This window comes from Haliotis rufescens, unplaced genomic scaffold, assembly GCF_023055435.1.
Source record: "Haliotis rufescens isolate VD_foot unplaced genomic scaffold, xgHalRufe1.0.p SCAF_83, whole genome shotgun sequence".
NCBI classification, from domain to species: domain Eukaryota; kingdom Metazoa; phylum Mollusca; class Gastropoda; order Lepetellida; family Haliotidae; genus Haliotis; species Haliotis rufescens.
In genome coordinates, this window is record NW_025964376.1 from 18,401 (window position 1) to 162,579 (window position 144,179).

The 144,179-nt window shown below is 40.1% G+C and overlaps 5 protein-coding genes and 1 long non-coding RNA gene across 6 annotated transcripts; 1 reads left to right on the top strand and 5 right to left on the bottom strand.

Moving 5' to 3' along the window:
* Positions 1 to 16,666: 16,666 nt before the first annotated feature.
* Positions 16,667 to 21,296, bottom strand: LOC124126539. The gene is made up of 2 exons (XR_006859792.2): positions 21,149 to 21,296; positions 16,667 to 20,956 (listed from the first exon to the last, which is right to left on the bottom strand). It is a non-coding gene; the product is annotated as an uncharacterized LOC124126539 (long non-coding RNA).
* Positions 21,297 to 22,944: 1,648 nt separating this feature from the next.
* LOC124126542 lies at positions 22,945 to 42,150 on the bottom strand. Its single transcript, XM_046490005.2, has 6 exons — positions 42,090 to 42,150; positions 28,650 to 28,840; positions 25,947 to 26,091; positions 24,756 to 24,875; positions 23,849 to 24,015; positions 22,945 to 23,232 (listed from the first exon to the last, which is right to left on the bottom strand). The coding sequence occupies exons 1-6, from the start codon at positions 42,133 to 42,135 to the stop codon at positions 22,945 to 22,947; spliced, it is 957 nt and encodes a 318-aa protein (XP_046345961.2). The 5' UTR covers positions 42,136 to 42,150.
* Positions 42,151 to 44,984: 2,834 nt separating this feature from the next.
* On the top strand, positions 44,985 to 59,444 carry LOC124126543. The gene is made up of 5 exons (XM_046490006.2): positions 44,985 to 45,111; positions 49,297 to 49,479; positions 50,987 to 51,193; positions 58,478 to 58,633; positions 59,189 to 59,444. The coding sequence occupies exons 1-5, from the start codon at positions 45,048 to 45,050 to the stop codon at positions 59,287 to 59,289; spliced, it is 711 nt and encodes a 236-aa protein (XP_046345962.2). The 5' UTR covers positions 44,985 to 45,047; the 3' UTR covers positions 59,290 to 59,444.
* A 2,411-nt stretch (positions 59,445 to 61,855) lies between these two features.
* LOC124126544 lies at positions 61,856 to 71,324 on the bottom strand. The gene is made up of 8 exons (XM_046490007.2): positions 71,213 to 71,324; positions 70,545 to 70,735; positions 69,714 to 69,822; positions 67,557 to 67,676; positions 66,135 to 66,310; positions 64,910 to 65,189; positions 63,545 to 63,685; positions 61,856 to 62,107 (listed from the first exon to the last, which is right to left on the bottom strand). Exons 1-8 carry the CDS (start codon positions 71,250 to 71,252, stop codon positions 62,079 to 62,081), a joined length of 1,086 nt encoding a protein of 361 aa, XP_046345963.2. The 5' UTR covers positions 71,253 to 71,324; the 3' UTR covers positions 61,856 to 62,078.
* A 4,636-nt stretch (positions 71,325 to 75,960) lies between these two features.
* Positions 75,961 to 83,900, bottom strand: LOC124129053. The gene is made up of 6 exons (XM_046492526.2): positions 83,831 to 83,900; positions 78,923 to 79,111; positions 77,898 to 78,137; positions 77,079 to 77,108; positions 76,593 to 76,739; positions 75,961 to 76,145 (listed from the first exon to the last, which is right to left on the bottom strand). The coding sequence occupies exons 1-6, from the start codon at positions 83,892 to 83,894 to the stop codon at positions 76,063 to 76,065; spliced, it is 753 nt and encodes a 250-aa protein (XP_046348482.2). The 5' UTR covers positions 83,895 to 83,900; the 3' UTR covers positions 75,961 to 76,062.
* A 4,296-nt stretch (positions 83,901 to 88,196) lies between these two features.
* LOC124129052 (sodium- and chloride-dependent glycine transporter 1-like) lies at positions 88,197 to 142,434 on the bottom strand. Its single transcript, XM_048390121.1, has 14 exons — positions 142,223 to 142,434; positions 119,520 to 119,740; positions 119,110 to 119,241; positions 116,943 to 117,213; positions 112,783 to 112,915; positions 112,178 to 112,312; positions 110,907 to 111,010; positions 107,982 to 108,106; positions 106,413 to 106,525; positions 105,553 to 105,684; positions 91,715 to 91,814; positions 90,869 to 90,969; positions 90,231 to 90,404; positions 88,197 to 88,811 (listed from the first exon to the last, which is right to left on the bottom strand). The coding sequence occupies exons 2-14, from the start codon at positions 119,728 to 119,730 to the stop codon at positions 88,677 to 88,679; spliced, it is 1,866 nt and encodes a 621-aa protein (XP_048246078.1). The 5' UTR covers positions 119,731 to 119,740; positions 142,223 to 142,434; the 3' UTR covers positions 88,197 to 88,676.
* Positions 142,435 to 144,179: the final 1,745 nt, after the last annotated feature.

Below are 144,179 nucleotides of genomic sequence, written 5' to 3' on the forward strand. Positions count from 1 at the left end.
ATTTGAAATATTAAAAGTACGTTATGATATACAGGGTACAATATTAGATTATAATAAGGTTAAACTTAGTATACCTAAAGAATGGAGAGACACTGTCAATCATTATATCAAAATACCAATATATGACTTAAATCTTAGTCCACAATTGAAGGATATATTTATACCCGTTCAAGGATCTAGGTACTTTTATGATAGACTAATTACAATAACAAAACCACCCTTAGTAAATGGAAAATGGCAATCTCTTTTTGATAATGATATTCAATGGAAAGAAGTTTATTCAAATTTCAGAAAATGTACTAAAGATACTAAATTGATTGACTTTCAGTTTAAGTTTATCCACAGAATAATTTACACCAAAAAGGAATTATTAAGAATGAAACTAGTTAATAATGATATTTGCTCCTTTTGTGACTTAAATGGCGAAAACCTTATACATGTATATTGGGAATGTGAATATGTTAAACACTTTTGGAGCAAACTGGAAACCTTTTTAAACCTTGACACAAATACTAGGATCTCACTTACCAAATACTCAGTTATTTTTGGATTCGACAAAAATAAACTTTTACTTAATCATATTATAATATCCAGTAAAAGATATATATATATATCAAGTATTAAGGGTGAGAAACCAATTTTTGATAATTTTAGGAAAATACTAAAAGAGACAGCGATGATTGAAAAATTCATTGCCACCAAAAACAATGGTCTATTACAATTTGAACGAAAATGGGGAAAAATCCTACACAAATTAATATAATAATCATGCCCTGTACAATAAGGCTATAGATCAGCTATGCCTCAAATAGCAATACTACCATAATTGTTTTAGTTCTATCTGACTATCGATACAACTTTTCATGCTCTTCTTGAGGCATATCGTGTGTGTGTGTGTGTGTGTGTGTGTGCGTGTGCGTGTGCGTGTGCGTGTGCGTGGGTGTGTTTCAATTATGCACGCCATATTTATATCACAAGAAATGTACATCTATGTAACGTATTTTCACTACAATTGACTAAACCTACTGTGTAACCTCTGAACCTGATGTACAACTCTTAGAAAGGAATAAAAAATGTCAACAAAAAAACAAACAAAAAACTGTACAATTGAATTCCCTCTCTCGCACTAATAATACAACTAAATTCACTCTCTCGCACTAACTGTACAATTAAACTCCGTCTCTCGCACTAACTGTACAACTAAAACCCCTCATTAGCACAAACTGCACAACTGAATTCCCTCTCTCACAGAAACTTAACAACATAATTCCCTCTCTCTCACCAACTGTACAACTTAATTCCCTCTCTCGCACTAACTGTGAACTAAATTCACTCTCTCGCACTAACTGTACAACTAAAACCCCTCATTAGCACAAACTGCACAACTGAATTCCCGCTCTCACAGAAACTTAACAACATAATTCCCTCTCTCTCACCAACTGTACAACTTAATTCCCTCTCTCGCACTAACTGTGAACTAAATTCACTCTCTCGCACTAACTGTACAACTAAAATTCCTCATTCGCACAAACTGTACAACTGAATTCCCTTTCTTGCACTAACTGTGCAACTAAATTCCTCTCTCGCACTAACTGTAAAACTAAACGCCCTCTTTCGCACAAACTGTACAACCACATTCCATCTCTCGCCCTATAGATTCCCTCTTTTCCAGTAACTGTAACTGTACAACTGAATTCCCTCTCTTGCACTAACTGTACAATAAAATTCCCTCTCTCACAATTACTGTCAAACTAAATTACCTCTTTTGCACAAACTGTACAACCACATTCCCTCTCTCGCCCTATAGATTCTCTTCCTTGCACTAAATGTACAACTAAATTCCCTCTCTCGCACTATCCATACAACTAAATTCACTCTCTCGCACTAACTGTACAACTAAACTTCCTCTCTCGCACAAACTGCAAACTTAATTCCCTCTCTCGCACTAACTGTACAACCTAATTCCTTCTCTCTCACTAACTGTACAACTTTATTCCCTCTCTCGCACTAACTGTAAACTAAATTCCCTCTCTCGCACTAACTGTACAACTAAAATTCCTCATTAGCACAAACTGTACAAATGAATTCCCTTTCTCGCACTAACTGTGCAACTAAATTCCTCTCTCGCACTAACTGTAAAACTAAACGCCCTCTTTCGCACAAACTGTACAACCACATTCCATCCCTCGCCCTATAGATGCCCTCTTTTCCAGTAACTGTACAACTAAATTCCCTCTCTCGCACTAACTGTACAACTAAAATTCCTCATTAGCACAAACTGTACATTTGAATTCCCTCTCTCGCACTAACTGTAAAACTAAATTCCCTCTTTCGCTCTTAGTGTAAAACTAAATTCCCTCATTCGAACAAACTGTACAACCACATTCCCTCTCTCGCCCTAAAGATTCCCTCTTTTCCAGTAACTGTACAACTGAATTCCCTTTCTCGCACTAACTGTGCAAATAAATTCCCTTATTCGCACTAACTGTAAAACTAAATTCCCTATTTCGCACAAACTGTACAACCACATTCCCTCTCTCGCCCTATACATTCCCTCTTTTCCAGTAACTGTACAACTAAATTCTCTTTCTTGCACTCAATGTACAGCTTAATTACCTCTTTCGCACAAACTGTACAACCACATTCCCTCTCTCGCCCTATAGATTCCCTCTTTTCCAGTAACTGTACAACTAAATTCCCTCTCTCGCACTAACTGTACAACTAAAATTCCTCACTAGCACAAACTGTACAACTGAATTCCCTCTCTCGCACTAACTGTAAAACAAAATTCCCTCTTTCGCACTAACTGTAAAACTAAACGGTTTGCCTGCGGTTTGCCTGCGGCTTGTATGTGCAAGCATTCTGTCTAACATATTGCATGGCAACAATATACACAAATGTTCCAAAGGATTTGATGGCAGAAGACTTTAGCAAGCTAAGCACTTATCGTATCTCAAAGTAGCAGATCAATGAGGCGACTTCCAGGAAGAGGACAGTTAACTGGAAAAATGGTTGTAATGCTGTAATCAATGTCGGTGTCTGTTGACCGTGACCGTGATGTGTGTGTGTTTGTTTGTAGCCTTGTGTAACAAATCCAGGAAACATGCACCGGTCGGATTGATTACAGTTCTATTCAACGATACATTGGTGTGTGTGTGTGTGTGTGTGTGTGTGTGTGTGTGTGTGTGTGTGTGTGTGTGTGTGTGTGTGTGTGTGTGTGTGTGTGTGTGTGTGTGTGTGTGTGTGTGTGTGTGTGTGTGTGTGTGTTTGTGTGTATGTGTGTATGTGCGTGTGTGTGTGTGTGGGGGGGGGGGGGGGGGGAGGGGAGGGGGGGCGGGAGACACCAGACATTGTACCCATTTTGGGACTCGAACCTAGGGCTTCAGGGTGTGACGAGCGATCGCTTTAACCACTAGGCTACCCGATCGCCCCTATAAAACTGGAAACAATTAAGAAAACGCAAAAATGAAGTAGCGTGACGAAAATAATTAACTTGTGTGTGTCTGCCTGGTTGTGTGAGTGTGTGTGTGAGCGAATGTGTGTGCGTGTGTATCTGTCTGTGTGTGTCTGAGTGTCTTTGTGTGAGAGTGTCGTGTGTGTGAGTATGTAATAATTGTGTTGCGCCATCAGGAAAGACGGTTGGGTGGATAAAGGATCTGCCCTGAGAGCGGGAGGTCGAGGGTCTGATCCCCTGGCCACCACCTTAAAGTGGAATCAGGTGGTCCATATAGCTGCTTGAAGGTTCTTGGCAAACCATCAGCTGTCACGTAGGTGGTCTTCGAACCGCTATGGTTTGGTGCATCTCTAACGCTACTGGTTCCGCTGCTCCAGAACCACCCATACCGTAATCATCTTACAACAACAACAACAAAAATTTCCATGACACTGATCTTACAAGCACGGATATGGTGCTAACAAACATAGGATCATAATATAAAGCCACTCTGAATACCAGAGAGTATGCCCACGATATTGAATTATTTCTAGGCGGCGCTGATGCCTTCCTGAACGGAGCCATAAACACGTTATACAAGTTTTAGAAAATGCCTGGACTAAACATAAATATCGATGAAATTAAGGCAATATGGATAGGATCAATTATGGCAACGAAATCCCAATCAAGATTTAAATTTAGCCTGACATAATGGTGATGTTGAAGTATGACACTACTTCATTATGAAATAATCACAAGAATTCTTTCAATTGAAGAAAACGAAACCTCACTTTAGTTGGCAAAATTACTGTAATTAAAACATGGGCTTTATCAACACTAGTTCATTACCAATACCTCTCCCAAACCCTCCTGAAGATACTTTTACCAAACTTAAAACAATGCATGATATAAGGGGACTATACCATATTACAATCGTTTGAACCTAAATTTACCTAAATCATGGAGAACTATTTTTATCAACACTTTATCACTTAACATAAGCAACCCATCTGTGACTTACTTAAATCAGGTAAAGGTTCTAGATCATCGTATTACTTCAGTAAATCCATCAGCAGTGTGCGAGTGAGTGAGTGAGTATGGTTTTACGCCGCCTTTAGCAATAATCCAGCAATATCACGTCGGGGGACACCAGAAATGGGCTTCACACATTGTATCCATGTCGGGAATCGAACCCGGGTCTTTGGCGTGACGAGCGAACGCTTTAACCACTAGGCTACCCGACCGCCCCCAGCAGCTTTCAACAAATGGGAAACGTATAAATGCCCTCTCTCGCACACACTGTACAACTAAATTCCCTCTCTCCCACAAACTGTAAAACTAAACGGTTTGGCTGCGGTTTGCCTGCGGCTTGTATGTGCAAGCATTCTGTCTAACATATTGCATGGCAACAATATACACAAATGTTCCAAAGGATTTGATGGCAGAAGACTTTAGCAAGCTAAGCACTTATCGTATCTCAAAGTAGCAGATCACTGAGGCGACTTCCAGGAAGAGGACAGTTAACTGGAAAAATGGTTGTAATGCTGTAATCAATGTCGGTGTCTGTTGACCGTGACCGTGATGTGTGTGTGTTTGTTTGTAGCCTTGTGTAACAAATCCAGGAAACATGCACCGGTCGGATTGATTACAGTTCTATTCAACGATACATTGGTGTGTGTGTGTGTGTGTGTGTGTGTGTGTGTGTGTGTGTGTGTGTGTGTGTGTGTGTGTGTGTGTGTGTGTGTGTGTGTGTGTGTGTGTGTGTGTGTGTGTGTGTGTGTGTGTTTGTTTGTGTGTTTGTGTGTATGTGTGTATGTGCGTGTGTGTGTGTGTGGGGGGGGGGACATATTTGATATTTGATAGCCAATACATTACCACTTCATTACCAGTTACATATTAACTTATAAAACTAGAGTGTGTGAGTATGGGTTAACGACGCTTTTAGTAATATTCCAACAATATCACGGCGGGAGACACCAGACATTGTACCCATGTTGGGACTCGAACCTAGGGCTTCAGGGTGTGACGAGCGATCGCTTTAACCACTAGGCTACCCGATCGCCCCTATAAAACTGGAAACAATTAAGAAAACGCAAAAATGAAGTAGCGTGACGAAAATAATTAACTTGTGTGTGTCTGCCTGGTTGTGTGAGTGTGTGTGTGAGCGAATGTGTGTGCGTGTGTATCTGTCTGTGTGTGTCTGAGTGTCTTTGTGTGAGAGTGTCGTGTGTGTGAGTATGTAATAATTGTGTTGCGCCATCAGGAAAGACGGTTGGGTGGATAAAGGATCTGCCCTGAGAGCGGGAGGTCGAGGGTCTGATCCCCTGGCCACCACCTTAAAGTGGAATCAGGTGGTCCATATAGCTGCTTGAAGGTTCTTGGCAAACCATCAGCTGTCACGTAGGTGGTCTTCGAACCGCTATGGTTTGGTTCATCTCTAACGCTACTGGTTCCGCTGCTCCAGAACCACCCATACCGTAATCATCTTACAACAACAACAACAAAAATTTCCATGACACTGATCTTACAAGCACGGATATGGTGCTAACAAACATAGGATCATAATATAAAGCCACTCTGAATACCAGAGAGTATGCCCACGATATTGAATTATTTCTAGGCGGCGCTGATGCCTTCCTGAACGAAGCCATAAACACGTTATACAAGTTTTAGAAAATGCCTGGACTAAACATAAATATCGATGAAATTAAGGCAATATGGATAGGATCAATTATGGCAACGAAATCCCAATCAAGATTTAAATTTAGCCTGACATAATGGTGATGTTGAAGTATGACACTACTTCATTATGAAATAATCACAAGAATTCTTTCAATTGAAGAAAACGAAACCTCACTTTAGTTGGCAAAATTACTGTAATTAAAACATGGGCTTTATCAACACTAGTTCATTACCAATACCTCTCCCAAACCCTCCTGAAGATACTTTTACCAAACTTAAAACAATGCATGATATAAGGGGACTATACCATATTACAATCGTTTGAACCTAAATTTACCTAAATCATGGAGAACTATTTTTATCAACACTTTATCACTTAACATAAGCAACCCATCTGTGACTTACTTAAATCAGGTAAAGGTTCTAGATCATCGTATTACTTCAGTAAATCCATCAGCAGTGTGCGAGTGAGTGAGTGAGTATGGTTTTACGCCGCCTTTAGCAATAATCCAGCAATATCACGTCGGGGGACACCAGAAATGGGCTTCACACATTGTATCCATGTCGGGAATCGAACCCGGGTCTTTGGCGTGACGAGCGAACGCTTTAACCACTAGGCTACCCGACCGCCCCCAGCAGCTTTCAACAAATGGGAAACGTATAAATGCCCTCTCTCGCACACACTGTACAACTACATTCCCTCTCTCCCACAAACTGTTAAACTAAATTCCTTCTCTCGCACTAACTGTACAACTAAAAACCCTCTCTCACCCTAGTTTTACAACTAAATTCCCTTTCTGGCACTAACTGTACAACTGAATTTCCTCTCTCACACAAACTGTAAACTAAATTCCCTCTCTCGCACTCACTGTACAACCAAATTCCTTCTCTCGCACTAACTGTACAACTAAATTCCCTCTCTCGCACTAACTGTACAACTAAAAACCCTCTCTCACCCTAGTTTTAGAACTAAATTCCCTTTCTGGCACTAACTGTACAACTGAATTCCCTCTCTCGCACAAACTGTACAACCAAATTCCCTTTCTCGCACTAACTGTAGAACTAAAGTTCCTCATTAGCACAAACTGTACAAATGAATTCCCTTTCTCACACTAACTGTACAATTAAAATTCCTCATTTGCACAAACTGTACACCTGAATTCCCTTTCTGTCATTAAGTGTACAACTCAATTCCCTCTCTCGCACTAACTCTACAAAAAAAATTCTTCATTAGCACAAACTGTACAACTAAATTCACTCCCTCGCACAAACTGAACAACCGCATTCCCTCTCTCGCACAAACTGTACAACTAAATTCCCCTCCCGCACAAACTGTACAACTAAATTTCCTCTCTCACACTAACTGTACAACTAAATTCCCTTTCTCGCACTAACTGTACAACTAAAGTTCCTCATTAGCACACACAGTACAACTGAATTCCCTTTCTTGCACTAAGTGTACAACTAAATTACCTGTCTTGAACTAATTGTACAAATAAATTCCCTCTTTTCAAGTAACTGTACAACTAAATTCCCTTTCTTGCACAAACTGTACAACTGAGTTCCCTCGTTCGCACAAACTGTACAACGTCATTCCCACTCTTGCCCTTTTCATTCCCTCTTTTCCAGTAACTATACAACTAAATTCCCTTTCTTGCACTAACTATACAACTAAATTTCGTCTCTCGCACTAACTGTACAACTAAATTCCTCTCTCGCACTAACTGTACAACTAAAGTTCCTCATTAGCACAAACTGTACAACTTAATTCCTACTCTCACACAAACTGTTAACTAAATTCCCCCTATCGCACAAGCTGTAAACTTAATTCCCTCTCTCGCACTGACTGTACAACTAACTTCCCTTTCTCCCACGAACTGTACAAATAAATTCCTTCTCTCGCACTAACTGTACAACTAAATTCCTTCTCTCGCACTAACTGTACAACTAAATTCCCTCTCACGGACTAACTGTACAACTAAATTCCTTCTCTCGCACTGACTGTACAACTAAATTCCCTCTCTCGCACTGACTGTACAACTGAATTCCCTTTCTCGCACTAAGTGTAAAACTAAATTACCTCTCTTGAAATAACTGTACAAATAAATTGCCTCTTTTCCAGTAACTGTACAACTAAATTCCCTCTCTCGCACTAACTGTACAACTGAATTCCCTCTCTCGCACAAACTGTACAACCAAATTTCCTTTCTCGCACTATCTGTACAACTAAAGTTCCTCATTAGCACAAACTGTACAACTAAATTACCTCTCTTCAACTAACTGTACAAATAAATTCCCTCTTTTCCTATAACAGTACAACTAAATTCCCTTTCTTGCACAAACTGTACAACTGAATTCCCTCATTCGCACAAACTGTACAACTACATTCCCACTCTTGCCCTATAGATTACCTCTTTTCCAGTAACTGTACAACTAAATTCCCTTTCTTGCACTAACTATACAACTAAATTTCGTCTCTCTCACACTAACTGTACAACTAAAGTTCCTCATTAGCACAAGCTGTAAACTAAATTCCCTCTCTCGCACAAACTGTACAACTGAATTCCCTTTCTTGCACTAAGTGTACAACTAAATTACCTCTCTTGAACTATCTGTACAAATAAGTTCCCTCTTTTCCAGTAACTGTAAACTAAATTCCCTCTCTCGCACTGACTGTGCAACTAAATTCCCTCTCTCCCACAAACTGTACAACTAAATTCCTCTCTCGCACTAACTGTACAACTAAATTCCTCTCTCGCACTAACGATACAACTAAATTCCCTCTTTCGCACCAACTGTACAACTAAATTCCGTCTCTCTCACTAACTGTACAACTAAATTACTCATGATCACTCGCACTAACTGTTCAACTTAATTCACTCTCTCGCACATACTGTACAACCAAATTCCCTCTTTCGCACTAACTGTACAACTGAAGTCTTCCTGGAACATTGGATTGCCATTCCCTTTGGGAGCTAAGACAAAGTCCCAAAGTGATGCAACTTTGATGAAACCCACGAGCACGGGTAAGGTCATTCGAAGATTGTCTGAGAAAATGACTACAGGATATGAATTGTTTGAATACACCAGTTGCTTCAACATCATCACAAAGTCTCATAAACACGGCCCTCTAATACAGACTGCGATTCACTGTACTCATTACCAAGAGACCAGTGAAGATCCGTATAGAATAGATCTTAAGCAACCCATGCTTGCCGTAAAAGGCGACTATGCTTGTCGCAAGAGGCGACCAACGGGATCGGGTGGTCAGGCTCGCTGATTTGCTTGATGCATGTCATCGTATCTCAAGTGCGTGGATCGATGCTCATGATATAAATCACTGGATTGTCTGGTCCAGACTCGATTATTTACAGGCCCTCGTCAAATAGCTGGGATATTGCTGAAAGTGGCGTTGAACGACAAACAACATTACCAAGAAATCAGTTTTCCTTTATTAATCAAGGGGAGAACGGTATATATATATTTATATATTTGCTCTTGTGAGGAATATAGTTTTCCCAAAAACATCAAGTTGAGATGTGTTTTTCCTTGACGAGTTCACATGTGAGGAGGATTTGTTTAACTATCCATTGAAGTCTTCCAGTCTATCTAGTTTAAGGGCGATTTATCTGATCATGTAGAAGCTGTCACATCTTTATTATGTGAATGTGTCCTTATGCCATCCAGGGAAACACAAATTTCATTTCAATCCTACACTAACATCATTTTGACCGCCTCCGTGGTCTTGTGGTAGAGCGTCCGCCCGGAGAGCGGAAGGTCCGGGGTTCGATCCCCGGCCGCGACATACAAAAAGACGTTAAAAGATTGTACTTGTCTGGCGCTCGACATTAAGGGGCTAAAACAAGGACTGGTCGGCTCGGAGTCAGTATACTGTGTCTGAGTGGGGTATTCATGTTAAACTGCGGCATGGTATCTCAGTGAGCTAGCACTATAAATCGGCATCAGTCCGAACTAGTACAAGCAGCTACACACACACATACACGTGCATGCACGTCGCTATATAAGTGCAATAATCTTGGACGCGACGTTAAACCCAATTTCACCTCACCTCACCTTACATCATTTTAAAAAAAACATGTGCTTATGTATATGGTGTCTGCATGTGTTGGACTGTGTCTGGTCAATTTTCTCTTTGGTCAGTTACCAGATGGTCAGTTGGTCAGATTTGTTCACGGATGGCAATGACGTAAAACTGGTACCATCGAACTGGATGGATGGCACAAGCTGTTGTCTTTGGCCGCCATATACATAAAGTGAAACACTAAGAAGAACTGTCCAGAATGAAGAACCCCAGGAAATATCGGAGAAATCTTGCATGCATATAATGTAAATTTGGATATTAATATTTTGATTAGTTTATTAAGAACTCAAATAAAACTTAGCAATATAGCAGCTGATAGGTATAATATCAATTATTATATTTGTCACGTTAGAGCTTAAAATAACGTTTACCAACGTAGCACAACAACATCGGTGCTTGTGTCACTGGCACTACGTAGGCAAACTTCGTCGGTCCAATTGAGTTTAAAGTGACAACTGGTAAGTATGGCCTATGACAGTAATGCTTATGTGCTTGAACAAACAAGATTACCTGCAATGCATTTTCTCTTTCAATTGCGTTATTATTTGCGTGCACAGGTAACCTATAACGAGGAGACATTTCCAGCATATTGTCCAAATTCTTTGTACACCTATAGTCTACCTGCTTATATTTATATTTCGCAATTGAAAGTTTCTTTTTATATTCAATTATTTACATTAAATGTATTACATTTAAAATGCATGACAATGGATTGCCGCTTGCGCATGCGTAATCAATGAGAACAGCCACAGCGGTGAGAGGTGTACTCATGTAGCAATTTGAATCATGAATGACACAGTATTCATTTGTAACAAATTAAAGATGTACGTGTGCAATACCTACCTGTTTTGACAAAAGTCTTCACGAGCCCGCAGATTTACGTAGCAGAAAGCATAAAGGGGTATACAATTTAGGGAGGAATTTGAATTTAATCATTATCAATGTGAACACTTTGGAAAAAGTTCTTAATATACCTATACTCTGTTTATAGTGAATAGGTAAACATAGGCATGCTTAGGTTTTGTAATAGTAAGAAATCTGCACATTTCTGTTTCAAATACTCGACACGTAAAACGATAACGGAATTCATATCTAATGTCTATTTTTCACAAACATAACTGAATAAATATAAAAGTTTCGACAGGAAGGTAAAAACATCTCGCAAACTTACATTGTCTCCAGACAGAAGCAAATGTCTTACGAGATGGGACAGATACATACTTAATACGATATAAGCGTCTGCCTTTTTCAGCGTGCATGTCGACAACAAATAAAAAACTACGTACAATTTTTCAAAAATCTAAAAATATTCGTTACAAATATATATATATATATATATATATATATATATATATATATATATATATATATATATATATATATATATATATTGATTTCTTACCAATGATGAACATCACACTGTAAACTGAGAGAGCGTTCATTTTGTAGTTCGCCACCAACGGTTTGCCTGCGGTTTTGACACGTCACCAACAATCCTAAGCGGTTTTATATATGCCGTGACGTCATTCCATCCATACAGTAAATTCTGAGAAGAACCTGTTTCGAGAGAAAATGATCACGGAAACATCATCAGCAACATGTGCTGAACGCGTCCCCTCCACCCGCCACCCCCACCCCCATCCCAACCCATTCCTCACCTCAGTAATAACTGAGATTGATTTAAGATTGATTTTCTGGTCCATCAACTGATTCCTGCTTGACGGGTAACATTCATCCAATGGCTTACAAAGTGTGTGTTTGTGTGTGTTTGGGGTGGGGAGTATGTGTGTGTGTGTGGGGGGGGGGGGGGGAGGGTGTAGGTGTGAATGTGGGTTTAAGGTGTGTGAGGTGGTTTCGTTGTGTTTGGGTTTGTTTTTTTTGTTGGTTTTTTTTACGCCGCACTCAGCAATATTCCAGCTATATGACGGTGGTGGGTGTTGTTGTGGGAGGAAGGCATACTTAGATTTTGTAATTATGGAAGAAATCTGCATATTTCTGTTTCAAATACTGGACACGTAAAACGATAACGGAATTCATATCTTATGTCTTACTTTCACAAACATAACTGACTAAATATAAGTTTCCATAGGAGGATGAAAACATCTCGCAAACTGACATTGTCTCCAGGCAGAAGTAAATGTCTTACGAGATGGGACAGATACATACTTAATACGATAAAAACGTCTGCCTTTTTCAGTGTGCATGTCGACAACAAATAACACACAACGTATAACAATGCGGTTTTGACACGATACCAACAATCCTAAGCGGTTTTATATATGCCGTGACGTCATTCCACCCATACAGTAGATTCTAAGAAGAACCTGTTTCGAGAGAAAATTCTCACGGTAATCATCAGCTTGAATAGTTTAATCCTATCCAAACAGTAAATTCCTGAGAAAAACCTGTTTGGAGAGAAAATGATCACGGAAATATGATCAGCTTGACTAGTTTTATCCTATCCAAACAGTAAATTTCTGAGAAAAACCTGTTTCGAGAGAAAATGATCACGGAAACATGATTAGCAACAGGAATCGATCTGCTGAACGCCTGCCCCCACCCCTACCCCCATCCCAACCCATTACCCACCCCCAGTAATAACTGTCAATAAAAGATTGATTGTCTGGTCCATCACATGATTCCTGTTTTGTTTTGTTTTTGACGCCGCACTCAGCAATATTCCAGCTATATGACGGTGGTGGGTGTCGTTGTGGGAGGAAGGCTTCTATATTTTCAAACATCGGAAGATAAGGTGAGGTGAAGTGGGGTGTAAACCCTTTAGAACAAGTACCACCTTTAAACCTATTTTGCATGATGGCAGGGGATCAAAACCCCGATCATCCTTTTTTCAGGAAGACGCATGACCACGTAGGTGGTCTCATACATACGAACAAATATGTTTCAACAACATTACACGATAGCTGATATAAATAAAATATCGAAATCACAAACAAGCTGTGAAGGCACTTGACACTTGATGTACCTGGCAACAGGGACTACTTCGCCATTGCTTCAGCCACATAATGACAAGAATAAATTATGGAATTATACACATGGTGTCCATACATCGACATATATGGATGTATTGTATGTGCAAGCATTCTGTCTAAGGGGCCTGAAGTTAGCAGCGGGTTCGTTATTCGTTCTTCGTTATTTAAAGGCTGTATATTAAGCAACTACAGTAATGTGGTCAAATACACTGAAACTCATTTAATATATGACAGCAAATTCGTCTTACATCGTCCAAAAGCTGTTACGTTTTTCAGTACTTTTGAATAACGAAAAATTAAACGGCAGCATTTTAGTTTTCAGTTCATGTCCAACAATTTGACAAATGTAAGGTAGTCTTTTTTATGTTCAAGCAGTTTTTAGTTACTAAGTGCTGTCCAGCAACTAGAATCTAAACAGCACCACTCATCATTTATCAAAACACAATACCACTTACACTCTTGTATAATAATTTTCATTACAGTTAAATGTAGTGTAGTTACCCAGGCAGTATTTTCTATAAAAAAGTCGTTCTTCAGATAGCAGTTATGTTCATTCTATAGGTAAATATGCTGTGGACAGGAAGTTATATACGTCACAATGCAAAACTGATCCATCTGACTGCTATAAGACGAAATGGCATGGTATCTATACAGACAATATACACTTATGTTTACTGAGGTCTTGAACGCTATACTGAACTATAATCTAAGTTTACTGCGCTATGCAAGATGTTGTCTAGAACTGTGCAAACAAACGTGAGGTTAACGTGTCACCTATCTGATGAATACAATCATTGGATCCATTACAGGTCGTAGTCAACGATAAAGTTACAAACCCAAACAAATCTAATGTCATAGTATCAGACATTCGGAGAGTAGTAAGACATCATACTGCAGTTGTGTGATATGTCATCACTATTCACTAACCAGTCATGTAATTCATGAAAACATAGATACATGTACATTGTAAGACTCTGTTCTTTAGTGGGTGATGATGGACACTGACCAGAAACGGTTTTTTTCTGTGGGAACGGATATAGATGGTGTGGTTGAAGATACAGTGGCAGGGTCTACGATCAGAGGCCACACTCATTATACAATTAAATTTTCCTATATTTGTTAATTTGTCCTAAAATACAGTCAGTATTTAATGAGGGCTACGTCTGCAAAGGTTTTCCCACAATTTAAGTCTTTATTGTAAAAAAGTACATAAATAAACAGTAGCAGATTCTTTTTTACATTTATTTATATATTTTCCTGAACATGAACTGAATAGCGAACCCGGTGCTGGTTAGTTTTCTCTTTTTCAAAAGTACTGATAACTTAACAGTTGTTAAGAAAGTAGCAGCTCAATAATGCGACTTCCTAGAAGAGGACAGTTCACTGGGAAAGATCCCTTTCGTTGAAATGATTGTAACGCTGTTATCAATGCGGGCGACTGTTGGCCGCGTGACTCACCTTCACTGAGGCATATCACAGGTGAAGCGTGTGTGTTTGTTTGTAGCCTTGTGTAACAAATACAGTAAAATATGCACAGATTTGAGCGAGTACGATACTATTCAGCGATACACACACACACACATCCATCCATCTATGCACGTCGCCAAGTACAATAATCTTGAACGCGACGTTAAACCCCATCTCACCTCACTTCACCTCAACACCCCTCACGTTAAACCACATTTCACCTCACCACTACCTTAAACTGGAATCAGGTGGTCCATATGGCTGCTTGAAGGTTTTGGAAGACCATATTCTTGGCAAACCATCAGCTGTCACGTAGGTGGTCTTCGAACTGCTATGGTTTGGTGCATCTGTAACGCTACTGGTTCCGCTGCTCCAGAACCACCCATACCGTAATCATCTCACAACAACAAAAACAAATTTTCCATGACAGTGAACTTACAAGCACGGATAGTTATCACATTCGACTGATGATGGGAGGGTGAAATGGGGTTTAACGTCGCGTCCAAGATTATTGCACTTATATAGCGACGGGCATGCACGTGTGTGTGTTTATGTGGCTGCTTGTACTAGTCCGGACTGATGCCGATTATAGTGCTAGCTCGCTGAGATACCATGCCGCAGTTAAACATGAATACCCCACTCAGACAGAGTATACTTGCTCCGAGCCAACAGTCCTTGTTTTAGCCCCTTAATGCCGAGCGCCAGACAGGGAAACAACAGGTATCATCTTTTAACTTCTTTTGGTATGACGCGGCCGGGGATCGAACCCCGGACCTTCCGCTCTCCGGGCGGAAGCTAAACCACTAGACCACGGAGGCGGTCAGTTTGATGCTGTACATATATGATGTGAACATACCACCTGCATGATCACAATTGTACCGGCTCTACTGAATAAAAAAACAAAACTCTGACTAAGAAACTGCTGCGCCACCCGTGTTGCTTCTATTGCTACAATATTTATTTTACAACATTTAAACAGAAATTCGTGCAGTATTGTGACACAATGAACGTGACGTCGAAATATATATTACCTAGCCACTTCACAAACTACCTTACCTCCACAGAATTTAAGTGAGTGAGTGACTGGGTTAATTGGGTTTAACGCCGCATGAACACCATTATACCCCCGACCTACATGTGAAGGGACGGGGGTATATAATTATACCTAGGAATTCCGTCCGTTCCTCCTTCCGAGGACATATTTTATGTGCGACCAATAACTTAAAAACTACTAAATAGAATCTTTTCAAATTTTGGTGAATACTTTTTATACTAAGGGGAGAGGTGCAGTGCGAAGTTTTATTTCATGATCAATATTTGAATTCTCTTTAAAAAGTACAGCTTTTTTCATTTTTTAACTTAGAATTTATTTGCCAAATCATATGTGCGACCTATAACTAGAAAACTACTTCATGGATTCTTTTCCAATTTAGGGAACAGTTTTCATACTCACAGACGAGGTGCAGGGAGAGCAAAGTGTGATTGTGAATTGTGTATTTTCTGAAATAAATATAATGTATTTCATGTTTGTGCAACCTACAACTTGGAAACTGCTTCATGGATTATTTTCCAATTGGGGATACAGTTTCTACACCAATAGGACAGTTGCAGTGCAAATTTGGATTTCGATAAGAGGATGTCCTGAGAAAATATTGCTTTTTCATGTTTTGATATTAGGTCAAAGTCGAGGTATTAGTAAGCCCTGCTCACTTTTTGGATTGTTTCGGTTATGTCACTTCCAGTCGACTTTATGTGTGAAAGAAGCACAAAACAAAGCTTATCGCTTTGATGAAACCCACTTGCACGGATATTGTTCAGACACACCGAGGTCCGTGTCACATTGGGATTTGAACCCGTAACAACCGTTTATGGCTAAGGAAAGTTACTGAATATCTTTGTTGCTCCTTAGCTACTGGTCCACCCGCTTCGCTTACAACAAATGAACGCGACGTTGCAATAGAGGAATTCATTCTAAACAGAAAAAAAAATTACTTAGACAGACATATTTATTTCGTAAATGTGGCCATGAGACCAATAAAACAATGCCATTTTGTTGCAGGACAATTTGTGGAACACCATTTGTATATTAGATATACACATATGAAAAGATAAAAATATTATAATTGTTATCAACGGGTGTATTTCTGAATTTACTAAGAAACTGCTTAGATAAATGCATTGAATTATCTGCTTGCACTTAAAGTACTTTACATGCACATGTAATTAGGTTTCGACATGAATTGTTAAATAAAGATATTTTATTTGTTATATATTACTTCAAGTCTTTCTGAACCGAGAAACCATTCCCATGTTTATATATCTTTCAACCTCTCTTGAAAACAACAACTTTTGTCGTAACAGTATTTACCGATACCCTCCCCATTCAGCACAGTATTGAAATGAAACATCCCTCGTTGTCTGCAAATTAAAAACGCGATCTGCAGTTATTGCAACATCATCAGCAAAAAGTCTAAACGATTATGCCTGTACATCTTCATCTACGATAACGCAACTGTAATCAGTGTTCACGATATCATCCCCAAATTCATCAATGTAAAAGATAAAAAGAAGTGGTGATAGCTGTATAGTGAACATCCCTGTCTTACACCTGAAAGTGTATTGCATCTGAAGGCTACTACTGATTTTACGTTTCCATATATACTTCTTAGTGGTGTACCTATCTCACCATACATACCTTTTCCGAGTAACTTATGATTAAGAGCGACAAAACCCTGTCATATTTTCCTTTTAGCCGGATGGTGCCATGTGTTTGCTAAAAGGTGAGCGTAACCTGCCCCACCGTTGACACCCGTCACAAATATGTGCACAGGCAAGTCAATTGTTCATCTGAAATAACACGGAACATATGGTACAAGTCAAAATAGGGAATTGCACCAGACATCATTATTGTCACTGAACTCCATATATAAACTTTTATCTTCTGTGATTGCAGATAGATTTTTAAAAGTATTGCCTCAGATAATCAGTGAAGACCAAACTGGTTTCATGTCTGGAAGATATATCGGAGACAACATCCGCCTGATATATGATCTACTCTTATACACAGAATCTAAACAAATGCCTGGTATGCTACTTCTAGTTGATTTTGAGAAAGCATTTGACTCTGTCTCCTGGTCTTTTATCTTTAAAACCCTGATTTTTTTTGGATTTGGCGAAAGTATTTCTAAATGAATATCTATACTCTATAAAGATATCAGGTCTAGCCTAATTATAAATGGAAATATGTCACCTTGGATACCAGTCGGCCGTGGCTGTAGGCAGGGGGGTCCATTATCTCCTTATATTTTTCTGCTTTGTGCAGAAATTCTCGCAATTCTTGTGAAAAAAATAAAGACATTCAGGGCCTAACTATAAACGGTAAAGATTATTTAATTGCGCAATATGCAGATGATATAGAATTTCTTTTGGACGGTTCTAAGAGATCCTTCGAGGCTACCATAGACACTCTTGATATCTTTGCAAATATCTCTGGATTAAGAATAAATTTTGTTTAAACTCAAATAATCTGGATAGGCTCCAAGAAAAATAGTAATATCAAATTTCGACAAGACTTAAACCTTGAATGGAACCCTGAAACCTTTAGAATTCTAGGCATAATTTTTTCTACTAATCGAGATAAAATGATTAAACTAAACTATGAAAGCAAAATCTTTGAAATTGAACAAACCATCAAGAGATGGATGAAAAGAATTATAACCCCATTAGGCAAAATTGCAATTATCAAATCAATGCTCATTTCAAAACTTAATTTCCTTTTCCTTACCCTCCCTAGTCCCCCAGATGAATTCCTTAGAAAGATAATTATAAATACTATTCTTTTCAAGTTTTTATGGGATAATAAACCAGACAAAATAAAGAGAACAGTTGCTTGTAAACCTATTTCCCTTGGAGGACTTGGTATGATAGATATTTTTGCATATGTTGACGCTTTGAAAATAATCTGGATAAAAAAGCTACTAAATGTTGATTTGGAAAAGAAATGGAAAAGTTTAATGACTAATACTACTCCTGAATTTCCTGATTTACTATTTATGGGAAGCGATTTTCCACTTAAACTTGCTATAAAAAAATTAAAAAAATTTCGAAAGATTGTTTTACTGCCTTTTCTAAATATAGCAATAAAATAAAACCCAATAATTATGAAGAGTTCCTAAGGGAACCTCTGCTATACAATAAAAATATTATTATAAATGGCAAATCATTAGATAACAAAACCTTTAATCTCAATAACATACACAGCATACATTGCTTGCTAAACAATGATGGAAATGTTATGACATTGCAACAATTCTGTAATAAATACTTCAATATAAATTTTCTTGAATTTTATGGTCAGTAAATACATACATGATACAATTAGGCATTAATAAAGACCTGCATCTGGAAACAACAAACAATACAAATATATCTATTGCCAATCTCTTTTCATGTAAAAAAGGCTCAAAGAAATATAACTAAACCGATGAAAGCTTAAAAGTTATTGACAAATGGGAAGAGGAACTTTTAATGGATATGAACTGGCCTAGCTTATTTATCAGAGCACACAAAACTACTCCAGACCCTAAACTTAGATGCTTTCAGCTTAGATTGCTCCACGGAATTCTACTTGTTAATACTTATTTACTCAAGATGCATATTGTTGACAACTGTCTATGTACTTTCTGTAATGCTGAGCCAGAATCTATCCAACATCTGTTTTGGGACTGTAGGGTAAGCAAAAACTTCTGGAAAAGATTTTCACAATGGATTGAATCCAAGTGTCCACATGCTGGTAAGATAAATCTTACTTCAGACTTAATTCTTTTTGGCTTTTCAAAACATTTCCATACCGATGATATTTTTTATCTGATACTCTTATTGGCCAAATTTCACATTTATAGATGCAAAATGAAAAATAACCAACCAACCATTACACATTTCCAAAATGAGGTGAAATATTATTACCAAATAGAAAAATATAGACACCTTAATACAGCCAAACAGACTGAATTATATATGAAATGGGCTCCTTATGAAAACCTTTTGAAAATATAAACATTTGCTATTCCAAAACTTTACTAAATATATATCCTGCATTCTGTCTTCATAAATACTAAAGCTTCTAGTGAGTGTGAATGTGTGTATGGATGTGTGTGAATGATATGTACTTTCTTAAAAAATCCTGGTCATGTATTTTGACTCTTACCAAAACATGATGTACTTTTACCAGGAACAATTAAAAAAATAAATAAAAAAATTAGTGTCACTGATGCGACATAAAGCCCTCCACATCACTAGTGTGTGAGTAATGTTTTACGCTGCTTTTAGCGATATTCTAGCAAGCAATATCACGGCAGGGGTGTAACATACTGTGCCCATGAGGGGAATCAAACCCGGAACTTCAGCGTGACGAGCGAACACTTAAACCACCAGGCTACCCCACCTCCCTCCACATTACTAAGATAAATCCTTTTTGAAAGTTTTACTGTGGCCTTGAATGTTGTTACCTTGATCTGACAGCTTTCGAGTCTAATGACGCTTTTACAAATCTTGGCAGAAAGAGTAAGTACGATTGTACCTAAAAAATTGTGAAATGTAGACAACAAGGGCGGGAGCTGCAACAATATTGTTCGACATATTGACTGTTGGAAAGTTGAAATCTTTTTGAGAGTGTTTTGTCACTCAGAATCTTTATGCATAGATCTAAATATGAAACAGAGGTTGTTGTTAATTTCAGCAGTTATTAACTTTTCTTTAAATACTTTGTCAGTCGATCTCAAAAATGTCATTTGTATTGTTTTGTTTTTGTTTCGTTTTGTTTTTTTGTGGCAAATATAGCCTTTGTCATTCTGAATATTGATCTTGTCCATTATATTCTTCATCGCACAACGATTTCATTTAATTCACTTAAAACAAACAATAAAGTGGTACGGAGTGTGTTCATTACTATATAATAGTATTCCCTTTTAGGCAAAATTCACGAACGTCATTTTTGATCGCCATGAAGGGATACTAACAATGTACACATTAAAGAAGACAACGAACTCCGAAAATAGGAAAAGTGGAACAGAAATAAGCAGGCAAATTGAACAAAATAAGGGTAGGGTCTCTTTTAATGATCGGTCGGTAACATTTTAATGTTGGCGAATGTAACCTTCAGCCTGTCCCGTCAGCAATGCGCGGGCAACTGGTTACATAGGGACTATACAGTAAAGGCAGTGTTGATCCACAGGATTATCCCCACGAGAACTCCAAGCATAGACACATCCAGACGGTGTACTCCTGGAAACAATAACAGACCGACGATGACAAGAACTGACTACACTAATATCAATGTTCTGACTTGACTGTCAGTGTTTCTATTTATTCTGATAAAGGATTTACAAATATAAAATAAAGGGTCCCTATTCTTGCACCAATCAATTAAGACACATAGTGAGAACAACATTCGGAATGTACGTCATGCAGAGTTACCTGCACTTGATGCTGGCGCCAGTTTGCCCACAGTGTCAATGACAGCCTGGGTCGTCTTCCAGACGAACTGGATCCTCTTGTCCGTGACCTGACTCATGTCATCACATGATTGATGGTAGCAGGTTTTCATGTAACCCCGAAAGTCGGCTGCAAGAATTCGTTTAATTGTATGAGTCCATATTGCACGGATAATAGAATGGTTGATTTGTTTGTTTGTTTCTTTGTTGCTTTACGCCGCACTCAACTATTGTCCAGCTATATGACGGCGGTCTCTAAATAATCAAGTTTGAACCAGACAACCAGATCCCCTTGATGAATAAATGAAAACTGATTTCTTGGTAATGTTGTTTGTTTTTTGACACCGCTTTCAGCAATATTCCAGCTATATGAGTCTGGACCAGACAATACAGTGATGGACATCATGAGCATCCCATGATTTATGGTAGCAGCTTCTCATGTAACCCCGAAAGTCGGCTATTATGTATTTAATTGTATGAGTATAAATTTCGATGAGGATGGGATAAAGAGGATATTTAATGTGTCGAGTGAAAAATGATGTATCTCTCACCCAGAGACGTGGAAAGGAGATTTTCTTTCCAAACGTGTCCCTTTTCCACGTCACGAGATGAGAGATTCGTGGATCGATGCTCATGATATTAATCACTGGATTGTCTGGTCCAGACTCTATTGTGTACAGAGCGCCGTCATATAGCTGGAATATTGCTGATGCGGCGTTAAACAACAAACAATCAAACAAACAAACATCATATTTTACTAGACACATTAAATATCCTATACTTCAATGGCCAAAAGAACAAACGTCAATGCAGAGGAAGCCATCGCGTTATACTCAGAGGCTGGAGAACCTATAGTTACATGTGACCTTTATGCGTCACAATCGAATTCACTTTTTGACACACCAGTGGTATAGGTACCTGCTATGTGTAGAAACCTCCACAGACGCTTCAAAAAGAACAATTATGGCTTACTTTTTTAGGAATAAACTTTATGAGCGCTCGACGATTAAATAAATTGAGTAAACAATTGAGTCTACTGGACAAGACAAACTAGTGATTGAAATCTCAAGTTGACATGCAATCAACCAAGTCACTGAGACCATCCGGCCTATTTATTCGCCTCAAGGATATGTTGCTGGGGACCTATATTCTTACCCGGGATCCCCACGGGTTCGCAATATTTCAGAAATGGTTCCTACTATGAGAGTGTTAACTTGGGTTTTCAGTGTGACGAGCGACTATGGATCGCAAGGCCACGACAAGCTGCACTACAATAATGGATATCTCTGGATCCCCAATGATCGACTGATCTTCATCGGATGGCTATTTTAAGTGAGTGAGTGAGTTGGGTTTAACGCCGCTTTAAACAGTATTCCAGTTATATTGCGACGTGTCAGTTAATGTGGGAGGAAAGCCAGAAGCGATGCAGGTCTCAGACGTTTACCACTTCGGTGAAACCCACGAGCACGGGTATGGTGCTGACAATCGTAGAAACATAACTGGGGCGAATCGGGATTCGAACCCACAATCATGGGTTTCTGGCGTGCCCAAGGGACGCAACTCTGCCTAGCGAATCGCGGCGCCTCAGACGACTGGGCCCCCCGTGCCCCCCGGTGATCAGTACCATGATCCAGGTCGTCGACGTACGACGCCACGCGGTCAACCAAGCCACGATGCATGACCACCCGATTGAGTACCAGGGATCCAGTAATGAAGGTGTGACAACTCTCTGTAAAGGATATAGCAGGGTATAGACATACTACGCTGGATATGGTGGCATTACTTACCAGTGTCTGTGATGAAGATGGCCGGGACGCTATGGTTCCAGAAGGAAAGGTGGTCACTTCTCATAAGGTCCCAATAGGTGGTGATGTCGTCGGGAGTAACAGAGGATCCAGTTATATTGGAGATGTACACGTTCTCCATGCCAAACTCCGGCTGACCCAGAGCTGTGTAGGACTGAATGAAAGAGTTGAGAACACCCGAGTCAAAAGGACGTCCGATGACTGTCAGGAAGTCTCCTTTGTTGTTGTTTGAGGTGAGACTACTCGCAAGGGTGGGAAACAGCTGCAACAAATTCATGAGTGAATAAACTTATTATTTTCACAGCAGTCAGCAAAACTTATATCACGATGGCCTTTCAATAATTGTAGAGTGGACAAGGCAAACCCATAAAAAATACATGCGCAACCATCCAGGTGCCAATGTGACAACATGGAATCAACCAAGTTATCGAGCAGTCCACTCCTTCCAATTAATTGTCTTTTAAGGTAAGCATCAGATAAAGAGTGGGAAAGGATGCAGCTCAATAAATCGCCTACCACAAGCCATAGATTGGTTACATATAATGTGATGGGTCCCCAAGTTGGTTTGGAACCAACCATGTTTTATTGGTTTTTGTTTGAGGCATAATATTTATTTATTCAGCGCCTCAAGACATATTTATTTTTCTGTGAAAGGAGATTGCAACATTTTTATCTCCCTTATCCAGCCAGTGTAAGTAAGGAATATTTCTTCGTAAAAACCTGATGTTATTTCAAGCCTTTTCAGGAACAGATTCTTTTTTTAAAAGTCCCTCTTAGTCTGATTGTACAAACTTTGTATTGATTTTACAAACTTGTCCTATAAAGAAGATTAAATATCAGTTTCTGAAGTTTTAACGTTTGTTGAACTAAAATGGTACCACATCATATCCAGCAGGTAGACTCTGTGATTCCTGGATGTCGTTGAAGTTTAATATGTTGTCCATGACAATGACACCGGTGGTCGTTGGTGGTGTTGACCAGAATGAATACACCCATTCATTCATAAAACTCCTACTTCCACAGCCAAGACTCGTACAGGCGTTATCTGGGGATGGAAACATGCACACTGAAATTGTCTCGCGCTTGACACAACAGGTTGCCTTACCTCAGAACAAATATGTTTAAATATGAGTTAGTGTGTGAATTGTGTTTAACGCCACTTTCAACAGTATTTCAGTTATATCATCAGCGGCATGATAGGGGAAGGCCTGAGGTGATATAGGTTCGTGTCCCAATTTGATGAAGCTAACGAACCTTTGTAGAATCAGTTGTGAAGAATCATAATCAGAGCGAATCTGGCATTCGAACACACGATCATATGACGCAGTCACGACTCAGGGGGCACAACTCTGCACAACGAATTTCTGCGTCTTTAAGGGCAGACTTACCCGTGTTTGTGTGGCGCCCAAACAAGACCATCCAGAAATGTAATAGGCGAGTAATTATAATAATATTCCGATCAAGTGATAAAGTGGCTACTGGCATAACGACGTAGGGAACTTGGTCATTATTACCAATGGTGAGGTGGGGTGAAAGGAGGTTTAACGTAACACCGCGTACGAGATTATTGCACGTACACAGCGACGTCCGTATGCGTGGACACCCCGTTCAGACACAACAACCTTTAACGTCTTTAGAAATGACGCGATCATGGGAAAGACCGACCAATACCCTCCGGCAGAGGTATTAATGGCTAGATGTACCATTGTTGTTCTTATTCTGGTTGAATTCATGTCAGGTCCTAGTTTGTTGGGGAGAAACATTGCTTTACAAATATATTCAAACCTTCCCCAGGCTCCAAGAAGTCGAATGCAACAAACACCACGGTGTAGTCTCGAGTAAACTTGGCGAGATGTTTGGCCGCCTGCAACATGGCCACGACCCCGGCTCCGTTTGCATTGACGCCTGAAGGAAAGATTAATATAGAAGGATACTGTCTGACAAATCACAGCGTTAGTATCGGATACTGACAGCGACAAAAATACTCTACCATTTGTTAAGAGGCGAAACCAAAATAAAGTATAATGTAACATTAGGTATATATATAGTGTCAGTTAAGTATAATATCACTGTTTAATATACACACCAGGGTGATATCCCGTTGTAACCGTCCAGCGCCTCATAAGCAGCTGGGCGGTCGGGTAGCCTAGTGGTTAGAGCGTTCGCTCGTAACGCCAAAGACCCGGGTTCGATTTCCAAAATGGGTACAATGTGTGAAGCCCATTTCTGGTGTCCCCCGCCGTGATATTGCTGGAATATTGCTAAAAGCGGCGTAAAACAATACTCACTCACTCACCTACTTACTCACTCATAAGCAGCGTGGATTGTCCCCCGCCGTGATATTGCTGGAATATTGCTAAAAGCGGCGTAAAACCATACTCACTCACTCATAAGCAGCTTGGATTGTATACTCCGCAGGGAGCTGATAATGAAGTTCGAGTGGTCCCTTGCTTGTCGGAGGATCAGACTGTGGGTCAGTCAAAGGATCAGACTGGGGGTCAGTCAATGGATCAGACTGGGGGTCAGTCAATGGATCAGACTGGGGGTCAGTCAATGGATCAGACTGTCAGTCAGTCAATGGATCAGACTGTCAATCAGTCAATGGATCAGGCTGTCAATCAGTCAATGGATCAGATTGTCAGTCAGTCAATGGATCAGGCTGTCAATCAGTCAATGGATCATACTGTCAATCAGTCAATGGATCAGACTGTCAGTCAGTCAATGGATCAGATTGTCAGTCAGTCAGTGGATCAAACTGTCAATCAGTCAATGGATCATACTGTCAATCAGTCAATGGATCATACTGTCAGTCAGTCAATGGATCAGATTGTCAGTCAGTCAATGGATCAGATTGTCAGTCAGTCAATGGATCAGATTGTCAGTCTCGGTGACTTGGTTTGTCTGGTCCAGACTAGATAGCCTTCACGAAGCTGGGATATTTCTAAATGCGGCGTTAAACAACACATGAACACATACTTGCTGACATATCCCAGTTCGGCAACACAAACACACCTGGAGTTCCTGCTGCAGTGTCGTAATGTGCGGTTACTCCAACTACTCGGTCACTGGCTGTTTTGAAATACTTTCCTTTTGAAACGCCTATTACGTTGTTGCCTGTCACCTGAAATAGAGAAACTAGATTATCAGTTAAAGAAATAAAATAGGAACAAATGCAACAACAGAAATAACTGTAAACGTCCCTGCTGTAAGCTGCTGGATATGAAGAACTTGATGCTCTGTAGTACTGAAGTAAGAGTGGGATACTGGAGGCAGAGTGGAATACTGGAGGGAGAGTGGAATACTGGAGGCAGAGTGGATTACTGAAGGCAAAGTGGAATACTAGAAGCAGAGTGGTATGCGGAAATCAGAGTGGAATACTTGAGGCAGAGTGGAATACTGGAAGCAGAGTTTAATACAATTGACTGAGTGGAATACTGGAGGCAGAGTGGAATACTGGAGGCAAAGAGGAATACTGGGGACTGAGTGGAATACTGGAGGCAAAGAGGAATACTGGAGACTGAGTGGAATACTGGAGGCAGAGTGGAATACTAGGGACTGAGTGGAATACTGGAGGCAAAGGGGAATACTGGGGACGGAGTGGGATACTGGAGGCAGAGTGGAATACTGGAGGCAGAGAGGAATACTGGAGGCTGAGTGAGATACTGGAGGCAGAGTGGAATACTGGAGGCAGAGAGGAATACTGGAGGCAAAGAGGAATACTGGAGACTGAGTGGAATACTGGAGGCAGAGTGGAATAATAGGGACTGAGCGGAATACTGGAGGCAGAGTGGGATACTGGAGGCAGGGCGGAATACTGGAGGCAGAGAGGAATACTGGAGGCAGAGTGGAATACTGGAGGCTGAGTGAGATACTGTGACAGAGTGGAATACTGGAGGCAGAGAGGAATACTGGAGGCAGAGTGGAATACTGGAGGCAGAGAGGAATACTGGAGGCTGAGTGAGATACTGGAGGCAGAGTGGAATACTGGAGGCAGAGAGGAATACTGGAGGCAAAGAGGAATACTGGAGATTGAGTGGGATACTGGAGGCAGAGTGGAATACTGGAGGCAGAGTGGAATACTAGGGACTGAGTGGGATACTGGAGGCAGAGTGGAATACTGGAGGCAGAGAGGAATACTGGAGGCAGAGTGGAATACTGGAGGCTGAGTGAGATACTGGAGGCAGAGTGGAATACTGGAGGCAGAGAGGAATACTGGAGGCAGACAGGAATACTGGAGGCAGAGTGGAATACTGGAGGCAGAGTGGAATACTGGAGGCAGAGTGGAATACTAGGGACTGAGTGGAATACTGGAGGCTGAGTGGGATACTGGAGGCAGAGAGGAATACTGGAGGCAGAGTGGAATACTGGAGGCAAAGAGGAATACTCGGGACTGAGTGGGATACTAGAGGCAGAGAGGAAGAGTGGAATACTGAAGGCAGAGTGGGATACTGGAGGCAGAGTGGAATACTGGAGGCAGGGCGGAATACTGGAGGCAGAGTGGGATACTGGAGGCAGGGCGGAATACTGGAGGCAGAGAGGAATACTGGAGGCAGAGTGGAATACTGGAGGCTGAGTGAGATACTGTGACAGAGTGGAATACTGGAGGCAGAGAGGAATACTGGAGGCAGAGAGGAATACTGGAGGCAGAGAGGAATACTGGAGGCAGAGTGGAATACTGGAGGCAGAGTGGAATACTAGGGACTGAGTGGAATACTGGAGGCTGAGTGGGATACTGGAGGCAGAGTGGAATACTGGATGCAGAGAGGAATACTGGAGGCAGAGAGGAATACTGGAGGCAGAGTGGAATACTGGAGGCAAAGAGGAATACTGGGGACTGAGTGGGATACTAGAGGCAGAGAGGAAGAGTGGAATACTGAAGGCAGAGTGGGATACTGGAGGCAGAGTGGAATACTGGAGGCAGGGCGGAATACTGGAGGCAGGGCGGAATACTGGAGGCAGAGTGGAATACTGAAGGCAGAGTGGGATACTGGAGGCAGAGTGGGAAACTGAATGAAAGGGGATACTAACAGAACAGTTTATTAGTTAAACTTGGAATACTGAAGTTATGGTGGAATACTCAAGGAAGAGCGGTTTACTGAATGAATAACGGAATACTGAAGGCACAGTGGAATACCGAAGGACGAGGGCAATACGGCAAAAAGTGGAATACTGAAGAAAGTTTATATTGAAGGATCACTGTATTAAAACATGTTTACTTGCTACTCTGCTTGGTGCGAGGATAAGATATGGGCTGGTGGCCTCGAGGTCAGCGTTTTTGTCTGAGAAATATGCGAGATGGTACCTCAGGGTTCTACTACTCTAAATCAGAATCAGTTGTGCCCAAGCCGTTTTCGTAGAGCCTTCAGTGCAGATTCAAGATATCTGGCAGCTGGGATTGGATGATATTGTGAAAGATTTTTATGATTTTTTAAATGTACACCCATCCAGTAATTAAAACTGACCATGTTTTTCAAAATTTGATGATGTCTTTTTTAACAAGGTTACTTATGCAGAATGTGAGCACAGATATTTTCAAGTAGGTGACATTTGGTGCGAAACTGCTTTGGTGTGTTCCGCTTCCTGCACCCGGAAAAGGAACTGGCTAAGCTTGACAAAATTACATTGCGGCTTACAATATGCAGGCTAATGCTGGGTAATGTCAAACGTTGATGACGTTACCGTCGAGACATCTGTGGCAAAAGTATGTGTGTGGGTCTCCAAGCCGTAGTCACCGAACTCCTTCAAGATGAAATTCTTTGCCGCCTCTTTGTAGGTCGAGCCTGTGCCGTGGTTCCGTGACTGGGAGAAGTAGTCCTGAATGGTGGTCTTCATCCAGACAGTGTCTACATCAGATGTGCCAAGGACAGACCCTATGGAGGAAATATGGCACACATTACAGGTCACGCACAACACGTTTGGGGATATGATGTTCCTGTACACAGGGGTTGAATTGATTTCCGGGTAAACCTTCAAGAGATAAACCTTACGTGTTTTGAGAATTAGGGGTGTTAATGAGTATTCGATGTCCGGACATTTCATTTGGAACCGACGGCGTTATCGTTATTGGAACTACAAAAGTTATCAGCACATCACCGTATCTATCTCTGTGTCTATTTCAACCATGACGTCATTCTGGAATGCTATGAACAGTATTCCAGTTATATCACGACGTGTCAGCTGAATGTGAGAGGAAAGCTCGAAGTGATGCAGGTCTCAGACGTTTACCAATCCGGTGAAACCCACGGGTATGGTGCTGACAAACCTAGAAACAAAATCGGGTCGAACCGGGATTCGAACCCACAATCATAGGTTTCTGGCGTGCCCAAAGGACGCAACTCTGCACAGCGAATTGCGGCGTCTTAGACGACTGGGCCACCCGTGACCCCTCTGAGAAATAGTGTCACTGACTGATGTAAATATTCTACCTAGAATATTAGATACCATCCCCTCATCGTGACAACTAAGACAAAACACCGAAGTGATGCAGGTCTACCTAGAATATTAGATACCATCCCCTCATCGTGACATCGTGTGTGTGTGTGTGTGTGTGTGTGTGTGTGTGTGTGTGTGCGTGCGTGCGTGCGTGCGTGTGTGTGTGTGTGTGGGTGGGTGGGTGGGTGGGTGTGTGTGTGTACTAAAACATAAAAATTGTCCAAAGTAAATGCTTGAAAAAAATAATTATGCTTCACACAGTTGCAAAAAGACATCATCTGCTGCAAAAAAATCATTGTCGCAAGATGTTTTTTGACGAAGAACATTTAGGCCCATAGTTATAATTAAAAAGATTATGTTTGTGTTGCAGCTGTAACTGAAAAAGATAAATAGAGTCTGCATTCAAAATCCCTCAGCCAGAATGTATAAAGATCGGCCCCCTAAGAGAATGAGTGTAGTATTCCCTATATTCGACATTGTGGGTACATTTAGGTGAATATGTCACTCGAGTGTGAGTTTTAAAGTGTTGTCCTTCAGTGTGTCCGACCACGCGTTGGTTAAAGTAGACCTCGTCTCCCTATACTCTCAACAGTCACACAGGTGTTCGGTCCGACTTGGCCCGGGCTGTCAAAATCAACTTTAAACTGACATATGTATCATCAAATGGATTCACATCTATAAACTAGTATAATATCTACCTAAATACCACTTTATAGTGTCTCAGATCACTGTACTTACGCATTTTTACTGTATTTTCTTTAGAAAATCTCTGTCGGAAGTGTTCGGTCCGACTTGGCCCGGGCTGTCAAAATCAACTTAAACCTCACAGATCTATCTTTAAATGTGTTAACACCTCGAGACTAGTGTTATATCTACCTAAATACCACTTTATAATGTCACGGCACATCGTATTTAAAGAAAACAAGGTGTTTAAAGTGAAGCATTTTTACTGTATTTTCTTTAGAAAATCTGTCAGAAGTGTTCGGTCCGACTTCGCACGGGGTGTCAAAATCAACTTAAACCTCACAAATCTATCTTTAAATGTGTTTACATCTATAGATTAGTGTTATATCTACCTATATAGCACTTTATAAAGTCACGGTACATCGCATTTAAAGAAAACAAGGTGCTCAAAGTGAAGCATTTTTATTGTATTTTCTTAAGAAAATCTATGTCAGAAGTGTTCGGTACGACTTGGCACCTATAGACTGGTGTTATATCTACCTAAATACCACATTAAAGTGTCTCAGAACACTGTACATAAAGAAAACAAGGGGCTCAAAGTGAAGCCCTTTTCCCTTTACATTCTCAACATAGTCTCTATCAGAAGTGTTTGGCTTGTGTTGGGTCCGACTTGGCCCGGGCGGTCAAAATCAACTTTAAACACACAGATGTATCTTCAAATGTGTTTACATCTATAGATTAGTGTTATATCTACCTATATACTACTTTATAATGTCACGGTACATCGTATTTAAAGAAAACAAGGGGCTCAAAGTGAAGCATTTTCACTGTATTTTCTTAAGAAAATCTATGTCAGAAGTGTTCGGTACGACTTGGCCCGGGCTCTCAAAATCAACTTAAACCTCACAGATGTATCATCAAATGGATTCACATCTTTAGATTAGTATTATATCTACCTAAATACCACTTTATAGTGTCTCAGATCGCTGTAATTAAAGAAAACAAGGTGCTCAAAGTGAAGCCCTTTTCCCTTTACATTCTCAACATAGTCTCTATCAGAAGTGTTTGTCTTGTGTTGGGTCCGACTTGGCCCGGGCGGTCAAAATCAACTTAAACCACACAGATGTATCATCAAATGGATTCACATCTTTAGATTATTATTATATCTACCTAAATACCACATTATAGTGTCTCAGATTGCTGTACTTAAAGAAAACAAGGGGCTCAAAGTGAAGCCCTTTTCCCTCTACATTCTCAACATAGTCTCTTTTTATAGGTGTTTGTCTTGTGTTGGGTTCGACTTGGCCCGGGCTGTCAAAATCAACTTAAACCTCACAGATTTATCATCAAATGGATTCATATGTTTAGATTAGTATTATATCTACCTAAATACCACTTTATTATGTCACGGTACATCGTATTTAAAGAAAACAAGGTGCCCAAAGTGAAGCATTTTTACTGTATTTTTTTAAGAAATTCTATGTCAGAAGTGTTCGCGTATTTTTGTGCTTAAGTCACTTGGACATTGTTTATCTTCATAAACTGTTCATAAGAAACATGTCAGACAGCTTTGACATCATTGATGACTTAGTCTTATGAGGTGTGGCTATAAATGCTCATGTGTGTCAGGTTGCCCTTACCTCGTCGTCACATCTGTACACAAAGCAAGTTCATAGTCTAAACTAGGCTACATTTGCATTTCTTTGGCCGTTTACAGATGCCTCGACAACATTTTTCACACAGGAATGAGGTCAACCTTGGCTCTCAACTAGTACAGGTAAACATGTCTATTAATGCTCATGTGTGTCAGGTTGCCCCAACCTCGCCGTCACATCTGTACACAAAACAAGTGCATTGTCTAAACTAGGCTACATATGCATTTGTTCAGCCGTTTCAATAATGCAGTGCGTTGTCACAGCATGCTGCGTAGGTCTGTACAGCACAATGTATTTTATTAGTAATTGGTCGATCCTTCATAAATCATATTTTTGCCATTCATTTCACATATGCCTCGGTAGAATTGAGGTAGGGTAAGGACTTCTGGTCAGATAACAAGGTATTAAGATATCCAGAAACTCGTTTATCCGGACAACATTTTAGAAAAAGCAATTGTCCGGATAAGCGAGGTTCGACTGTATAGCGCGTGATACATGACAAAACAGATGTGTTAGGACCTGATTCGCACTTGCTGAAGGGATACCAATGGACCCTGATCATAATACATTGGTTGCTTATTATTATTATTATTATTATTAAACATAGTGTATTGTCCAAAAAGACAAAGGGATTGGGCACAAGTGCAGCACCACCTTCTCCCTATATACAGTTATACATAATATTGCATAATGAAAATTTTACAATTTACAGTTGAAGCATCACATTGTGGAAACATAGTGCGCAATATAAATTTATATACAGTGCTCATATGAAGGATATGTACAATCTGCTGGAAAGTGAAGACAGTGTGCATCTCATACATATGCTAATATTATACATGTTAGAGTTGTATATAGATTTAACAATATTAATGATTAACAGTTTGGAAACAATAATATGCTAGCTACTGAATCTGTTAGTCGTTTCTATAAATTTGTGTTCAGACAAGAATATTTTTGTATTCAGGAAAACATCTAAGTTTGGATCACAAAAAAAATACTATTTAGAGTTTTTTGTCCTCCAAGATTATCGATAGCTGTCAGTAATGTCTCCATAATATTATCATACAAGGAGCTCCGCATTTACAGGAAATAGTATCAGATAATTAACACGAAACAGGTTGGAATTTAGTGTGCTACAATCGTGTCTCAATCTAGTGTGCAATATGTTTGTAGATCTCTCACCGCAATTATAGTGCATAGGTGGTGATGTAGGCTGCTCAGATGCGACAGCTTTAAAATAAGATATTGACGGACTATCCCTGATTCCTGATGATAGATTATTCCATTGGCCTAATGTGTCTATAATATAAGACCTTTTAAACGTAGATGTCCGTGCAAATGGAACTACAAAATCATGGCGGTTTCTGAGATTATAACTGACCTTCTGTGACATAGCTGGTGGTATAAGATCAGTTACATATGAAGGACATGGCTTATTTATTATTTTATACATAGTTACAAGTTTGTTGACGTTTCTTCTATACGCTTAGATATATGTATCCACGTCACACACACCTAGAACAAGTACACTTATTTGAATATTACTAATATTACATGAATGTTACTGAGCAGTCGGTTAGAGTTTATATCTTTGCGCTTAATCAGCAACATTAAGCCTTTCACGTATATTACAACTTTGTAAGTTAACTTTCCTTTCCAGAAATACCATAGCATGGTGACAGAGATGAACTTCTACCCCAAGAGATGTGTCATTGACTAAAATCTGCTTGTTAATTTGATTTCAAGTGATAGCCTTCACCTGGATGGAATTTATATTTGTATTATTTCAATTTTTCTTTTCATATATATCCCTCTGAATTTTGGGTTTTGAAATAGCATGTCGCAGAAATAACTCCTGTTGGACCCTTAGGCTTGCAAGAATACTCTAATCATTGGCCTAAACATGCCCAATTTGTGCTTCTTGCTTTGTCAGACCAAACCCATACTGTTGAATTTCTCAAAAGCTTTAAAAGGGTTAAAGCTATTTTTGGAAGTATAAATGGGTTAATTGGTGACTACCACAGAAGTAGCAAATGGAGTTATGTCCGATGAAATTCTCTGTTTTGACTTGTGCTAATCGTTTCCGTGTTTTTCGGGTTTAACAACTAACTTCCCTTTGCGTGTGTTTGTTCCACCGGTGGTGCAGGATACGCTCACCTCTATGCAAACACTTGTTATCCTCACTGTTTGATAGTAGTTTATACACGTAAGTATGTATAAGTTGTATGTCATCTTAATATATCACTTGTGTTATCCCTCTTTTTGGGGTGTACTACAAACATAAATCAAAGTTTCTTTTGAGCTATCATGAATATCATAAAATACTTAGCAAGTCTATGCTTATCATTCCCTCTACTCCTACCAAAGGCTCTAATTGTGGCTAATTGTTACATATTCTTCACGAATACTGTAAATCATGAAACGTGTAACCAAATTAATGCGAGTTTAGACCGCTGGCTAGACTAACATCTAGTTTCTGAAAAGAACATATTTTACAAAAATAAAAACAATTGTTTGATTATATTGATAAAATATATAACTGCAGTAATCTAGTCTTGCCAAATATGATTGACTTGCATCAGCTGTATTGGATATATTTGTTTCAGGAACTGTATGACAGGCCTAAAATGCGTCACGAAAGTAATGCGATTAACTTTGCTTTTGACCTGTAAAAGCTAACCAGCAAACGAAAACACGGCGTTGTTTACAATGAACGCATGTCTAAACAAACATCCTTTTTTATATACTTAAGTAGAAGTATCACTATGGACAGTGCATACAACTGTTTGGCAAACAATATCAGAATCAACATACCATGACATAACAGAAACATATATATTAAATTGCATATATTCATATTTGCCGCTATTCACGATAAATTTATTTTACCGTCACTGTTTAAAACTACTCTGAACTACGTGTATGTATAGATCATCTTATTTGTAAACAGTAGGCGGACGTATTATATATCTAACAGTTACAAAAGTCTGCTGAAATCTTCTATTTCTTTATTATGTAAAATGCTGTCAACATGAATAAATGCCAATTATTTCATAACACTCCAAATATAGTTGTCATAATGAACATAGTTTTAAAGTATATTTGTCACATGCAATAATACTGTCCGGTATTATTAGTAATATTTTCAATATCAACCACATATTGTGAGTATCCAGTAAAAAGGAACTGAGTAAAGCAGTGGTAAACTCTATCCATATATACAAAATTGTATATTTTTTAATATACCATATATACAAAATTGTATATTTTTGGATGTACCATATATACAAATTGCATATTTTGTATATATTGGAATTTTCCCTTGTGATACTTTCACTGGCCACTGACAAAGATTAGCAGTATTAGAATAAGAAACTAAATTAAATCCAGTATGATGTGATGATGTGTAAGCATACAGAAAACTAAGAGAGCCCAACTTACTTCAGTTTCTGTACCGTACTTACGCTTACCTCCTTTTGCATTCTGCGTATCATTCAACCTGTCGGATCGACTTGTCCCGGGTGGTTAATAATCTTAAACATCACGACTGTAAAACAAAGTTGCTTACTTACTTACTTACTTTGGAGATTTAACGTGCGCTTTCCGACTGATGCGTATTTCGCACACGGGCCCGGCCAGGCCATTTTATGTGTTTCCGAAAGGTGCGAAAGTGGTGTGTGCAACCCAAGAGGGGGCTCTAGGGGTTGCTTATATACTTACTTACTTACTTTGGAGATTTAACGTGCGCTTTCCGACTGATGCGTATTTCGCACACGGTGCTTATATAAAAAAAAGTTGCTAGATATATAGAGAACTTTAATTTATGGCGTCTTTTAACCATCACGACAATAATACTGAGTGGTCCAAGTCAGGTTCAGGAGAAGTGTGTTTTCACAGAACGAGCTGCTCGGAGATGCAGCACGTATTCTCGCGGTATGGCAGAATACAACGGTCTCAGATAATCCTGTTTTCCTAAACACACTCATAGATAATAGAAGCATTAAGCAGGGTTGAGGGAGAGGTTTATCCTGAAATGCAAAGTGTCTCACCTTACCTTCTCCAAGTGTTACCCTGTGAGTATGATCCTTGAAAAAAATCCCACGACGGATTAGGTAAAAGCAAGGGTTTTTCCGACCAGACACATACCATGAAAAAAGGGCTTCACTTTAAAGAGTATAGTTCACTCCAACACATTTGGTGAAATTTTCTTGAGAAGATACAGTGAAAGTGCTCGACTTTAACAGACCAGTTTTCTTTGAGTTATCGTACGACTTTATTAAGTGTTATATAGGTAGATATAATACTAGTCATGTTGAGAATGTAGAGGAAAAAGGGCTTCACTTTGAACTCATGGTTTTCTTTAAATGCGATAAACTGCGACATTACAAAGTGGTACGTAGGTAGATATAACACTAATCTTTAGATGTAAACACATTTGAAGATAGATCTGTGTGTTTAAAGTTGATTTTGAGAGCCCGGGCCAAGTCGGACCGAACACTTCTGACATAGATTTTCTTAAGAAAATACAGTAAAAATGCTTCACTTTGAGCCCCTTGTTTTCTTTAAAAACGATGTACCGTGACATTATAAAGTGGTATATGGGTAGATATAACACTAATCTATAGATGTAAACACAGTTGAAGATACGTCTGTGTGTTTAAAGTTGATTTTGACAGCCCGGGCCAAGTCGGACCCAACACAAGCCAAACACTTCTGATAGAGACTATGTTGAGAATGTAGAGGGAAAAGGGTTTCACTTTGAGCACCTTGTTTTCTTTAATTACAGCGGTCTGAGACACTATAAAGTGGTATTTAGGTGCATATAATACTAATCTATAGATGTGAATCCATTTGATGATACATCTGTGAGGTTTAAGATGATTTAGATAGCCCGGGCCAAGTCGGACCGAACACTTCTGACATAGATTTTCTTAAGAAAATACAGTAGAAATGCTTCACTTTGAGCCCCTTGTTTTCTTTTAATACGATATATCGTCACATAATAAAGTAGTATATAGGTAGATATAACACTAATCTATAGATGTAAACACATTTGAAGATACGTCTGAGTGTTTAAAGTTGATTTTGACCGCCCGGGCCAAGTCGGACCCAACACAAGCCAAACACTTCTGATAGAGACTATGTTGAGAATGTAGAGGGAAAAGGGCTTCACTTTGAGCCCCTTGTCTTCTTTAAATACGATGTACCGTGACATTATAAAGAAGTAAATAGGTAGATATAACACTAATCTATAGAAGTAAACACATTTGAAGATACGTCTGAGTGTTTAAAGTTGATTTTGACACCCCGGGCCAAGTCGGACCCAACACAAGCCAAACACTTCTGATAGAGACTATGTTGAGAATGTAGAGGGAAAAGGGCTTCACTTTGAGCACCTTGTTTTCTTTAATTACAGCGATCTGAGACACTATAAAGTGGTATTAAGGTGGAGTGAGTGAGTATGGTTTTACGCCGCTTTTAGCAATATTCCAGCAATATCACGGCGGGGGACACCAGAAATGGGCTTCACACATTGTACCCATGTCGGGAATCGATCCCGGGTCTTCGGCGTGACGAGCGAACGCTTTAACCACTAGGCTACCCGACCGCCCCGGTATTTAGGTGGATATAATACTAATCTATAAATGTGAATCCATTTGATGATACATCTGTGAGGTTTAAGATGATTTAGACCGCCCGGGCCAAGTCGGACCGAACACTTCTGACATAGATTTTCTTAAGAAAATACAGTAAAAATACTTCACTTTGAGCCCCTTGTTTTCTTTAAATACGATGTACCGTGACATTATAAAGTGGTATATAGGTAGATATAACACTAATCTATAGATGTAAACACATTTGAAGATACGTCTGTGTGTTTAAAGTTGATTTTGACCGCCCGGGCCAAGTCGGACCCAACACAAGCCAAACACTTCTGATAGAGACTATGTTGAGAATGTAGAGGGAAAAGGGCTTCACTTTGAGCACCTTGTCTTCTTTAAATACGATGTACCGTGACATTATAAATTGGTATAAAGGTAGATATAACACTAATCTATAGATGTAAACACATTGGAAGATACGTCTGTGTGTTTAAAGTTGATTTTGACAGCCTGGGCCAAACCAACACAAGCCAAACACTTCTGATAGAGAGAATGTAGAGGGAAAAGGGCTTCACTTTTGAGCACCGTGGGACACTAAAGTGTTATATAGGTAGATATGATATTATAATTAGTCTATGTAAAGTATGTGTTGTAATTTTAGAAGCGCTTTGACAAATATTAACAGGTGTCGTGTCAGTCCTATTACATTCGCGAATATCCACTTGCAGAAAACATCCTGTGTTGGTTTAACATGAATTAGTAAAGGTTAATTAGGTATGCCAAACACGTTAATTAATGAAAGAATAGTAGTCAAAACACTGTCATTTCGAATTCCTGCCCAGGACATCACACCCCTGCACGCTAAGGTCGGTGAGAAACCTTCTCATCAAAGTAAAGACACAGTCAAGACATTGACTTTTCGGTATGAACTCTCGGTATGTAGCTATAATTATCAGTTTATTACATTGCTGAAGATACATTTGATTCAAACTCAATTAAATGAGCAAAACTATCCGTTTCTGGACATTTGAAATCTGCCTAGATATGCACGTTTCGTTTTATTATTCTCCGTTTTTAGTATTGCCCGCTGGCCCGGCCCGGCCCGACTTTTCTTGGCCCGACTTTTAGGCAATCCCCTTGTGAGAAGCACACGTGAGACGTCCCAATGTGATACCAAATGACGCTAATAGGAAAATCGCACTTTCAGGTGTCGTTAACTGCGACCTTCTCTCAGTTTAATCACCACCCCGAATGTGTGGATGTATCCTCGCGTTGACATAACGCGTGATAAATACTGTCATAAGGTGATGTTATATAGTTCTCGCATGCGTCCCAAGCAACTTATGTGAAAGTTGCAGGGCATAGAAAAGTCATCAAAGTAACGTGACAATAACCTATATCGTGGCACAACACATTAGTATGACTTATGGCTGTAGTGCTTACGCCCCACACGGGATAATCTGCAATGCTGTTTCTCTTGCTTGTTTGGGAAAATACGCGTGCGCATGTAACTTAAAACGAGGAGACCGTTACAGAATCTTGTCCCAAATTTTGTGTATTTCTGTATCGTCACAGGGGAAGATCGTCGGTTCGGCACCCGGTCGCTTCATACCAAAGTACGTTAAAAACCGGCATAAGTCCGGGTTAGTACAAGCAGACACGCACGCACACGCACACACACACACACACACACACACACACACACACACACACACACGACAAAACCCTTTCCATATCGAATACAAATGCAAAGAGTCGACTTTACAATTCCGACTATATCATGAGCATGAGCATGTGTTTATGAATCACTATCAAATCGTAATAATACCAGGTGTTCACGAAAAGGTGGGCGTATCCTCCCCACCGGTGGCACCGCTACAAACACATGCAAAGACATGTCAATAGTTCAACTGAAAAAATACGGGGACATATGGTACAAGCCAAAATAGGGAATTGCATCGGACATAAATTTTGTCAGTGATGCGGCAAATTTTGAAATGTCCTCGACATAACTAATATACTGAACCGCAAAAGAAACGTCATCCAAAGTAACATTGCATGAAAAGTTGTCATTTAAATATCTGGGTAAGGTTTGTCAAAGTTTCTAATATTTTAACATGACTTTGTCCTGAAAAATGGAATTTGATGATAAAAAAAGCAAGGGTCAACACCCGACGTCAGGATCGTCAGATTGTGCGACAGCATCTTCAAGATTGCTTTGTTACTGCTGCGGAAACTGCTCGACACACCATCGACATATTACTGCGGACACCGCGCGTCGACGATTGACGAGCAGACACCTCCATAGTCACAGGCCACACGGAGGACCCATTCTGACACCACGTCATCGCCGGGACCGTCTTCAGTGGGCAACACAGCACCAGCATTGGCGCCACCACCAGTGGAGAAGAGTCCTCTTCTCAGAGGAGATCCGTTACTGTATCTCAACAGCAGATGGCAGAGAGAGAGAGAGTCTGGCGACGCCGTGGGAAACGTTATTCGGATGCTTGTGGGATGGTCCGAGCATCATGGTGTGGGATGGAATTGGTCTTGCACAGAGGGTCGGCCCTGTGGTCTTCCAGAACATCGGTCCAGGGAAAGGCAATGGTGTCACAGCAGCTCAGTACATTGATCAAGTCTTGAGACCACACGCCATACCTCATTTGGCACGTCGCCGCAACCACGAGTTTCAGCATGATAACGCCCGTGCCAACACTGCGAGAGCAACAAGAGACTTCCTCCAGCGGAATGGCATCAGAACCATGCAGTGGCCTGCCCTCAGTCCCGATTTAAATCCAATTGAGCACCTGTGGGACGCGATTCAAAGACGGTTGAATGACGTCCGACCAAGGCCGACAACTGCAGCTGAACTGCGTCAGCCTTTCCGCAGAGTGTGGGCTCAAGAGCCTATGGCCTTCATCAACCGCCTCATCCATTCCATGTATCGACGTTGCACGACAGTCATCAATGCACATGGCGGACATACGAGATACAGACTTGTGATGCCATTTTCTCAGAGACTCGCGTTGTGTTTCACTTTAAGAACAGTTGACACTTTAATTTCCACCTTGATGATGAGTTTTGCCAAGTTTCATCTTTTTAATATGTCTCAAAGTATGTTTACAGTGTTTGGACAAATAAGGTTTCTCATATATCTATCCATGGTGACGTTTCTTTTGCGGTTCGGTATATAAAACTTTTTTAAAGCTTCCACTGAGGCCTTGAATATTGTAACCTTGATCAAACAACTTCTGAGCAAATGCGTCAGACGTCCTTTGAAATCTTGGTAGAAAGAGCATGCTCGATTGTATCTCAAAAGATGTGAAATGTAAACACCAAAGGCTGGAGATGCTGGAATATTGCTCGACATGAAGGGGAAATTGTCTGTTGGAAAGTAGAAGTCACCTCTCTTGTCACAGTCTTGTGGAGAGGGTTTTGTCGCTCTTATGCATAGATCTAAATATGAAACAGATGGGGCGGTCTCATAATCTCCGTTACTTCTCGTTCAGGTGAGTAAAACAGTGGAAGGGAATTGGCTATTTATTTGTTAATGAACGATATCAGATCATCGATGTACCTGAATGTAAGGAGTTAAGCTGCTTGGCCAAATGACCTTGTTTGACTTTGCGAAGTCCTTGCAGGAATTCCGATTCATATGCGTGAAGAAACAGAACCGGAAGAAGGGGTGGGGGGCGCAGTTGGTGCACATGCGGATGCCTACCTCTTGTCTTACTGTCTTACCCCCATTTTTTACGTAGATGTTATCAATGAGGAAGTAAACTTCAGATGGCATTTGTTTTCATTTTTCACAAATTGTCCTGAACCTCTGAATATAGAAAGAATTTTGTACTATAACCTTTCTATGAATTAAACTTTGACTGTAGTTTCCCTGGCCATATTTTTATTTATCAACTAGATGTTTCTTTTCACATCCATTTATTTTAGTGTCATTATGAATCAACGCGAACAACATAAAACCCAGCGTGCGATGAGCGCTACTTGAGTTATAAATGACAGTATTCATGTAATACAAAGATGTGAGTGTACAATACCTTCGTGTATTAAATATAGTCTCCAGGCGGACCCAGATATACGTAGTATGACGCATAGGGGTATTAAAATATAGGATGGAATTTCTATTAAAGCAATTTAATGTGCATATTATTTTTATTAACATCTCCAACATATTAGTGCTGAATTGTTTAATATTCATTTTAAGCATATAGAATTGTGTATAGGTAAGATATTTTCATATTTATGTTTCAAATACTGGACACGTATGAAGAATGTGGAATTCATCACCAATGCCGTTCTTTTTTTCATGAACATAACAGAAAGGATAACTAAATGGTATAATTAAAGTTTCAGCGGGAGGATAGTGGTTTCAAATCAAAGTTATAAAAAATACGAAGCTGTCGATGTTTCAGTGATAAAAGATCATTTTCGAATCCTTTAGCCTTTTATGCGTTCACATGTGGCCGGCCCTTTCGACGGTTCATGTATGGTGGCCCTTCATGGCCGACACAGAGACAGAGTGGCGTGACAAACTCACATTGTTTCTTTAGTCAAATATGTGATTTCCAAGGCAATATGGTACATGTCTAAATTTGACAGAAAAACATTAAATAATTTAGAACAGTCTGCCTTTTATTGTATGTGATTGTCGACCACAGATAGGAACCAAATGTACAATCGATACAAATCAAAATATTCGATAAAAATTAGTACATATTGATACCTACCAACGATGAAAATCACAGACAGTGCGCTCATTTTGTACTCCGCCATCAACGGTTACCTGTTGTCTTGCTCCGTCGCCAACACAAGCAGACTTTATATGTACCGTGACGTCATCCTGTCACAATTAATTTCGTAATAAATATTGGAAAGAAAAGGAATAATGGAAACATAATTAGCATGAATAACAACTGTCCCGTCCATACAACATCATGTCCTGCGTATTGAATGAAGTCTTGTCTTAAGTGTTGAAAGACAGTTCCATTAATTTGTCTCTTCAGAAGTCCGAGGTTCAAGCAGTACATGCTTGTGCGTGTGGACTACATATTCAATGTTAACACAAGATCAAAGCGATTGATTCATTCAATGCGAACCACCGGTTAGAAATTTGGACCTACTTGAAACTGACCGTATGCACACAACACTCGGATGACCAGTTTGTCAATTTAGAAGACGTGTGTGTGTGTGTGTGTGTGTGTGTATGCATGTGTGTGTGAGCCGTTAAGATCTTGTCTTGTATTCATAAAGGAGTTTTCACAAGAACTAATATCAGTTTACATATAGGTAGATAGATGTGTGTGTACTGTGTAGCACTGTTAAATATAGCGATAGTAAATAGATCGGTTCGACCTTGACAAGTAGAGAAATTGGCACTGTTGAGTTTACTCTGCACTTACGTTAGAAACCCTTATTAGCTTCAAGTGAATCCGTACCTAGACCGCTAAATACAATGACAATAACTAACGAGCTACGAGGAAATATGGTTTATCTTTTACAGGGGAATTAATGTCACAGATCTGTGACAATAATTCCCAAGGGAAAGATAAACATAATTTCCGTGTTTAGAGTTGGTTATTCTCTTTCTCACCCATACTCTCGGGTGCTGCAAACGTCTCTAGATCCCATCCCTAGATCCCACCTTCGACATGTGTTGTGGCTGTAACTCAAAACAAATGTGTCACCATACATGTATGTGCGACCTTTCCACGACACATCGGACCGTGTAATATATAGCGCGTTATTAAAATTCAAATATTAGTATATTTGTATCACTAAAACTTATACACAAACAAACTGTACGACGTAAGAAGATGTTGTTGCATTTATTACATGTAATGACCTGTCTTGGGTCCTTAAATATGTCATAAATCTTCATTTTTAATTACAGTTGGAATAAAATTATTTTAAGTAAAAAATATATACTTCGAATTATTTTTTTATTGTGATAGATTTTTTTTCCGTCGGCGGGATGAAAATTATATATATTGCCATTCGGATGCTGTTCTCAGTTTTCGATATTTATTGTCTGCTAATCCGTAAACAGGAATACAATGCATGTAAGGCTTTATTGAGTGAGAAAGGTCATCACGTCAAGGTCATGACAGCTGCATTTAGGCGCTTCTTTCTTTTGTCCAAATTGTGACTTATACATGCAAACCCACGTGAAGATCCGGAACTGGAACCGGACTTCAAAAATCCACGCTTGTCGTAAGAGGCGACTGACGGGCTCGGGTGGTATTGATCGCTGACTTGCTTGATGCATGTCATCGTTTCCCAACTGGGTAGATCAATACTGAAACTCTGGATTGCGGCGTCCAGACTGCGACGTCAAACAACAAACCAACAATACGCACAAAACCACATAATCACACGAAACAAAATCATTTGACTTTTCAAGAATATACTGTTACGGTTACGATCAGTCCGAATCCCTTTTCGCCTTCATTATGATTGTTGGTGTCTCAGAACCATACTCTGTTCGTGGGTTCACTGAATCTATAAATGCCTTGGAACTTTATTAAGTCCTGAAAATATAGTCCTGATGTGACTGAAATACTGTCCACAACTCATTCACTGCATTCAGGTTATGTAAAGTGAAGCGAATATAGTCATAACCTGTTGACCAAAAGATCATCAATACATATGAAATATACACCTATGCGGAATCAGGGCAACTGTCCCCAGGAAACTATCCAAATGGGATACCTGTCTTTCAATAATAGTTCTTTAAATTGATTCTTGCAAACAGTGAAGATCCAACTCTTTATTCAGATTCATAGTTCACGAGCATTAACGCATATTCAGAAATGTCGATTGTGAGAAATCGCTCTTTAGTTGGTCATGCAATGTATGTTTGAGATGTAGCCGGATCGGGCGCATTAAGAGGTTGTTGGTTACCTGAGTCTTCTGGTGTTATTTTGGTACCCAGGTGAATTGTGTTTTTGGAAGCTGGGGGTGGAGTTGTTGATGGTGTTGTGGTTGGGGTGGGGCAGTTCAGCCATAGCAGGAATATAATCCTAAAAAGGTATGCTCGTGTTCAGTTGTCCGTTGTAGTTTCAGAGGAATATTTCCGCTTGTTAATAGGATCGGGCCGTTTTCAGGGGGCGATTGTGAAGGACGTATGTTGCAGTATTCCAGGTGGTAGTTGCCATAACATACCACCAAACAGGGTAATGTGCCACACATTCTGTATGATGAAACTTAAAATATTGTGCATGATATACTTTTTCACATGTTGTACAAATCGTGCGAAATCACATAATTGTACATGACCACTGTACTTTACAACGAACGTCAAATGGGATCAACCTTGCATGTTAACATCAAACTGCATGTATCCACAATCTCGTATTGCATCTATAAAACAATGGTTTCAAAGATGTAGAAGTTTCCATTGAAGTGCTCAATGATTTCTTACCAACCCGGCAATGCAGAGACCGCATTGTAACAGCATGCGTGTCTAACTTCAGTTGAATCTGTCACGAAACTGATGTCATGCATAGAGGATATGATAACTGTAGACTGAGGCGAGAATTAATATAGCACCATTCCATGAAGAGTTATGATCTATACAGTGTTGTATCTCTTTGAAGATGTGAGTATATAAACTTGTTGCCAACGTGTGGCACACCGCGAAGACAGTCATTAGCTCCAATTGTATTTATCCGTGCTGTCGCACAATCATGAGGGCGCCAGCATTTGTCCTTGCGGTACTCCAGTTCTGGTGGTTGAGCGCCACTTTTTCAGGTAATGTATCTTTCCAACTCACAAATTCCTATTAATCAAGTACAATATATATCTTTACAAGAAGCATTGTAGTCTCGAATTACATTAACTGGATATATTATTCAAAGGTGGATTCAGGCAAACTGGCAGTCCTGGCAAGTTTGTCACAAGCCACTATTTGTCTGCCACTCCAAATTTTATAATATGTATCAATCTAGAAGTTCACGTATACTTCCAGTACACAGGGATTATTCTCCGTTTCACACAAGGAACTAATTTCAATGTTCAGATCTACACAGGAAAACGGCAGAATCCATCCTTAAGATGATTTAATCATGTTTCTTGAAGAATCATTGGTGACACCTCTGTTTAAATTGTCACACATACATTTTCGATTACCCTTTTACTCCGAGGTCAAGATATTTCAATGTGAACAACATATACAAGTACGGCCACTTCAAGCTAGCATCAATATGTCCTGTCAATACTTGAAAAACATGAATTAAAGGTCATAGACCGATACCCATGAACTGGAAATAGGATGTAACCGAGCACAATACAATTGAATCCCGTTCTACACAAGATAGTACTGCAAGTTGCAAGTTTGGGTACATGAGCGGAAAAAACTCAGTGATGCTTAAGCTTCCATGAAATCGTAAGCTTTGTTGTGGGATAAACCAGCGCATGAGATGAGCGTTCAATGGCTGCCTTGATCACGAGGATTGATGTTCATTGTAGGTTGGTGTATCCTCTGCTATGATTCGGCTGATAGACCATTTATGCTCACACTATCGCCTCATGTTATTTTGCCATACGTACATGTATTACTGATCACCTGTTTTATTACTTACTGAACTAAATATTCCATTAAGTGAAATATACTATGAAAAAAGGTAGGGGATATTTTGTTTTGGGGTCAAACTACAATACCAAACATCAATGTCTGGCAATGAACGAAAGTGATGTATGTGACGAGAACAGTTTCGAAGAAATCAAGCTCTCAAACACAAAATTCGGACAGTCGTAAAGAACGTTACCCTGACAACATGTGCAAGGGATCGTATGCGCAAAGAAAATTTGTAGCATACCTACCTATTGATGCAAGTACTGTACATGTATTCTGTCCAAAAGCGCCCATGTGTAACCAAGAAGATCAAACAAACTGTTATTTGCACCTTGAGAATCAGGTATGAGAAAAAAAGCACATTTGGGTTTAAATGTTTATGTTTAATATAGAATTAGAAAACAAACATTTCATGGAAACAAAACTAGTATAGTTTTCACAACAATGTCTTCCTGAAACAGTTTTTATTGTTTTGTAGGGACATGGGGTATTGACCCAATCTTAGTGGTATACATGATACTGTTGACATTGACATATCAACATGGGTAATGTCTTAATACTTTTTCACAGTTCATCTTTTCAAAGTAATAGCTACGTTGTTGTAATATTATTTTATAATGAAGCATATCTGTGGAGACATACAGATATTGTTAAAATTGAAACCCACAACGCTCCATGGCCGAGTCACATGTCTATTCTATCGGGGACAACGTCAATGCACTCAGTCCTGACCTTGCCTCCGTTCGCGCAAGGGCCCCCTCACTGTGCTTCTACCTATCGCTGTGGTCTGATGATGCACCATTCGCGCAAGGGCCCCCTCACTGTGTTACTACCTATTTCCGAGAGCTGGTGATGCACCATTTGCGCAAGGGCCCCCTCACTGTGCTACTACCTATTGCTGTGAAGTGATGATGCACCATTTGCGCAAGGGCCCCCTCACTGTGCTACTACCTATTGCCGAGAGCTGATGATGCACCATTTGCGCAAGGGCCCCCTTACTGTGCTACTACCTATTGCTGTGGAGTGATGATGCACCATTTGCGCAAGGGCCCCCTCACTGTGCTACTACCTATTGCCGAGAGCTGATGATGCACCGTTTGCGCAAGGGCCCCCCTCACTGTGCTACTATCTACAGCTGAGGGCTGATGATGCACCGTTTGCGCAAGGGCCCCCTCACTGTGCTACTACCTATTGCCGAGAGCTGATGATGCACCGTTTGCGCAAGGGCCCCCCTCACTGTGCTACTATCTACAGCTGAGGGCTGATGATGCACCGTTTGCGCAAGGGCCCCCTCACTGTGCTACTACCTATAGCTGAGGGCTGATCATGCACCGTTTGCGCAAGGGCCCCCTCACTGTGCTACTACCTATTGCCGAGAGCTGATGATGCACCGTTTGCGCAAGGGCCCCCCTCACTGTGCTACTATCTACAGCTGAGGGCTGATGATGCACCGTTTGCGCAAGGGCCCCCTCACTGTGCTACTACCTATTGCCGAGAGCTGATGATGCACCCTTTGCGCAAGGGCCCCCTCACTGTGCTACTACCTATTGCCGAGAGCTGATGATGCACCATTTGCGCAAGGGCCCCCTCACTGTGTTACTACCTATTGCCGAGAGCTGATGATGCACCATTTGCGCAAGGGCCCCCTCATTGTTCTACTACCTATTACCGAGAGCTGATGATGCACCGTTTGCACAAGGGCCCCCTCACTGTGCTACTACCTATTGCCGAGAGCTGGTGATGCACCATTTGCGCAAGGGCCCCCTCACTGTGCTACTACCTATTGCCGAGAGCTGGTGATGCACCATTTGCGCAAGGGCCCCCTCACTGTGCTACTACCTATTGCCGAGAGCTGATGATGCACCATTTGCTCAAGGGCCCCCTCACTGTGCTACTACCTATTGCTGTGGAGTGATGATGCACCATTTGCGCAAGGGCCCCCTCACTGTGCTACTACCTATTGCCGAGAGCTGATGATGCACCATTTGCGCAAGGGCCCCCTCACTGTGCTACTACCTATTGCTGAGGGCTGATGATGCACCATTTGCAGAGAAGAACGGTGCCAAATTGGGTCAATATGGAGGTCAAATCTACAGGCATACAGTGCAGACATAACGACAACAAACTTGTTCACTACGTTGCAGGCTGTCTCACCAAAAGATGCTTACTGTATTGGCTGTGTGAATAATGTTGAGATGTTAAGTCAAACGAACGAAAACTGACAATGAAATAGAGGATCATGGCGTTTTTTTTACTCGATGTAACAATTTCTGACCAAACCCTAACGCGGTCATAAATGTTATGTTCTTATGCAATCACAGGAGATGAATGCACAAATTCACAACCTGTGTTGATTGTGTCCTATCTGTGCATGAATCACTGATGTGCATCTGCCACATGGATCCCAGGAGATGCGAATGGAATGGAATGACATATCCTCAAGAGACTTCTGTAATCTCTTACCCTATCTGGTTTTGGAATGACAATCAAGCTGTCGCTCCATTTCATCCCATACATGTTCGATGGGAGAGATAAGCGGGAAACATCCAGCAGGGGAAGCGTGTGAATGTTGCTTTGTTGAATAAAGTGTTGCACGCCTGCTGCAGTGTGTAGCCATGCATAGGCCTGCTGCAAAACAACACCGGACCCATGACGTTGAAGAAATCACAATCTAGTCTCGAACGCTTTATCCACTAGGCTACCAGACCCCCCGCCCCCGCCTTGCACACGTTGTCTACTGTTATGTACAGTGATATCCCCAAAACAACCACAGAACCACCATGAAAACGATATCTCAAAATGATATAAGCCTGATATAACGTTCTCTTGTACGGTGATACACACGCTGACGTCCACTTGTATGTGACATTTGAACTTGGGACGTCCATCAACACAGAGGACGTCGTGCATGATTTCTGCACCACTGCAGCCGTCGGTGTCTGTTAGTCAGATTGGTACTATGGCGGTCCAGTGCGCGTAGGCGATTACTGGTTTCTGATCCTCCTGTGATTATTTATTAACCGAGCTGTCGGAACGGCCGTTTGCATGGGTTCCGCGGATGCGCCATCCAACGGTCCAGAGCAGGGGCCGTAACTCTGGGTCGCCCAGAACGTGGTCCATCTCTGACGTATTAGGTTGTTGATGTCGTCGTGTTAGTGCAGTCATGGAGTTTCTGCAACAGTTAAAGCATCTTGCTACAATTCGGCCTCAGATCTATACCTGTTACTTCGAACTTTCCATTTCGAATTTTAATAATCCCAGGATATTTGATTAATGAGAATTCATTGTCAGTGTTATTGTTGGTTGATGTCTCGGATGAGAGTAATTTAATTTAGATTTATCACCAATATTTTGTCTTACAGGGGCCTCCGCCTGCCAGCAGGAATGGGTGGAGATTGGCAGTAGGTGCTACTCTGTCAGAACGGACAGACTTGAATGGAGCTCAGCAAGCACTTCATGTCAACTGATGGGTGCTAAGTTAGCAGAACCCAAAATCGAGAAAGACAATAACCTCATCAAAGATTATTTGAAAGCATATGCTGACTGTAAGTTGTGAATATACTCAAGTACAGTAAAATACGTTTATAACGAACACGCTTATAACGAACTGACGGATATAACGAATTTAATGTTTGGTCCCGGCCATTTGCTGTATACATGTTGTATGTATGCTTACAACGAACTACGGTTATAACGAACTAAAATTAGTGGTCCATTTGAATTCGTTATAACCGTAGTTTACTGTATATTATAATAAGTCAACGCAATAGAATAACCAGTCTGGATTATCCGATGAAAAAGATTAAAATTTGCTGTAAAAGTCAAAATAGCTCTGAAAATCAGAGGAACACATGAAACGACACTGTTAAAGGTTGTCATCGAATGATGCCCACTGGCTGGAAGATCTATGTGAGACATGACCTATTACTTGTTGTACCTACCAGGGAGGCTAAATATGGCACGAAAATGTAGGCCTCGTTTCGGTATCAACGACACAAGACCCGCGAAGATCCGGATGGAATAGGTCTTCAGCAACCTACGCTGGCTGTAAAAAGCGACTCTGCTTGCAAGTGGCGACTAACGGGATCGGCTGGTCACGCTCGCTGGCTGGTTGATGCATGTCATTGATCCCAATTGCGTGGATCGATGATCGTGATGTCCATTACTGGATTGTCTGGTCCAGACTCGATTATTTACAGACCGCCGTCATATAGCTGGAATATTGCTGAGTGCGGCGTTAAACAACAAACAAATAAAACAAAATCAACGACGCAAGAAATGAGGGCTTAATGGTTACTTGTAAATATTAAACTACAGTTACGACTATCATAATGTCCAGGAGATGAGATCAATGGTGACAGAAAATGGTCTCAAATACCTTATGCTTGATGTAAGAAGCCACCTAAAATACGGAACGGACGGTCAGAATGATTATTGACCACCTCCGTGGTCCGTGGTCTAGTGGTAGAGCGTCCGCCCGGATAGCGGAAGGTCCGGTGTTCGATCATACAAAAAGACGTTAAAAGATGGTACTTCTTGTTGTCCCGTCTGGCGCACGACATTAAGGGGCTAAAACAAGGACTGGTCGGCTCGGAGTCAGTTTTCTGTGTCTGAATGAGGTATCCATGTTAATCTGCGGCATGGTATCTCAGTGGGCTAGCACTACAAATCGGCATCAGTCCGGACTAGTACAAGCAGCCCCCCCCCCCCCCCCCCCCACACACACACACACACGTGCATGCACGTTGCTATATAAGTGCAATAATCTTGGACGCGACGTCCATTTCACCTCACCTCACCTCAACTCACCTCACCTCACCTCACCTCACCTCACCTCACCTCACCCCACAATGATTATCACGAACTGTCTGATATACGTATGTTGCCCTGACGAGGTAGAGCGTTGCTCATTCAGACAACATACCTGACGACATGTACGGTGAAAAAGAACATTCATTCATTCATTCATTCATTCATTCATTCATTCATTCATTCATTCATTCATTCATTCATTCATTCATTCATTCATCCATTCATTCATTCATGTTTTAGGTGAGTCATACTACTTTGGTCTCTCAAGTTCAGATGGACGCACGTTCCGATTCCAGGACGATGTGTTGACATACAGTCATGGTTGGGGCTCGGGACAGCCGAAACAACTAAATGTTCCAATGATCTATGCCAAGTACCAATGCAGCCAATACACATGGAGTGTCAATGATGGAACCTCAAAACTTCCATATATCTGTGAATTGCTGGGTAAGGATACATATTGTTGTTCGTATTATAAATTTGTGTTGAATGGAATTACGGGTGTATCACGAGATATTTTGTGAACTGGTGTCACGTGAGCTTAACCAAGTAGCCAGAAACTTGAGACGTTGTTCTTGACCTAGTATGTTGCTGTTGTCACTGACCGTGACGTGGACGTGCGTGTGACTCACACGTTTTGATGAAACTCTGCCTCGGGACATCGGAGACTGTAACCCATGACAGGGTATCGGATATCGGAGACTGTAACCCATGACAGGGTATCGGATATCGGAGACTGTAACCCATGACAGGGTATCGGATATCGGAGACTGTAACCCATGACAGGGTATCGTATATCGGAGACTGTAACCCATGACAGGGTATCGGATAGCGGAGACTGTAACCCATGACAGGGTATCGGATATCGGAGACTGTAACCCATGACAGGGTATCGGATATCGGAGACTGTAACCCATGACAGGGTATCGGATATCGGAGACTGTAACCCATGACAGGGTATCGGATATCGGAGACTGTAACCCATGACAGGGTATCGGATATCGGAGACTGTAACCCATGACAGGGTATCGTATATCGGAGACTGTAACCCATGACAGGGTATCGGATATCGGAGACTGTAACCCATGACAGGGTATCGGATATCGGAGACTGTAACCCATGACAGGGTATCGGGAGGTACTGTAGGGTTGACATCAATGGGACACTGTCCAATTCATGATACAAGTAGCACCCTATAACCCATGCCTCGATCTTTTAAAATCATAACAATTGGCTAGAAGTATTAAAAAGACATTTATGTTGGGTTGGGTTAGGTTTCCTAACACAGGCAAAATGTGAATAAGAGCGACAAAACCCTACCCACATTCATAAGAAATCTCTGCCAACAGCAGAACGATTGTTCGACTCGACTGTATCAGGAGCATGCGTCCATGAATCACCATCAAATAATGATGATTCAAAGTGTTCGCGAAAAGGTGAGCGTTGCCTGACCCCACCGGGCAGGGAGAAAAACATGGGGTGTGGGCGGAAATCTTTCCCAGCATTGTTTAATAAAAATTACACATGCTTGTTTAACCTGAGGCAGAGTTGAGACAACTCGCGTGACAATCTCAATCAGTTTTTTAAATTCTACTTCTTTGAATACATGAGTCAGTCAACATACAATTGTTTCTTACGTGGAAATGCATTCAGGGACATAACATTATCGCAGGGCGAGGCACACGCAAAGCTAAGCATGGTCCTCACTACTTGAAATAGAATCACGAAATATCGCGGCTATTCAGTAACACGATAGTTTGCATGTGTTCCAATACTTATGAAGTGAAAACACGCCATCCATAAGAATTATGACTTACAGTTACGGCAACAACTGCACGGAGCATTTTCCAAGAAATTCCCTTTTGCTAGTGATGATATTTTGGTCACATTGTTACAATCCGGGACTAAAAGGGACTAAAATATGTTCATAATCACACGAAATCTCTTCAGCAGAGTCGATTTTACAATTCCAACTATATCATAAGCATGTGTTTGTGAATCACTATCAAATAGTGATGATACGAGGTATTTATGGTGGCCGAGAGGGGACATCGCTTTATCCCGTTATCGCTTTATCGCTCTATGGCTTTATCGCTTTAAAGTATCACTCTATCGCTTTCTCGCTTTCTAACGGTAAAGCCATATCCCCTCTTGACCACAATGGGGTCCGCATTACTGCTAAGACCATGTGCTTTCAAACGTGACCATAAATTATTTCTGGTAACAAAATCAAAAGCTTTAGAGAAATCTACAAAAATTGCATATAATTTATCACCCTTCTTTGCTAGGTACTTTTGTATTATTATTTGCAACATGAATATATTATCAATTGTCGAGTATCCTAGAGTGAAACCAGATTGAGACTCACTAATCTTTTCATAAGCATCAGCCCAGAATACTAACCTTTTGTTAATGATTTATATGAACACTTTGCAAAAAAATGCTTCATAACACAATGCCTCGATAGTTATTTGTATCATTCACTGAACCTTGTTTATGGAGAGGGACGATTATACCAAGTGCCCAGTCTTCAGGAAAACATGACGTTTCCAGCATAATATTAAAAATCAACACTAGATATATAGTACAATGATATCTGTAGAGTGTTTAAAAAATTCTGATGTAAGTTTGTCATATACAGCTGATTTACCATTTTTAAGATGAGAAATGCTTTCTCTTATTTCATCACTCGTAATCGGAGCCTCGAGAATGTCTCTTGATAATTCGATATCATCCTATGTTATATTGTCATCTTCAAATACAGAAAAAAGTCATCATCACTGTCATTATGAACGGTAAATAAGTTTTTAAAGTGGTCATACCAGTTTTCGATAGTAATATTACTATGAATGTGTGGAGTTATTCTAGCTTTTTAAGAGTTGACCAAAAGACTTTTGAATTATGAATGTTTTTTCTCAAGATGTTCTTGTTTCATTTCATAATATTTGACTTTCTTTTTTTCTACTTGTTTCGTTATACTGATTCCGGATGCGAGGATAATTTTCCAATGAAACCAAATCTTTTATTTAAACATCCACATCTTTCTTTTTTTAATAACTCACAGCAACTATCATACCACTGACGATGTGGTTTGTTCATGCAAACTTTTCTCTTCATATCTGATGCAGCCATACATAAGGCATCAGTGATATATTTTACACTTACATGGATGCTTACGAATGCTGCCTTTTCAAGTAAATAATGTACTTCATCTGATGTCAAATTATATCTAAAGTTATCAGCTCTATCGTGAACCCATGTAAATCTGAAAGATTCATTAATAATTGGACCACTTTCAATCAGTTCAGTTGTGTGAAACGTACGTAAATCCATTGTGAGTGGAAGATGTGACGACTGAGCGCGTGAACGTATGTCAAATCTACTGCATATATCCTACAATTCAGATGAACATATTATGTAATCAACCACGATCGCACCTTCATTTCCTATAAAGTGAAATCACCTACATGTACACCCGCGTCTGATCCATACCTTCCATTCATAATATGGATTTTAAGAATACTGCATGTCTCTAGCAAACAAACCATATCTACCAAACCTGTTTATAGTTAAATCTACCGAAAGTCGTTTCATGTTAAAACTATCCAACAAAAAATCCCTCCTGTTGTTATAATTATGATACCATGATACCATACACATTATCACATTTAGAAAGTATATGCAACAGATAGTGTGATGGGGAGATGCCGTATCTACATTGACGTAACGGGTTATTAAAACAGGTTGAAGACTCCGGGTGAATATATACACATGCATACAATCGGTTTTTCTTTAAACCACATATTTCTTTATCTAGTAAAACAAAAATACCACTATCACACACTGTGGTCCACTTTACAAGATGTGCTAAAGTGTTTCTGATTAATACCTTTACTCCACCTGAGAGTCGACCCCGGGTAGATATCCGCTCACCATCCTTTGTGTGTATAGTAACATCACTGAATAAACCATCCAAATCTGTCTCCTTCAACCATGATCCAGTTACCCTGACAATATCAAATAAATTAACAAAGGTAATAAATTCACAATCGTCCACTATGGATTTTAGTCCAGACGCTTTCCAGAAATTACATTTTATGGACCCAGTCAACAAAGGGGAAATTGTAGGTGAACCTGTATGAAACACCCTACAATCATCTTGGCCCGGGCCACCTCGCTGTCTACTGTTTGTCGTCTCTCTCACGTTGGGGCGGAGTGATCGAGGCCGAAAGTCAATTCTGTTTTCTGCAACCTGCCTCCGATTGCCGTTGTTCCTGGTTCCACCATTTTATTGGTCTAACATCACTATCCTGAGCCTGTGCGGGACAATCGCTTTTCTCTGTGTCACATTTATGATCTCGGCACTTTTTCCTCCTTTGAAGAAAAACATTTCATTAGGATTTTCAGTGCGTAATCTGTAATGTTCACGTCGTTGGTTATACGTTAGGTCACCAGCAACCCCGAATCCCATCTCTCTCAGTATACCTCTCATACTCACCACCTGCATCTTGGCCATCCAATGAGTCATTTTCCCTATGAGTGGGCGTGGTTTGTTACCGTTCCTTGTAGATAGTATATGTGCAGGTTCAATGTCTCTTGGCACTATCTGGGTAAATTGATTTTCCTTATTTCTAGCTCTGTAAATAATATCTAACACCTTTCCCCTGAATGTATCATAGGACTCACTATCTTCGGGATCATCGTAAAGAATAGAATTGTTTCTTCTACATGTCGTTCTTGACTTTCAACTCTTTCCTCCAAACTGTTAACAGCATCGCCATAATCATCAATAGCATCTATTCTATCGGAAACAGCATCAATGTCATGCCTTAAGATTGCCTTTCTTCGTTGTTGTTCGCCTCGTCTAGAAGTTCACGAACATCGCTCTTGATTGTCTGGATTTCAGCTTTAACAGATTCAATATTTTGAATTAATCTAGCTTCCGATTTCTTTATCTGTTCAATAATTGCAAACTTTAGCTCATCAAACTTATCTCCTGTAGGTCCAGGATTAAGTTCAATATCTCCGGAGAGATAGATAAGTGTCACAAAAGGCTGACGCCTAAATTCGAGGTTATTGTTCAGATTTCGCTATGTAAACAATGTCCATTGTTTGTGGACATATTCACAAATCACACCTTCTGAGCACAACGATGGGGATGGTATGATGGTAGGTAATGCCGATTGCATCGCCGATGCTGTAGTAGATCCCAAATACCAGAACGTGAGAAGAGGTGTTGTACACAACATCAGACGGGAGGCCATGTCGGTTCTTGTTGTCCACTCCGCCGTCGAGGTGCGGGAGAGAACTGTCTCTACTTGTCGACGTCCTCTAGGAGTTACAAATGTACCGATTCGTGACCTCCATGTTTCTTTGGATATCCCCATTTTGTACCGTGAACGTTTTGATGGATATTTGCATCAGATTTTGTTGAGTTTACTATTTACTTGAAACATAATTTAACTGTACAGACGTAGGTGATTCTAAAATAATCCACAGATTTTTGCGTAAAATGTAATAAATTGATTTATGGCCCTATCTTGTTTTATGTGAGCATCAGGCCGAGAGCGAGGTGCATCATGACAATGCCCTATAAATAAATCAGGTAAAAATTTAAATATATACTTTTCAAAAGAAGTTAAGAAGACTACGGTTAATTAGTCATGGCTGATTGTATTGCAAAACACAATCTTATAATTGTGGGTGTTCTATAACTTCTATATACTCAGTAGTATATAATGTTACAGTGTGTCATACCGTTGTCTGAAAATATTCTCTTTGACATTTGATTTATGATCAACTTGTATTGTGTGGCTATACAAGTATATGTACTTCTACATAGTAATTTGATAAACACCTCTGTGAGTGAGAAGGGTTTTACGGCGCTTTTAACAATATTCCAGCGATACCATGGCGGGAAACACCAGAAGGGCTTCACATATTGTACCCATGTGGGGATTCGAACTGGGTCTACGGCGTTACGAGCGAACGCCTTAACCACGAGGTGGCCCATCGCTGTACCGTTATCACAGTTGATATGCGTACTTGTGTAATAATGGCCCAGTGGGACGCAAGTACGATCGGCAGATGGATATACAAAACTCATCCCAAGATCCACCAAAATTAAAGGAAAGTTGAAATTGCCATCTCACGCCTCAGACTCGGTCACAAAAAGCACTATGGCAAGGTTTGTCCATCTTGCAATCAGGCTGAATCAATTGCTCACGTGTTACTAGAATGTCAAGACCGCCCCAGCCCGGGCTCGGTTTAAACAAGAATTGCAGTTAGATCCGCTATCTGTCGCAGATCTCCTGAAGCAAAGGGATGAAATAGCAAAGGCCAAACTAACTGTATTTCTGGACAGCTACTCGAACGTATATAAACACAGCAGGCAAGGATAAAAATGAAATTATATCAATATACGAACATAGATATCATATCAATTCAAAAACAGAAAGTATGTGAATACCAACCTCAGCACCCGTGTCCCAAAGAGGGACAGGTCAGCCGAAATTGTTAAGGCAGAAGGGGACCTCTTAAACACTTAAAGCAACTACAACAACAGTTAAATTATGTATAGGAAGATAGTGAGAACATTTCAACCTTCCCTCTATATGTATAATTTGAAAAGTGACTAGAAACATCTCAGCTCCCGCCAATGGGCTCAGGTTTAACAATTCATTAGTGTCGTTTTACCTAAATACTTTTTATCGTATAGAAACAGACAACACATTCGATCCCTATAGTGGCCAAGAGGGAAATATTGCCATACCGAGAAAGCGATGTCCCCTCTCGGCCAAAATAGGTGTTCGCGAAAAGGTGTGCGTATCCGGCTCCGCCGGTGGCACTCGCCACAAAAACATGAAAAAGACAAGTTAAATGTTCATCCGAATCACCACGGTAACATGCAGTACAAAACAGGGAATTTAATCATTTTTGTCACTGATGCGTCAAATTGGGATCTCTACATAAAACTTTTTGAAAGCTTTGATAAGGCCTTGAATGTTGCAAGCTTTTGAGCAAGAGCCTTATGACGATGTTTGAAGTCTTCGTGGAAAGTTCATGCTCGATTGTACCTCAAAAGTTGAGAAATGTAGACACCAAAGGCAGGAGTTGCTGTAGTGTTGCTGGACATGAAGGGAAAGATGACTATTGTAAAGATGAAGTCATTCCTCGTGAGAGTTGTTTGTCGCTTTGAGTTTTATGTACAGATATAAATATGAAACTTTCACTTGTTTCTTTCATTGCTAACTATGGTGGGTAAATCATTGGAACGGAATTGGCTGTTTGTCTTTTATTGAACGATATGACCTCATCGATATATCTGAAGCATAAGTTAAACATTTTGATCAAATTGACTTGTTTTGATTTTGACCAATTCCTATTCATATTCATTAACGGCAATCAGACATCAACGAGGATCCTGCAGATGAATTGTTAGTGTTTAGAAAAGAACAATCTGAACATCTTATATGGCATCTTATATGGACACGTTTCATCGGGTCGATCGTGATGTGTCAAGATGTCATTATCCTTCCAACTCTTCATGTACTTCTTACATCTAGTTTCATAAAGTCACAAGACTCTTGTTTCATAGGGTTGATATTACCAACTAGATTATAAAGTTCTACATTTAGCATTTATTGTCACTACAGTTGGCCCAACATTTAAACATGTACATGTATCTGGCGAACTACATTTCAATGAACTCTCATTTGTGTCCATGGATAGAGCCTACCACGACGACATCTATAACAACACAAACACCGACTGCAACTGCAACTGTGGAAGCAACGTGGTCCAACACAGTCAACGCAACTTCATTCCAAAAGCCAAGTAACAACGGCACATTCCAAAACACCTCGACAATATCACAGTCAGTCATTAGTGAGTGTTTCTTCGTATGTGATATGTCTGTCGGAATATAGGTACGAACCCCCAAAGTTCCGATGTTAAAATATCGCTTTGTGTTTGTTTGTTGGTTTACGCCGCACTCAGCAATATTCCAGCTATATGGCGGCGGTCTGTAAATAATCGAGTCTGGACCAGGCAATCCAGTGATTGATATCATGAGCATCGATCCACACAATTGGGATCAATGACATGTATCAAGTTCAAGTCAGCGAGCGTGACCACCCGATCCCGTTAGTCGCCTCTTACGACAAGCATAGTAGCCTTTTACGGCTAGCATGGGTTGCTGCAGACCTATTCTACCCCGGATCATCACGGGTCTATCGCTTTGTGAAACGGGTCCAAGTATGTTCTTATCCCTGCAGTAATTCACATTCACAATTTCCCACTGACAAGAGAAGTTTGATACCAGGGTGCGAAGAAAGTTTCCCTTGTGGGATAAATACCCAAAACGACTTGCGAATATTCATTACATTTTGTAACTATAAATTATCATTATATATCCATTGAACTGGCACATTTCTGCTTCAGATCGGAACTCCGGCGCACGTACCCTGAACGTCAAGGCGATGTCACTGACGACCCTGTCAACACTCTTCGGCTTCGCGCTTGGTCTTCAAGCACATCTCTGAATGTGTTGCCCTTTCTCCAGACCAAGCTTTCTATACTACACTTTACATCCTCGATTATCGAATGAATTTTATGTCCATTTTAATATGATAAATACACTGCACACGGCTTACACTTACTTTTAAGTCGAGTTTGAATGAAACGTTGATGACTTCAACATGTGTTTGCATTTATGGCGAGATATACGTACACCAACGGGAATGTACACGGTATGCACATCAGGGCCCATTTGCACAAAACGATCTTAGCGCTAAGACTATCGTAAACCTATGTTAATGTATAGGAGTTAAGATCATCTTAGAACTAAGATCGCTTTGTGCATGTGGGTCCAGTTTTTAAGTTTTATAATCTCCATAAAGGCTAAAACACTGAAGTCTAATCTTAACTCAACCCAATTCCTTATCTCATAACCTAATGCTTGTTGCAAAAGCTGAATAAAATGGGTATCGGTTGGTCAGGCTGGGCGACTCCAAGACTGTAAACCACAGCCTGGAGCATCAGTTCTAGGTCAGAGCTTATCCATTCATCATACCAGAGGATTTGAACTGGAATATGATGGCGAGGGGGTGAGATTTTATACCGGGGACGAATATATATATACTACTCAACACAAGTTAACGAACGCCCACAATTGGAAGGCTATATCCATCAGCCGTGACAGCCGTCACGTGAACAAATCGGGTGTTCTTTAACTTCCTTTGAGTAGTATGTATTGTGACATCCATCAACTAAACTGATCAGTCTAATTTGACAGGAAAATGTAGATGGTCTGAGCCTAATATTTCTATAAAACCTTATAAACCAAACGCGGACACAGCATTGTGCAAATGGGTTGGGTGAGAAACCTAACATGAATCGTAGATGAATGCATATCATTCGAGAAACAATTTGCGTTTCATAGTCTTATTTCTTTTTAAATAAAAACGTGCATTACCAAATGATTTAGTTATATGTTTTGATGCACGTTTTAGTATGAATGCTTAAAATAGGATGAGGTCACGCGTCCATCAGCCTGGGTGTGGGTAGGTAAACCATCTAGAAACTAACATACTATAAATGGACATGCTATGGTTACGATACCATAAGGCCTAAAGTAAGGGTCTAAGGGTGTAAAACGCTGTCCGATATAAGCAGTCATGTCATGACTACAAAGAGACCAAGGAGACTACACCAGCAGATATCTGTCTGGCCATGTCTGGCAGAGCAACACACAACGGCAATTTATCGCCAGCGGGAACGTTTCAAGAGCACAAAGATCGCAAATGATTGGCCTTGTATTAGGACGTCCTACGGTGACCACCCAAACAACTGCGTCGGCAACAACTGCAAGACGGAATCTCATCTTCAAATTAGATAGCTCGGTGGCCGAACTGCAACCATCACCTATGGTGATACATTTAGGTGAGTGAGTGAGTGAGTGAGTTGGGTTTAACTTTTAACAGTATTCCAATCATATCACGGCGTGTCAGCTTAATGTGGGAGGAAAGCCCGAAGTGATGCAGGTCTTAGTCGTTTACCACTTAGGTGCTGACAAGCCTAGAAACATAATCGCCCCTTTAACGCCCCTTTTAACAGTATTCCAGTTATATCGCGGCGTTTCAGTTTAATGTGGGAGGAAACCCGAAGTGATGCAAGTCTCAGAAGTTTACCACTTCGGTGAAACCCATGAGCACGGGTATGGTGCTGACAAAGCTAGAAACATCATCGGGGCGAACCGGGATTTGAACCCACAATCATAGGTTTCTGGCGTGCCCAAGGGACGCAACTCTGCACAGCGAATCGCGATGCCTTAGACGACTGGGCCACCCGTGCCCCCTGATACAGTTAGTAGATCACTTGCTGACGACTAGCCCGCGATGCTTTCCTTGAAGCTAGCAATCGTCACAGCAGACAGCACTGGGTAATGCTACAATGGATTGGCGACAGCAACAAAGGAGGACGACCCTTTGCTTAGATGAGACCAGAGAGTGCATTTCCAAACCAGGCAACGGAGTTACAGTTTGGAACAGCCGAGTTGTGTGGGAGTCAGATGCATGTTTTTTCCAGATACAGATCCTGAGTAGCCAAGGATACGAGATGCCTGAACTAGCGAAGTGGTCGCATTATCTTCAACAATATTGGACCAGGCAGTGGCGTTAGTGTTCGCTGATGCATCGACCAAGTCCAAAAAACAGGGACTAACAGAATACTTCCTACATTTCCACTAGAGTCTTCTATGGCCAGCACTTATTCCAGATATATATACAATTGAAGACTATGGGATAAAGTCTCCTCATCAACCAAGTGCGTCACGCACCAAGGAAATTCACGGATCTTTGTGTCGCCATTCTACAGATATGTGGTTCAGACACCAAGTGCCCCCGAAGTGTACTGGTCAACGTCATGTACACGTCATTAAACTCAGGTTCATCAAACTGAACTATATTGGCGTTTCTTTTTTCAGTAAAAACGTACGCATGATGCGTCCCAGATACAGATGAGTCGGAGGGCAGAACGCCTATACAAGATTCCACAGAGAGAGACCATTCTGATCCAAAGGTCCATATACAACAGGACAAATCAAGCTTGCAATATGACATTATTCAAAGAATTACATTCATAATTGTAATCTTAGATTTACATGCTTGTCATTTATAGAATACACCAACGTGGAATAAACTAATTGTGAATTATGAAACGGGAATGAAGTCAGATGAAGACGTGTCAGGGATTGAACCACGCTTCAGAAAGAACCTGTAATTCATCCGTCTTGTTAATTGGACGCTGTAATTGCAAATCAGAGAGTCATTTGTCATCCAACCAGGGCACTTCCCGATAATTCTGAAACACACAAGTAGGTTTGTCAACAACAGTCTAAGATCTGAGACACATCTCCTGCAATATGTCCTGCAATATGTCCTGCAATATGTCCTGCAATATGTCCTCTTTAAAAATGTGTAGACATAAACCCGAAGTGAATCGTTGAGTGAATGCTATCTGACGTCCCAGTTAGACATATGCCTGCTATATCACAGCGGCCTGTAAATATACGAATCTTGACCAGACAAACCAATGGTCGATATGAAAAACACCTGCCAGTCGCCCAGCCTGACAACCCGAACCATATTGGTCGCCTCTTACGACAGGTATAGTTTATATAGTACCAATCTAACAAGTTATGGTTAACCTTGATTTTACTCTATGGATAATAACTTCAGGATCATTGGTGTCGGTGGGGTAGCCTAGTGATTAAAGCGTTCGCTCGTCAAGCCAAAGACCCTGATTCGATTCCCCACATGGGCACAATGTGTGAGGCCCATTTCTGGTGTCCCCCGCCGTGACATTCCTGAAGTAATGCTAAATGCGGCGTAAAACCATACTCGCTCACTCTCTCTCTCTCTCTCACTCTGGTTCATTGCTTTTAGCGACGTTTCGATGTAGATTTAATGTCAAACAAAAATATCTTCGAAATAAATTGTGAATCTTATACTTTTCAATCATTTTTGTTTAATATACTGAACCGCAAAAGAAATGTCACCATGGATAGATATATGAGAAACCTTACTTGTCCAAACCCCGTAAACATACTTTGAGACATATCAAAAAATGAAACTTGGCAAAACTGATCATCAAGGTGGAAATTAAAGTGTCAAACGTTCTTAAAGTGAAACACAACACTAGTCTCTGAGAAAATGGCATCACAAGTCAGTATCTCGTATGTCCGCCATGTGCATTGATGACTGTCGTGCAACGTCGATACATGGAATGAATGAGGCGGTTGATGAAGGCCATAGGCTCTTGAGCCCACACTCTGAGGAACGCCTGACGCAATTCAATAACGAATGAATGTTATCCAATCTGGGTGGATTTTGTTAGGGCAAGAAATGGGGGAACGCATGTGCATTTCAAATTACACGGAACTCACGTGCATCATGTTACCATGGCCATTGCCGTGATGCGTTTGGGCGATCGGTTTTATTGTCATCTGCTTTGGTTTTTTTATCATCAAGTTGAATTTTAGAATCTTTGACAAAAATTACCCAAATATTTAAATGACAACTTTTCATGCAATGTTACTTGGGGTGACGTTTCTTTTGCGGTTCAGTATAATGTTCAGTATAATAATTTATTACCGATTTTTTAAATTTTAGTTTTGTTAATTTGTTATGGAATGGTATATGATGTACGTTTGGTCTTGAATGATCCAGAATGTAATAACGTTAAAAAAATGTACCGCTAAGAGGGTATCCTTTACTCCCAAGGGGAGAGCACTCTTACCGGTAGATGGCGCCAATATGTTGACAGAACCAATGAGAGCTTGGGTGGTCTTCCCGAGAAACTGAAGCATCTTGTCTGTGAATCGGCTAAACGTGTCACAGTAGTGATGGTAGCAGGCTTGCATATACCCTCGGAAGTTGGCTGAAACGTGAAACTAGGCTTAACGTCGCGTTCAAGATTATTTCACTTATATAGCGACGTACATACACGTGTATGTTTGGCTGCTTGCACTAGTCTGACTTATAGTGCGTATTAATAGTGCCAGCCTACTGAGATATCATGCCGCAGTTTAACATGGATATCCCCCTCTGACACTATTCTGACTCCGAATCGACACCCCTTATGGTATCCCCTTAATGCCGAGCGCTAGGCAGAGTAAAACAAGCACCGTTTTTAACGTATTTTGGTACGACACTGCCAGGGGATCGAACCACGGACGTTCCGCTCTCCGAGCAGACATTCTATCCAATAAATAAAAAATGTCAAAGCTAGAGAAGAATAAGTTACCCACCGAAACAGATTCCAATGGGCTTGAAAGGGAAATTAGTGGTGAAAATAATATGAATGGACAAATGAAGATAAGAGATGACACCAGGTGTTCGCGAAAAAGGTAAGCATGTCCAACCCTGCTGGCAGCAGAAACCACGGTTGACCCCGATTATGTTTCTAGGCTTGTCACCACCAAAGTGGTAAACGTCTGAGACCTGCATCACTTTGGGCTTTAATCCAACATTAAGCTGACACGCCGTGATATAACTGGACTACTGTTCAAAGCGGCGTTAAACCCAACTCACTCACTCATTCAGCTGACGAAGCTCTGTCTCAGAAGTCACAGTACAAGCTTACACACTTCATTCATTCTACAAGGGATACTGCACACACAAAATAGTATCTGGTTAGGGTTCAGTCAGTTCAGGATAAGAAATGAAAGCGTCAAAACCTTTCTATATTCATAAGATAATCATAAAATTTAACTATTTTCTTTTATGTTTCATAATGAACTATCTATACCTAGTTTCCTACCTGAACAATAAATTTATATAAATGAATGAATTTATTTGTTGTATTACATCGACAGACACTTTTCACAATTTGCAGTCAATTTCATCAATGTTTCTGACTTCAATACTGCCAGAATTATGGCTGTAATAGACACATCCACTGGAAAGCAATGTTTCCAAATGCAGCCAACCACGGGTCTCTGTTTCAAATGGCTCGGAATTCGAAGCAGTTAATTCATTATCATGTACACATGTTTGCAATACAATCAACATTCAGTATCAACATATCCTTTCCATTTTAACATATCTAATTATTTCATAAACACTCCTTTGCAAATAATTACTCCTTAACCTAAAACAGTACCTGTGTCCGTCAGGAAGATTGCCCTCATACCATTTGACCAGAAAGAATAATGATCACTCCTTATAAGATCATTGAAAATCATGAATTGCTGCTGTGTTAGTGTCGGGCCAGTTAGAACGGTGATGTTAATCTTCTCAAGCTCGAACTCAGGTTGACCCAAGGCGGTGTAGGAAGTGACGAAGGCATCAAGGACGTCAGAATCGTAGGCACGGCCAATTGCTGCGATGAAATCTCCCTTTTTGCCGTCAGAGTTAACGCTGCTTACAACGCCCGGGGCAAACTGGAGATAAATGGGGATTTAGCTTTATAGCACGTTAGAGCTCACCACAGGAACCAACAGGGCACTACGAAGGGGAAGTGAAAGGTCACATTAGGTACCCAGTACCTTGTGCTTATTATAAAAGGCGACTGAAAAGGAGATTGTGTGGTCAGTCTCTGTCTTGGCTGACTGATGATGCCATCAATGACTCGTTTGACCAGCAAACCCATTTTTTGCATGCCGCGGTGAAATACCTAGAATGTGACTTATTGTAGGGTAACCAACTAACGACTACCTACAGGGTCTCATCTTTTGAAGTTTTGTGGTGAAGGTACAGTAACTGTAATAACTGTAACTGTATAATCATGTCATGAAATTTCAAGATGGCTGTATGAACGCTAAAGAAGCTCCTGCGACAGAGAAAGAAGTTTGAACCTCACCCTGTGTACCTTTCACAAGTCAAGCAGTAAGGTCTGGTTTTCCACTGTGTATAACATTAAAATCAGAAATACTTAATTAGATTATGGAATTTAATAAAACGATTGATAACATTTGTCGCAAACATACTCATCATTGAACATTACTGCAACTGCCCTGGCATTTTCCGTTGTGTTGTGTTTTGCTGTATGTGTGAATGTTGTTTTTCGCCGCAGTCTGCAATATTCCAGTTAAATGACTGTACAGCAGAATAGACATCACTCACATATGTTTTTTTATGATGTAGCATGCGGAGACCCTGGGTCAGTACTCGCCCCCAGTACATCCACGGGTAACACAATTATACAAAAATATATCCGAGGCATTCATAGACCTTGTACATTATGTTTGAGCAATGTTTCAAATTATTACTTTTTTATACTTTACATTGACTTGTAAACGGGGTTTGTAAACGGGGCCTAAGCGGGGACTGCTTGTGTAAAGCTGACGGTTTTTAATACAAGAGGCGTAATAATTTTAGAATACTACCAGCCCCAATCCTTGTGGGAGTTGTTGGGTGTCTGGCATTTCTTGAATGTCTGCAATGGTGTCCATGACGATAAACCCTTTGAGATTGGGCATAGTGGTCCAAAAGGATGGCATCCATTCACTGACGAACTTCCTGCTTCCACAACTAAGGTAGGTACATGCTTCTTCAGGAAGGTCTTTAAAAAAATAATACCAGTGAAACACATCCTCGTTTTTTTTAAATGTATGTAAATGTAGGAGTGATGATGTGCTGAATAGTCTATATTTTCCAAAACACATATGGTTTCATTGTTACATGTATTTCAGACTTGTATTAGGAGGAACATTACAAACGTATTCTGAGAAACTGCGTATCCCACATCTGACATATTACATTGATGACTTAATATAGTGGCAAATACAATTTGAAAATGAACAAAGGGATTGGGAAATATACGTTATTGTATAAAGCAGTCAACTAACACCACACACTGTATGCAATATATTCAGCACGTCATCGCCTAATTGAATATCAGGTTGATTGTAAATACTTTAAGTTAACATTGCCATAATGAAATATATATATATATATATATATATATATATATATATATATATATATATATATATAGGTGAGGTGAAATTGGGTTTAACGTCGCGTCCAAGATTATTGCACTTATATAGCGACGTGCATGCACGTGTATGTGTGTGGCTGCTTGTACTAGTCCGGGTTGATGCCGATTTATAGTACTAGCTCACTGAGATACCATGCCGCAGTTTAACATGAATACCCCACTCAGACACAGTATACTGACTCCGAGCCGACCAGTCCTTGTTTTAGCCCCTTAATGCCGAGCGCCAGACAGGGTAACAACAAGTACAATCTTTTAACGTCTTTTTGTATGACGCGGCCCGGGATCGAACCCTGGACTTTCCGCTCTCCGGGCGGACGCTCTACCACAAGACCACGAAGGCGGTCATATATATATATAGTCAATGCCAGTGAGCCGTCATATGGCTGGAATATTGCGGCGTTAAACAACAAACCAACCAACCAAACCAATGCCAGTGTGGGTTTCACACATTGTACCCATGTCGGGAATCGAACACGGGTCCTTGGCGTCACGAACGAACGCTTTAACCAGTAGGCTACCCGACCGCCCCGGGGCATTTAGAACGCGAGCTGTTCAGCACGGGTGTTTTCAATACTTCATCTCACATTTACATTATGTGAACAAACAAGCAAATCAAACGATTTGTCAGTCGGAAAAGAATTTGCTGAGGTGTTATATTTCAAATAGATGTTGAAATAGGAACAGAAAAAAACAAAGAACAACACTTTTCTGACGTTTTTAAAGTTCCATAACATTGCCTGAGTATGCTTAGCATTTTCAAACGCATTGTCTCTCAACAATCGGAATGATATGTGTAAACTTAACCTACTTTCCTCCCATTCTTCAAAATCAAAGGCGACGAAGATCACGGTGAAGTTTCGCCCGAACTTGGCTAGATGTTTGGCAGCTTGCAGCATGGCAACGACAGCGGCACCATTGTCATCGACGCCTGCACGAAGTGAATGTTTGTGCAAAGTACAAGAACTGCAAACTGATTAAATGTTGTCAGCGTTCGGCTCAGTCTAATCATTTAAAGTTTGCTTTCGGAATAATTGCTGCATTTTTACTTCAGCTGACTTTCCCCTAGAGGATAACTGAAAAACATAGATTCTGTACCTCACTGTAATTTGCCCTCAATGCGTGCATTTGTCCTACAGGACTTACCAAACAAGAAAATGCAAAAAATATAACAGAAGATTTGATACGTCAAAACAGCCATAGCGAGATGAAGTATGGAATTAGACACCGAAAAGTGCAGTATTTGTTATGATGCACACAACATACTTACTGCTTGGCAAAATTCAATGACATTATGTTAACTGCACAAAAAGGCTGAGAAATTGGCAGAGCTTACCTTTGTCAGTGGAGATGTTTGAACTGGAGGTACACGTATACACATAATTTAATTTTTTAGCCAAAGAAGCTTTAGATATGTTTACATAAATCCAGTAAACTAGGCATTTGATGTTCTTCTGCATATCACATACGTAATACGTATTGTAAAGGTGCATGATGATACATTTAAAATGGCAGGAAAAAGGTTAATACGAGTAATCATACTGCAAACATGATACCTCAAAATGATACTGCTGTGGCTTATCAAGAATGTGTGAGTTATTTATAGAGTTGTATTGCTGGGATTATATTGGTGCGTGTGATGGTTAAATGGGGGAAAATGTCAAATCAACTTATGAATATATCAATACCACACACATGATGTCACGCTTGCTGCATGCATTTTAGAATAACGATGTATGCAAAATGGGTAAATATGGATGCCATGACGACAATGTTTACATTCTGATCGGAATTTCAGAGACATCCTAACTGGGATCTCCCACTCATAATGTCAGCATTGTGGCTCTGTGATTTTTGAGGAAATGTCGAAAATGCAATAGCCTACGACGCAAGGCCAACTGAATATCTTGAACATTTGGTTCACGTGAGGATACATGAAAAGTAAGTGAATGAGGGAGTATACCACCAGTCAACAGTATTCCTACTAGATCACGAGGGGATGTAAGGATTTGAGCCTGGGACACCATTAGCTGATCGTATTCGGGAAAGAATCATCTGTTATCGACAATCCTAGAAAACAAATAATTCGTCCACAGGGTTTACAAAAAAAATATGAAACCGTAGACGGGACATGCTTATTGTTCAGAAAAATAATCTCTCAGTTGGCCCAGGGTGCTGTGTCCCTATTCCAATTACATCCCCGTTACAGTGGTGACCTTTCAATCTCACTTAGCACGGAATCCATTTAACTCATGAGTGTAATTTGTCTTAACTGTTATTTGTAGCAGTGTTTAATTTTAATCGGGCTCAAAGCAAGCTCTTGCAGCCAATCGGAAAAGGTATATATTATGAAAGAATATAGATGCATGTATACTATATGTATATACGTTGCATAATCTAGGATTAGGTTCAAAGTGCGGGAGAAGTCTCGTGGTGCGACACATGTCCTGTATGACATAGTGAGTGAGTTTGGTTTAACGTCGCTTTGAACAATCAGCCAGTGATATCACCAATGATGCTGGTCTCAGACGTTAAACACTTGGTGAAACCCACGATCATAGGATTCTGGCGTGCCTAAGGGACGCGACTCTGCACGGTGGTTGTAATTGGATTGGACGGGTAGTTTCCCATCGGCATCAAAACAAAACTGGTGGCGTATTTATTTATCATAATAATGGAGCTCTAATACATGGGTTAATCGAGAGTGTCCAGTGCTATGTCCATTACATTCATCATGATTTAGGTCTGTGTTTTACATATGTTTCTTAACGATGTCACCGACGGGGCAAAGATACGCTCACCTTCTCGCTATAGTGATACATAGATGCTTATAATATATCGGTATTGACCAATGGACCGAGATTGCCAATGGTTATGGAAAGGGTTTTGACGCTTTTTTCAGCAAAATAGGGAACTGTAAAGATAGAATGGGGTAGATGAAACAAACAATTGCCATAAAAATGCTTACCTGGTGTGTTTCTCATAGTGTCGTAATGTGCTGCGACTCCAACTATTTGATCTTTATTTGTATTGAAATACTTTCCCTTCGAAATTGCGATTACATTTACACCTTTCACCTGGAAGGTAATCGGAGGATATAAACGCCCATACGACACCTGTTTATGATATACAACCTTTTAATTTCCGAAAGAGACAATTTTAATATGTCAAAATAGCAAAATAATTAGACCAGTTAATATGTGTGTGTCTGTAAATTAAAGTTTAATAGAAAATTAAAACAAAACTTTATCATAGTCCAGCGGTTTCGTGAAAAAATTGTACACTTTGTGATAAAAGCATGAAACTTGGCAGAGTTCAGTTATGACAGTCCGAATATCATAAGATACAGGGCCACCCAAAACAATCCGATATGGCTGCCAAATCCGACGTGGCCGCCATGGAGGAACGTTATTCGAAAATAGTCAATTATGATACAGTTATGTACTTTACATATGCAATGGTGGGTAAATACCTTCGAAAATGTACATTTTTCATGACATATTTAGGTAGTGGGTAATGTTAATACGAGATATATTAGTTTCGTTTCTCCATTGCGACCATATTGGATTTGGCGGCCATATTGGAATTTTTGCGGTGGACCCACGTCTTAAAATATTTGGAATGTCATGTCCTACAACTGTGCCAAGATTCATACGTTTAATCACAAAGTGCACAGTCAGCACTCAAAGAATAGATCTACATGGTTTTATGATTCCTATTAGAAAGCGTTTTAGGCCTTGAATGCTGTAACCCTGATCAAACAACGTTTGAGCAAGAGTCGCATAACAAACAGTGTTACCGTCGCAAGATTCGTGTCAAAAGTCTGGTTGTGTGTCTCCAATCCGTAGCTTCGGAACTCCTTGATGATGAAGTCCCTGGCTTTAGCTTTGTATGCCGGGTTAGTGACATGGTGGCGGGGTTCAGAGAAAGGGTTTTTGAGAGTGGCCTTCAGCCAGGTAGTATCTACATCAGGATACGAGAACACCGCCCCTGTTGCATAATGAACACGTAAAGAATGCTGCTATTTTACGTATAAGAGAATATATGAAATGAGCATAAGTGATGACATCAGATTTACTCAGATGAAGAATGCTGAACAAGCAATTATCATCACAAGTGTATCTTTGTAGTCCATCCTCGGATATCTTATATAAATGAGAATACCTCTGACGTCATGTTTTCACAACCAAAGTTACTCGCATTTATATGAGATATACGAGGATTGACTACAAAGATATATTTGTGAACTTTATTATTATTAAAAAACTGGATTTTAAGCTGAAGCAAAGGTTTCTTTATTGTATTGCGTCGATGATGATTTATCGATCATATTTCCTATATTGTACATTATCCACACAAACATATATATTTACATGGATATATCACACGGTTGATTATAAATGTGCATGCGTTTGAAAAGTCCACCTGAGGTGCAAATAGTTACCGCAGAAAGGTAAACGTACTTACCTGTTACCAAAAGGACGAGGCACGATGTAAATGCAATCATTGTTACTTGGACAAATGTCGACCCCGAAGTTGTAGAAAAGACAGTGTGAAGCTATGCGGTATTATCTGTGCGTTTCAAACCAGCTGTCAGAAGTACAGGGTCACGTGGAAAGTGTCTGTTATATTAATAGACCTCAGCATTCCCGCGGAACCAAAGACAGTGTGAACAAAGTTTAGACTGTTGCTTTGTAGCTCAGGTATGGTGATTAAGAAGGTGCATCTTTTTAAACACTATCTAGCCACATACGACAAACTAATACCAATGTGAACGAAGGACAGATAACAACTGTTCGGTTAATGATTAGTAATTGAGTGAGTGACATGACTGTGGAGAATCGAACCCGGGCATTCGTTGTGAAGCGTCAAGGCGTTAACCTCTGGGCTACCTTATCTATCCAGTTACCTTTTGTCACGTGCAATGAATTTAGATTTTGACCGTGTGTAGGTAGGTACATAAATGAATTTGTTCAGGAACACCTACATTTAAATAAATATAAGATAGGGGACACGGGTGGCCCAGTCGTCTAAGGCGCCGCGATTCGCTGTGCAGAGTTGCATCCCTATGGCACGCCAGAAACCTATGATTGTGGGTTCGAATCCCGGTTCGCCCCGATTATGATTCTAGGTTTGTCATCACCATACCCGTGCTCGTGGGTTTCACCGAAGTGTTTAATGTCTGAGACCTGCACTTCGGGCTTTCCTCCCACATTAAGCTGACACGCCATGATATAACTGGAATACTGTTTAAAGCGGTGTTAAACCCAACTCACTAAATATAACCTAAGAAGCATTTACACCGTATGAAAAAATACAAGACGTACAAAGTCTTCAAGACACTACTATGTAGCTGACGTTAGCATGTGTGACTAGATAAAGGATATGCACAGCTGTTCATATTTCGCGAAGTGTCCCCAGTAGTGGATGCCATGGTGGCCTGTTAATAACGGATCCTGGACCAGGCATACAACTGACTGTAAACATGATCAAATGTCTAGGTCATTGCGTCTATCTCTTTCAACTCTGACAACCCGATCTAAACACGTCGCCTTTTATGACAAACATGGGATACCGAGGGCAAAGTCTCTACCAGGTTCCCATTGGATGTGCCACAGGCTAAAACTTAGCAATCTTTGATACAATACAAGTATGAAATTTGGCATTCAGTTAATATATCCCAGAACAACTGGATTCAAGATGGACCCTAACGAAATTGGGCCTCTGACGACCTTGGCGGCCATTTTGAAAACTTAATAATTATCCTTCTGCCCAGATTACTCCGTATAGGCAATTCACTTAATCTCAACAGGCACAGCATACGCCTGTGGTCTCTATTTCTGAAAGCTGTTACATAACATTCCATATCCAATAATATATTAACGTGTGAATAACACCTTAATTTACAAGACTCAAAAATAATTCATCTGGATACTCTGTTTGTTACAATCCAAAGAAACACTGTCTGAACAGCTTCAAGAAACAATTAACATGCTGGTGGACTGGTGAGGGCACGGGGGAACTTTCTAGCAGCTAGTTAGACTGTATGTAAGGGGACACGAGCGTGCCTCTCGTATCTCTCACACATTTCAATACATCAAGACCAGCTTTCGTATGAAGATTATTCATCACCCCGGAATCTCGCCAAGGACATCTCGGAAGCTTGACCACTGTCGCAGCTGGGTGACATATTATTATCACTCCATTTTGCTATTACCGATGCAGTTTTGTATTTGATACTGACCACTGGCATCATATTTTTTCTGTCACCTGAAAATTGTACTACCACTCTATTGTGTACTGACATTGTAATTGCTGCACAGTACTTTATATTGATTTGTAAGCCTGGTGAATTTTGGTAATGCATTTGTTGATTGTATACCATTTGTGGGTTGTTTGTTGGTTTCACACTAGGTTCTTTTACGTACAGATTTCTGGAGGCACATATTGTTTCAATTTTGGAATCGACACATAGCAGTATCACCTGTAATCCATTCGCACTGTAGCATTAAGTAGACAGTACAGCCATGACCAGCCCCGCGTTGGCCATGACGACGTGAAACTCCTTAAAACTCCTAATTGGGGCCATAAACAATAAATATATTTTAGAAAGCGTTCGGAAATTTACTACAGAACACTAGAAACTTTAGCGTTACACTTTTTAGTCCATTTTTCAGGTGTGAAGTTCTTCTACGACAGAGATTTACGTGCATCAGGGTGTCTGTATTAGAATATTTGAGAGACTTCCTTCTTCCATATTCCAAAATTCACATAGTGATCTAATTTGTTTTTATTATGATGAGTACATCAACGCAACAAAATACTTAACAATCCAACACGCTTCATTGGAGAGTAATTCAAGCTATTGAGCAGGGCCTGATTAAGTTATCGTTGTTGACATGTCATCATGTATATTCATATTTATTGTCCTTTCCGCTAACACCTGGTGTCATCACTGATCGTCATGATGACCCATTCACATAATTTTCACCGCTCTTTTGCTTTTTTTCTGTTCGTCGGATAATCTATACTGGACATTCTCCAGCGTTGATGTTTCATATTTGAATTGTGTCATGCCGTACCGTTTTTTTGTTGGCTATAATATAGGATTCTGGTTCTAGAATGGGATGACCTGTCATTTTGCAATTAACATTCGTGGAAGTTTCTAAATAGATTTAGTACACGGAGCCATGTGCATTGCTTTTTTCAGAAAGTTACATCGGTATGAGTAATAGTTGGAAAGATAAAAACTTTAAAAGGAATCTTACTTTATTTCGTACATGTATACTTATACATGTATGTGTACATTTGAAATACATAAATAATTATGGAAATATTTTTAAAACATTCATAACTGTAAATTATGACTCTTAAAATGTTTGTGTTTGTCTGGCACAATGATCAAAGGGAACAAATCTCTGTTATGTGAGCATTTGTAAGATAGATGTAAACACAATATCACAAGAAACCATATCTTTGTCTCACACATGTATAATGATATGTGTACATACGAGATGGTCAAATCATTATGAAAATATTTTTTAAAACATTCCTATCTGTAAATTATTACACGAAACACATTTATGTTTGTCGGGCTAGGTGATCAAAGGGAGACGATCTGTCACAGGGACGCGGGACATGAGCACCTGTGTAAGCGTGAATTATTGACGTGTCATCCAACAGGAGTAAACATACAGTACGCTAAGCATAAGGGAGGTAACTCTCATAGAGAAGTATGATTCATGGCCATATAAATACTATAATCACAGCGTTATGGGTTTCAACTTTAACAATATCTGCATGTCACCACAGATCTAGTTAATTATAAAATTACAACACTATACCACTTATTTAAAAAGATTAATTATGAACCAAAATTGATATCTTCACCAATGTAGGTAGATATACAAACAATTTAAGCCATTCCGTTCAGCCATTGTGTCGCTGACATTAAGTCATGCAAAGAGCCTAAACAAGATTTTTCGATTCCAGCCTAAACAACAAGAACGACGAAGGTTATTTACCAGCATTGGAACTGCGTAAAGAGAATGTAGATGGAGACGCACACCCATCACTGCAGTGATGACATTACAAGGCGGTATTCGGAAGAGTATGATAGGTACCATAATTATGCCGGCTAACGCTGGATGTTCCGTCACTATTTACCTACAGGTCAGGGGTATTACTCTGTAGATTGGCATGAAAATAGTGCCATGAAAATAATATTTGCATCTGTGACCTGTTGATAACCAGCTGTGGATGTGGTGCCTGTCAGTAAACGTATCATATACATGTTCAGTGGCCACACACACACGTGGTACGGAAAGAGATATATTCACACACATGGAAACATCACGGCGGTGATACACCACCACCATCACGACGGGGGACACAAGCAACATCACGGCGGTGTTACACCATCACCATCACGACGGGGGACACTAGCAACAACACCACGGCGGTGATACACCATCACCATCACGGCGGGGGACACAAGCAACATCACGGCGGTGATACACCATCACCATTACGACGGCGGACACTAGCAACAACATCACGGCGGTGATAAACCATCACCATCACGGCGGGGGACACAAGCAACATCACGGCGGTGATACACCATCACCATCACGGCGGGGGACACAAGCAACATGACGGCGGTGATACACCATCACCATCACGACGGGGGACACAAGCAACATGACGGCGGTGATACACCATCACCATCACGGCGGGGGACACAAGCAACATCACGGCGGTGATACACCATCACCATCACCATCACCATCACGACGGGGGACACAAGCAACATCACGGCGGTGATACACCACCACCATCACGGCGGGGGACAGCAGCAATGGGCTTCACAGATTCTATCCATTTGGGGAATCATTTCGCCTCTAAGCATCTCTTAATACATTATACTTGTTTTTAATCATTGTTGTTTTACAGAAAATTTGTATTGCTAAAGTATACCATCCTCTCGATGTTAATCTCTGCAATCTCTCTCTCTCTCTCTCTCTCTCTCTCTCTCTCTCTCTCTCTCTCTCTCTCTCTCTCTCTCTCTCTCTATCTATCTATCTCTCTCTCTCTCTATCTTTTCCTGATGCAATTTGAGGATATAGTCGATAATCGTCCTCTTGTCAACCCTATTTTCGTGGGATTGTCAATCCAAATATCAATAAAAAATATGTTTCAACATTTGAGCATGATAAGAATCGTTTAATCAACATTCACTGCACAAGTTCAAAATAATGTACTGGAAATGGAAATGGACATGTTTTTTGTGTGTACAGATATGTACATTGTATTTGCCTTTATGAACTGAAATGGAAGATCTGAATCACAAGTAGGGTTGTCCCGACGGATGCCTCAAACCAACTGGCAGTTGAACCCATGTCTAAAATAAAACAATATAGCTAAAACATAACTACGAAAACGTAATACCAAGAAGTATTTTCTAAACAATATATTCCAACGTTGGTAAATCCTGGTAACAGAGGTAAATTTACTCAATTAGTGGTAGGAAGGGAGCACGCTGGCTCAGTCTTCCAAAGCGTTGAAGTTTGTTTGTCAGAGTTGCGTCCCTTAGGCGTGCCAGGAACATAGGCTCGTGGGTTCGAGTCCCATATTAGTACTGATTATGTTTCTTGGTTTGTCAGCACTATTATACCCGAGTTCGTGGGTTTCATGAAAGACCTGCATCACTTTAGGCTTTTCTTCCAAATTAAGCTGCCGTGCCTTGATGTAACTTAAATACTGTTAAAAGGACGTTAAACAAAACTCACTCACTCACTCAACTATGTACATTATTCCTGCAAAAGTAGGGCGTGTGGTATAAACTCACGAAATTGAGTTGCCATGGTTGTACTCGACAACACATTCACCGTGTCCATTGATGAATTAGAAGTGAGCCCTACTGTTGTCACATCCTGTGTAGTTGATGTTGTATTAGGAGACGCAGTGATGTTAACAGATGCAGTTGTCGAGGTTTCTGTCAAAGAAAATGAGAACATGGACCCTTGCGTTATGTTTTGTTTGGTTACAATAGGGTAGCGCAGAACATGACGTAAATATATTGTCCAACGTTACATTTAGTTGTGATGTTCCTGTAGATTAATTCATTAAATACAGTGGCAGCAAGTGATTTAACTGCTTGTTAAATGTATTGATCAACTGCCTTACATTTCGCCAAGCCAAAAGACACTTTCTTTAAAACTTGAGATTGTGGAAAAAGTATTACAACGCAATGGACATTTCATTTAACAACGTTGTTCAGCGAATCAGACTGCAGCAACCTTCATTTTACAATATGATTACTGACTGTTCTCACCAGCCGCAGTGCTGCAACCTTGTGGACAGTCTGAAGAGGAAGATAATACGTTAATCGTACAGATCCAGGTGTGATATTATCTCATATGAAAATACACACTTCGTGTCACATATCTTTATCTCCTATGTTAAAAAAGTTTTTATTTCATTTAATGCCAAAACAAATAAAGTGAGTTAGTGAGTTGGGTTGACAGTATTCTAGACTAAGTTATATCACGGCGTGTCAGCTTAATGTGGGAAGAAAGCCCGAAGTGATGCATGTCTCAGACGTTAACCGCTTCGATGAAACCCACGAGCACGGGTATGATGCTGACAAACCTCGAAACATAATTGGGGTGAACCGAGATTCGAACCCACAATCATAGGTTTCTGGCGTGCCCAAGGGACACAACTCTGCACAGCGAATCGCGGCGCCTTAGACGACTGGACCACCCGTTCCCCAAAGACAAATATAAGTTGTTTGGGGTGATTTAACACACTATTCCAGTTACAGGACGGCATCTAGTAATTAATAGAGTCTGGGCTAGACAAATTTGTGATTGATATAATGAGCAACGGCACGAACTGTCGTTTTCGATGACAAGCAAATCAACAAAGTCACAGGACCAATACCTTGAGATTTTCGATTTCTCGCGGATTTTCAATTATGAAATCTCTTTTGTTTGTTTCTTATTTAGAAAGTGAGCGAATGCAAAAGGTTTCAGGTCATTGTCGCATTTATTCGCACGATATTGCGAAAACAGGCGTAAGTCCGAATGGCCCCTACAGTGTATAATAGATTCGAGCACAAGGATAACGGTACTATACGACCCGAAGGTACCTTTCATTCCACAAACGACGCGTCTTGATTTGCTGCAGGTATTGACATCCCATCGGTACTGCCCATTGGAGCAGGCAAAGACAGCACAGTTGCTAGATCCATACTCATCCTTAGGGACAGGTTTATCTGGGTCCCAGTCAGTGTAGGGCAGTTGGGTAACTCTGCTGCCAACGTGGAAGAAGGGTGTCTCCTCTGTACGATGTATGTTTACCCAGTACCGGAATTCAGACGCGGTCCTGCCTGTTGTTTCGAGTGGACTGTGTCATGCTCACGAAAATGCAAACTATACCCTTTCATGATTTTATGGAAGAATATATTGTCCCTGAAAAGTATTGACAAAGATAATTATGCTTCAGATGTTGATATAAAAATTGCATTGAACAAGCATCTTTTCCTACATTGTGTATGTGAAGTTGGTGTTACAGTAAACTACGGTTATAACGAACACGCTTATAACGAACTAACAGATATAACGAACTAACTTTTTAGTCCCGACTATATGCTGTAGTTATGCTGTATATATGCTTATAACGAATTACGGTTATAACGAACTAAAATTAGTAGTCCCTTTGAGTTCGTTATAACCGTAGTTTACTGTATATAATAACAGTACTATCTTCCAGAAGTTGTTTTATATATGATGTGCACAAAGAGCTAAAGCAAAAAGGAACTATTCATGGCATATCATAGACACAATGTTTAATTCAGACATAGTGTTAACAAATCAGATGTGGATGCAAAACTGACGACCAGCGGACCCTAATAACGAAGGCATATGAATCTGATGATTGTACGGAAACGTTCGACACATTATGAATACTGACATTCAAACTCACAAGAGACTTGTGGTCATTTGCACAAAAAAACTGATTGCACTTGTTGGCACTCGCTGTTACCCACAAATTAGGTACAAATAGCAGCTACACTCCAAAATGGACCTACGTACAGGGGTGATGGGGAACGTAGCGTATACTGACCCGTGAGGTTGACGATGCACGAACTCCGGAATCCTGTAGTCTACTTACAGTTAGGGTTTAGCCGTAGAAGATGTGACTTCAGCTCGTTGTTAGCTGCCAGAGTCTTCGGGAAAGCTGTCTTCTTATGGTTGGCGTTGCAATACTTTGAGGCGGATAAATAAGTCGTCTTCTCGTCTTTTGTAATGAAGAAGCAATCCCCCCCACTGACAGAGACAACGTCATCTGGACAGCTGCTTCCTGTGGTGGACGCAAATCTCAACTTAAACGTTCGTCTCTTACACTGTGAAGTGTCCCCCGTGGAGATAGGAAACTACTCCATTCACTTCGTGCTTGTCGTGAGAGTGTTTCTTTGTTTTATTCTCTCAGAAATATACCAGCTATACAAGGGAAAGGTGAGGTGAAATGGCGTTTAACATCGCGTTCAAGATTATTGCACTTATATAACGATGTGTGTGTGTGTGTGTGTGTGTGTGTGTGTGTGTGTGTGTGTGTGTGTGTGTGTGTGTGTGTGTGTGTGTGTGTGTGTGTGTGTGTGTGTGTGTGTGTGTGTGTGTGTGTGTGTGTGTGTGTGTCTGCTTGTACAAGTCCGGACTGATGCCGAGTTACAGTGCTTTGCCGCAATTTAACATTAAATTCCCACTCAGATGCAGTATATTGACTCCAAGCCGACCAATCATGGCTTAAGTCCCTTAATGCCAGACAGGATAACAGCAAGTAGCATCTTTTGACGTCTTTTAGTATGACGCGGCCGGGGATCGAACCCCGGACCGTCCGCTTTCCAGACGGACGCTCTACCACAAGACCACGGAGGTGGTCCTATTCAAGGGAGGCCTGTCAGTAAGACCGTCTGAACCAGACACACCAGAGATTTGTGCAACAGGCAGTCAACCAAGCAACCAAACCTGCATTGCGACAAGCATAGGTTGCTGTGGATCAATTCTAATCCGGAATCTCCACGGAGTCTATCGTAAGATCCGACTACGGAAGAGGACATTTAGTGTTGATTGCTAGTTCATGTTTGCTTATCTCACGTGAGGATATCAAACAGGCATTTTAAAACCAAAAGTTACTGTGAGCATATAAAATACTGAATGTATTCTTTTTAATGTGAATGGTTTGTTTTTTTCCATTGGACGAGAGGTCGGTCATATGACCGCGAAACTGTCGTTCATAAGTGTGTGACACATTTTGACGTTCATACGCTTTTCACAAGATTGAATTCTTGACACTGACGGACTACTTCCATATTCCTGAGGAAAACCCTGGGGATTCCCTTGCACGAATATATATACAAAAGTGTGTTTTTTCTGATCACTTAGACCTTTTAATCTTGAAATAAGCGCTTCAGAATAAATTTGGGGAGTTAGAGAGTTTGACTTTATACCCGTTCAAGAATATCCCCTAAACGACGAAACGGACCCATCCCAGTGAACAAACATTGAGATGCACATTGACACTTTGGATTCGATCTGTGTCTGGACTGGTAAGTCACAGCCTAGAACTATCTATAAATCTACTTGACACATTTTTATTATCACTTTTCAATGATAGGCCAACTGATCAATGATGACTAACACTTGAAACGCCACAGGTTCATGAACAACTTCGGATATCTCTCCCGTCACGTTTGTTGTGTCGGCCATTTTGTCGTCCTGAATATGATGTGAATGTATTACGACGCGCTGTCATTGTGACTGACTAAATGAGGTAGTTCTTAACAGATCGAGACCTTTCTCATCTAATGATGAAATATGTTCCTGCAGAGAAAATTGAGAATACATTCGCATGAACTATTTTATTCCACGTTACAGTTGGTTGTTGCGTGGCTGTAAACATACAGCACATATACTAATTGAAATTAGGTAGAACATTCCTCGAGGTATCAAATAGCGATACAAAATATAATAATTGGCTTTCACTTTGTATGAGTTCATTGGAGTATGTACCTTCATAGAGTGAGGGCAAAACATGAACAAGCACAAAGTGAAAGTCAATTTTTAATTATGTTGGTAATATACTCACCGCCAAAAGAAACGCGAAACATATCGAAAAGTTTTACGTTTCCAATGTGTACCAACTAATGACAAAACTAAGAATCAGTCAAATTACCACAGAGTCTTTATTCTTATCACGATATGCTGCACATGATTTCCAAACGTTACACGCTAATCCCGCATGAGTCAAAAGATGCACCTCGCGTCATGGATCTATGACGTCACATGTAATGCGTTCATGAGCATCGGTTCACACAGTATACTTGTATGTTCGTGCATCGAACCAATCTAATATCTCTTGACTATGAGAAAGTCTTCATATATCAACCATCATGTGACTGTGGTATTCGCATTTCTTTTGGCGGTTGACGAGTTGGCCATCTCGTGTATAAGTGAGTGAGTGTGTTTGGTTTATAGCCATTTTGAAAGGTATTTCATTTATTTCAAGATGTGTACGCTTGATGTTAGAGGAAAGCTTGCATCTGTGTATTTACTTATACAGTTTCAAGATGTGTACGCTTGATGTTAGAGGAAAGCTTGCATCTGTGTATTAATTTTACTTATACAGTTTCAAGATGTGTACGCTTGATATTAGAGGAAAGCTTGCATCTGTGTATTTACTTATACAGTTTCAAGATGTGTACGCTTGATGTTAGAGGAAAGCTTGCATCTGTGTATTAATTTTACTTATACAGTTTCAAGATGTGTACGCTTGATATTAGAGGAAAGCTTGCATCTGTGTATTTACTTATACAGTTTCAAGATGTGTACGCTTGATGTTAGAGGAAAGCTTGCATCTATGTATTTACTTATACAGTTTCAAGATATGTACGCTTGATGTTAGAGGAAAGCTTGCATCTGTGTATTTACTTATACAGTTTCAAGATGTGTACGCTTGGTGTTAGAGGAAAGCTTGCATCTGTGTATTTATTTATACAGTTTCAAGATGTGTACGCTTGATGTTAGAGGAAAGCTTGCATCTGTGTATTTACTTATACAGTTTCAAGATGTGTACGCTTGATGTTAGAGGAAAGCTTGCATCTGTGTATTTACTTATACAGTTTCAAGATGTGTACGCTTGGTGTTAGAGGAAAGCTTGCATCTGTGTATTTACTTATACAGTTTCAAGATGTGTACGCTTGATGTTAGAGGAAAGCTTGCATCTGTGTATTTACTTATACAGTTTCAAGGTGTGTACGCTTGATGTTAGAGGAAAGCTTGCATCTGTGTATTTACTTATACAGTTTCAAGATGTGTACGCTTGATGTTAGAGGAAAGCTTGCATCTGTGTATTTACTTATACAGTTTCAAGATGTGTACGCTTGGTGTTAGAGGAAAGCTTGCATCTGTGTATTTACTTATACAGTTTCAAGATGTGTACGCTTGATGTTAGAGGAAAGCTTGCATCTGTGTATTTACTTATACAGTTTCAAGATGTGTACGCTTGATGTTAGAGGAAAGCTTGCATCTGTGTATTTACTTATACAGTTTCAAGATGTGTACGCTTGGTGTTAGAGGAAAGCTTGCATCTGTGTATTTACTTATACAGTTTCAAGATGTGTACGCTTGATGTTAGAGGAAAGCTTGCATCTGTGTATTTACTTATACAGTTTCAAGATGTGTACGCTTGATGATAGAGGAAAGCTTGCATCTGTGTATTTACTTATACAGTTTTGTCAAACATGGGCACATGGGTATGTTGCTAACAAACTTAGTAACATAATCAGGAGAATCTAGGATTCGATCTCCGCAACATAGGTTAGGGTAGGATAGGGTTAACTTAGGGTTTGAAAAATTCATAAAAAAATGGAAAATTAATAAAAACAATTTTTTTTCTTTTGACTGCACCCCTCCATATGACACAGATTATATGTACTAAGTTTGAGATGAATCCACTGAATAGTTTAAGAGAAATTGCGCGGACAAAATTTTCGAACGGACGTTAGGGTTTGAAAAATTCATAAAAAAATGGAAATTAATAAAAAAATTAAAAATTCCTTTTACTGCACCACTGCATATGACACAGATTATATGTACTAAGTTTGAGATGAATCCACTGAAAGGTTTAAGAGAAACCGCGCGGAAAAAGTTTTCGGACGGACGTTAGGGTTTGAACAATTCATAAAAAAATGGAAAATTGATAAAAACAATTTTTTTCTTTGACTGCACCCCTCCATATGACACAGATTATATGTACTAGATTAAGATGAATCCACTGAATAGTTGAAGAGAAACCGCGCAGACAAAGTCTTCAGATGGACATTAGGGTTTGAAAAATTCATAAAAAAATGGAAAATTAATAAAAACATTTTTTTTCTTTCGACTGCACCCCTCCATATGACACAGATTATATGTACTAAGTTTGAGATGAATCCACTGAATAGTTTAAGAGAAATCGCGCGGACAAAGTTTTCGGACGGACGGACGGACGGACGGAATCTTGGTATAACTATATACCCCCGACATTTTGTCGGGGGTATAATGAATCTAATATAAATACGAACATGATAACAGTATTTATCATCCAAAACTGGCTCCCACGGGAGATATCGCTTGGGTGAGATTAAGCGATATTTACACTGTAGATATCGCTGCAATGAAATTGCATCATAATGCTTTGCAGACCATTGTGACGTCATTGGTTACAATGACGTCACAATCAAATGACATCACTAATGGCTCTGCTACTGAAGCTGTTAGCAGTACTTTTTACACTTAAGACACTGCTTGTTACAGTCTACAAACTGAAAAAGTTGGAAGAATGATGTTGGATGATAAATAAAATCTCACCCTCGTGTCTTTTGATATCAAATATATCAACACTCGTTGATCAAAGTGGAAAAAATCCTCGGCAAGCCTCGGAGTTTTCCCACTTTTAACAACTCGTGTTGATATATTTGATATCAAAAGACACTCTGGTGAGATTCTCTCTATGCTTGCTATAGACGATAGTAAAACTTACCCTTAATGTCATTAGGTTGCAAGGCACACAGCAGGAGGAACCACAACCTCCGCGGCAACGCCATCTTGTCTCACACTGTATTGTCAAAATGGGTTAACATACATCAACTTCATACTCTCGATACATTGCATGTTGATGGCCCATTAGAATCATATGTCACCAGCCTGGCGTCCACACAAGAACACATATCCATGAATATACAAGTAAGTAAACTTTTGTTTCCCAATATGAAAGTTGCGAGCCGAATGATGAAAAGGCACATATGATTTGATGGGGATAAGATACAAATCAGCACTCCGTACCAATAAGACAAGTCTGTGCTACTGTTGTATGAATTCAGGGGGTTTTGAGGGACAATGACGCAGTTGAGTTGAAAGGCACAAATACTACTTTGTTCTGCAATCTTAACTATGGTTCAAACGATAGAATTTTATGGTTGAAGGTGATAACGACAGGCATAGCTAGCTGTGGACCTGCAATCACAAAATCTTTGTGAATTCGAAGACTGACCAGATGTTCGAAGACTTAAAGATCCCAATCACTGTTCATGAATCAGTATTAAGGAGTCGTGATTACCGAACCAATGCATGATGTATTGATGCTGAGTGTTGAAGCGCGGGAGACCCAGTGACCAAGGACACCACAACCTAGTAATGAGAGTGGTGTTCCTTAGCTACCAGGATTAGCTTGTCATTGGTTCGAATTTAAGGTGCCTGGGCCAGACACGATTATTTACAGATCGTCTGTCATATAGTTGGAATATTGCTGAGTGCGGGTATGAACAAGAATAAGCAAACAAACAAACGAACAGTTTGTATTACCATTAAGTATTAAGTGCAATTCTTGTCATATATACAGGCTGCAGTAGAACCAAATATACATTGTATACCAAGCATCATATTGGCTACCGTGGCGTCACAAAGTATCCCAACTGAAAGGGCTAACTCCAACAGCCATTCATGCTGACAGGTTATCAAGGCTGATCATGACTTCCTTCCTTTGCCACTGTCAAAAGGTGGGCAGTGGAGTTCTGGATATGACTCCCAACACGCACCATAGCCAAGACGGTGGGCATCTCTCAAACTAGAGTTGAGAACATTTTGAAGAACGAACTGGGCATGACAAAGATTTCAGCTTCTTCCCTCTGGTATGAGTGAGTGAGTGAGTGAGTTGGGTTTAACGCCGCTTTTAACAGTATTCCAGTTATATCACGGCGTGTCACCTTAATGTGGGAGGAAAGCCCAGAGTGATGCAGGTCTCAGACGTTTACCACTTCGGTGAAACCCACGAGCACGGGTATGATGACAAACCTAGAATCGGGGCGAATCGGGATTCGAAAACCACAATCATAGGTTTCTGGCATGCCCAAGGGACGCAACTCTGCACAGCGAATCGCGGCGCCTTATTCCAAATAAAAGTGACAAAAAACGTTTCCATAATGACAATTGTAGCAGAATTGTCAAACAAACGTCGGGCACCCTAAAAAAATGTCTGGGTCGACTTTACCAGAAGTTCACGTCCCTGAGGTAAATCTAATACTGGTCATACTTTGTTGCAGGTAATACTTTTAGTCCGTTGTATATCGTTCATTTGTACTGCGTAAACACATCTGGTCTGATACCTACCAAACTCCATAGACTATGAATCGGTTTAATTAAGCCACTGTGATTTGTGGAAATATTTAGCAGGTAGTTGGGTGTGTCTTAAGAGTAGCAATACACCCGAACTAGACAAGTGCCAACGATTTTCTGTCTGTCCAGGTGATTGAGTTTTCTGAAGCGGAAATGATATTTGTATGTTGTCTCATTTTTAGATTTTAATAGTTTACTTACCGACCAATGGAATGACTAATCAGAAGGCAGCTTTCTCGTGCTTTACGGCACAAATTTCAAATTGGCGACTACGCTTCGAAACATATTTTAACAAATTCTCGATGTCAAAATTGAAACCTGAACAAAAACAACATTCTTGAATGGCTAATAGATGGTCAAGATTGTAATGATTCAGTCGTTTAACCCGTAACTATCGTTCGGAATACCCCATGTTAAAGTTTTCGAGATTGCATGATTAGAAATCGCAATCCGACTGTCACTTTCATAATCTGGTAAGCGACGCACTGATTGGTCGGATGAAAGGTCGTTCTGACGTGACCCCTGATGGGATGTCTTCAGATCTTTGTTTAGCGGTAGCGAGAACTAAGGTCTGATTATAATGAGATTGGGTTGCCAAGGACTTTCCAACAAGCACTCGTGGCAAGCAACTGCTTGTTCTCGATTGTACGACTCCCGCCTTGACGAACAACTTAATGTCAAACGCTCAGGTCACAGTCTCTAACAATCCGTCGCTACAAGGAGTTTGTTTTCGACGTGACATACTCCAGTTAGATTTTTTATGAACAGTTGATTGTAATATCAAAGGCGTGTATGTTTAGAAGCGTGGTGTTGACTTGCAGACCCAACTAAAGACGCTTTTGACTTCCCACAAGTTCAAACTTCAATTTAGCTTCATTGTGTTCAACACGTATAAGTCATTCCTTAAATAGAATATTTAGTTACTTATCATCTGTTTTCTCTTGCATGAGAAATATTTGTTAAGATTGCTGATGCACGTGATACATTTTTTGTACACAAAACCTCAACACAGATGGACGATCGATTGGGTCGTGGTCTTCAGAGAAAATCTTTAAAATCTGGAGCTTCTCATATTGTGAGCCGCTTCTGTTTGTAATGTACGTCATCAGTGGTTGATATGTAATGTACGTAATCAGTGGTTGTTATGTAATGAACGTAATAAGTGGTTGTTATGTAATGTACGTCATCAGTGGTTGTTATGTAATGTACGTAATCAGTGGTTGTTATGTAATGTACGTAATCAGTGGTTGTTATGTAATGTACGTCATCAGTGGTTGATATGTAATGTACATAATCAGTGGTTGTTATGTAATGTACGTCATCAGTGGTTGTTATGTAATGTACGTCATCAGTGGTTGTTATGTAATGTACGTCATCAGTGGTTGTTATGTAATGTACGTCATCAGTGGTTGTTATGTAATGTACGTAATCAGTGGTTGTAATGTAATGTACGTCATCAGTGGTTGTTATGTAATGTACGTCATCAGTGGTTATGTAATGTACGTCATCAGTGGTTGTTATGTAATGTACGTCATCAGTGGTTGTTATGTAATGTACGTCATCAGTGGTTGTTATGTAATGTACGTAATCAGTGGTTGTTGTGTAATGTACGTCATCAGTGGTTGTTATGTAATGTACGTAATCAGTGGTTGTTATGTAATGAACGTCATCAATGGTTGTTATGTTATGTACGTAATCAGTGGTTATGTTATGGAAGTAATCAGTGGTTGTTATGTAATGTACGTCATCAATGGTTGTTTTGTAATGTACGTCATCAGTGGTTGTTATGTAATGTACGAAATCAGTGGTTGTTATGTAATGTACGTAATCAGTGGTTGTGACGTAATATACGTAATCAGTGGTTGTTGTGTAATGTACGTAATCAGTGGTTGTTATGTCATGTACGTAATCAGTGGTTGTTATGTAATGAACGTCATCAATGGTTGTTATGTTATTACGTAATCAGTGGTTATGTTATGTACGTAATCAGTGGTTGTTATGTAATGTACGTCATCAATGGTTGTTATGTAATATACGTCATCAGTGGTTGTAATGTAATGTACGTCATCAATGGTTGTTCTGTAATGTACGTAATCAGTGGTTGTCATGTAATGTACGTCATCAGTTGTTGTTATGTAATGAACGTTATCAGTCGTTGTTATGTAATGTACGTCATCAGTGGTTGTTATGTAATGTACGTCATCAATGGTTGTTATGTAATGTACGTAATTAATGGTTGTTATGTAATGTACGTCATCAGTGGTTGTTATGTAATGTACGTAATATGTGGTTGTTATGTAATGTACGTCATCAGTGGTTGTTATGTAATGTACGTATTCTGTGGTTGTTACGTAATGTACGTCATCAGTGTTTGTTATGTAATGTACGTCATCAGTGGTTGTTATGTAATGTACGTCATCAGTGGTTGTTATGTAATGTACGTAATCTGTGGTTGTTATGTAATGTACGTCATCAGTGGTTGTTATGTAATGTACGTAATCTGTGGTTGTTATGTAATGTACGTCATCAATGGTTGTTATGTAATGTACGTCATCAGTGGTTGTTATGTAATGTACGTCATCAGTGGTTGTTATGTAATGTACGTCATCAGTGGTTGTTATGTAATGTACGTAATCTGTGGTTGTTATGTAATGTACGTCATCAGTGGTTGTTATGTAATGTACGTAATCTGTGGTTGATACGTAAAGAGAGACACAGAGAGAAAAGTTGACACATGAATTGTAACATTTAATGGCATATATTGATAAGCAGCAATATAAGAAAGAAACAAGTATGATGTCGCTTTTAATAGTGTTTCAGTCATACACGACAGTGCGACTGGACCAACCGTGGCCCGCATGGTCGCTTAAAAATGAATGTCAGTGGATGTTCGACACGGCATAATTATGTATCGTGCATCTTGATAAAGTAAAAGAACGATATTAGATACCATTGGCTTGGATTGAATAGCATATTAGAGCGATCACTGACAATGAGACAAATATCGATTATGATGATTTTTGACAGAGATGAAATGTAAAACCTTTTGTACAAGGTAATGGCAATTTGTCTCCAGCAAAGCCAGTCATGCATTTTTGAAAACCTAATGACATTGCACTTTTGCATAATAGGCTTTCAGTTCATATGTAGGTTTCGCACAATAGATGATTCCATCAAATACATTGTACAAGCGTTTGATAGATACTACTTATATATTACTTCCTAAATACACTTTTGATGTGATCCTTAAAGGAATATTTTGCATCTACAAGGTTTTCTCTGTACGCCTTCCTGTAGAGAGGATCTGATGGACGCCATGCATCTTCGGGGCGGAGAGCCATTTGGATACTCTGAAAGGTAACATACGTACACGAGTATATGATCACAAGGGTTGGGGCTGCAGCCTAGTGGAATGGGTAATGCGTTACTTCGTCACACCGAAGGCGTGCGTTCCATTCCCAACACAAATACAATGAGTGAAGTCAGTCTGTAGAGAATCAGGAGTGGACAACCAGATGGAGGATATCATGAGTAACGTTATACGCCATCAGAGTACGATGACACACAATCAACCAATGAACATAGCCTGACCAACCGATCCATTTGGTCGCTTCTTATTACAAGCATGGGGGTGGTCGGGTAGCCTAGTGGTTAAAGCGTTCGCTCGTCACACCGAAGACCCGGGTTCGATTCCCGACATGGGTACAATGTGTGAAGCCCTTTTCCTGTGTCCCCCGCCGTGATACTGCTGGAATATTGTTAGAAACGGCGAAAAACCATACTCACTCACTCACTATTACAAGCATGGGACCTATTCAATCATAGGGGTAAATATAGTTAACAATAAGTTCCTTCCAACTCATTCTCTTCTCACTTCTAATTTGTGTGTCATGAGCATGTGACACATGTTCACGCCAACAGAGGGGGACCAACAGTGCTATCATTGTCTATTTGTTGTTGAGCTCACCAATATTCCAGCTACATGACCGTGACCTGTAAATATTGGAATCTTGTCCAGAAAAGTATTATTAGCAACGATCCAAGCCAAGTCACCCGTCCTAGCGACCGATTCATAAAGCCGCTTTTTACAACCAACGTCGGGGAACGAGTTTGGACCAAATCAACCAGTGATGAGCAACGACCCTCGGAGTATGATGTCACGCAATCGACAACGACACCGATCAATTAAGTCGGGTACGACAGGCAAAGGTAGCTGGGGATCTTTTCTTACCCGGAATGTTTCCGGGATACATATGCAAGCCTCCAAACAGCTGATGATCACTTACGTCTTTATATATGTGTGAAGCAATGTGCTTCTTCATAGCCAGAATGATGTATAGTGACAGCGGGATCATGGACTTGATACTAGGTGAGGTCCACGATTATTGCACTTATATGGCGACATGCATGCACGTGTGTGTGTGTGTGTGTGTGTGTGTGTGTGTGTGTGTGTGTGTGTGTGTGTGTGTGTGTGTGTGTGTGTGTGTGTGCTTGTACTAATTCGGACTAATGCCGATTTATAGTGCTAGCTCACTGAGATACCACGCCGCAGTTTAACATGAATACCCCACTCAAGCACGGTATACTGACTCGAGCCGACTAGTCCCTATTCTAGCCCCTTAATGCCGAGCGCCAGACAGGGTAACAACAAGTACCATCTTTTCAAGTCTTTTGATATGATGCGGCCGGGGATCGAACCCCGGACCTTCCGCTCTCCGGGCGGACACTCTACCACTAGACCACTGAGGCGGTCTGGACTTGACACTAACCTCTGTAAATGTGTGTGAACCCATGTGCTTCTTGACAGCCAGAATGATGTATATTGGCAGTGGGATGATGGACACTGACGCGATGAACCAGCCGATGACGCTGGCGTAGCCGGGGAAACTGTACTTGCCGTAGGTTGGAGGTTGGTAGCGCAGTAGAGTCAGCAGGAAGGCCATCTGAAACAATAAGGGAGAAACACGAATTGCTTATTGGCTGGGGAGGGAATTCTTTAAAAAAAACATCAAGCCCCTGTTTTCAACTCTATTATGCTTCGCAATGTAAATGTTGTGCAGACAATTGACCAAAGAATACAATTCGTCATTTATTTAAGCAATCGTGATCGTTGTTTATCGTACAATAAAACACTGCAGGGAGCATAAACCATGCGGCGCGCAGCCACGAATGGTTTATTCTTCCTGCAGTGCTTTATTTTTACCATAAACAACGACCACGAGTCGATTATCAGTAACTAAAACTTTATAATTATTGGCGAAAAATGTGTTAAAAACGTTTAGGAACGTTTGTTTAAATCGTGCCCTGTTAGGGCTCGATGAGGAGTGTTTCAGATCGCCAGCCACAAAGGTTCGACACAATTTTGCAGTGACAAAAAGACATTTTAAAACCAACTACAAAGACTTACAAGGAGCACTGCCGGAATGACAAAAGCCCATAGGATCTTCACAATTGTCGGAAGCGGCTTCCCAAGCATCATCTCAACATCCTTGCCCATTTGTTTTACACCTGGAAATTCAGAGTATTACTTCGATAATTTGGATTATTTCTGCGACTAACAGCAGAAATATATGACATTGTACAAATACAATAACAGTGGTGCCGTAGACGACTAATACTCAGTCTAATATCACTAACACTCAGTCTAATATCACTAATACTCAGTCTAATATCACATTCAAGTCTAAAACTATAGATTTTATCACAGAGATTTATTTATTTTAAATAAGCTAAACTCACATGGTTAGAGCCCTTTCCAAAGAGATCAGACATTAACAGTATCAAAACGTTGTCGGAAGATGTGCTTTACAGTGATTGGGTTGTTGGTGCTTTGGGTGCATGGAGGTCTACTTTTAACAGAAATGAATGTTTACAATGACTCTTCAAGAACCACAAGACATCTGCGTCGTGACAGGTTGAGAAAATCCACATAATGAAAAAGATATCGTTAAGAATTGTACAGATAATCGTACGTTGTATGTATATCTAACCGCCTAAAAGGTTAAATGTTTCCCTTAAAAAAGTCCCTGTGTCATTTGATGGAAAGAAATATATCTAATTCCATTTCATTTTCAAAATGTTTCTCGTGTCTCCAGCTGACTCTTGAATAAGTTTACTTGTCACCCCGTCGCTGCAGAGGTATCCATGATACAGCTATCCTCACGAAAACGTAAATGTCTACCACCACATAACTATGTGGCGCCACAGAGCCAGCGAATGTTATTATGTGCTATGTCTCTGAGGTGAAGCTCACCGTAAAAATAGACCACAGAGACACATTCCAGTGTGCAGAACAGAAAGACGGATAAAGCACTTATGTACCAGTCAAGGAGTTGAAAGATGTAGGGGCCTCCCTGGAATAATAATAATAACAATATTAATAATAATCGGAACGACCACTGCATCGAGTTTTATGTGCAGTGTGTTGAGAAGATCAGCAACGCTGCAGAGTCCTTCGCTTGGATGAGGTCGGCTGACCTGAAAAGTGAAACCGAAGGCTTTCTGGTCGCTGCTCAGAACCAGTCACTTCCCTCTCGAAACCGTCAATGTGTGATTTTGCATCAAAATGAAAATATGAAAAGGTAAATATCTAATGAACGTAATGGGAATGTCGAACACATTGTCAGTGGATGCCCAGCTTTGGCACAAATACAGTATCTTAAGCGACATGATGGTGTAGCTCGATATTGTATTACCGTCTTCGTCATGCTTGTGGTTTTGACACACTGGTCCACCCATGGTACGAGCCGGAATATGTAGAGGACGACATGGAAAAAGACAAACACAAAAGTCTTTGGAATAGGCCAATTTACAGCCTTTGACGGATCCAGGCCAACAAATTTGATCTTGTCCTTTTTTATAAATCCAATGAAATCATATATATATTATTGAATTTTCTGTCCCTTTTGACACTAATGTTTTTGATAAGATTCAAGAAAAACATGGCAAATATACGGACCTCGCTTTCAAAATGTGACGCCTGCAACCCAAGTACCAAGTTGTCCGACTCCCCGTTGTTTTCGGTGCCTTAGGTTCGGTACCTCTCAATCTGTTGACTGACATTGGGAGAGTAACCGGGTTTGCTAACAGGAATCACTGCACATTTTTTCCGTATATGGTCATTGGACGGAAAAACGACTAAAAATTCATTAAAATTGATTAATTAGTGAGCGTCTAGAAAGTGTGCAGAAAAGGGTCGAGTTTTTCAAGCGAAAAATCGACGGAAAAACAATGCTTTTTGCTCCGCCTTGTACACCTGTTAACGGCCAATCAGATGGCGCTGGTCCCCCAACGCACGTGATTCCTAAGGCTTCCTTTCGAAAGCTTTAGGTTTCGATTTCTGGCATGCCTTGCTCTAGTATCTGTCGCGCGCAGTGCAGCGAGATTTGCTGATAAGCTAGTTTTAGGATATGTTACATGTTAATGGAATTCAGGCACGCGCCAAGAAGTCAAACCAAACAATGTTACCAAGTTTATTGTGGTAACATATCCCTCGGCTATGAACAGTTACCCCTATCGAATAATGGGTTGTATTTCATTTGGTTATAATAATAACTATTTTTTTAATGTGAAGTTTACAAGATATACGACTAGGACGAGAGGTCGGTCACATGACGCTCTTCACGTGACTGTATTCTTGAAATGGCGTAAACACTGGCTACTTCCACATTCCTTGGGGAAAACCCTTGGAATTCCCTGGTACGAATTCATACAGAAGCGTGGTTGCATGCCCGTTTAAGGATACCCTCGCTACAACCCATCCCAGAGAAAAAACAAACGAAAAGAACATCCAAACTATCGTAGTGACAATCTACAGCAATCTATGAATTTACCTTAGTATCTATTTGACACATCTTTAAAATCACCTTTCAACGATCGGCCAATTGATCAGTGATGACAAAGGCTTGAAATAGCCACTGGTTAATTAACAACTTCGGAAATATCTCCCGTCACGTTTATGGTGTCGGCCATTTTGACGTATTGTACTTGATGTAAATGTATTACGACGCTCTGTCATTGTAATTGACTTACTGAGGTAATTCTCATCTAATGAGGATATTGTTTGGAATATATTTCTTGTAAACATACTAAAACATGGGGGGGGGGGGGAACTATTTCATTCCGGGATGGCCTATTAAAGTTAGCAGTAAGTCAAGGCACCATGCGTGTATATGATCTGTTATTATATGTGTTTAAATTACGGTTTGGGGCGTTCATAAAATACACTGACGCACTATTCAAATCAATTGGATAATTGAATATGCTTTCTTTTACATATTACATAACAGCACTGCACAACGTTTGAACAGTTGCAGTTACACACTACGGTTATCGCATTAAACACAATTTTCAACTGTATTTCAGTTATATCACGGTGTACAGACTGATGGTGGATTAAAATCCGAATTGGTTCAGGCCATCCAACGGGTGTTCGGGAAAAGGTGAGCGTATCCTGCCACACAAGTGGCACCCGTCACAAACACATGCAAGGACAAGTCAATTGTTCACCTGAACAAAGCACGGAAACACACAATGATGCCCGTCCTCACTTTTACCGAGCATGTAAATTATATTGTCCGTCAAAAACATGGACGAGTATAAACAATATGTTCATTCACGTAATACATGTCATACATTTTGACAAAATGTATTGAGTGAGTGAGTATCGTTTTACGCCGCTTTTAGCAATATTCCAGCAATATCACGGCGGGGGACACCAGAAATGGGCTTCACACATTGTACCCATGTCGGGAATCGAACCCGGGTCTTCGGCGTGACGAGCGAACGCTTTAACCACTAGGCTACCCGACCGCCCCTCAAAATGTATTGACTCGGAGCATTATTGTTAATCACAACGTATAGACTCGGCATGCAGTTGAACTCATCACCCATCCCATTATTGATAATCCATCTTGAAGATCTATGAAATCAGAAGCTGCAACACTTTATCTTTTAATTGGCATGTCAGACTTCTATTTCATAACTCAGTTTTATTTGCACGGATCACTATGGAAGGGACATTGTCGCATTGTCGCATTGACGCCCTTACAAAAACAAGCAAAACGTGTCAAAATTAACAAAAGCGCGACAATTGGCCATTTGTCGCATTGTCGCGTGTTTGCATTGTCGCTCTTTGAATAATCCTTTTCTTTATTTTACAAAAGGTCGACGATGCCGTAACGCGACATTTTCAAGGTCAAAATATGTCTCGTTGTCGCATTGTCGCCCCATCACAAATGTGTATAAAAGGCGTAAAGTTTAGTTAATGCTACAGTTAGGAAGCGGTAACCAAGTTACATCTGTCGTAGAAGTTCAACCTGATACATGTAAGTCTTGAAATGAAAACACAAGTCCGTCCGCGAGTCCATAACGTTTTATTGTGAGTTCTTCTCTAAAAGTGCTTAGTCTTCGACTCCCAGTTCCAAACACGTAGTACCTCATCAACAATCCACATACCTCTAGTGCAGTGGTCTTCCGGAAGATCTTACTCTTGACCGCATTAGACAACTGACGAGTGCACGCCTGACCTGTGACCTCGTTGCAACCCTCATGAGGTGTTTGCCGAAGGGAGAGGGGTAGGAAATGTGTGCTCCAGCCCAGCGCAGAGCTCGCGACACACTGTATACTGAATGTTGTATACAGTATATTGCAGTTGATATACTGTATACTGCATGTGATACTTATTAGCGGAAATGTTACAACTTTCAAGATTCAAGATTCAATTTGCATTTATTTCATATACAACAGACCGGCGTCATATATCACTGGAATACTGCTGAGAGCGGCGTTAAAACAATTTGTTTTCATAATGGAGCGCTGCAGTCATTTAAAATAGAACCGTAAACATATGTAGTACCAACTCACTCACTCTGTTTCGAATAATCAGCAGAAAATATATTATTAACCAGGTCTTTGGGAAGAGATATCAGATTTTTGTAAGAAGTCACATAGGGATGATAAAGGACCCCTCGCTGATTAGGTTCTTGTTTACTTAAGAGCAGAGTTGGCCATGTTAGATGATATAACCAAAATCCAGGCGCTCCGGCGGGGGGCAATCTGGTCTTGTTAGTGTATGATATGAGCTGTGGCGTTGACCCGAGAGAATAATGTAAAAAATGAGACCAACTCAAATCTATAATGATTGGGAAAGTCTAGATTTCCACAGCCCTAGCCTGAAATTAAGAATTGTTCTAGGCTCCATTTTTATTGTATTATGTTCATTTTGTAGACATGGATGGACCAACCAGGAGAGAAATTGATGGAATATTAATATCACATGTTACCACTGATCCAGTTAAATTCATCACACAATAATATATTAGTATTTGACATTACGGCATTTGATTATTAGGGCATGATCATGTACATGTTCACTGTAGTAATGTACACACCAGTCAACTTGATTATAATTTTTATTATAGTGTAGCGCGGCATCAACGATTACTTTATGATATCCTCACTTGTCATCGATGTATTGACATCGAACGATGGACGACAATTCGAAATTCTTATAAATAGCTTCAATAGGGGCAGCGCCGGTGTCAGTACAATTTTCCTAGTTAAAATATAAAATATGTCTCTACAAAATATAATCTGAAGCATACAAGAACAATATTTTTTTATTAATGCTTACTTTCATGGATAGAATTGAGGCAATCTAGGCTTGCCAAATCGTTCTAGTCTTGAGCTGGATTCCTTTTAAATATAGGCGAACGGGCGTCAGTATCGCATGGAGAACTGGGACAGCCTGAATCAGTGTTATCAGATATGTTGTGGAGTTTCGGTTTGGGGCTGTTTGCTGAATAGAACAAGGGCTCACGAACAAGGGCACAATGTAGAGATTAAATCATTACCACCTCTCTTTATATCAGATATGTTATTGTGATTTGAAATCTCTTTTGGATAATTGCGAGTTATGTATACTCTGTATTCTTTCGTCATGGTAGCATATATATTTTCTATGTTGCTTTTTGAATTATCCACAAATTATGATAACTACAATGTAAACCTCTCTTTGGAGATATACAATAATACTACTGAAGGGCATATCTGAAAAATGGGACTTATCGACACATATTTCTTTCTTAAATACTACCCGTTACAGGCATTCTGATCATTATATTATACTTTGTACAGTTTAAAAGTCAAATAATGGCAAATTGTGTATCTTTCTACATTTTGAATTAATTATAATTTCTGCAATAAAACCTTAGCATCAGATAGTGATATAAACGAATATGATCTATACTGTGATAAATGAATTATCAATTTCGTATTATGAATTAGATAAACAGAAATATCTAGGCAACTCATTAACGTAGCCATTTGTGAAAAATGAAATAGTAAAAGTTTAGGGGGTTGAACATGTACATTGAATGACAGGGAAGAAAGAAACGCAATAATTAAATTATGAATCAAATTATGTTATAAATATAACAGAATATATAGATATATAAGTTTAATTTTTCATTGTTGGAAGGTGTTTAATAATAGATTTTGTTTGTTTGTTGTTTAACGCCGAACTCAGCAATATACCAGCTATATGACGGTGGTTCGTAAATAATCCAGTCTGGACCAGACAATCCAGTTATCATCACCAAGAGCACCGATCTACGCAATTGGGATACGATGACATGCATCAACCAAGTTAGCGAGCCTAACCACCCGATCATGTTAGTCGCCTTCGAACAAGCATGGGTTGTGGAAGGCCTATTCTAACCCGGATCTTCACGGGTAATGTTTTTAATAATAAGGTACAATGAAATTCTGTATATGTCCATAATAAGTGTGTATCAGTAAATGGATAATATATCCATACACGCCAATTAAACGGCTGCATATGGTTCTTTGATGAACTCTTTTACAAGTCCATATTTCAAGACATGTATTTGATATTCATAATAAATCCACAAAATCTACACAATGGCGACAAAACGGTACCAGCATCACAGATACCAATAATACATGAGATCCATATAATTACTTTAAAGTTAATTAATTTTATCTTTACAGGATAAAATGGTTTATTTCAGTTCGGCAATCCTGGGATAGGTGACCCATCATTTAATTTGTGCACTATAGTATTTATGTTGCAAGCTAAGGGAGGTTACTCGGGTCTACAAGCTATAATTTTGCATTACAGGCCGGCTCCCATGAGATTATTCAGGTTATACATTAGTAGCATGGCAAAGGGAGATAACTGAAGTAAACCTTTAATGTGAAGGAATTCCCCTCTGCCTTTCGCTTTCGGGGGTCATTACAGGCAAACTGTTTTCCCCCCTCCCGATACCCACCCTTATTATAGCTTAAAAGTTTATATTTATATTGCAGACATGTCATGAGCTACATGATTAAAGTATATACCTTATGAAGGTTAGTAAGTTACAATTTCTGCCTAGAAATTTTGCTGTTTCAGGTTGTTGTGGATGATCACAGGGGTATCAAGCCAAATTTCAGTTCTGCTTCAGTCACGGCAGCAGGACTCAATTCAGTCACCGAGGTGAGGTTCATCCAACGCCATGCGTGACATCGCGGCGTAATACTTGCGGGTTGGGCATAGTAATTTCCGGAGGCCTTCGATGAGTGCTACCCGCGAGGGCCTAGCTTGCTTAATGACACGCTGGTTGACCTCCTTTGGTGTACCCTGGGGGGATCAAAGTCATTTTGCCTTTTGATGACTCGTTATGTGTTTATCCTCTCGAGTCGCGCTTTCTGTTTGTCCTATTGCCTTCGGGCCGGCATTCAGTGATTTTGGTTCGCCCAACCTGCAGGGTTATGCAAAATATCATCCCCCTGTAATTTCATGAATAAAGCCGTGGCCATACTCCACACTTAACTTACATAATCTTTTGGTTATTTATTCATCTAGTATGCTCTAGATTGACATTATCTTGAAATAAAACATGTATCTAAATAGAAAATTGGAAGGATACACTTCCGACATTTTCGTATTTTGTTTTCGTTTGGAGAGAGAAGTTGTGATTGGTATCTGATGGGTGCAAACAGGTGTTCCCTTCCGCCCAGGCCTTACGGCAATGCTATAGCCCAAAATGAAACAAGCCTAGATGTTCAACAGGTTCAGGCTGAAATTTCCATCCCACTTGGGCTCCTTTTAAATTTAGATATAGTTTCTCGTGTCGATATGTGTCAAAAGAAATGAATTAAATATTACAGCACTGGTGAATAGGTGGTATGCGCATGTCAGCGTCGATCCTACAATATCCTTTTATGCAAAATACATATATGCTGATGAATTAACGTAGTAATAGTACGCAAATATATGTCAAGATGTATACATCAGTAACATCTCGTGATCTTTATTCGTGCTTTAAGCTTTTTTCTACCGGAGAATATGGGGTGTTACATCACACCAGAAAGCCAGGTCCAAATTCAAGTCATAATTTCATGGTCCGTCTTGTATGTTTGGAACCAATATCGCAATATGGCTGAATATTGCTAAACGTGGTATTAACCCGATTACTAACATAATTATTCCATTTTCTACAGTCATCTTCGAATACTATCTTTAAGGAGGTATATCTATATCATCCAAATGTCCGTACATATACATGTATGTCCACATATATATGTATAAAGCAAGTCGCCCTGCACTCTTCCTTAATAGTGGTTTTTGTTTGATTGTTTGTTTGCCGCACTCAACAATATACCAGCTATATGACGGCGGTTTGTAAATAATCCAGTTATTGACATCAAGAGCACCGATCTACGCAATTGGGATATGATGACATGCATCAACCAAGTCAGCGAGCCTAACCACCCGATTACGTTAGTCGCCTTAGTACAAGCATGGGTTGATGAAGGACTATTCTAACCCGGATCTTCACGGGTATTTTTTCAATAATAAGGTACAATGAAATTCTGTATATGTCCATAATAAGTGTGTATAAGTAAGTGGATAATATATCCATACACGACAATTAAATGGCTGCATATGGTTCTTTGATTAACTCTTTTACAAGTCTATATTTCAAGACATGTATTTGATATTCATAATAACTCCACAATAGCTACACAATGGCGACAAAACGGTACCAGCATCACATATCTATATAATTACTTTTACGTTAAATCATGTATCTAAATAGTAAATTAGAAGGATTAAAAATATACACTTCCGACATTTTTCGGGGTTTTTTTCGTTTGGAGAGAGGAGTAGTGACAGTAGTGACTGGTATCTGATGGGTGCAAACAGGTGTCGAGTGGCTGTCTCAGATGGCTCTAATTTTGTAGCTCTAAAGATCATGACGGCGATACAGACCGTGATGCAGTTTGTCTCACAGTCCCTGGACCATATTATTTTCCCTTCCGCCCAGGCCTTACTGCAATGCTTATAGCCCAAAATGAAACAAGCCTAGATGTTCAACGGGTTCAGGCTGAAATTTCCATCTCACTTGGGCTCCTTTTAAATTTAAATATAGTTTCTCGTTTTAACCAAAATAATGTATTTTCAGGGACTAAGCGTTTGTCTAACCGTGAAGTACAACTATCCAAAAGATCCTATGCATGTCTATATTTCTTCAGACAGCCTCTCCATGTTCCTATCTATATGTATCAAAAGACAAATGAATTAAATATTACAGCACTGGTGAATAGGTTATATGCGCATTTCAGCGTCGATCTATAATATCCTTTGCGCAAAATACATATATATACTGATGAATTAACGTAGTAATACTACGCAAATATATCCCCAGATGTATACATAAGTTTCATCTCGTGATCTTTATTCGTGCTTTTAGCTCTTTTTCTACATTAGATTATGGGGTGTTACATCACACCAGAAAGCCAGGTCCAAATTCAAGTCATAATTTCATGGTCCGTCTTGTATGTTGGAAACCAATATCGCAACATGGCTGAATATTGCTAAACGTGGTATTTACCCGATTACTCACATAATTATTCCATTTTCTTCGTGCACGTTCTACAATCATCTACGATCACTATCTATAAGGAGGTATATCTATATTCATCCAAATGTACAATCATACATATATGTCCACATACATATGTATTAAGCAAGTCCCACATTCTTCCTTAAAAGAAAAATGCTAAGCATTTCCTCTGTATGTATTTATATATGTAAAAATCGTTTTTATGACTACAGTGCTTTTTGCAAGGCTACTCTCATAAATGTCATGACGCATTTGAGGCCAGGGTTCTTCTATACTCGCATTAATGTGCTGACTTATTATTGCGTTAATTCCATGATTTACAGTATTCATGAAGAACATTTCACGTGGGACCAACAGAGGGAAATATGACTATCGCCTATTTTTTTATATTTAGCTAGCTCAAACGATCTATTGGTGTGATTAATTGTTATGGTATCCACAAAATAAGTAGGATCCGTTTTTTCTGTTTTTGTTGTTCTTTGTGTAACGCCGCACGTAGCAATATTCCAGTTATATGACGGTTGTCTGTAAATAATCGAGTCTGGACCAGACAATCCAGTGATTGATATCACGACCACCGATCCACGCAATTGAGATACGATGACATGCATCAACCAAGTCAGCGAGCCTGACCACCCGATCCCTTTAGTCGCCTCTTACGACAAGTATAGTCGCCTATAACGGCAAGCATGGGTTGCTGTAAATCTATTCTTAACCGGATCTTCAAAGGTCAAGTGGGATTCAACTGATATGTTAAATGAAATAAAACTGCATTATATGTGCTGTTTACATATCAAAGTTTGCCAAATTGTTACAAAATGTTTGGCCACAGCAAGGCTACGTATTCACAACTTATTGTGGTAGGCACAGTATAACTCATGAGTCTGGACTGAGGGAGGGCCGTATTCCTCCTTGTGGGTCACCTGCTTCGCAATATGCAAATTTGGGACCGGAAAACTGCATGGGTGAGGGCAGTTAAGTTGATGGTACAGACAGACAACAGAGATCATTTTTCAAATGTGAAACCTCATTCCACAAAGGAAGAGGCGAAAACTGAAACTTTGTGAGATTTACAGAACAAAGGCAGTTATTTCTAGTTTCTTACTGACTCTCCAGGATACATTTAATAAAAATTCGTGTGTGCGACACGGCCACCAGTCACTAAATTTGGGTCACAATCTTTCTGTCTTCTTTCATTTGTCATCTGAAATACCATCCCTTCGTGCACTTGTGCTTCCTGCTCAAGTTACCAAACACATCCTGTTTACGTACACCTGCAAGATATATATTACGCCGAGGAGAATTTACGATTATACGTTGATACGTCTGACTGCTGGCCTGGTACGCAATGTCATATTTCTTATCACAAGGGATCACAGGTGTGATACCAGTCTCCCTCAAGGAGACGTCTGATTTTAACTCTTTGCTTCGTCAATGCTTACGTCTAGCCCAAACCGGTAACTGGTACCACTAGCAACGATACAATGGCGTACAAAGACTTACAATGAGTCAAGCATCCGTCACTCGATTTCCATTTTGTTTGATTGTTTGATTGTTTGATTGATAGATTGATACATTGTGAGTGAGTGAGTGAGTGAGTGAGTGAGTGAGTGAGTGCCTGTTTCACTGGTATGTCCGGATCTGGGTACGGGTCACCGGCTTAGCGTCACCGATCTAGATAGATCTATGCAGGAATAGGTCATCCACGCAGATAGCGTAATCTCGATTAATGTATTCAGGAACCTTTCGTGAACAACATTTATTGAAAATGCTACCGAAGAATCAAACAACTTTAAGATTTGGCTTCTGTGGTGGAATCATTCTAATATTTCACATAACCGTTAACGTACTTCTTGAATGTGTTCACGCCATTCATTCAGACAGATCTCGAAGATATGTTAATATCTATGCGAGGACAGCGGATTAGATATCGCGAGGCCGGTTCACAATCCGTAAAAGCCTGTGATATGCCATGAATAGCCCATTGCATCTCCTGTCCAAAGACTTTCTTGTGTACGTGTTGTCACAGATCCACAAACTTAGGTAAATGGATCAGATAAAAGCAGGACTGCTGGAATCGGTTGAGGTGAACTTCCCATGACATAAACTCCTTCTTGACAACCGCTTAAAGAAAGTGCCGCTATTCATGTACACAGCCCTGTGGATGAATGAACGACCTAGCGAAGCCAGTAGCGCCACCTAGTGAGATATAATGGAAGAAGAACAAGTATTGAGTTGAATCTTGACATACTCCGGTGCCATCTGCAGAACCTTGTTAGCAATGGCAGAGTGATTTATGAGAGTTTAAGTGAGTCGCATTTTACGCCGCCTTAGCAATATTACAGTAATATCACGGCGATGGATTCCCACATTGTGCCTATGATATGCAGAGAATCGAACCTGGACTTTCGGCACGAGGAGCGAACGCTTTTACCACTAGGCAAGGCCAGCGGCCTTGATCATAAGATCAACCTAATGTGTTTTCATTTTTCAAATGTTAAAGTTTGCAATCACAGATAATATTTATCACCACTGTAAAATGCAAGGATATCAGCATATCATCACCATCATCATCATCATCATCATCATCATCATCGCCGTCACCATCATTATCATCACCACCACCGTAGGTTTTCGTAGGCAATAGATGGATTAGCATATGAACTATGATTCTCTTTAGGTAGAAAAAGATCCACGATGTTCGACCTGGTAGAAGTGTGTAATCAAACCGCACAGCATTGGTCTTTGATTGACTGTGGCGTCAAAACAAACTCATTCATGTACTTGATCTGAATGTTCATCTTAATTGTTATGGATAGTCACGGGGCCGTGATCCAGAGAACAGGGTGTCATTAGATAAAAATGAAGTAATAAAAGAATTACCAGAAAAACGGGGTAAAACGCCCAAGCCAATAACCTCCCCTCAGGAACACCAGAGTAAGTCAGTACAAGATTGAAAACTGCCCCATAAGTATGTATGACAGGCTAGTCGGGTATTGCTACTTGTATATGTGAAAACAAAGTTATTAAAATTTATAGCAAAACTGATGAAAGTCGCCAATAAACGTGTATAAGTGTTATATCGTAACTGCAAAAATAATGAGTGTTGTCTTTAGTATTAAGATTCAAATACGTGATATCTGTATTCGCGATATTGTCTACGTTCCACCGGTGAGTAAGCGTTAGCCTTACTATCTCGTAGTATAAATGTTGCAAGAAATTGTATTTCTGATGACATCACGATACAGTTTTTTACGATGCATCACGTCTGCACCAGCGCTTGATAACAGCCTTGTGTTTGGGTGTTTCAGTAGTTTAAATTGCTGATCTTGATGTTGTTGAATAAACTTTGATACTATGAACAATATAAGGTTATATGAGGGTATGACTTTAGAATGGTAATATGCGTTAATGTATATCTGATATAAATATATATATATAATAGGATGACATAAATAGAACAATGAGTAGTACGTCCAGATTAGTGTATAGGCAACATTTAAAAGTAGATGAAAGAACACAATCGTCCGGAATACAATGTATAATTCTGGTGCACTTCCATGTGACTATATAGCATACAATAAGCTTTCGGGTCCCGTTTGGGTTGGTTTGGGTGGCAGCTTAGATATCAATAGAGTAGGTTCATCTCGGAATCTCCCATATAACTGGGGCTCCTCTTCAATTTAAATGGAGTTACTTGTTTCTTTCAAAACTATACAGTTTTAGAGACTAAGCATTAGTCTGAATAGATATCACCAGTTTGGAATTTGAAACTAATCTGTTTACAGTAACAGAACACTGTTTAAGTGTCATGTACAAATGAGAAAGTGGAATCCCGTCAATTAGGCGGACGAACCTTAAAACTATTAATAATCATTATCATTATCGGGAAAATATATATGCATATACTATCGGGAAAATGTATATGCATAAAAAAATAAGTTTTAAAAGCCGGTTGATATTCTTTTGCGTATTTGACGAGTATATAACTTTCGAAAGTATAAATCCTTTTCCTATACTCAGACGTTCCTGAGCCTTGCGCTTTCCTAATTATTTTGACTAAAATTATTACCGTTATCATTGTATTTGTTAATGGGAAATACGCGCCGATCAAGTACGTGCCATAAATTAAAGCGACATTGTACAATTCCGAACTCATCACGAGACTGTGTTTATGAATCACTGTCAATTAGTGGTGACATATAGTGGAAACAATACGCGAATTCGCGCATGCACAGAACGGACAATTTGGACAAGGCATTAAGCAATCCGCATGCGCAGAACGATTGATTTCAGTACTTCCGCTAAGCGCTTCGAGTACAGCGTCAAACTCGGTCCTGTAATCTAACACGCGAGAACTGACCAATGAAATCTGAGAAGTAGGAATACCGGTAGACGCTGTTGCTTGATTGACAATGCAAATCAAGAAAGGGAGGAGCTTGATGATATCGTTCTCTCCAAGTAAATTCCGATGTCAAATAACGACGTTATTTGGACGGAAAAACGATGGTTTGAAAGAGTCCAAATAACGTCGTTTTTCCGTCCAATGACCATATACTGAAAAAAACGACGTTTTCGTGTTTGCAGTGAATACAGCCCCACTGACAATCTGGGTAATGAAGAAGGCTGCAGTGTTGGAGAGTCTTCACATTCTCCGAAAGGTTGTGGGTGGGTTTGACTAGGCAGCGCTTCCTGGGAAAAGTCCCATTCGCTGTCTGGGCTGCGTATAAAGGGGGACGAACCCTGAGCTGATGCTAAGCCTGACTGTGCCAGGATAACCCAAACCCTCTTTGCTGCATTTTTATTTTAATCTGTGAATAATGATGATGATGATAATAATAATAAGTGGCCATTTATCGAACAAAAGACTCTTCAATGCATTGTCATTATTATGGATATAGGTGTACACTTGTCAGCACACAATGGTTGGTTGGTTGGTTGGTTTGTTGTTTTACCCCGCACTCCGCAATATTCAAGCTATATGACGGCGGTCTGTAAATAATCGAGTCTGGACCAGACAATCCAGTGATTAGTCACCTTTTACGACAAGCATAGTCACCTTTTACGGCAAGCATGGGTTGCTGAAGACCTATTCTACCCCGGATCCTCACGGGTCTCAGCACACAATGGATATAGGTGTACACTTGTCAGCACACAAAGGATGTAGGTGTACACTTACCTGAGTGCAGAGTAAGATTCCAGCTAGAAAGCATACCACACATATACCAGCAGTAACTAGGTGACGCTTTCGTGACAGAACATCCGGGTATCTATCCACTATGGCTGTTGAAATTACCTCCACGTTCATAAACTGAAATAGATACCTGTTTGTTACAGTTTATTGTTCTTACATGAGGAATTAGTAGCACAAATTATACTGGTAGTCTGTGCTATGCTGCTATGTCTCATTATAAAACAAAGTTAGTTTGTATATTTTACGCCCCATTTAGGGGACCGATCATTTATTCTAAGGTTTTACCCAAACAACTTACTAAACATGCTGGTTGTTCTGACATAAATGATTTGTGTGTTAAAAACAATTTTTCGGAAAACAATTGTTTGTCATCAACAATAACTACAACAGTTTGGGAGGAAACCCTAAAATGACACAGGTTTTAGACGTTTACCACTGTGACGAACCCACAAGCACGGGTATAGTGTTGAAAACCCTAGGAACCCTAGGATGTCCAGTGCAATTCCCTATTTTGACTTGGATAATTGACTTGCCTTTGAATGTGTTTGTGACAGGTACAACCCGTTGATTTCAAACACCTTCATGCGACTACCTGGTATCATGTCTTCTTGACACGTGATGTTTATGATGTCGGAATGTTACAGCGTCAATTTCTTATGAGTGGCCGACCATTTGATACCCCACCCCACCCCGCCCCACCCCACACCAAACCCCACCCCACCCCACCCCACCCAACCCCACCCCATACCAACCCCACCCAACACCTCCACACCCAGCACCACACACATCCTTCTCTAAAATGTTTGGTGCCTGACTACGAAAATGGTTCTGTGTCTATTGTTTACCTGTGAATCAAGGCCGACTGTCAGCAGCATCAGGAAGAACAGGAAGGACCACAGCTGTGGTACCGGGAGTTGCACCAGAGCCTCTGGGTAGGCCACAAATCCTAACCCTGGACCTTCACTCACAAAGACAAATATCAATGCATGTGGTTATATTTGCTATGGGTGCTAACTAACAGAGCGAGGTCATGTCGCCCTCTACACCATTAGCAGTTTTCCAACACCAAGAAATGTGTCCACCTATTGTTCCCTGAACCCCGATTTTTGGCGTTAAGAGCAGGTGTTTCCACCACTGGGCTAACCACTTCCTGGCTTGATACACCACCACCAAGCAGGGATAATAGTCACAATATAATGTAGTACACGATCACTTTGACAAATAATTAATTCTTAATTCTAATTCTTAATGGTGTTATAGATGATGGTGGTGAATTTCGACATATAATTCTTGTTCAAATAGCTGACCTGACAAATCTCTTGTGTACTACCGATTGATCCACAGGTGTAAAAATGATGGATAATACTAGTTTCGTATTTTAGATATTTTTGGTACTTTCTACAAATATTTTTGGAAAGAATTATGAAGTAAGATTCATCAGTGAAGTGAAGAGAAAATGCAATCATCTCCTCAAATTAAGGACATATTTTAATATGATGAAAACAATTTCCCAATTATGAGTAATGTATTAAATTGATAAATTTCAACGTAAATATGTTTTAATGTTTTGCAAACAAGAGTACTTTCTTCTACGGTTCTTTTCCGAATTTAGTTTTTGCATGATTATGATGATTATGATTTTGTAATTTATATTTGGTTAAGCATGGGATCTGGCAGCATTCAAAAGGCCGGACCAAGGTATCCTGTTCGCAGAGACATCTTTCCATGTGACACATGGACATGCAATCAAGGCCCATAGTGGAAGGTGCTTCTGTCGTCAGAGACGACACTGACGTCAGAGACGACACTGACGTCAGAGACGACACTGACGTCAGAGACATCATGAATGTTGCACGGGCATCATGTTCCAAAATGAATTTCCTTAACTTGGCCTTTAATGCGGTACGTTTCGGGTTTATCTTAAGGATTAATTAGGGGGTGGCTCAGTCCAGTAGCTGCACAGAGTTGTGTCCCTTGGGCGTGCCAGAAACCAATGTAGGTTCGAATCCCAGTTCATCCCGATTATTCTTCTCGTTAAGTCAGCATCATAGCCGCTCTAGTCCAGGGTCATATTTTGTCTTTCTCAAACATTGAGCTGACACACGTAAATACTGATTAAATACAGTTTAAAACGGAGGTAACCAAACGCACTCACATTCATTCTTTCTTCCAATATGAGAACAGATATTTCTTTTTCATACAAGTGAATACAGAACCATATGCTTTATGGATCGGATGGTCAGGTGCGGTGACTTGGTTTATCGTGGATTGTTGCTCATAATATCAATCATATGATTTCCTAAGCTCGATTATTTACAGACGACCGTCGTTTCGCTGGAATATTGCCGAGTAGGGCGTTAAACAACAAACTGCGGTGTTACACAAGATTAAATGAATGAAGCAACTTAACTTACCACTGGAAACAACCTTCGAAATATGGACGCCAGTCTTCTCCGACATCACTCCAAGGATAGCAAAGGTCACTAGACCAGCAAAGATGCTTGTACCTTCTGATATTGTACTCACTATGATGGCGTCTCTGTGTCAAAAATAGATACAAAGTGGATATACACGTACAACACAAAAAATATTGACATAAGGGATCATTTTCCCTCGGATTTCTTTTAAATGCCCTTAAGGAATTCATTTGGAACGTGTCATGAAAATGTCAAAGGTCAAGGTCACGATATTCATGCACTTTTTTACTTGGTATAAACATTCCCTAGTATGGGCCTGTGCATTGAATATGTTTTGATCGGGATCAGTCAAAGGTCAAACTTTATGTTTGCATCTTTACACTCCAACCACGTGAAATGTTGGTGGAACGCTGTCAAAGGTCAAGGGGATATATGGCGTTACTCTGAAACGTACCTTGCATGACTCACGGCGAGTTACTGCATTTTACTTTACAATCATGAAACTTGTAAATTATTGGATCTTCAGAAGTTCAGGTCCATTAAGATCCAGATATAGACGTATTGTTTTCGGACTGGAGGAACATTGTGGTATGCTAAAACTTTCGAAGCTTAGAGCAAATGACGGTGAAAGGGCTTCTTCTTTTTCAGCAAAATATTAAAGCTATATGCATTTACTAACATACATAGAGCTTCGTGCAAATGGTCCTTACTGAGAAAACAAATGGAACATTCCCACCATCCCCATTCTTCCCTCAATCGCTTATATTAACCAGTTATAATGGGAGAGCGTAATTTTATTAACATGGAGTAGCTTTATGATACAATTGTATTGTGCACTTTTGCACGCATTTATTTGATGATTAGGTTTGGTACCCGGGAATTCAGTCCTTCTGACAATCTGGGTAATGCAGAAGGCTGCAGTGTTGAGTCGTCACATTCACGAACAGTTCTGGTTGGGTTCGACTAGGCAGCACTTCCTGGGAGAAGTCCCATTCGCTGTCTTGGCTGCGTGGAGAGGTGGTCATGACCCTGAGCTGATGATGAGCCTAACCAGCCTGACTGAGCCAAGATCACCCAACCCTCTTTGCTGCATTATTTTTATTTTAATATCAAACAAACGTAATAATAATGAATCGATATTTGAATATAAATATAAAGTGTCAGTTCTATGTGCACTTACAACACACCTTTTGATATGTAAAAAAAATTTACCGGTCATTTTGGAAAAATCCCATATGTTTGGATAATGGTGTAACAGGATTCCACATTGCTAGATTTCACACAAAGTTTCTTTTGTTTTGTTTTTTGGCAGCTTCAAGTGCTCATTTCATCGTAGCCTGTCAGATGAGAACCGGAGAAATTAAGAGGTCCATTCAGTCATGCAAGGTTGTTTTAAGGCGTGTAACAAATAGGATGTGTTAGAAACATAGGATGATACATCCCTCACATGTGTATAATAAATGCCATTATCTCCGACATTAACGTCCAACGGCAAAAGGAGCATGTGTTTGAGACGGATGCCACCGGTTGGGCAGGATACGCTGATCTTTCCGCGGGCACTTAGTATTATCACTATTTGGGAGTCATACACACACCCTTATGATGTAGTCGTTCCATGGACCTTGCTTACAGCAGAGATTTCTCATGATTATGTAAACAGTTTTGTCGCTTTCATCTTGATGCAAATAACAGACGTCCGTAAAATCTAGAGTCCTTGATTCAGATTTGTTAAGAGCGATGGGACTTCTTTCCCTAACGTCATATTGTTTAGTCACTATTGATCAACCACGCCTGCCTTAACTACTATAAACTGAATACGTATATATACTAACGGGAAAACAGTAGACTTCATATAAAGTTAAATTACAATAATTGTATTCTGAAATTAAATTATATTATGCATCTTTCAATACATGTTCGTGAAGACATCTCCTCGACTTCAAGGTCGTGATTCTCAATTTGAAGGTACATGTTAATGCAAGACGCACAATTTGGATGTTTGTGTGTTTGTTTGGAGCATGATACTTATGTTTAGGCATCAGGTGCTCATAAAAACACTTTTGTTTAACCGTAAATAACCCGGCCTTGGCGTCTACAGCAGGGCAACAATCATGACGTGCCACGGGCCGGTCGTCCACGTGTGACGTCACGTCAACAAGACAACATCTTGTTCGGAATCGATATCAAACTGCCACATTAATAACTTGGACAATTCCTGGGTTCACACCAATAAGTGGCAGAAACATAGTACAACGCAGCCATCGAGCCTCGGCGTGCTGTGAAATTTTGTTTCAACGTCACCGTCCGGCACGCCCGGCTTGGTGCAGACAGCATCTAATGGTCGGGGGAAAGACTGGGACAGTATACCGTTCACAGATGAGTCCAGGTTTCATCTGAACAGCTCTGGTGGTCGTACAAGCCTCTACAGACGTCAAGGAGAACGTTTTGGTGACGTTTGCGTTACTCAACGTGGTCAGTTTGGGATGGAAGTGTAATGGTATGGGTAGGCATTTCAACTCATGGGAGAACACAATTGATTTGAACAACAATTTGTATGGCGTACACTACTGGTACGAAGTCATCTGAAGGTCATATGTGCAAATACAGGGACGTAACGTCGCGTTGTAGCAGGGTAGTGCCCGCGTGCATGTTGCACGTGTCGTTAAAGACGTTTTGAGGCAGCACAACAATGCTGTACTACCAGGTTTCCCAGGCCTCTCCCCCATAGAATATGTCTGTGATGAGATGGGCCGACGCCTACGACGGGACTGGAACTAGCACGTAACCAGTTGAGTTGGACCAAGCTTTGGTTGACATTTAGAACAACACTCAGTAAATACTCCAAAGAGTATCTGGCTCCAAAGAGTATCTGGAACCCTGTACTTTGAACTGAATGATCAATCAGCCACGATGAAGACTTACTTGAGACACGGCTCGTGGAACTTGTTGTAGCTGGAGGCAGTGCCAATCGTTCCCCAGCCTAGACCCAGAGAATACATCACCTGTAGAAACGCCTCAAGCCACACCTATAATAATAGTAATGATGATGACGATGATGATAATTCTACCAGGACATCTTAGAACCTTGCATTATGATAGTCCACCAGTGACAATACTATTGCTGGTGACCGCATCACTGCGAAAAAAAATATTCATTCAGAAGCACTCAGTCTGCCTTCGCAAATCCGCCCGTTTGGTAATTTCAAATACTGATCTTAACGTTGCAAAGTATACAAAGTGTGACAAAATATTTCAGGCGGAAAACTTGACGAACAAATACTTAGGAAGTGTATTGTAAAAAATAAGTAACATCAACACCGCTTTTGGCGCTGCTCTATTACGTGCCCCGGATTTCTACTAAAATTCACATGGGAACTGAACACCAGCAATCTGAATCGGATAGTTAGGCTCGGTGACTTCGTTGATTACGTGTCATCGTACCCCTACGGCGTGAATCGTTGCTCAAGCACTTGTTTGATGGTCCAGATTCGATACAGGTAACCACCATATTGCTGTTATATTGCTGAGTACCGTGATATGTTGAACAACAGACTACAACAGCAGGCACATACCTGCACGTCCAGGAGCTTCCCGAAGTCCGGGGTGACAAAGTACAACAGACTACAACAGCAGGCACATACCTGCACGTCCAGCAGCTTCCCGAAGTCCGGGGTGACACAGTACAACAGACTACAACAGCAGGCAAATACCTGTACGTCAAGCAGCTTCCCGAAGTCCGGGGTGACACAGTACAACAGACTACAACAGCAGGCACATACCTGCACGTCCAGCAGTTTCCCAAAGTCCGGGGTGACAAAGTACAGCAGACTACAACAGCAGGCACATACCTGCACGTCCAGCAGTTTCCCAAAGTCCGGGGTGACAAAGTACAGCAGACTACAACAGCAGGCACATACCTGCACGTCAAGCAGCTTCCCGAAGTCCGGGGTGACGAAGTACGGCAGACTACAACAGCAGGCGCATACCTGCACGTCAAGCAGCTTCCCGAAGTCCTGGGTGACACAGTACAACAGACTACAACAGCAGGCACATACCTGCACGTCCAGCAGTTTCCCAAAGTCCGGGGTGACGAAGTACAGCAGACTACAACAGCAGGCACATACCTGCACGTCCAGCAGTGTCCCGAAGTCCGGGGTGACACAGTACAACAGACTACAACAGCAGGCACATACCTGCACGTCCAGCAGTTTCCCGAAGTCCGGGGTTACAAAGTACAGCAGACCAGACCCAGCTCCCGGCTGCATTAGGGTACTGATGAAGATGATGATAAGAAGAATGTACGGGACTATAGCCGTCACGTACACTGCCTGTACAACAGAAAGTCTTGTTAGGGTCAAACATCTGACATTCTGAGGACCTTGAATTTCTTTGTCAACACTGGTTTTAAGCGACCCATTCATGTAAATTTCACGCTATGTTTCATCACTATTGTGAAGATACTTTTTATTGAAAATCCCCCCTAATGTAGTCGTAGCTGAGCCCATATGTGTCGTTCAGAGAGTGAGTGAGTTGGGTTTAACGCTGCTTTTAACAGTATTCCAGTTATATCACGGCGTGTCAGCTTAATGTGGGAGGAAAGCCCGAAGTGATGCAGGTCTCCGACGTTTACCCCTTCGGTGAAACCCACGAGCAAGGGTATGGTGCTGACAAACTTAGAAACATAACCGCGGCGCCTTAGACGACTGGACAGCCCGCGCCCCCTGTTTCGTTTAGACTCGCCTGGCTTGTTCATTGTTATCATTGTCATCGGAGATGCAGCAGGGGACGCCGTCTTTACCTTTCCCACCGACTTGACACCACGGATCATGCACACAAATATGATGACGTAGGACGCAAAGAGACAGCCAACTATGTGCCACTGGACGGAACCGACCTCCTCTAAACCACGGGACACACTCAGTACGTTGTACCTGCAAGAACAGTCGAAATACCAACAGCTTAGTGTGATAGAATATGGTGATACACGAACATGTGTATGTCGCTGACACACCAAGGGTGATAATCAGGGCGAACCTGGGATTCGATAACAGGATTCTAACGTGTCTGAGGAACCTGCTAAATAGATTGTGGCAACAACTGGACCATGAGGATTTGCTCCTTATCAGAAGGTAAGGGCGATTGGGTTGACACTCCCGATTCTGGAATATGTCTAAAACCTGCGTACAAATAACTCACTAATCAGGACGTTTGGACTTTTCGTTGGTATTTCATACGAGTTATTCTTGGACTGATTGCATTTGATCCAACCAGGGCCCAATTACACACAACAACCTTAGCCTAGGTTAACCTTGACCAATTTCCTTCGTATGAAGTTACACCCGTTTCACCAAGCAACTCTTAACTCTGTGCTAAGGCTGTGTGACATGTGTGTGTGAAACTATCACTCGACATATTGTAGACACGACAGTTTAGGATATAACAGCCTGTTTCTAACACAATTTGTGAGTGCCAATTTTTAAGACCGACATACATTCTCGTCAAATATAATATTTCTACACCATATTGCAACCTACCTTTATTAATGCATGCCTGAGTGGTGGTGTTGAAATCTATGTGCACGTATGATTTAGAGCCGTATTTAATTACACCTTGGTCAAATTATATAGGGCAACAAATTCTGGATAAACAGGTTCGAACAGTTCCCCTCCAACTCCCAAAATATGATACCAATCGCGGAAATAAATCATTCTCGAAAAAGACACATGCCTCAACAGTTTATCTGCATTATCATCATACATTTCTTGACAGTGTCAATTTTCTCTGAATATAGCAGGTCAGGGGGTGATGATTCTCAAACACGGCCAGCAATACCGGCTGTTGCTACATTATCTATGAACGTTACGTATTTGAAACAACACTTTATATGTAGCTCGCCGAGGCTCGCTAAATACAATGTTTGATCCTAATACAGGATAATTACCACCCAAAATCACGCCTCTGTTTACTAAACAAAAGACATTGAATACATACAAAAATAAGATCAACCTTTGTATGTTTGGTTCAATCAGATCAACCTTAGGTTTAAATCGTAACCAAGGTTTGGTTTTAATTTTGATCAACTATGTCAGCGAGCACAGAATTGTTCTTGAGATCACATAATCATACAATCCGAAGTTCTTGTAATCGTTTGGGGCAGATTTCTCTCTCCTCCTCCCTTGAGTGGTACTAGTATATGGGCTTAAGATTAGACTGCCCACTATAACATTCCAACATTCCAGCAGCTCCAGCCTTTGGTGTTTATATTACACGTTTTTAGGTACAATCGAGAATGCTCTTTCTACTCAGATTTCAAAGAGCGCCAGACTCTTGCTCAGAAGTTTTTTTATCAAAGTTAAGACATTCAAGGCCTCAGTGAAGCTTTCAAAAAACGTATGGTAGACATGTGAAATACATCCCGTATTTCTTTCAGGTGAACAATTGACTTGCCTTTGCGTGTGGTTATGTCGGGAATCACTGGTGGGGCTCACCCGCTATCATCTCCATTGACAGTGATTCATAAACACGTGCTCATAATATAGTCGGAATCAAGCAATCGATGCTGTTTTGCCAAGATTGTTTTATGAATATGGAAAGGGTTCTGTCGCTTTTATTCGTATCATAAACATCATATGCTAGGAATACAAATTGCATTATGCGAGCCTTTGGTGGGCGTAATACATATTTATTCCTAGTATATGGTATTTACGATACGGAAGAACACGGGGATAATATTCTCTATATAATATGACGTCACTCTAAACAAATAGCAGTTTAAGACGTATTGCTATTCACAAAAGTAACTTCGGACATCGCGAAGGGTTGTCCACCTGAGTGAACAGGGAAAGAATAGGTCCCCAGTGTGCAGAGTTTGCCGTAAGGGCTGATTAAAGGGTTCGAGTCAGTGATTTGGTGGACTGCGTGTCGTCGTGCCGCGAAGACGTGGGCGTTTACTCCTGCTTTCATGTCTGATCCGGGTTCGACCACGGGCCATCGGGACACAGCTGGAATATTTCTGACTGCGGCCTTAAACAACATCTGCCCTCTCATTAACTTTTCAGGCGAGTGAGCTATGAATATCAATACCAAAAACATCTTTGACGTTTTCATCTCAGAAAGTAATTATTTGACCTCTACTCCCGCAAAGTACCTTAATCATTCAATTATTAATCAATATATTAATATACTAGTCACATAAAGAAACTGTGCACGGAGAAAATATATTCTGGATTGAAATACAACACAGCAAGAACAAAATGATGCAGACGCTGTAGCAGCTGAATGCTCGGACCATAAGAAAATGTCAACGGGACCTGAACAACATCTGTTACGATGACGTCAGAAGATCAAAATGGAGTAGGGGGTCAAACGACAAAGTCACAAAGTCAATAACGGGTATGACCACCCTGTGCGTGAATCACAGCAGTGTCCACCAAATGGGCATGGAAGGCCTGGGGAATGGCCTGCAATATCCTCCTCAAATCCTGTGCCAAGTCACGGACGTTATCTGGAGGATGTGGAAGACGACGCAGACGGCGCTCTATTTCATCCCACACATGCTCTATTGGGGAGAGATCTGGAGAATTTGCAGGCCATGGCAGTAACATGACATTGTTATGGTGAAGGAAATCCATTGCGACCCTAGCCGTGTGAGGACGAGCGTTGTCCTGTTGAAATGTCAATCCCGGGCCATGACGTTGCAGGAAAGGAATGACCACAGGCCTCAGAATCTGATCTCTGTAGCCAACACCGGTGAGATTGCCCTGAACAACCACCAAAGGGGTTCGGTGCCGTGCTGTTATCCCATCCCAAATCATCACAGAGCCACCTCCAAAACGATTCCTCGCCACAATACAGTTGCGTGCATAACGTTCTCCCAAACGCTGGCGCCCGTCACTGTGGGAAATGTTGAACATCGATTCATCTGTAAAGACAACATTTCTCCACCATATTCGAGGTTGGCGAACATGATTTCGACACCATCTTAGACGGTTGAGTCGATGACGGTGTGTCAGGATGGGACGTATGGCAGGGCGTCGTGGTCGAATCCCGTACTGACGTAAACGATTCCTGACAGTGTTGGGATGGATACGGCGCATTCCAGGAATTGTCTTGGACGTCGTTACTGCCGTTTGGAACCTGAGTCGGAGATGTGTAACTCGAATCCATCTGTCCTGTCTTGGCGTCGTTACTCGGGGACGTCCTGAACTTTATTTGTGTTCTGATAACGCCTCACCAATGCCGATATCGTGTTACGATGACATTGGAAATGTGTTGCCACCTGTTGTTGCCTCATTCCCGCACGGATCATTCCAATGGCTTCATGACGCTGTGCAGCTGTCAATCTTGGCATGATTTGCTTGTGATATGCTTGTGTCTGCGCCTGAGAAGTTTTGAATTTTTGAATGACCACAGATCATGCTTTCCAAAGTGACAGCGAATTTTGAGTTGCACATGCTGTGTACAGCTGCACAGGATGCATGTGCAGTAACACATTGCACGTCCATAGGCCCCCATCAATGCACGTGCATGAGCGTTTGAATGTCTCCAATAATTGCTGTGTTCAAACCTATATTTCATATATGGACGGTGTCCCCTTATATCTATATTTTCTCCGTGCACAGTTTCTTAATGTGGCTAGTATATTATGTATTTTTTTTAAATTCCATTGACGATTAATTAAGATCAATAGACATACGTTATCTGATTTATTATTAACGTTGCTCGTTGTCATACACCTTCATCGGCAATTTCTCAGCAATATCAATAGCTGTAAATAATCGCGGTCAGGGATTTTGGTTCAGAGAAAGGTTCCGCGCCGTCGGGTATGAAGACACGCAATCACAAGCAAATCACCAAGCCTGGCCGCCCGATCCAGTGTACGCTCGTATCTGTCGTTTACCACTAGTACCACTGGCTTGGGACCTTTCTAACCCGGGTCCTCACGAGGAGTAATCTTACTGCCAGAACTCCTCAGCCGCCGTATGCGCTAGAGTGACATTGTCCCACCGCTGTGACACAGTCATGTTGTCATTCTGCGCTGTCATGTTGCTGCTGAAGGTGATGTTCCTCACGTCCTCCACGCACAGGTCGGTGTTCCAGCTGTTGTCACACGTTGTCCAGGGCAGGATGCTGGAGCAAGACTTCACCATGTAGTAGATGGGCCAAGCCAGGAGGATGTTGTAGTAAGGGATGCAGATAACATACATCACGAGGGCACCAACTCCAACTCCTGTTTGGAAGAAAAAGTTTGAAATGGACAGGGCTGAAGTTCATCGTTTGTTTCATAGCTGTGTGTGGATTTGACGCTGCATTTAACAGTATCTAAGTTCTATCATGGCGCGTGAGCTTGGTGTTTTAGGAATGCCCGAAGTGATGCATGTCTTGGACGTTACCGATTCCGGTGAAACTCAAGAGCATGGGTACGATGCTGACAACCTTGAAATCTAATCAGGGCTTAATGGAATTCGAACCCACGATCCTAGTTTTCCGACATGCCTATAGGCACGCGACCCTGTTCAACGAACCTTAGACATCTGGTCCTATTTCATCCTTGACCACTTTTACTAATAAAGATTCTTTGGAGGTAAATAAACACATTTGGTACATGTACCATTAGGGAAGTGAGTGAGTTGGTTTCATGCCGCTTTGAACAGTATTGCATTTAAATCACGGCGCATCAGCCGTTCTTTTGTTGCTAACCCTGAAATCAGCTATATTCCAACTATATGACGGCGGTCTATAAATAATCGAGTCCGGATATGACGAACCACGCAATTGGGATTGATGACATGTATCAACCAAGTCAGCGAGCCTGACCACCCGATCCTGTTAGTCCCCTCTTACGACAAGCAACGGTAACTGAAGATCAGTTATAACCCCATCTTCACGGGTTGTGTGTCAGCTAAGTGAAAAAGGAACCGATGCGTGCAGTAAGTGACAATGAGTCACTTCAGCATTTCTACAGCCTGGGCGTCATGTACGGGCCCAGTCATGTTTATCTTTTGTAACAGGACAATCCACGCTTCCAAAATGTGCTATTCTTTATAAAGTAATGTGAAATAGGGTTCAACCTCGCGTTCAAGATCATTGCACATGTATGGCGACGCTATATCCTTATGATCATGACTTGAGCGAGATTGCTCAAACTACTTCCCGACCGTTCCCAACTTTTGTCACACAAATTTTCAGTATTTTTCATGTCCCAAATATTTCTGAAACCTGAATGCCTAAAAGGTAAAATACTTCTCGCTCTGGCAGTTTTAAGATTAAATGAGTTCCTCCTATGAAGAAAAACCTAGCCAAACAATATCACAGATATTGTCAACATAGAAACCCCATGATGAAGGCATAATGGAATCCCTGAGTCGTTTAGCAACTTGAATAAATACATTTTCCAAAGTACGACCCTACGTGTGTACGTGTTCCGCCCCTCACAAACACTAGTTGCCCTGCATACCTTATGAACAGTGATATTCGCTTTCAGCATGCAACCATAAACTAAAACATAATTGATAGTACAACAACGTTTTGTTGTTTTCATGCTGGGGGCGGATATCCCTAATCTGGATGCGTGGGTGTTTGTTAGGGTTTTTACCAACATGGTAGGAACATCATTTCACCCTCAATTACAAAATGTATGGAATGTCGCAAGCTTCTGGTTCCAAAGAGACGAATGAACCTTCCAATGAATCGTTGATTGGAATAATTTTGGATATTTACCACATCGGTGAAACCCACGAGCACGGGTATGGTGCTGACAAACCTAGAAACATAATCGGTGCGAATCGGGATTGGAACCCACAATCATAGGTTTCTTGCATGCCCAAGGGACGCAACTCTGCACAGCGAATCGCGGCGCCTTAGACGACTGGGCCACCCGTGCCCCCGCTGATTAAGTGTTCTTTCGTAGGCATATGTTGCGGGGAACCAGTTCCAACTCGGAATCCAACTTAACTCGGAATCCCCAGTTAATGAGTTAATGAGAATTAGATTTAATTTTTTTCGGAATTGGTAATGTGATGAGCCCAGCCACAAGAACTTTCAAACTAAAAGCCATAAACACTGTATGTTGAAATTGTAAACGTCGTACATGTGTTTACATCATATGATAATACTATACACCAACCTTTGAACATCGGACAGAAGCTCCAAACACGTGGTGTTCCTCTTCCTGAGAACTGAGACAGCGAGACTTCCAGGAAGAACACTGGGAACCCGATTATTAGGAGACAGAGTAGAAACGGCAGCAGGAAGGCACCTGGTGAGCATAGAAATCATCGCGAATTGTAAGGGGGCAATTATGAACATCCAATGACTTTGATGGCAGTTATTGGCGTTGACGTTTTTAATTTATATATGTCATTATATTGACAAAGGAAACTATATATTAGACATAACGACAACCAAACACCAAACCAAACACCAAACAGTATTGTATATTGAACACTTAGATCCAGAAAGTGGGTTTTAATCACTGAAGGTTAGCCAAATTGCATTCTAACATGCATAAGGTACACAATATTAATGTCATGTTACCTCCGCCATTTCTGTTGCAAATATACGGGAACCGCCACAGATTCCCGAATCCAACACAAAACCCTACCAGGGAGAGGATATACTCAAGGCGTGAATTCCATTTAGCCCTCTGGTCCTTAGTGTTCTCAAAGTAAAGTTCGTCACATTTCTCCATAGGGCATTCTTCATTGGTCATCCTCTCCATCACAATCTTCTCGGTTACAGTTGTCATTGTTCTCACTCTGTAAAAGACGTCCATTAATGGGTGAGTTGGTAAATTGGGTTCGACAATTTTTTTAAAAATTCTTCTACAAAAGGACAATAGGTATGAAAATTAATAACCAACTAGATGCGATGAGTTACGATAATCTTCCCCAAATTAATTAATTTTGTTTCAGCCGATGGTTTAAAACGTTCGCTCGTCAACCTGAAGGCCTGGGTTTGATTCCCCTATTCATAAAGCCCAATTTTGGAGCGCTGTGCGTATTTACACAGAATGCGCCATAAACGCACATAAGCCCTTTGAAGTCAATGCTTAAATATACAGTAGAGTTGTTTAGATGCATACCGTTTTCTCCATCCAAATTATTTCTACAGTTATCGCGGGTCCTACAGGTAGAGCGGGACATGCTTAACATTTTCCATTTTATCTGGTGGTTAATTTCACTGATCAATTCATATAATTTGTCCCGCATTTTACCTTTCAAGGCCAATGAAAGATGATCCGGCCGGTAATCTATACTCTTCTCTGACGTTGGCGTTTTCTGTTTATATTTGTGACACATGGTTTACAAATATTTGCGACAGCTTGAGTTGGCAACATATTTTCAGAATTTTCTTTACTTACAGCATATACACAAGACCAAATAGCGTCCATTCCAATTTGGAATGAACGTTGGAATGCTTTGGAAAGATCGCTCATTCCAAACTTTCCAAAGCTTGGAAAGATCGATCTTTCCAAAAAATCCAAAATTGGAATGGCAACATTTCCAAACATATTTCCAACACTGGAAATGTTTGGAATGACTTGGAATGGTTTGGAATTGTTTGGAAATGTTTGGAAATATGGTTAGAAGGAACAAGTTAAAATATGTTTTATCAGTAATTTGAACAATAAAAAGACTATGAATTAGGGGCTTTAGGGGTTGCTTATACAGTAATTTTGAAATTTTGAGATTTGGAAAGAATGCCAAGAGTGGGTGGGGGACGAACTAAGGGAGCTGTGTGTTGGGTGGTTGTTAGATAAGGTAGTTTTGGTTTTATTATTTTATTTGGGGTTTAAATGCGACTTATTAGTCCTGTTTTAATTAGGTATAAACCTAAGACTTTGAATTTTTCTAATTTATTTTATGGATTTAGGATTGATTCTAGTGTAAGTTCGGTTTTAAGATTTAGGGTGGTCTGTAGTGTTGTTCGGTGTGTTTGGTAGTGTGTGCAGTGAATGAGTACGTGTTCTGGTGTTTCTTGTTGTTTGCAATGTGGGCAGTTTCCTGTTTTGTGTAGATTAGCTATTTTACGGTGATTATTTAGTTTGGTGCCGCCTGTTTGTAGTTTAGTTATAATTCTGTCGATTGTTTTGGATGGGTGTAGTATTTTTGGTTTATTTAGGGGTTTTTTTTAGTACTTTCCTGATTTGGCTATTTAAGTTTTGGTATATATTTTGCCATTTTTTGTTGATTTTTTGTTTAGTGAGACCTTTGATTTCTGATTTTGAGCTGGGTAAGTTTAAGTTTATTTCTGGGAGTTAAAGGGATAATTTTGCTGCTTTATCTGCCTTTTCATTTCCAAAGATTCCTACGTGGGCGGGGGTCCAAAGGAACTCTATTTGTTTCCCTGCCCTAGTTAAGTTGTTTGAGCTATTGAGTATTTGATTTATTAGTTTGGGGTGGTTTTTTAGTGTTTTTGAGGGCTTGTAGTCCACTGAGGTAGTCGGTTAGGATGAGGATTTTTTGTTGTTTTTTAGATTGCTGATTGTCTAGTGCTGAGACAACTACTGACTGATATAGAAGATTTAACGTGCGCTTTCCGACTGCAGCGTATTTCGCACACGGGCCTGGCCGGACCATTTAGTGTATTCCGAAAAGGGTGAAAGTGGTGTGTACAACCCAAGAGTGGGTTTTAGGGGTTGCTTGTATTGAATTTTTGAGATTTTTAAATTTGGAATAAATGCCAAGGTGGGTGGAGGAGGGAACTAAGGGAGCCGGTTGAGGTGGGTGTTTGTATGTCTATTGGATTTTGGATTGGTAGATTAACTAGTTTTTAGATGCGCTTAATTAGGTCTGTTTTGATTAGGAATACGCCTAGGGCCTTGAAGTTTTCTAGTTTATTTTGAGGGTTTAGTAGTTCATCTAGAGTAGGAACCTTATTTAGATTAAGGGTGGTTTGTAGTGTGGGCAGTTGCCTGTGGTGTGTCTTTTAAGTTTTTTTAGGTGGTTATTTAGGTTCGTGTGTCCTGTTTTGAGTTTTGTAATAAATCTGTCCATTTTTTTAGAGGGGTGTAGGATTTTAGGTTTGGCTAGTGGTTTTCTGAGCACTTTTTTGATTTGGCTATTTGAGTTTTGATATTGATTATGCCATTTTTTGGTTATTTTTTGTTTGTTTACACTTTTAATTTCTGATTTTGAGATGGGTAGGTTTAGGCTTATTTCTGATAAGAGATAATTTAGCTGCTTTATCGGCGCTTTCGTTGCCGTAAATTCCTACGTGGGCGGGGATCCACAAGAAGGTTATTTGTTTGCCTGCTTTTGTTAGGTCGTTGGAGCTTTTAAGTATTTGGTTTATTAATTTAGGTCGTTTTTTTGTATTTTTGTTTTGGAGGGCTTGTAGTCCACTAAGGGAGTCGGTGAGAATTAGGATTTTATTGTTGTTTTTAGATTGTTGGTTTTGCAGGGCTGAGGCCATGCCCATAAGTTCGGCCGTGAATATAGATTGGTTGTTTAGGGAGTCGGGAAGATTGTGTGGATATAACTGGTTGTGTGGTATGGACTCCGAAGCCTGTGTGGTTGGAGATCGGGTCTGAAGATCCGTCAGTTTACATGTGACACCCATTTGGCCAATTTTCGTGTATGTATGCAAGTGTGGTGGTTTTACCTATGTTTGGGTCGGTTTGTTTATTTATTTGGTTAGTTAGCGTTGGGTCTATTTTGTGTATTTTGAGTTTAGGGGTGAAGATATTTGATTTTTTGCAGTTTTGTTTAAGATTTTGAGTTTGGTGTTCATTGAGATAGTTAGTTATTCTTTGGGATATTGGGGTGAGTAAGGGGTGTTTGCGAGCTAGAGTTTGGTTTCTTGGGCTAATGTTTTGGTTAATTATGAGACAACTAATAGGTCTCAAGATTAAGTATTCGGCTGGATGACAGCTGCCATTTAATTACAAAACAGACAGTCGTCTAGACGGCTCACATGTAAGTGCGCCGACATGTGCCTAAGATCATAAAATGGACAATCTTTGGTAACATCTAATTTATTGTTGTCTCACGCCAGAGCTGTGAATAATTCTGTTCATTGAACAATTGGAATTCAGGAAGTTATCAATAATTGTTTTACTTAAGATAAGATAAGATAAGATAAGTTGTTTATAACATAATATTATGATGTCAGGACGTACTACATTCAAAACCATATATTTTAAAATCAATTTAATGACAGACTATGATTTCCAAGTCCCGATTAGCAAATCAATGTGGTATCAGTTTCACCACATGTGCACAGACCGCCTATACTTATATATATATATATATATATATATATTTTTCATAACTATTCTCCAGTTAAAGTCCTATCCTCTTATCAAAAAATCTGTGAGAGTGATCATCATTAACGAAACTCATTCTCGTCAAAGAATACAGAACAAATGAAGAATCAGATGCATACATTTATTGCCATGCTTCATTTATCACGAAGTAGATTTACATACATTTGTGAATAGCACTTAAACTGTGATAATGAATTTTACCATTGTCTATATTATATTATAAGTATTAACCATAATATGGATTTCCGAATTTATAAACGACTCCAAACGTTGATATTTCAGACAAAAACAAAGTCAGCCGTCTTTTAACGTTCAAGGGAAAAGGGTTTGCTTTCACAATTGAACATTTGTTTTCACCAAAGGACAATCAAATCAAGCCAAAAACAGTAAAAATACACATATATGGTTAGCGACCGTCATTTATAATAATAATATAGTTTATTACAGTGTCATGTGTTACAAAGCAATACAACATTTAGCACATACTTAAAATACAAACACCAGGCCTCAGTGGGCCGAAATGACACCTTAAGGTATTACAAATATTAAAATACAATTAGATATAAAAAGTAATCATGCACATTCTTAATATCTACATATACACATATTCACTAACACAATCACATAATGCACTCATGCATACACACATATATACATACGCACTCACGCACGCACATTATACAGCGAGGGGGGAAATTCGTCTGCTCTAACTGCCTTCACAAAAACATTCCAGCCCTTAATTACCGAGGCAGCTGTGACGTAGTAGCATTACATTCGCTGCGTTTGCAGCATATAAGATGTGTAATCTGTGGAGTGACTAAAGTAATATTACGGCTGAAATCTTACTTGCATGGTTGTTTTAATAGAAAACTTACGGTTTAAAAACACAATTGTTCTTATATAATGTTTTTAGGTTTGGTTTATAAATACAAGAGAAGATTTTTTATACATATAAAACTGGTCGAAAATACAGCTCAACAATAGAAACATAAAAATAGGAGTTGTGAATAGTGACAAATTTTAATTACATTACCGTGTCAATAATTATTGATTGATTCCGTCAAACTTTCAAACCATTTATTGCCATGGACGTACACTACTGCCTAAAAGTTCATTCCCCTAACACGCGTTGAGAACGCGTGTAACACGCATGTGACACGGGTGCTCAACGGGTTGCACACGCGTGTAACACGGGACCGGGTTCCAGTTGAAGTTGACAAAATTATCAAATGAATAATGAGATAAAACAAAACAGTGAGATGTGAAATTTGAGTTAATGAGCGGCCATTGAGCTGTGTTCACCAGACCGTAAATACAAGGTCGGCCCGTCTTAATTAGTGTTCGGTTGTTAGACTTTTATGGCATGAACCATTCCACTAGGGTCCCGTCTAGCCATTGTGGCTAGCCGACAGTAGAACAGTAGTGAATTTAGATGCGAGTTTATTGCTAGGGGAACCCCCGTGTTGACACGATTGTCGCGGGTTGGTAAATGTTCGCCATTAATAAAATGATTGTTTGTGGATTGCGAACATATTCATTTGCCCACACGAGTCATTCCATTTGATTGCAAATATAACGTTTTTCGTTCGCCAAATTTATGCTTTAGACAGTACAATTATGATATAGCCGTCACCACACTAATGTCTCATTATTTCACGTAGGGATATGTCACATTTCCCCACACCCCACTTTCTGTTTTGTATTTTGAAAGAATAAATAAAAGAAGGTTTTGTGTGGGACACTTTTATACTAATTATAAGAGGATGTTGTAAATGAATATGAACAGCCATGCTGTCTGACTGTTGATAGAATTTGAGATCTTCACAATCACCGGGTGTGACCATGTAGACAGAATCTTGTTAGGGTTTGTGATTTTTACATTTGCCCAATGACCATAGTGAGTATTGCTGGGATACCAAACGTAACAGTTTATTATTAGAGGTTGTGAGTACCTACACCACGTAGATAGGATATATTTAGGATTTTAATCCTTCTTTGAGAGGCATTTAGAAGTTGGAGTACTACGTTAGGATAAGATTTGTGGGTGACTTTAATCCTTTCTTTCTCTGTGGGTAATCCTTTCACGTTGATTGGAGGAAGTCACTCAACCAGGTCATGACAGGTCGTGAGTTTACTCACTAACTACTGTGAACGTTTTTGGCATAACATCCTTCTTGTATAAACATAGAAACGATGCTCACTCACTGTTAATCTTCTGCAGTTTGCTGGCAAAGTGGGGATAAACCTCAGTGTCAAAGACGATCAAACTTAGTTCGAATCCTTGTTTATATGTGACATCTCCCAAATGGGGACATGTTCATAAACTTGGCAAGTGATGATGAATTTTAATATTAATATTATTATAGTTTATGAAATTGTTAATAAAACTTTAATAAAATTGTGCTTCACTCTCACGAAAAATATATTGTCTGTGAGTAAATTTATATGTCACGTTTCATCGGCATTTTTCAGTGATATTGGGACTACATTAAACTGGCTGGTTTTACATTTCTGATACAGGTGCTTGACTGACTGAGTAGTTCATGATCAATTAGATATGTTTAAATCAGTCAAGTTTGCAACAATAGATGAATAAGTTGATACATTTGGACCGCAGTTACCGATTAACAACTTAAGACATAGAGACAGGGAGGAGATATATAACCAAACCTATGGTCCTTTTGAGACAGTTGACAGTTAGAACGTTGGATTAAATGACAGTAACTAATTTGAACATTCCCCAGTAATATCATAAAATACATCATAACTCATAACAGTCCGAGAAACAGCTTCCAGCCATATACTAGTATTGAAGGGACAATCGCTTTTGACAGTTTAAAAATAAACTCACCTTAAGGTGCTTGGCAAGTCAAAACTGACCTCCCTGAATATGTTTTTTAGGTTTGACAGCAACTATGCTTGTGGATTTCAGCGATAGACATGATTTGTTAGCTAGATGTTATTACAATAAGCGAAAATGTCTTAAAAGTCCACAGTTCGTTTAATAGTACAAAAAGTGTGTTATAGATCTATCAACGATTTTTATATTGAACATAATATTTCAACTATATTGCTGTTAGCTGTAAATAATCTAGCCTCCCCATGTACGTAACTGACATATATTTATGTATGACCAGAACAGCAAATAAAGCTCTGGTAGATAGGTACCTCGGAGATTTAACGTGCGCTTTCCGACTTAAGCCTATCTCGCACACGTGGAAGCACTTATACAATTAGGGTAAAAAAGTGTAATGATTAAATAAAGAAGTGCACACCCCCCCCCCCCCCCCCCCCCCCCCCCACAAATATATAAGTTTGCAGCCTTTTCTAATAAAGTTAAAGGGGTTGGGGTTTGGCTGGTTGGAGTGGGTGATAAAAGAATATTCAATAATATGGAAAAGTTTGGGCCTGGGGGTGGGGGTGGGGGTGGGGGGGCACGGCGTCGGCTGGCGAGCATGTGTGGCGGTATCCTTCTAGTAGTCTCTTGGTCAGCTTCTCATCCTGGGGGTTGGGATTCTGGTAGAGACTCTTGGCAAGGAGGGCGGCGGTATTGGCGACGAAGTGGTTTGAGGTCGGTACGACACTACTCTGGAAGAAGTGGTACAAGTCTGTGTAGTTTGTGATGTCGTACTCGATGTCCTGTCCCCCCTTCTTGTGCACCATGACGAAAGGGACTCCTTGTTTGGCGTAGAGATGTTCCTTTGGGGTGTTGATCTGGTCAACCTTGAGATCCGGTGTCCCGGTATAAACTCTCCCCCGTACAAATTCTCCCCCCGGAGATTTTATACCGGTACAGATTCTCCCCCGGCGAATCTGTTCTGAAATAAAATCTCCCCCGGGCGGATATATTTCGCGCCCCCCTCAGTATAAAGTCTCCCCCCTGATTATTCGGTTTGTTGCAATGTCTTTAAGTACTATATTCTTTAAATAGTTATCTTTAATGTAAGGAGGGTTACTTTAAAAAATAGATTATGAAATATGGTCATAATGAATTGATATTTCAGAATATTTTATTTGGTAACTGTACCTTCCATCCTAAAATAATTATAAGACATAATCATACCAAACAAAGGATGGGAGACATGAGTCTCTACAGAACTTGTTGTTTCTAATACAGTTGTTGTTGTCTGTATACATTTTTTTAATATACCAGTTTGAGTCTACATGCGAACACAATCGATGGTTGAAATGTTAGTCTAAGAACAAAACATGAACTAATTCTAAAGAACTCTGATGTATAAAGTTACCTTCATCTTTGATTGACTGATGTATTTTCAATCTTTATTCAGCACTGAAGAGGCCACAGGCCTATAGTACGAAGCATTAAGTTTATGAATAAACTGTTATAAAGTATTCATAAAGTATCAGGGGTCATTTCAACTTGCAAAATGATTGACATAGTCCTTTATAGAGCGAGGATTGGGCTGTTTTCTCACCCGATTGACTGACATACAACATTCACATGGTTTAGAATGGTACAATGAATGGTAAAGCATGCAAATTACTCTAATACGCGATATTTCATAAGAAAATATCATATCTCCGTTAAAACATAAAACCAATATTTATGAGTCTACATATTGATATAAGACTTTATCACTGTATCCAATTCCAACATTTTAGATATAAACTTTCGGACAGTTCAGTTCAAAATTCTTCAACCTTTAATACATCACAGGGATTTGTAGCAAGACGACGGGAATCTACAGTCTTGACTGTGTGTGTGTTTTTTTATGAGAATGTTTCTCACCGACCTTAGCGTGTAGGGGTGTGATGTCCTGGGCAGGAAATGACAGTGTTTTGACTACTCGTCTTTCATTAATTAACGTTATGGGCATCCCTAATTAACATTTACTAATTCATGTTAAACCAACACAGGATGTTTTCTGGAAGTGGACAATCGCGAATGTAATAGGGCTGACACGACATGTGTTAATAACTGTCCTAGAACTTCTTAAGTTACTAAACATTCTTTATATCTAACGACTAATATTATATCCACCTATATACCACTTTATTGTCTCATATTGCGGTAGTAAAGAAAACACAGTGCTCAAAGTGAAGCCCTTTTCACTCCACATTCCCAACATCGTCTCTATCAGAAGTGTTTGGCAACTATTGAACTGACTGACTGACTGATATAGAAGATTTAACGTGCGCTTTCCGACTGCAGCGTATTTCGCACACGGGCCTGGCCAGGCCATTTAGTGTAATCCGAGAAGGGTGAAAGTGGTGTGTACAACCCAAGAGGGGGCTTTTAGGGGTTGCTTATATCGATTTTTGAAATTTTAAAATTTGGAATAAATGCCGAGGTGGGTGGAGGAGGGAACTAAGGGTGGGTGTTTGTATGTTTATTGGATTTTGGATTGGTAGATTAATTAGTTTTTAGATGCGCTTAATTAGGCCTGTTTTGATTAGGAATACGCCTAGGGCCTTGAAGTTTTCTAGTTTATTTTGAGGGTTTAGTATTTCATCTAGAGTAGGAACCTTATTTAGATTGAGGTTGGTTTGTAGTGTGGTTCTGTGTGTTTGGTAATGGGTGCAGTGGATGAGTGCGTGTTCTGTGGTTTCGGGTTGTTTGCAGTGGGGGCAGTTGCCTGTGGTGTGTCTTTTAAGTTGTTTTAGGTGGTTATTTAGGTTCGTGTGTCCTGTTTGGAGTTTTGTAATTAATCTGTCAATTTTTTTAGAGGGGTGTAGGATTTTAGGTTTGGCTAGTGGTTTTCTGAGCACTTTTTGGATTTGGCTATTTGAGTTTTGTTATTGATTATGCCATTTTTTGGTTATTTTTTTGTTTGTTTACACTTTTAATTTCTGATTTTGAGATGGGTAGGTTTAGGCTTATTTCTGGTATTTTGAGAGATAATTTAGCTGCTTTATCGGCGCTTTCGTTGCCGTAAATTCCTACGTGGGCGGGGATCCACAAGAAGGTTATTTGTTTGCCTGCTTTTGTTAGGTCGTTGGAGCTTTTAAGTATTTGGTTTATTAATTTAGGTCGTTTTTTTTTGTATTTTTGTTTTGGAGGGCTTGTAGCCCACGAAGCGAGTCAGTGAGAATTAGGATTTTTTGTTTGTTTTTTTATTGTTGGTTATGCAGGGCTGAGGCCATGCCCATAAGTTCGGCCGTGAATATAGATTGGTTGTTAGGGAGTCGGGAAGATTGTGTGGATATAACTGGTTGTGTGGTATGGACTCCGAAACCTGTGTGGTTGGAGATCGGGTCTGAAGATCCGTCAGTGTATATGTGACACCAATTTGGCCAATTTTCGTGTATGTAAGAAAGTGTGGTGGTTTTAGCTATGTTTGGGTCGGTTTGTTTATTTATTTGGTTAGTTAGCGTTGTGTCTATTTTGTGTATTTTGAGTTTAGGGGTGAAGATATTTGATTTTTTGCAGTTTTGTTTAAGATTTTGAGTTTGGTGTTCATTGAGGTAGTTAGTTATTCTTTGGGATATTGGGGTGAGTAAGGGGTGTTTGCGAGCTAGAGCTTGGTTTCTTGGGCTAATGTTTTGGTTAATTAGGTTTTGGATGAGAGGGTTTGTTTGGGACGCGGCCCAGAAATTAAGGCTTAGATGTTCCCTGCGTAGATTTAGTGGCATTTCTCCTGTAAGGGCCTGAAGTGAGGTGTAGGAGGTGCCATGTTGGGTGCGTGTAATTAGTTTAAGGGCTTGGTATTGTATTGAGTCAAGTTTTTTAGATAGAGAGTTGTTTAGGGTATTGTATATGGCGCAGCCGTAGTCTATTAGTGTTGTATATAGTGAGAGGAGGGTATCTTTGGAGGCTCCCCAGTTAGAGCCGGTGAGACATCTTAATGTGTTAAGGTCTTTGCTGCATCTAGTTTTTAGGTTTTGGACGTGAGCCTCCCAGGTGAGGTGTTGATCGAAAATAAGTCCTAAGAATTTGGTTTGTTTTTGGAATTTGATTGTTTGGTTGTTTAGCTGGAGGATTGGGTAGGCAGGTTTCATGTTTTTATGTTTGAATACTATTCCTGTTGTTTTATCTGAGTTAATGGAGAAGCCCCATTTGTCTGCCCATTGTTGTATTTTATTTAGAGATTTTTGGATTAGGTTTTCTGCCATTTTAATGCTTTTAGTGCGGATCCATAGGGCTCCATCATCCGCGAATTTTGAAGTGTTTAGTTTAGGGGATAAGCCCTCGAATAGATCATTTATCATTATATTGAAGAGGGTTGGGCTGAGAATGCTGCCCTGGGGAGTGCCATTTTCTAGGGGACACTGGTCCGATAGCGTATGGTCTATACCCACGGTAATTTTGCGATTGTTTAGGAAATCTTGGATGAAGTTTATTATTTGGCCTTTTAGTCCTATTTTTTTTAGTTTTTGTATTAGCCCGTGGTGCCATACCATATCGAAAGCTTTAGAGAAGTCGAGGAATATGCCTATGGTGTATTGCTTGTTTAGCTGTCCTGTTTTTATATCCTGTTCTAGTCAGGCAAGGTTATCGAGAGTTGATCGGCCAGGAGTGAAGCCGCTTTGGTCGGGGTTTATGATGTTGTTTTGGTCTAGGTAGTGCTGTAGCCTATTTTTAGTCATAAGTTCCATTATTTTGCAGAGATTTGAGGTTAGGGATATGGGCCTATAGGAGTTTGTCTGATCTGCTGGCTTATTTGGTTTAGGTATTGGGATTACTAGAGCTTCCTTCCATGAGGATGGGACCTGTCCGTTTAGGTAAACTAGGTTGTATAGTTTAAGTAAAGTTTGGAGTAGTTTGGTAGGTAAGTGTTTGATTATTTGGTAAGAGGTGAGGTCTAGGCCAGGGGCTGTTCCTTTTTTTCTATTGTTTAGTACGTGATTTAGTTCTTCTATGGTGTAACTATTGAACTGCATGGCAAGTATTTATAAAACGACCGGGGGAGGAAATATTCTGGGGGGAGATTTTATTTCGTAGGGAGGGGGAGAATTTATTTCGAGAGGGGCGGAACTGTACCGGTATTATTGACACCGGCCACATGGAACTCTGGGTTGGAGAGTGTAGTTGTCGCAGCGCGCATTGATCCGGGAACCAGACCGGAAGTGACAGTTTGGACCGTCGCTTATGTCATTTCAAAAGGAGAGTTATTTCCCTTTGGAACAAAAAGATTGCCCAATAGTCAGTGTTGATAAGTCAATAATGATCGGTTAATCATCACACGAACAGTGATGATGGCGTTGAAATATGAGCACATACAGTCGTGCTGTGACTCGTTTGATTGAATTTGTTGTTATTTATTGTCAAAAAAGAAAGACGATATTTGCAATTGCAATAAGCTCCCAATTTATGCATCACACAATATGTTATTGCAAATTTCCATTTCATCTACCCTGAGCCTTTTTCCAATATTAAATGTTCAGCTCTTACAAGGAACGTCACAGAAAGTAGTATAGGTAATGGTGATTCTGCCGCAACCCCACTGGAGCCAGATTTATATACCTATACTGCTACTACAGGGAGAATTTTTTATGTGTAAACGCTGATGCGATTCAACGATCGTCATGAGATTAAGTTAAATTGACTCTAGCTCACCACTACCTTGAGTCAATCAATGATACCATAGAGGGAATTTTTAGCACAAAAACGATGATGAGACTAAACTAAATTGTAATGAAAATATTCTCTATTATTTTTACTCATACGCATACCATAATTTTTAAACAAAGTGATAGTCAACATTTTTACTAAATTCTTCGTTCATTTTACTAGGAGACCAGACTATATACTCTTCTTGGTAATTGGAAAGAAACAATTGATGACCGTATTTTGTTTAACATTTTTGTGTGTTGAAACACTGTTATATTAAAGGGAAATATAACCATTTAGTCTGTTCGGGTAACCAATTCTAGCTATTGTTTCCTGAATAAAATATTATCTACTTCAGGCATGCACATATTGTTTTGTGTCATGTGACACCAGATGTTGTCATGAACCAATACTCATGTCGAAAACAACCATAGAAATGTGAAACATCAATGCTAGAGAATAACCAAGTTCGATTTTCCAACGAGAAAATTCCTTTTGGCGTGAACGTTGACAATAGCGGTACAAATATATTAATGGATCACTGAGCATCTGTTGCCTCCGATGAATAGATGAAGTTATGCCGCAACAGTAAGCTCTTAGAAGTCTTGTTTGCCAGCTGGGACCATGTCAATATATCAGGTATGAAATACATTTACACGTTGAACGCATTTGACAGAGAGTATTAGTTATCTTGAACGGTTGGTGAAACCGCGCAAATCGAAACAGTTCATGTATGGTGTAGTATTGTCCACATGTTGATATAAGACTTTATCACTGTCTTCAATTCAAAAATGTTAGATATAAACTTTCGGACCCAACACAAGCCAAACACAAGTATTTATAAAAATCCCTACGAGAATTTATTTCGTAGGGTGGGGGAGAGTTTATTTCGAGAGGGGCTGAACTGTACCGGTATAAATTCGCCGGGAGGGGTGGGGGTGGGCGGTGGGGGGGTGGGGGGGGGGGGGGGGTATTCTGGGGGCGAATATATTTCGTGACACCGGAACTACTGATGCAACTGATTTCAGAGATCTTATTAATCCTCGCAAACATTCGGTTTTAACACTAACTACGTAAAAACTGTCAACATATCCACGCCGTTATACTCTGATTAAAGATCTAAAATATATTCCTTAATACAGGCTACCATTTGAAAATGGTATCAGTGTAATACCAGGGGCTAGAATATCATGGTGCAACCAGGTTTCTGTTAAACATACAACATCATAACTATCTAATTCAGCACTGATTAAATCTACTTTAAAATCTACTAAGACTCCTTTCGTTTACATGTATAATCTTTATAAGCAAAGTAACCCAAAATATAGATAATGTGTATCATCTTCCCGAAATGATTAGCATGTAGAATAGATTCGAAAACACCTGTATTGAACAACATCAACCGGCATCGTCAAAGCAAAGTGTACATGTAATTGTTACAATGGTGCTGGCGGTGAATATTAATGAAGAACATCTTGTTAAAAAGACACACCGAAACTGATTTGCATAACTGATGACCACAACATATTGCAAAATATCAAAATAGTAAAAATGATACAGTTTAACCTAACACTGAAGAGAAAACAAGAACGACACAGAAAAGTAAAATAGTATGTCATATAGAACTGAGATAAAGTAATCTGAGAAGGGATTCATACGTTATATACAACTTAAAAATATAATATTATGAAAAACGAAAGGAAAGGTGGGACACCCCCCACCACACACCCCACACCCCACACAAGTAACTAAATGTATAATTCAGAAAAAATAAAGGAGATAAAAAAAACAACAACAAAAACACATAAACAAATGAACATTAAAACTATTGGCAACTGCATGGCAAGTATTTATAAAACGACCGGGGGAGGAAATATTCTGGGGGGAGATTTTATTTCGTAGGGTGGGGGAGAGTTTATTTCGAGAGGGGCGGAACTGTACCGGTATAAATTCGCCGGGGGGGGAGATTTTATTCTGGGGGCGAATATATTTCGTGACACCGGCCGGGCCCTGTAGTGGTTGATCGGAATGTCTGACTTTTCCACTAGTAATTAAAGTTCTTTGGTATGACCTCTTTTATCCCTGCTGACTTATCCTAATGTTCAATTTCAGTCTGCCTAACCAAGCGTAAGAAAGCATTGTACATGTTCTGATAAACTATACTGATGCAATTAAGCAAATGAATATTTGCTGTGGGCAAATATCTATTTTCTATATATATAATTTTTGGATATGAAGCATTCTAGTTAATTGTGGATACACTGGGCAGACAGAATTGTGTTTATTTCCAGGCCATCCTGATCGTCGTTTACTACTATAAGGTGTATGTTTTGAGGCAAGATCAAAGGCGCCGCACAGCATTTATTAGATAACAGACGGGGTCGTCCGTTTCGCTTTAAACAACCACCCCACCCTGTCTGTAGGAGTTATATAATCGGTGCGCAAATAACTGTGTCAAGTCCACTGCCGGGCTGATGCGGTGTCAGTGTCAGCAATGAACATGAATGCTCAAATTATAGTCCTGTAGCACTCACAAGTTGCTCAGCCAAAATATTTGAAAAGTGTATATTCAATTCTCTGATAACAGCATATATAACCTTAGAAATAGATTCAACATACAAACAATCAAATGTAGAACACAGACCTATGCTTAATAATAATTTCTTCTGGATATGATCAACCTGCGGAACCCTCTATCCGATGAAGTAACTAATGCTCGCTCATTAAAAGAAATCAAATCATTAATTAATCGTTCTGATGCAATTACTAATAATTTTGACTTCAAATATGTTCATAGATCATGCCAAATTGTCCACTGTCGACTTAGGCTCGGATGCAGTGACTTAAACGCTGATAAGTTTAGACGACATGTATCAGACATACCAGACTGCACTTGTGGATATCACCTTGAAGATGCAATTTACTTTTTCTATAACTGTCAAAAAATACGATAATATCAGAAACACTGTGTATTTCTACACACATGGGTATGGTCTAAAAATGATACTACGTGGCAGTAGTTAAGCAGTTCTACGAACATGACTCTTCTTAAATCAGTTCACGACATCATTGTCAAAAGAAAAAGGTTTGAGTAGCTTAATTTTATGCATGTAGTAAAGGAAAACTGCATTACCTTATTTCACAGACACCACTTGCTTCAGTGTATTGGCTTCGTGTTTTTCATTTGTGCATTTTGTATGTTTATGTTCATCACTCTCTTATATATATCCAGCTGTTGTTAAGTTGTTACCTGGAGAGGTATTACATAAGCAAGTTATGCTTGTTTACCGATCCAGATTTCTTTTGAAATAAAAATACGTTTAAGCCAACACAGCTAACCCTAAAACACATGATTGTAAACTATTCAAAAAGGGGCATTAATCTCTGGCTTCTTCTCGGATGTCGGACTCAAACTCAAACTCATTTATTCTTAGAATAACATGACATACAATTATCTACAATTTTTATTATGTACAATTTAACAAAAATAATAAAAATAGGATACGTGGATACTAATACAATTTACCAATTGTATTGTACACATTGTTAAGGAATTTAGATAGGCCTTTTAGATTTCTTACACTGTTAGTGGTCATAATTTTCTTAAATGTTTGGAAACTTAAGATATTGCTTATTTAAGAGTTCATATCGCCGTTGGTGAAAAGCTTCACATTGGAATAAATAATACAATTCATCTCCCACAGCGATAGATTCGCAGAGTGGACACTGGCTGTCTTCCCTGGGAATGTTCAGCCATCGACCTGTTTCAACTGGTAATCCTTGGTTAGAAAGTTCGGACTTTAATTTTGAGAGCAGTAGATATTTCGCAAATGAAGGTTGATTCTTCAGGTAATACGACCTTTGGATTTCCGCTTGGGCTTTCTAGCTGCCGTGAGTCAATTTGCTCGTTAACGCAACCGAGCGTGACAAGAGACTGGGCTACCAGTCAGCAAGGACAGCTAAATAAGCTTACGCATTTTTTAAAACTGATTGGTTACCCGTGATCTATGAAGATTTCAACAAAGGGCGCATGGTAATTAATTTCATCAGCCTAAACAAGCAGACAAATAACGGCGAAAGCTCATCGGATGTCGTTATTTGGAAATACCCCTGATGGTTACAGTTAATTAATAAAAAAGTATCCCTGAGTGAAAGCATTTGCGGATTTCGGATTGCGTGGATGATACAATTACTACTCCCTTGTTGTCATCCACATTTACTGGTATAACCCTACACTTGTGTATTTGTCGTAATTCACTTGCTGCTCAGTTAATGACTTTATAACATGTATACTTAGTTGTAGCACCACTCAGATTATAAAGGTTCAAATTTGGTCTTTCTTGTACCTGGGGTAATTATTCAATCTAAATCCAGGTTTGAAGTGAGGTGGAATGTGAGTTATGTGATATGCACGTGGCAGCCCAGCAAGAGATGTATGGTCAGTTGCTTTACTTTTTTGTAAATCAACTGATCATTCCCAGACATCAAAGGATCAACAGGAAATACGTTGATTGATTAATTACTGTTATCTTGCACAGTGGATATGTCAAAAGTAAGTGTTTACATGTGAAGGTAGGTTTACTAGACCTAGGCAATACACTCATATCATGGCGTGAAGTACAGATGTAAAAACAACATACTTTGTTCAAAGAGTAACCGATATTACACTGACTGGTTGTTCATTGTTATTTAACACAATGTATGTTTTTAAGAACCGAGGACATTATAAAAATAGTTGTCACGTGGGCTTTCTCAGCAAACTTGGCACCTATGTGAAACAATTGAAACAAACTAAGTGATCAGTTAAGAAACAAACACGGGTTATAATATTCGATACATTTAAATAACGTTTAAAAACGATATATTTAAATATTTTAATATATTTCATATATATTCCAAATATTGTTTCCAAATAATTATTATTAAAGTATTTGATTCTCACATAGACATTTGACATCGGATAAGTATTTTTGTACAGCTGCAGACGCAATGGATATTGTTCCTTTATGTTGATATTCCCGGATACATTATAACTTTGGTAGGTTGTAATAATTATATTTGCATTTTGTTTTCATTCATTCGCTGCAGCTTTGAACAGAATCATTCTTGTTCCTTTCCGTTTGGTTGGGAAGTTTTTCGATGCGCGATAGACGTTGTTTTCGCAAGTATTTTCTTTTGTAAGCGTGTATATGTTACAGTCAATGTGTAAAATATGATTCACTCAGGCAATTTTTTAAATATCTAAATATTTCAGTCATTTTACAAATTGACTGAATAATCCATTCATTTATTTAACCGACTGACTAAAAATGATAAAGACGACCAAGAGACCTTAAACACATCACAATATATTAATTATGCTAAGAAAAGAAGCCCAACAATACAGAACTGTACTTGGTGATGATATTAAACATAAACAAATATTTGGAATTCGTTATCATATTAACAAAGATGGACATATTTTTCAGTTAATTTGTAAAATAAACTGAATATTTAGGCGTTTAATAAATTTACTTAGTGAAATATGTTTACATTTTGAATGTAAACATATACACACGGTAAAATAAGCAATGTTCAGATAAAATATTTACTTAGTGTTGCAAGTCAAAATAGTGTACACAAAGATCGCACAATTACCAAGCAAGTGACTTACAAAAACTGCATCACCATTACCGATGCTCCCCACAAATGTACCTACATTTCCAAAACTGTATTTCATTTTTGTTGATCAATGTGACCATACGTCCTTCTACTATCAATAAAAATGCGCTTACGAATGGCGAGCACAGGTCGCGAACAAGTCTAGATTTCTGCTATATCATCCGGGTACTCACTGGGAAAATACAGTGATGCACAGGTAACAACTACTCCCGCGGAATTGCTTTAGATCAGTGCTCCTTTGTACGTTGAAATACTATATATTGTGAATGCCAAAATGATGTATCAAGGATCAAGTAGAAGATACATTGACCGTAGCGCTGCGAGTTTATTCAACAGACTCGTGAAAATAACACTGCTGTATCTTACTATTTATTTTAGATGACGCAGTCAAAGCTCACTTCTCCTGGCGGCCATTATCGAACGGCCAGCTAAAACACAACCCCGCGCTTACGTCTACAGGTACGGTAATTAGTATTCTCTCCTCAAGTGTATCCTCAATGATATAACCCACCCTCATTAATTACATGCTGCTCTTTTCCAGCCTCACGGCTATGGAGCTGAGATAAAGAGTCCAAGTCATCATAAAGTAATTAGGGTCCAAAAAAAACAATGCGCCGCCAAACCTCATACATATTATCACTGAAAGTCGTACTACAGACGGTTAATGTCAAATCACAATAAAAGCATTTTAATTGCAATAACATGTTCCAGGACCATGTATTATCTTAACACCATCGGATTTAGAAGCAATGGTCGTATAAAACAAGACAGATCTATTTAAACACAACAGTATTCATGTTATTCCCACAAAATCACATAAAGAAAGGAGACATTAGCAAATACATGTGTATTATCATTTTTCGTCAGGATAACAAAATGTTCTCTCCTTGTTACCACCTCCAGGTTCAGCTTAAGACGGGTCCTCCTTTGGTCAAAAGTTTGTTCCCCCTCTAATGAGTGTGTCACGCGTTGCACACGAGTGGCGGTTGGGGTACGTGTAAGGGGAATGGACTTCTAGGCAGTAGTGTACACGTACACAGGAAGTCGGCGCTGTCGGAGGCTCCAGGTAAATAAACATCGTGGTTTTATGACGGGAGATCAGACGAACCGTGAACCAGGGGCATGCGACGTAATTACACCTAAAGGTGGTAGAACCAGGGTATTGTCTCTTGGACTTGCTAATTGACCGTACGTATAATTGGTAAATATATTCGTTTTGACACCCGTGTTTCATGCGCATCCCGGCTCATAAGCAGAATACAGACAAATGAGGCCCCGTGATCAGCGGAGCGTGAACAACATGGATGCCGCCTTTCGGCCGTACCGAACAGTCAAGCTGCGATCTCGGAACTGAATCCAATTGCAAGCGGAGACAAGATTACTTCCTTTACCCAAACATGATCGTTGCTCAGAAATGTTCAAATCTATCTTCAGTAAATCATGAAATTAATGCGAGCATGACATTTATGCGAAAAATGCGATCGTCAGTCCCTCTGATTATTTTAATATGTTTCATTTCATCATGATAAAACAGTTAGTCACTTATAAGGTTACCACGTTGAAAATGGAAACGATCATTTACAAAAACAACAAAATGTATTCTCTCATCACTCAGCCTAACAGTGATATAACTGCAAATTAAACAATCAAGTACGCTAAAGTATTACACATGGTGGGTGGAGGACCAGGGGCACTTTGAGTTTGACAGGTGTCATCAACTGGTCAAGTAACATCACGGTTTGTATATTCACGTTGATTGGACAGTCTAGACTGGCGCCAACTAATCATGACGGCGTCTTCAGAACAGAACACAACTTTATTTCTCCCAGGTTTAGGCTTACGTGGATAACGGAACATTTTGTTTAAGTGATAGCACATTTGTAATTCAATCTAATATACTTTCCTTGATTGATTATATGGCTGCGGTCGTAGATCCGGATGTATCTTAATATGCTCAGTATATACACAGGGTTTATTGTTATACTATTAGGATTAATAGAAACAATTGAGTATTTATACCCTTGATCATAAAGTTAGTCACTACTTTCACACTTTGATTTGTATGATTTGGGTTATGATTAAATTGTCAACAACAAAAATCAATCCGTGTATATGTGTATTATATAGTGTACCCCAATACGTAATTAAATTGTGTATAAATAAGGACACTAGGTTACTTACTGTAATTGATTATTTGATAAACATATTCACATTTAGTTGTGTGATATGTCACAGAAGTAAAGCTAATTCATAACAACTAATTGTCCCATTTATTTGGTTTCTATCTTTTATATGAAACAAATGCTATAACATGGGGTGATAAACTTCATTGGAAATAGACGTAGCATATAATTGTCCACATGAACAGTCAACTCTGTTCCAGATATGTTTATTCATTTTTTCAGCATTTAAATCGTTGCATTCCTGGCTCAATAATTCATTTGACGAAATATTGTTCCCTGTTTTGAATTACAGTCAGATAGTTCCAGAACAATTATACAATTTTCAGCCCTATGTGTTGCGCATAATTCCGAGATAATTCGCATTTCATATTCTTGTACGAACACTTATCAAAATTCATTTATACCTAGTACTATTATGTACATATGTATATTAGTTCAAATTATAATAATGAGGCCCTCTATATTCTCGAAACGGTCTTTGTTCTACGACAACCGTAAGTCGGTATGGGAAAAAAAAATATTTGTTTAATTGTTCAAAGTTCAAAGTCAATGTCATATGATTATAGGCAAGGAAGATAAGAAATTAGATATAAAGAGTAGCCACTTTAAATGACAGAATTTCTTTTAGTTAAATTTGCTCATGATTTGGTCTTTTTCGTGGAACATAGTGCCAAAATACTCTTAATTATTTACTTTCATGTCATTACTAATCTCACATAAGGTCAAAAGTTGTACAACGTTTAACAGATATGATTATGACATGTTGTATCCAAATATTTCCTAACATTTCCAAACAAATCCAAACAAATCCAAACAAATCCAAGCTTGGAAATATGACCTTTCCAAATATTGGAATGGTCATATTTCCAATTGGAATGGTGGTATTTCCAAGTTTTGGATTTTTTGGAATGGATGATATTTTGTCCAGTGATAGTTAACCTTCAAAGTGGATGGGAATAATATTTCCATATTACCAGGGGGCACGGGTGGCCCAGCCGTTTAAGGCGCCGCAATTCGCTATGCAGAGTTGCGTCCCTTGGGCACGCCAGAAACCTATGATTGTGGGTTCGGATCCCGGTTCGCCCCAATTATGTTTCTAGGTTTGTCAGCACCATACCCGTGCTCGTGGGTTTCACCGAAGTGGTAAACGTCTGAGACTTGCATCACTTCGGGTTTCCTCCAACATTAAACTGAAACGCCGTGATATAACTGGAATACTGTTAAAAGCGGCGTTAAACCTAACTCACTCACTCACTCACTCACTCACCCATATTACCATAAAATGCATTCTGTATAACAGTAGGGTGATGTATAATGTTCACGGTATGATATTGTGCAGCTGGATGTAAGAATACAGGTTATCCTAGCTTTCAAAATGTGGGAGGAAATGAGTTATGTTTTAGACTAAAGAGAGTTCTTATGATTATGGAAATGTTTTGTCGCTTTCATTTCTTGTATTAAATTACTAGCCAAATGACAGGAAAACAATTGGGCCAATATCAATTTTTATCATCCCAAACTGGCTCACACTGTAGATATCGCTGCAATGAAATTACATCACACTGCTTTGCAGACCATTGTGACGTCACTGGTTACCATGACGTCACAATCAAATGACATCACTAATGGCTCTGCTACTGAAGCTGTTTGCAGTACTTTTTACACTGAAGACAATGCTAATTACTGTCTACAAATTGAAAAAGTTGAAAGAATGATGTTGGATGATAAATAAAATCTCACCCTCGTGTCTTTTGATATCAAATATATCGACACTCGTTGATAAGAGTGGCAAAAATCCTCGGCAAGCCTCGGAATTTTTCCACTTTTATCAACTCGTGTTGATATATTTGATATCAAAAGACACGAGGGTGAGATTCTCTATATGTCAAACAAATTTAGTCAAAATCAAAAGTAATAAATAGCTTATGTCAGTAATAACTGAAACTGGCTGCGGAGCTCCAATCAGATACAGTGTCACTTATAGAACCTAGATTTCTGTATAATGCACACATAGGGTGTGCATTTCTTATATTTGAATATCATTTGACTAACAACTGAGTTTGAGTTTGTTCGTTGTCGGCGGTGATGCTTGAGGTATCACAAATGTGCCCTTCACCTCTCGCAATTGTTTGTTTGTGTGTTATGTTTCACCCAGCAATATTCCAGCGGTCTGTAGATAATCGAGTCTAGACCAAGATTATTGCACTTATATAGCGACGTGCATGCACGTGTGTGTGTGTGTGTGTGTGTGTGTGTGTGTGTGTGTGTGTGTGTGTGTGTGTGTGTGTGTGTGTGTGTGTGTGTGTGTGTGTGTGTGTGTGTGTGTGTCGGTTTGTACTAGTCAGGACTGATGCCGATTTATAGTGCTAGCTCACTGAGATACCATGCCGCAGTTTAACATGAATACCTCACTCAGACACAGTATACTGACTCCGGGCCGACCAGTCCTTGTTTTAGCCCCTTAATGCCGAGCGCCAGACAGGGTAACAACAAGTACCATCTTTTAACGTCTTTTGGTAGGACGCGGCCGGGGATCAAATCCCGCTCTACCACTAGACCACGGAGGCGGTCTACTTCCAATAAGTAACATACGAAATGAATAAGCCGAACATACCTTAATCCGTGTTGGTTAGCTTGTTTTGGTAATCCACTTCGTAAAAGCCAAACCCTTGTTTGACAAAGCAGGCTTCCTTGATGTAAGAAGGGAAACACTGAATCGAGTTGAAAGGAATCGTTTCCCCCTTGGTCTGAGTCCCGGCGCTTGATGTAAAAATCGTACAGTGAAAGTGTGGCATGCAGTCTGTCTTCAATGATGCATAGAGGAGGTTTGTCGCAAAACCAGTTTCATTTTGTTTATTTATAGGAAAAGTATTGTAGGAAATCTAGGGCATGTCCTCGTGTGGTGTGGAAATGTAGCGCAATGTGAATGATGTTTAAGGACTTCAGGTCAGCATGTCTTACAGACCTCTTATAATCGTCCTGTTTATTGTTATTTATCATTCCGCCATAGTTTACACCAGAGATAACTCAACAACCAGTGGCCAGAATCTCTCAAAAACAAAGCAGCAGCATCTGCGCTAATGTGAAGCAGATACCGCAAAAAATCCCAAGATCATATGCTAAATGACTGTGGCCTCGTGGTTTAAGGCACTCTATTCGCTGTGCAGAGTTTCGTCCCTCGAAATCCTGGGTCGCCCCAAATTTGTTCTAGGTGTGTCAGTGTAGCCGGGGTAGTGGTAATGATCCGGCTCGAGCCGTTGGGAAACACAGACACAGGCAGATGATGATAATGTGTTTATTACAAGGGGGTGGCTGCTGTTGAAGAACTATCTGAAGAAAAGAAAATGTCCTTCCTCCTCAACAGCAGCACATGAAGTCATATATTTGCAAGTTCACAGGTATTATTTATCTTAAATATATAAGTACAAAAGCCATTTTATAACTATGATAAAACTAACTTTAAAGTTAAATTACTGTTATAAGTTCACTATAGGACACTTGAAAAGCACATGAGCCAAACTGGACCATGTGGTTAATTATTTTACAAGCAAGTTTTATGATATCAATATTCCATTCAATTAATTTAATATTACTTTAAATGATATTATATATATTATGTAATTTAATTTTAGCACCCTAATATAGATATTAATTTCTGACAGAAGCAGATGAAAACAGATTGAAATGTGGCCATTCCATACCTGAAGAAAAGAAAATGTCCTTCCTCCTCAACAGCAGCACATGAAGTGAGGAGGAAGTCAGGTATGGAAGGAAGCTACCTGTAGAGGACCAGGGTGGCCAATTAGAAGACAGATTGCATTAAGCATCAAAGGAAGTGCTTAATGCAAGATATAAATAGACCGAGGGAAACCCTACAGGTGTGAAAAATGTCTAAAGATAGACAGAATGTTGAAGGGGAAGATCTGGTGAGAGATTCCCAGAGACTGAAAAATAAGGGTGTTGAGATGTTTAAAGAGTTATATACTGATATTCAACTGTAGACAAGACAAACATTGAACATATAGATGATTATGATGATGTTGTATGAATAATGATATAACTAGGAAGAATATGATAAAGGTACCCTGCTACATGCACCCCTCTTTTGGGAAATGGTGCCCTCACCATACACAGCTGAAAACAGACGACCAGCCAAGGAAAGGAGCAGGATAATAAAAGGTTGCAGAAAAATGAACCTGAGAAAGCAATAAAATGTGCTCGAACATATATACAATGGACTAAATAGAGAACTATACCCAAACCGTGTTCTGTTTCACCACCCATTGACCGTCAGTCATCCACTGGCGTGACCTGCCAGGTCTTGTAACCACTGGTGGGGTGACCGAAAATAAATCTGGACCAACAGAAGTGGAAGGACTGGAAGGCACTGGGGAAGTCGAAATTCCTCCAGGCACCTCAAGTGATGGCGACATCAGAGATGGCGTCGTCGAAGAGGGAACACCAGATAATTGAGCTGGTGGTGTCCTTGGAAACGAAGGAGTTTCAACCGGCTGACCGAATGGAGAACCCCCAGGCACTGGAGATAAAGGAATATCCACATTCAAGTCGAT

Excerpts from the sequence above, each read along its gene's own strand:
- LOC124126542 (XM_046490005.2), bottom strand. The coding sequence starts at position 42,135 with ATGGCGGAGTACAAAATGAGCGCACTGTCTGTGATTTTCATCGTTG. Across the intron at positions 24,876-25,946 it reads GAACTGGGATATGTCAGCAA|GCGTCAATGCAAACGGAGCC; the intron begins GTATGTGTTCAT and ends TCTTTCCTTCAG. Across the intron at positions 24,016-24,755 it reads CTTCTTGGAGCCTGGGGAAG|ATAACGCCTGTACGAGTCTT; the intron begins GTTTGAATATAT and ends TTCCATCCCCAG.
- LOC124126543 (XM_046490006.2), top strand. The coding sequence starts at position 45,048 with ATGAGGGCGCCAGCATTTGTCCTTGCGGTACTCCAGTTCTGGTGGTTG. Across the intron at positions 51,194-58,477 it reads ATATATCTGTGAATTGCTGG|AGCCTACCACGACGACATCT; the intron begins GTAAGGATACAT and ends GTCCATGGATAG. Across the intron at positions 58,634-59,188 it reads AATATCACAGTCAGTCATTA|ATCGGAACTCCGGCGCACGT; the intron begins GTGAGTGTTTCT and ends TTTCTGCTTCAG.
- LOC124126544 (XM_046490007.2), bottom strand. The coding sequence starts at position 71,252 with ATGATTGCATTTACATCGTGCCTCGTCCTTTTGGTAACAG. Across the intron at positions 65,190-66,134 it reads TCCCACAAGGATTGGGGCTG|TTTGCCCCGGGCGTTGTAAG; the intron begins GTAGTATTCTAA and ends ATTTATCTCCAG. Across the intron at positions 63,686-64,909 it reads AATCTTCCTGACGGACACAG|CCAACTTCCGAGGGTATATG; the intron begins GTACTGTTTTAG and ends TTCACGTTTCAG.
- LOC124129053 (XM_046492526.2), bottom strand. The coding sequence starts at position 83,894 with ATGGCGTTGCCGCGGAGGTTGTGGTTCCTCCTGCTGTGTGCCTTGCAA. Across the intron at positions 78,138-78,922 it reads TCTACGGCTAAACCCTAACT|GCAGGACCGCGTCTGAATTC; the intron begins GTAAGTAGACTA and ends TCGAAACAACAG. Across the intron at positions 77,109-77,897 it reads CGTCGTTTGTGGAATGAAAG|ACTGTCCACAAGGTTGCAGC; the intron begins GTACCTTCGGGT and ends CTTCCTCTTCAG.
- LOC124129052 (XM_048390121.1), bottom strand. The coding sequence starts at position 119,730 with ATGACAACTGTAACCGAGAAGATTGTGATGGAGAGGATGACCAATGAA. Across the intron at positions 119,242-119,519 it reads TTGCAACAGAAATGGCGGAG|GTGCCTTCCTGCTGCCGTTT; the intron begins GTAACATGACAT and ends TATGCTCACCAG. Across the intron at positions 88,812-90,230 it reads GTTCACACACATTTACAGAG|AGTATCCAAATGGCTCTCCG; the intron begins GTTAGTGTCAAG and ends GTTACCTTTCAG.